Consider the following 144,179-nt stretch of genomic DNA (forward strand, 5'->3'; position numbering starts at 1 on the left):
TGTGATACTGGGCATTTATAGCTCTGTTTTCTTTTTCGTACATCATCAATTACATTCCAAAGTAACTTTTGCAATAACTTTGTATTTTCTTAGCTTCTAGGTATTCCAGTAAGACAAATTATATATTTATTTAAGTAATAGCTTTTTTTATTTTTTATTTTTTTTTAACTTGTCAACTACACCACCGTGGAAGGTGTAATTCAGAACATCTTTAGATACATTTTTTCTTAATTTACGAGATCATGATGGAGAAGTTCGAAGTATTCACCAGCTGGCTGACAAAAGCTTAGAATTTTGCACTTGGCAACTGATCTGTCTGAGATGGAGAGTGATATAGGAGTGGTAATTATTTTTAATGCATTAACTTGATGCCAGATGACAGCCTTTTCCCTTCAACACTATATTGCAAGTTTGATGGAATAGTCTGTAGAGTTTCATTTTTCTGCAGATGTCCAGCTATTAAAAAAAGTCATAACTAGATCCACTCTTAAGGTTGTTTAGCAGTAGGAAACATCTCACATCCCCTTTGCCTAGCAACCTACCAGACTGCTTGACATCTGTGTTTCTATCCTCCAGCTGCATTTTGCAGACTGTGCAAGTAGAAGATTCAAGTCATGTGAACATGTGAATGTATTTTTTGAGGAAACATCCATGCTGATGATGTATATGATCCATATGATCTCTGTAATTGCAGAATACTGCCATGTCTACTGAAGCAAACATTAAAAAATAATAAAGCTCTCTCATGTGAGGAGCTTTTTTTTAAACTTAGTCAGAAATAGTACAGTGTAGCTCCATTTTGGCATTTGTAGGTGGTGTGTGAAGAACAGTATCTTATGAAAAAGAGTATACCAAGAATCTTTATTCAGACTTAACATAGCAGTAACAACTAAGCAGATTTGCTCCTAAAAATGCCACATTGTAATTAATTCAGCAACTCTTATGATTTTCTAGGTGACAGAGGTCATTCTGACTTTCAAATGAATACAAACAATTGGAAATCTCTCAATTATTCTACCTACAAGACTTTTCCAGAGATATTTTTAAGCATAAAATAGTTTTGCTTTGTATCACAGTATCACAGTATGCTAGAGATTGGAAGGGACCTCAAAAGATCATCTAGTCCAATCCCCCTGCCGGAGCAGGAATACCTAGATAAGGTTACACAGGAATGTGTCCAGGCGGGTTTTGAATGTCTCCAGAGAAGGAGACTCCACAACCCCCCTGGGCAGCCTGTTCCAGTGTTCCGTAACCCTCACTGAGAAGAAGTTTCTTCTCAAGTTTAAGTGGAACCTCTTGTGTTCCAGTTTATACCCATTGCCCCTTGTCCTATCATAGTTTGCCACCGAGAAGAGCCTGGCTTCATCCTCGTGACACTCCCCCTTTATATATTTATATACACTAATAAGGTCACCCCTCAGTCTCCTCTTCTCCAAACTATAGAGACCCAGCTCCCTCAGCCTTTCCTCATAAGGGAGATGCTCCACTCCCTTAATCATCTTAGTTGCCCTGCGCTGGACTCTCTCCAGCAGGTCCCTGTCCTTCTTGAACTGAGGGGCCCAGAACTGGACACAATATTCCAGATGCGGTCTCACCAGGGCAGAGTAGAGGGGAAGGAGGACCTCTCTCGACCTACTGACCACCCCTCTTCTAAAACACCCTAGGATGCCATTGGCCTTCTTGGCCACAAGGGCCCAGTGTTGGCTCATGGTCATCCTGCCGTCCACCAGGACCCCCAGGTCCCTCTCCCCTACACTACTCTCTAACAGGTCGTTCCCCAACCTATACTGGAACCTGGGGTTGTTCCTGCCCAGATGCAGGACTCTACACTTTCCCTTGTTATATTTCATCAAGTTTCTCCCTGCCCAACTCTCCAGCCTGTCCAGGTCCTGCTGGATGGCAGCACAGCCTTCTGGCGTGTCAGCCACTCCTCCCAGCTTAGTGTCATCAGCAAACTTGCTGACAGTACACTCAATTCCCTCATCTAAATCATTGATGAATATATTAAATAATACTGGTCCCAGTACTGACCCTTGAAGCACTCCACTAGATACAGGCCTCCAACTAGACTCCGCCCCATAGACTACAACTCTCTGGCTTCTCTCCTTCAGCCAGTTTGCAGTTTGTCTTGCCATATGAAGCAATATTTCACTACCAAGGTTGGTTTGCAGAATTTTTGAAGAATAGTTAAAAAAAGACAATTTTTCATATTATTCTGCCCATATTGGTCCACTATATGTAACCATTTTACAAAATAAAAATAAAAAAACCCACCCAACCCAAAAACAACCAACCAACAAAAAAAAAACCAACCCAAAACCAAAAAAAAAAACTGCAGAGATTTGTTTTCAATCAAGAAGGTAAAAAAACCTAGTGGTAGCTAGAGCCAAATCACTTGACTTGTTCTGGAAGTCAGTACAAATCATAGATAGTTTGAGAGCTATAATCTTGACAGTCTGTAGTGCCATCCAAAATACAATGACTTTTCCATGTTTGTATTATATTCCATTATATTCTACAGTATTTCTATCTGTACTGCAGAATGCATAGGAAGCATAAATCTCTTCAATGCATGTTCAGAATTAAGATTACACACTGGCAGAGAGCATTTTTATATCGCCAGTCACAACCAAAGAGTTTATATGGCAAAAATTACTTTTTAATTTTCAGTGATTTTTTTCTGTTTGTAGACTAGGTCATAAATTTTATCATATTCTGATGACAGTCGTGCTGTAATTCTAATATTGTTCTTGGTTAAAAGCATGTCTTGAAATCGTATCCCAGAAGGTTTCTATTTTATCTTCTGATCCTTTAGTACTGGCCAGTCTTGAATGCAGAACTGAACACTGACTCTTCCAGTCAAGTGTATAGGCACTAGACTTTGGCATCGTGTTCTTGTCCCTTGTTCCACTCTTCTTCAGTGGGAATATTTCAGTGGGTGTTCAGAAGGAATACTGAAAAATATGATCCTTCAGAATAATATTGTTATTGGGAGATATGGGTATAAATAATCTCAGGATGCTTCTTTGAAGATTTGGCCCAGTGCTCTGAACTCTGAATCATTTTGTGAAAAACAAGAATCACATGTCCTTTCATTTTGAAAGCAGGGATCCCAGCTCATTTTCCTGAAAAACAGTTTACAATGTCTTACATTCCAGAGAAAGGCTGTGAGTCTTACCTGTAGCAGAGTAATTTCCATCCTCAAATGTACCTTTTGAACAGCTTGTAGTCATCAATAGCCACACTCCAGTAATCGGATTCATCCCACCAAGTTTCAGTAATGGCAGCTAGGTCATAGCTTTCTAGCAGCATGAAGACTTCCAGCTCCTCCTGTTTGTTGCCCATGTTGTGTGCATTGGTGTATTGGCACTTCAGCTGGGCTGTCAGCCCATGGTTTGTTATGGACAGGCCTGATACTATCCCCTTCTCCCTTCAATTCTAGTTTAAAACTCTGTCGGTGAGCCCCACTAGCTCATGCAAAGACACTCTTCCCCCTTTGAGAAAGATGAATCCCATCTGACACCAGTAAGCCTGGTGCCATTCCGTTATCGAAAGCCCCAAAATTGTGGTGGTGAAACTAGGCACAAAGCCATGTATTAATAGACTGAGTCCTGTTTCTTCCTGGTATCTGTTTCTTCCAGTGTCGCTGCTGGCAACTGGGAGTGTAGAGGAAAAAATAACCTGTGCTCCAGATTCCCTTAATAACACTCCCAAGACCCTGAAGTCTCTTTTAATTGCCCTTGGATTGTGTATTGTGGCTTCATCATCACCCACGTGGAAGACCAGTAATAGGTAGTAGTCCAAGGGCCATACCAGGCTAGGAAGTTTCTTAGTGATATCCTTAACTAGGAATTCAGCAGACTTCCATAAGAGGAGGGTCTGTCTGGTGTACTGAACCCTCTGTTCCACTCAGAAGGGAGTCACCTATAACTCGTCTTTTCTTCCTCATGTGGTCGTGATACAGAGGGTAGGTCTTTCTGACCTCAGCAACACCTCTGTCGATCATCCACATCATCAGTTGACTGACCTTTCAAATCCAAAACCCCATAGAAGCATCTGGGAATGGGAGTTGGGCAAGGAGGGGCTTAACCTGCTATGCAAAGTTTGGGCTTGCTTCCATTCACTCTTTTAAGTTACTGCCTTCTGCTTGACAGAGGGAGCCTACAGGATCCTTTTCATGTTGGTTGTTTTCTGGTGGTTGTCCCTGTGTCTGTTTCAGGGAGAGCAGAGCATGATTCCATTATTCTCTCTCTTTCTCAGTCTCCCTGATTCTCCTTAGTGTTTCTGCTTCCTCTCAAAGCTCTAACACCAGACTGAGCAGATCGTGCACTTCACCACAGCTCACACAGCAATTCTCATGACTGCCATCTGTTACCAGTGAAAGGCTCTGTCACTCTTCACAGTCTGAGGCTTTGATGGCTGCATATTTTCATGCAAACTCTGTCTGGGTTGCCACATCAGTTCTGGAGAAAATACAGGTTTTTGCTGCATGAATACCATAGTTAAACTCTTTCTGGGAGGGTAATGGCCAGCAATGGAATTCACCTTTTGAGCTGGTAAGGTGACAATGCCCTTCTGTGTATGTGCTGTCCTTGACTATATCTTTTTGAAATGCTTTCACTTTGAGATCCCATCCTGAATGATTTGTGTTTCAACACATGAAGTAAGAACCTATTAATGCACTAAATATCATGCTGTCATATAGGTAATGATCAAGCCAAGTACTTCTTAAAAAAATAACCAATTCCACATACCAGCCATGAGAACCCATGAAAATACTTGCGATACTCTCAAATACCAAGGAGCCAAGGAGAACTTTCTTACATATTTAATGATCAGAGCAATTTTTGTCAGTGCTGGAGTTTCAGCTCTGAAAAAAATAGGTTCAGTTATCTACGTTAGTTTGGTATCATATCAGCAGGGTACCCTTTAAGTGACTCTCCTGATTTTGCTCCTCCTACCCTGTTTTGTTCAGCACTGAAGAGCAGCCTGGAGCATGTGGTCTAAGTTCTTCCACAGGACCCAAAGCCAGAGCATGCATTCCAGGAGCATGCCTACTGCACTCCTGCTGCCAACACTTATTTCACAGGATCAGGACAGAGCTCATCTGAGGTAAATCTACTGAAATACAGGGCTCTTAGCAATTTTTGCATCACTTTAGAGGTCTGCTCTTATTGCACTGTTATTTGCTGAGGCAGATGCAGTCTTAGTGTCTTTTCCTGTAGGCATCACAGCAAGAGAAAGTAATGCTCAGGCTAGAAAGCACTGTCATGACCCACTAAAGGCTTGCAGATGCTTTTAAGGAAGTATTGCTAAGCAAACTGTTGCCTTCCTTATGCCTTGGTTCTGTCACTTGCAAATCTGCAGTAGCAGGTGGTTTTCTGAATATAGCCAAGACAGTGGGGCTCTCATCATGGCAGACACAGTACACCTGTGCTGCTTCCCCTTTAATGGTTGCTCTTGATCAGGCCTGCTTTGCACAGTTGAAGGCAATGTTGCGCTGTTCAGCTGTTCTAGCAGTCACTCAGCTGCTCTTATAAAATCAGACTGGACTTGTAGAGCAGAATCAGCTGGTTACCAGTCAATTTGATTCTTCACTTATACCTTCTCACCTGACACAAACTGAAGTTTAACAATTTTCTCAAGAAGGCTGGCTTGTTTTTCTTTGCACTCACCTTTTTTTTGGGCTTAGTTTCATTTTGGGTTTTTTTGGACACGAGTTGTGGATGAAACGAAAAGTTGATTGAGGAAGTGTGAAGGTAAAGGTAAGGTCAGTCTCACCTCTGTGCCTGGCAAAATCTTGGAGCAGATTCTCCTGGAAGGCATGCTAAGGCACATGAAAAACAGCAAGGTGCTTGGTGATAGGCAGCATGGCTTCACTAAGGGGAAATCCTGCCTGACCAATTTGGCGGCCTTCTATGATGGGGCTACGAAACTGAGGGACAGGGGCAGAGCAGTTGACGTCATCTACCTGGACTTGTGCAAAGCGTTCGACACTGTCCCACACGACATCCTTGTCTCTATATTGGAGAGACATCAATTTGATAGGTGGATCACTCGGTGGATAAAGAACTGGCTGGATGGCCGCACGCAAAGAGTTGTGGTCAATGGCTCGATGTCCAGCTGGAGACCGGTAATGAGTGGTGTCCCTTAGGGATCACCTTAGGGTGTTGGGACCGGTCTTGTTCAACATCTTTGTGGGTGACATGGACAGTGGGATTGAGTGTGCCCTCAGCAAATTTGCCGATGACACCAAGCTGTGTGGTTCGGTTGATACGCCGGAGGGAAGGGATGCCATCCAGAGGGACCTCGACACACTTGTGAGGTGGGCTGATGCCAACCTGATGAAGTTTAACCATGCCAAGTGTAAGGTCCTACACTTGGGTCGGAGCAATCCCAGGCACAGCTACAGGTTGGGCAAAGAAGAGATTGAGAGCAGCCCTGTGGAGAAGGACTTGGGGGTGTTGGTCAATGAGAAAATGAACATGAGCCAGCAGTGTGCGCTCGCAGCCCAGAAAGCCAACCGTATTGTGGGCTGCATCAAAAGGAGCATGACCAGCAGGTCGAAGGAGGTGATCCTGCCCCTCTACTCTGCTCTCGTGAGACCTCACTTGGAGTATTGTGTGCAGTTCTGGTGTCCTCAACATAAAAACGACATGGAACTGTTGGAACAAGTGGAGAGGAGGGCCACGAGGATGATCAGGGGACTGGAGCACCTCCCGTATGAAGACAGGCTGAGAAAGTTGGGGCTGTTCAGCCTGGAGAAGAGAAGGCTGCATGGAGACCTCATAGCAGCCTTACAGTGTCTGAACTGGGGCTATAGGGATGCTGGGGATGAACTCTTCATTAGGGACTGTAGTGATAGGACAAGGAGTAACGGGTTCAAACTTAAACAGGGGAAGTTTAGATTGGATATAAGGAAGAAATTATTTACTGAGAGGGTGGTGAGGCACTGGGATGGGTTGCCCAAGGAAGTTGTGAATGCTCCATCCTTGGCAGTGTTCAAGGCCAGGTTGGACAGAGACTTGGGTGGCATGGTTTAGTGTGAGATGTCCCTGCCCATGGCAAGGGGGTTTGAGCTAGATGATCTTAAGGTCCTTTCTAACCCTAACTATTCTATGATTCTATGATAAAGACTTCCTTTAGAGGTAGCACATGATACTAAAGCTGTCTTACGCTCTTACCCCTGAAAATGTAACAGCAGCAAGTTGTGAAGCTTTGTCCATTGTCCCCTAGCAAAAGACAGACATATAGTGAAGTATACCTCAAGTCTGCCTAGTTAACAGATGTCATAAATGAAAACAACTGGGATGAATGATTGGCAATAAGCAGGCTATTAGTAAAATTTACTTAAGTAGGTCAGTGTGAGCATAATTATAAGCAGTGGGATAAAAGAAATGTAAAATATCAGCTAAATGCCTGGAAAGCATTTTGAATAGTGAAGTTGCTTTCTAGCTCTTTGTGTCAGGGCAATAACTTTAATTGCCCCAAAAGTGGAGCAGTGCCTGCATCAGCCTAATATGTGCCAAGTGATGACTGCTAATGTGTTATCTCTTTCTTATCCATTATGGATCTAATGGGACACATTCTTGACTACTATAAGTAGCAACAATTGCATGGCAGAGTAGATCACACAATGAGATGCAAATGCACAGGTATCTCCCACCAACCCCAGTATGTTGTCAGCATCTTTGAAGTCTCAGTCTTCGCTGACCTCCTGACATCATGAGGAGAAAAGACATGCTCTTTTCCATCCCTCTAAACCAGTGTGTGGCGTTTCTTAGGCTGCATAGCCAAGGAGCAGTTTGCCAGTAACATCACTGCAAGGTGTTGCAGCTGCCTTGCTGCACATTGCAAGCATTCCTCCTTCCCTAGCAGACATCTAGGCTCACTATACTCCTTGGCTTTTACCAATGAGTAAACTGGTAGAGAACATCTTCTGTAGGGTAAGACAGTTTCCTGTCTGTCATGACTTTCACCTGACCCACTTCCGATGAACTGACTCTTCTTCCCTGATGACATTTTGTGTCCAGCTACCATTAATTAGGGGTGACTCTGGGCATGCACAGGGAGTCTGTGACCTGGAGTTTGCACTGTGGATTTGAGATACAGGATGACTTAACATCATCACTGGTCTGGGCACAGTTGTGCTCTGGATGTGGGGGGGGCAGAACGTTCCTTGCCTGTTTACTCCAGAAGGGTATGGATCTTCCACTGGGTTTGTGTCATAACTATTAGGCCTCAGTGGACATCGCTGACACTCTAATGTATCATCTTATGCTCCTACACACCAGTATTTAGGCAGCTGAATTCTGATCAGCATGTGGGATTTGCCTCCAGGCCCAGACACGGTCTACATGCAGGTGTCCGTAAGTATGCTAGGTGAGAGTGTAGCATAGAAAGTGTTGCAGCTGACTGGTGTGGAGCTACCTGAGAGAAGTTGAATCACTTTGTGAGTGCTGCTAATTCCACTGACTAAAGCTATGATAAAGTTGCCTAAGGGTAGGTGTCTAGTGACATCTGACATGGCATCCTGCTTGCTTTCTACCTGTGGACAAAGAAGGGTATAATACTTTTGGTCAGTCCCCAGGGATGTCTCAGGTACGTAGGATACCTTAAAGATCATTAGACTCTGTTTAGAAAATCTAATCCAATCCTGGCTATTGGCTGACAACAGAGGGAGTTTAGGGATTTACCTCATATGTTGATGTCTACATTTAGACATTTAACGTAGGTGGCTTAACCCTGAACTGAATCCCACTCACGGTTGCATCCTCCAAAAAGAAATAGTCTAAGGACATCAGATTGCCTGAAGCAAAATGGCGAGAATTTGCCAATAAATGATTGACAGATATATGCAGCACTTTGACACAACTCTCATCCAACTGGTTGCTTTTCAGAAATAAATATGAGTACTTTTAGGGTCCCCTGCCACTAGGTGTGATTCTCAGTTTTGTGTAGTTTACCATATTCAGATGAACATATTCTGTTGCTTGATCCACTGCCTATTTCTTGTTGTATTTGCTATTTTGCTGCAATTTCTTTTCTTGCCCTGTCCTGTCAGTTGCTAAGCCACTGCTAAAAATGGTGATCATTTTCTTTACTCTTGCTGATCTCCAAAATATGAAGGTTCAAGATACCCCTGTTCAATTAAAATGAATAATTGTTTCTGAGAAGCAGAAGGCTTAATTAGTAGCTGTTTTTCCTACCTTGAGGTTGACTTTATGTTCTCAGACAATTAACTTGATAAAGTTCTTCCTGCCATGCCAATATGCAACAAGCATGGAACTGCTCTGCAAAGGTGGTGTCTAAATTACACTACCTTTGAATTAATCCCACTTGTCTCACTATCTAAGCAACTGTGATTAGTCTAGAAACAGTTCAACCTCTGAAAAACAAAGTTGCTCATTTTTACCGTGAGAATGGTTACTGTGAACAACATTAAAACCTCTTCCAGTATTTCTGTACTGAACGTGAGTTGAGTAAGCACTCAAGCAGAGCATGTACCAATGGCAACTTCATTCTCATAGAATCATAGTATCATAGAACAGTTAGGGTTGGAAAGGACCTTAAGATCATCTAATTCCAAACCCCCTGCCATGGGCAGGGACACCTCACACTAAACCGTGCCACCCAAGTCTCTGTCCAACCTGGCCTTGAACACCACCAGGGATGGAGCTTTCACAGCTTCCTTGGGCAACCCATTCCAGTGCCTCACCACCCTCTCAGTAAATAATTTCTTCCTTATATCCAATCTAAACTTCCCCTGTTCAAGTTTTAACCCGTTACCCCTTATCCTGTCACTACATTCCCTAATGAAGAGTTCATCCCCAGCATCCTGATAGGCCCCCTTCAGATACTGGAAGACTGCTATGAGGTCTCCACGCAGCCTTCTCTTCTCCAGGCTGAACAGCCCCAACTTTCTCAGCCTGTCTTCATACGGGAGGTGCTCCAGTCCCCTGATCATCCTTGTGGCCCTCCTCTGGACTTGTTCCAACAGTTCCATGTCCTTTTTGTGTTGAGGACACCAGAACTGCACACAATACTCCAAGTGAGGTCTCACGAGAGCGGAGTAGAGGGGCAGGATCTCCTCCTTTGACCTGCTGGTCACACTCCTTTTGATGCAGCCCAGGAAAATACCATTATTCTCACCCTTATTCCAAGCAGTATGTGTAGAAAACAGAGTTGCGTGCTTCAGTAACGTCCTATCCCAGTCATCTGATATCCTTAAATTATTCCTGCTTTAAAAAAATCACTTTGGATATTTTGATTCTTAATCTTTCCCAAAATGAATATTCTTTCCATTCACAAGCCTTAATTTTAAATGGGTTGATTTTAATTTGTTTGTCCATTTTTCTTCTCAGACCACTCATAAAACAGTATCAACTGGTTTTGTGGTGGATTATGTGATTTTAACAGGTTCTTATTATTTGTGAAGGGCTATTGCATGCCTGGAGCTGTAGCTCTAGATGGAAAGAATGTCATTACATAACTTTAGATTTCCTTGAATAGAAACCACTGGTGTTGGCCAGAACATCAGGGCACTATCCCAATTCAACGGTGTGCAGTGTTCAGCATAGCTGGCAGGGACTGACCTGGTGGTGATGTATGTCATGTGGGGCAGCACAGCCCTGCAGGGGCCAATGATGATCCCTGCCAAGGACACCAGTTTGGTTATAGGAAAGCAATGTCTGGAGAGCATGTTGCTATAATGAAATAATGACTCATATTTATGTTCCACCTTATGTGCGCACCTTACTTCTCTGGGCCACCCATGATGCTGGAGGTCTTAAAATACTCAATAAAATAGTGGCATGTATATTTAGAACAAAGTTTTCCAGAATAAAGTTCATGTGGTTCACAGAGAAACTTTGACATTTGTAACTACAAGAGGTCACAGAGTCAAACTTACTGAGGACTAACAGAGGCAGACACGTGTGTGATACATTCAAGTAAAGAGAAAACTGACTAAAACTCAAGCACTTGGGAGGAAGCTGATTGCTGCAAGGCTGGAAGAAAATAACTCTTATATATATGCATATATGCATCGTTGCAGAACTAAGTACATGCATCATGAGGTTTCTTTTGCTTTGCCCTTGAGATCAGAGGTTTCACTGTTGTAGGAAGCAAAGGTTAATCTAATTTATCCAGCAGTGAAAATCACAATATTAAGCATTCATAGAATAATAAAATAAAAGCATTTTTTCCTTGCACTGGAAGCTGAGGAGGAAAAGAACACAGGTTATCAGAAGGGTAAAGGTGATAATTATGATGCAGCCTTGAACAAGGTGATTATAGATCTAGAAATTAATCAAACAAAATGTCTAAGCAAGAGATAGACAACTATTGAAATCATTGTATGAGAAGGTAGGGAAGTGTGTCTTGGAGTAACAGGTACGCTTCAGGGCACTCCAAGAATGTGATATGGCAAAGAAATAGTATAAACATGGAAGCAGACTGAAGATTCAGTTCAGCTGCCCACGTGTAAACACCTATTACCAGTCAAATGCCTGACAGTACCAAGGGTTTCAGATGTGACAGAAGGGCTGGAGAGGACCCATGTCTTTTCAGAGCAGCAGCTGAGTAACAGGTAGAGTACCCTGAGGCATTTGTAAAAGACCCAGATTTTTACAGCATGGCAAAATGAAATCTAAAGGAAGGACAGCATTTTTCCCAAAATACTCTGGAGAAAGGATAATCCTGTCAGCAGCCATCAACAACTGAACCTAATTTAGGATTGAGGAAATTATCTTGTCAGAGAACCAAAGCTTTGTCCACAACCAATCACGGAAACAGCAGAGGGGAAAATGGGTCAAGCAGGGGGATCCCAACTACTTCTACAGGGAGCCTGCTCTGTTGAAAGAGAGATTGCCTGAGAGAGCTGCTGGTGATAAAGAGGCTGGTTTTGGTGACTCAGGAAGCCTCTTCCATTTCTGGCTGCTCAGGATCAGGAAGCAAAGCTGATTTTTCTTGGCCTGCCTTAATACAGATGCTTCGAAATTATATTGCTTACTCTCTAGTTTCAGAGATAAATCTGAATGACTACTTTTTAAACTAGGTGAGTTAAAATCTGGCCTAATAAGAGTGCACAATTAATCCTCTGCCAGTTGGAATGATGTCAAGGTGTGTTTTCCACAGTGAAAGTTTCCTATATCAATTATTTACTATTTCCATCTCTGCCAAATACTCTTTTTTTTCTGTGAATAATATGCTGGAATAATTATATATAGAATCGTAGAATCATAGAATAGTTAGGATTGGATAGGACCTTAAGACCATCTAGTTCCAACAGCCCTGCCATAGGCAGGAACACCTCACACTAAACCATGTCACTCCAAGACTCCATCTGGCCTGGCCTTATATATGTAGGAAAGAAGTCATTATTTAAGAGAAAAGACTTTACGTAATATTTCAGAAAGCTCTTAAGTGAGTGTCAAGGGTTTTCAGGTGATATGATTTTAAAATTTCTATGTTGTAATATGGTGATTCCTTCCAAACCTAACCATTCTATGATTCTATGACTTTTTCCCACACAAGGAAGAAAATGCAAACTCCCTGAAGGCTGTTGAAAGTATTTCAGCTATTACCAAGCTCACATAATTACTGCTAGGTCAGGGATCTATAAACCACTATAATAGACATGCCTTTGTAAGCCACGGAATCCACATGACAGCTTTCTGATTTCAGCATTTGCTAGCAATGAAAAGTCTCTTATTGTTACTATTTATATTTTTCATTCCTATTGTCATTTAGCAGGAGACCATTAATCCTGAATTGTGATTTGGGCATGTGTATAAGTGACAATTTGGCCATGCAGACAAATTTCTGGAAAGAAATATTCCTCTAGATTTAAGCAGCCTTACATAATACCTCATCGAGCTATTCATTAAGGTATGTTCCGTGCTATACATTTAAAGATTCTGAGTAACACGAAACTGTCACTTTATGACTTCTGGTAAATAGGAGTTGTCAGACTTATGGTTTTCTATTCTATTTTTTGAAGTCTTCATTGCTATAAGAGCAGGAAGGGGTTAGTCATCACGTAACAATAGAATTTCTTGAGGAAAAAATACGATTTTTTTTTTTTAGGCTTTGGTCCAGATAATAATTAGGTTTTGGTGTTAGCTACTTAACCAACCAAATTATAAATTTGATTGATTTCAGTCAAATTCTTTAGTTAGTGTTTACAGCCAACGGCTAACCATCTTTTCTAGACTTGTATAACTACATTTTGTGTTATCTAGCTAATTAAGTTGTGCAACATTGTCTGCTATTGAGTCTAACTGGTTTTCTTTGATATCAATTTGATTTTTATTTGATTGATATAATTATTTTTCCTGGAATTAGTGTGTTATTATTAGTAGCTGAGGTTAGGTAATGTTTTCCTGATTTAATTTTTTAATGAAAGCTTTTAGTAAAATATATTAAAATGCACTGACTCACATGTCTCTGAATAAGCAATGTCAGGGCAGAACCATTACAGATCTTGATGGAAAGAGGCCAATAAATTCCAAAGACTGAACAGTACCCCTAACTAGTCTGTATTTCTTGCCAGCTTTTGTTATATTTTAGTTCAGCCTCTTTTGAGGCTCACCTCAAAATACACACACTGCTCTGAGGACAGCAGCAAATACTAAAATGCTTGCATGTTTGTACACAGAACTCTTCAGAGCTGACTCTCTATTGGCCCTAAACACTAGAAAGTGCTGTAACTTATAATCGGGGTGGCTTAGCTTGTGCATCTGAAAATGGATCCACATTGCGGTGTTCTTATTAGCAAGTCTTTACTAATGGTATTTGAGCAGTCTGTCCCAAACCTGCCTATTCTGGCCAAAAGGCATTCTGCAGGGAGCTTCATCATATGAAACATGGAAAGACATGTGGATCTACGCGTAAACATATCCTGAAGTGTAGATTAAGCCACTGCCACTTGTAGCATAATTCCCACAAGTTATGTTCCTGTTCTTGTTCCCCAAGCTGTATTGGCTTCCCTCCTCTTTCCTCATTAAGCGAACTTGTACAGTCAGACCCTTTCTGCCCAACCATAGTCTGATATCTCGGCAGAAATTGTGTACTGTTTCTTGTCCCAAGACTGTGTTATTTGGTGAAAGACTGCCCACCCTCTCCCTGAGCAGGGGACAGCCCACTCCCCATGTCTCCGGAGCAGCGTTGCTGTGCTGAATGAACATTGCAGGAATCCATGCACAATCCACAACGCCAGTGCTACTGTTGAAAATGCTGGAAGGAGGCTTTCTGTGTAGTCAAATGACACTGAAGTACTTTGTCCTGAAAATTATTTTGGAGAGCTCCTTGAATTTACCCAGGAGAATAACAGCAGCCAAGGAGACAGGAAGGTCAGTTCAACTGGATGGTGCAGTCATTCATTAAGATCATTATCTGTGTTACTGCCTTCTCTGTCCTTGCCACCCGAAACTGGCTGTCTACTGCATGTAGGCTGGGCTGACATAGTTCATGCTCTGTCATTTCAAAGAACAAGTTCATGTCAGTCAGTGGAAAGCAGTCTTTGTCTCCTTTAATCTGGTAGCAGGCTTAAAAGCTTCAGTATTCCTTTCTGACAAAGAATCATAGAATCAACTAGGTTGGAAAATACCTTTAAGATCATCACATCCAACCATTACCCCAGGACTGCCAAGACCACCACTAAATCATATCACTGAGGGCCTCATCTACATGTTTTTTTAACACTTCCACGGATGGTGTTTTCACCACTTCCCTGGGCAGCCTGTTCCAATGCCTGATCACCCTCTCTGTGAAGAAATTTTTCCTAATATCCAATCTAAACCTCCCCTGACACAGCTTGAGGCTGTTACCTCTTGTTGTATCACTTGTTACTGGGGAGAAGAGATCAGCTACCTCCTCTCTCCATCCTCCTTTCAGGTAGCTATAGAGAGCGATAAGGTCCCCCCTGAGCCTCCTTTTCTCCAGACTAAACAACCCCAGTTCCCTCAGCCACTTCTCATCACACTTGTGCTCCAGACTCTTCACCAGCTTTGTTGCCCTTCTCTGGACCCGCTCCAGCACCTCAATGTCTCTTATGTAGTGAGGGGCCCAAAACTGAGCACAAACCATGGCTATCTGACCTCAGGAAGCAAATCCTCTTTTTAAGTTGTCCTGTGGATTTGGACTCCAACAGTGGCTTGCTACCCCTTGGCTCATTCTAGTGAGCCTTGTGTTATTCCCTTCCCCCTTCAAACCTAGTTTAAAGCCTTCTCTATAAGCCCTGCTAATTCCTGGGCTAGAATCCTACCCTTTGGGGCAGGCATACCCCATCTGCCACAAGCAGGCCTGGTGCTGTTGTGACTTATCCACAGTCAAAAACCCCCAAATTCTGGCACTGACACCAGTCACAGAGCCAGGAATTAATTAATGAATGAGATTTTTCAGATGTAGCCATTGCCACTGTCATGGATTGTGACTGGCAGGAGGGACAAGAACACTATTTGGGTTCCTGAACTCTGAACCGGTCACCCCAAGGCCCTGAAGTCCTTCTTAAGTCCTCTCAGGCTTCTTGAAGACATTTCCTCATTTCCAACTGGAAGACTAATAAAGGACAGTAGTTGCAGAGCTGTACTAGAGGAGTTTTCTGGTGAAATCTCTTACCCTGGCCCCAAGGAGGCAGCAGGCTTCCCTGTGAGTCTGGTTAGGTCAACATACAGGGCCCTCTGTTCCACTCAGGGTGGAGTCACCAGTCACCACCACTCTACTTTTTTAGTACAGCTGGTTGTAATACGAGGTGTTCTCCAACTCTTCTGTGGAAACTCTTCTGACCTTAATGATCTCTTATCATCATCTTGCTCACTTTTCTGATCCTGAAATACCAAGGCCTCGTATCTATTCTAAAATGGTACTAAGGAAGGTGATGCAAGCTGGCAGGTAATATGCCATCTACTACAAGGAGTAACCCGTTTCCAGCCTCCTCTGTCTCCTAGGTCTCTTCCATTTGCCTGATAGCAAGAGGAAAAGGCAGTGGGTTACTGCAACTTGCATTGTCAGCTCAGAAAATGACAAGAAACTACAGTTCTTTGACTAATGCGCTGTTCAACCTCTGATTGAATTGCAAAAGGAAATATTTTTGTGTAGCTTTTTATTTGTTCTCTGAAGTAAATTTTTTCTCTTCCTCCTCTTCCACTTCCCCCTTTTCTTTCTTTCCTTTTTTTTATACATACATATATATATACATATTATTTTATTTTCAGGTAGAAGATGGAGCCAGGAGAAAATTATCCCATTAGAAGGAATTATTTTTGTCCTTACACAAAACATACAGAGTAAAATCAGAGTTATTAAGTGCTTTATTATATGTAAGACTTTAGAGTTGTCTTAGAGTTGCAGTGTTTCACTATTAATACTAGTTTAGAACTTAATGGTTTTTGAATCAAAGTCATTATTATTATCTACCAGTGCTTGGCAATTTATCTCATATGGATTTAGTTTTTAGTTTCAGGCTTTGAATGAAAATTTATAGGTTTGTAAGTACTGGTTGGAAAAATATTTTATATTAATGTTTTTCTGATAGCATATGTGATTGAATCAAAATCTTAGTAGGAAGGCTCACCACCAAACTGTGTTATTGTGCCTGCTACAGATAAGTCAGGGTGTTTCATCAGCACTAGGATTAATTATTCCAACTCTTAATGTGTTCTTTCTGCCCAAGATAAAGAAACAGATAAGAAGGGCTCTATTGAGTTGTCTACACACAAGCATTGAGTGATGCCTGGGTTGTGTAGGATGTCAGAAACATTTGCATGGAGGTACCGAATTTACACAGGCCTTCTGAAAGACCCAAGACATGCTGGAAGGCATATAAGATAACTAGGGCATCTCAGAGAGGCCTAGGTACCTTAGATGGGCAACTGAACCAATCTCAAGTGACATAACGACTACCGCAAGCAAGCTTACAAGCTGTAAGGGCCCTGTAGTCTACTGAACAGCATCAACTATGTATGAACATACTTCTAAACGATGGGAAACATGAGGTAGCAGAAATTCATGAAGAAGTTAAGGATGAAGTGGGGCCATTACATTTGATTCAAACTATGTTGTGTCATATAACTGCCTGCTTGCCACTGGTTTAAGGAGTTCATGCAACTGAATGGTATGCTGATAGGTATGCTTTGACTTGGTAAGTTGCGACAACTTGGTTGTATGTTTTGGTTTCCATGTTTTGCTGGTGATCTTACAAGTTCTGTTCATAGATGCCATTTCTACTTGTTTTAACATCACTTTTTAGTATGAGTTTTAAATACTTATATATTGCAAATATTAATTTGGTCTGTTGTACTTCTAAAATATATTATTGATTTAATCTTTCTGTTCATATTGCAGAGACAAAGCATTAGAATGGCATAAAATATGGCCCAGTTCTACTACAAAAGAAGCGTCAATGCTCCCCACAGAGATCGTATCCCTCTTCGTATTGTACGGGCAGAATCTGAACTGTCTCATTCAGAGAAAGCCTATCTGAATGCCGTGGAGAAAGGAGATTATGCCAGTGTAAAGAAAGCTTTGGAGGAAGCAGAAATTTATTTCAAGATCAACATTAATTGCATTGATCCCCTGGGAAGAACTGCACTCCTTATTGCAATTGAAAATGAGAACCTTGAGCTCATTGAGCTGCTCTTAAGTTTCAATGTATATGTGGGAGATGCTCTGTTGCATGCCATACGAAAGGAGGTAGTTGGTGCCGTGGAGCTGCTGTTAAACCACAAGAAGCCCAGTGGGGAGAAACAGGTATGTGCAGGATTTTCTCTAGGTTTGTAGCCTGCTCTAATGAAAATAGAACTGTGAGGGAGTAATCAAAAAGAAACATAAAACTAACCATCATTCTTGCACTCAAATATTTAAAGTCAGAAAATTAATGACTTTGATGCTCTATGCATTGTATTAATTTTTATTTAGACATAGAATCATAGAATGGCTTGGTTTGGAGGAGACATTAAAGATCATTTCGTTCCAACCCCCCTTGCCCTGAGCAAGGACACCTTCCACTAGACCAGGTTGCCCAAAGCTCCATTCAGCCTGGCATTGAACACTGCCAGGGATGGGGCATCTACAACCTCTCTGGGCAACCTGTGTCCGTGCTTCACCGCCCACACTGCAAAATATGTCTTCCTTCTGTCTGATCTAAACCTACCTTCTTCCAGTTAAAGCTGTGGTCTCTTCTCCTGTCAGAACAGGCCTTGGTTAAAAGTCTTCCTCTATCTTTCTCATAAGCCCCTTGGCTTAGGTTTTGCTTGTGAGACCTCTGACATGGTAACATTGTTTCTGCAAATATTAGTAGGAAATCATTTAGAGATACAGATCATTCCAAAGAGAAGAATGGTGGTAAGATGTGGTCCGTTGGAATTAATTATGAAACCCCCTTTTAAATCAGTGAAGGTTTCAGGCTCTCCATGTGGAGATAACCATCTATCAACTCTGCAAGGAAACACTGAGAGACATGACTCAATTGATCAGAACTTCAGCCCTGTCTCCAGTAGGTATCCATCCCATCAAGTACAGATAAAAAGGCACAAACTCATCTCCTTTTCTCCCTGTCTCCTGTAAAGGAAAAAATCATTACTGCTTCTCCTTGCCTTGAGATATCTCTGGGAGGTAGCTAGACTCCTGCATATCCTTCTAATTTTAAGAACCTAATGGAGACAGGATAACATAGCCCATAAATTCTGATACTTCTAGGACTCTTTCAGTAAGAAAAACATTAAAAATAGATATAATGTATTATACTTTATTTCATTTTTCATGTATTATAGATACTGTATTAATGTATTTCAATGAATGGTATGTTGAAATGATTACAGCCCTTTCACAGATAATACATACAATACACTTTAATTACAATATAATGTACTTGCTATAGATAGAATTGCAGATAATAGGTAAAGAGTATAATTTTTGCTGATAAAATAACATGAATTCTATGCTTTCTTTTGTTACAGTATGAAAGAAATATAGTAGGTCTTTGTGCAAATGTGTGTGTCTGCCTTCTCTTCTAGGCAGTAAAAGCAGAACTCCTTTATGGTGACAACAGATATATGTCAGAGAAAGGGAAGAAAACTAGATTCACTTTATGTTTGTCTCATTTCATTATTTCTCAGCTAATAGCACAGATGAGAATAAAATGTATGCGAATTTCTCAGTGCAATGTGCCATGACCTGGGAGGATCAGTGCACAGCCCTTTGCCAAGCCAGTTAAACCAACTCTGCCTCCAGCCTGTAGCTTCTACAGTGGAAGTTGCCATTTGCAGACTGGAGTTCATCTCACCTGATGGTAGCCATCCAAAGCTGTGTCTCACCTCTAATCTGGATGCCTGGGCTCCCCTTACCAATGGAGAAAAATGGAGATCCCTGGAGAGCAACTTGTGTGTCCTGATTACTTGTCTTAAGATGGCATAGACCACTTTTTGGACTAGCAAGAGAAAGAGTCTACAGATTTACCTTACACTAGGTGTCTAAATTTCAGGCTGTTCTTTAGATTTTCAAAACTAATTTTCAATATGTGCCACAGCTACTGTAACGGAAATGCTTGAATACAAATAGTGAAACTTGGTTTCGGTGAGCTTCACACTACAGCAGGTGAAAGATAGACTTACTTTATGGGTGCATACTACAGTGTTAAATTAGCCACAGACTGCTTGGCTCCAAACTAGAGGTTAGCTCAAGTATGTTTTTTTCAGTGCCAGAGTCCACTGCTGACTGGAATGAAGAGTGCTGCTTATCCTTCTATGACTTGGTTTCCCTGGTTGCACTGCTGAGGGTCTTCCTATTACTGTAAAGCATGAACAATAATCATGAATCATTTGAACAGAAACATCTGCTTTTTTTGTCTGTACAAGGCTAGGCTTGCTCACTGCAAATGCAAATATTACTTGCAAACTAGTGCTTGCAAAAAATGGTCTTTAAACAGATTACTTACATGCGTCTGTCATTGTTTGCACTGGGGACCACAGCAATCATTAAGCTTCTATGGGTGTTGTACGTTTATAATTGTGTTGGTTCATTTTTAAGAATAAGTCATGCTGAAGAGAATGTAAATATGCATTACATTTTTTCAATAATGCTGCAGTGAAGCAGATACAACTGTTAGTATTTAATATAAACAAAAGTACCTGCTGGCTGAAAAATTGGAACAATAGGCTAAAGATATAAAATACAGATGCTTAGAATTATATACTAAAATTTATATTTTCAATGTTTAGCTAAAAAGATGATTTCTTTTCCCTGGAGAATCAATTTCCTTTTAAAACTATCTCGAACTACAACTTGTCTTCTTTTTTTTACTTTGATTTGTAAACATTTGCCACACTGTTTACATGATGATTCATTTTTGGACTCCGTGCCTTTATTAACATGGTATTTTTGCCTGTTTGGCTTTCCTTCTTTGTATAAAGCAGGTCAAGTGTGGTAAAATCCTGACCCCTTGAAGTTAGTGGGAGTTCTGCCGTTGATTCAGCAAGGTCAAGATTTACTCTTTTGCTGGTTTTTTTTGTTTGTTTTTTTTTTTTTCTTCTGATGAAGAGTTATGTACAGAGGAGACAGATAATAAGGAGTAAGAAAAATGTATGTGATAAATACTGTCAAGCTCAAGAAATAGTTTAGGTTCACAAATATTTCATTAGTGATGAAAGTTATGAACTTTCAAATGCATAAAACCCTGATATGACTCATGATTTACAAGTAAATGAACTAGTTTTCACTATTTCTTGGTATACATTATTAGTCTATTATATATATTATTACATAAATAGTATATAGTACATAATATATTATCTCATTATATGCTAATGACATAATATATTAAGTGCTATACATAGCTAATTTCATGTTCACCCTCATACAATAATTATTTTGTAAAACAAAAGATTTTTTAAGCATAGGATTTCCTAGTTAATTCAAGAACTCATTGATTGTGACAGAAAGCCAGAGAAAAATATCCTCTTGGGTTAACAGAAAGCTGCAAGATGTCAATTCTGACCAAGAATCAATACATTTACTTAAAATAGTGCCTCTTTGCATTTTTTGAAGTTTTCCAACCATTAACTTCAAAATTAGGAGATGCCACTGAATTAAAAAAGCAAAACAAAACCAGCAAACAAATAAAAGTCAACAGTCAGATGTTGTTAAAGTTCTATCTGAACTCTCTGGTTTACTGACCATTCAGCTATTGGTCTGTACTTAATATCCATACGTGATGTGCTTTACGTTTCCAAGAGCATATGGGTTACAGTGGGTTGAAGCCAGTTATCAATGTATGAATACAGCTGGTGCCACCTGGTGACTTCAGATGAGACATATATGTTTAACAGCTTTGAGTTGTATTTGTCTCCCTCTGTTACTCAGTTTCTGAGTGTGTTTTTTGTGGTATAAATTAATACAACTCAGGAAAAGGTTATTTTGTCACTTGCATTATACTTCCTGCACGGTTTTTAGCTGTACAAGCTGCTAGAGCACATGTAAAAGTGAATAACACAGATTAAGGTGAATGAGTTGAAGAAACTTGTCCAAGTACTTTCAAATTACCAGTTCTTCAAAGCCAAATGTCCTGAATTATCTGCCAAGTCACTTGTTTCTTACCCTGATGGATAGTTGAATGCCAAATCAAGAGGGGAAAAAAAGCTGTTATTTGAAATATAGTATCTGCAGAAAATCTTTTTATCTTTCAAAATTGCACACAGCATCCACAGATGGGGGGGGGTAGGTAGCACTACAGAAAGAGGAGTAGGATACGTTTATCTAAATCACAGCATGCTATAATGCTTGATGAACCCAGGCACTGATCTTTATCTGAGTCGTTAACCACCTAGATACACATGCATATTCTGAGAAGACTGAAACAGGGGTGTAGCTGTCTTCTAAAGATGCTGCAGAGCATGTAAGTGAAGCTGAAGTTTCACTTTAAACTTGAATCTGTGTAGCATTGTATAGGCTGACAGTCTAGGTTTCGTGCATGGGAACCTGACTCCAATGTTTATAGGCATTGCCTGGCTAGCAAGGCACATGGTAGTGCTTTTATGACTCCCTGTTCACTATTAGATGTCAATCTTGTGATACTGTGGGTATTTTTATAGATGGACACCCTAGAGACAGCCTTCTGCAAATGTCTGACAAAAATACCATGCTAAGGCCAGACTGGAATTTGCAAACATTAGGGAATTGCTAGAGGAGGGAGAACTATAGGACAGGGAGGGAAGTGATGACAGTGATATGTCTGTGGTTCGCTCTTCTTCTGTGGTGTGGGAGTCCGTTAATGTGAAAAACACTGCTGGGCACGGAGGAAGGGTCATGGTAAGAAGGTGGAAGCTGGCAGACTACAGCCCCTGCAGTTTTCTTGCGGTCAGTTGGGAACCAAAAAGTTAGTAGCCATCAAAGCAGTTTGGGAGGTAAATCTCGTGTATAACAGATGACTTAGTCTGTGGATGCTTTGGATGCCCAGATCAAATGTCACCCTTACAGTGCCTTCCCCAGAGGTGCTGGTGTCCTCAGTGAGACTTCTATTCCTGTCTTCAGTCCACTGTCAGACAGGTTTCTTTATTAACAGGAAGATCTTTATGGCAGTAGTTCATCAGTTACTTGTACATCACCTCTGCGTTTCCAGCATGTACTAGCTAGGTACAGGATACCTAAATTTTTCTCATCTCTTTTTTGTTCAGCATTAGCAGAACAGACAATGAGGAAGTCAGTGCATAATTTCTGATGCCCTGGCTTAGAAAACCTTTATAAGAATTGCTTCAGTTAACTCCATCTCTGCAAGAAAGCTGTGAAATGTGCATTCAATTTCCTGAAGGGAACACAAAAGGTCTTTGGGATCAGCTTTTACTCCCTCTCTCCTTTTGTGTGCTGTGCTCTCACACCATGTGCTGAGAAAAGAAAAAGGTGTTGGGATAGTGCTGGAAGTAGAAAGCTGAAAAGAGACTATATCCACCTCCTGCAACTTTCATAGCCTTTTTGCACTCCTGATACAATAAGTGAAGTCACATGACAAAATACTTTATGTAAAATTCCTGTCTTCTACTTACTGTGCTATGTTATACGTGTTGAATTTCTCCATCTCATACTTGCAACCTCTGTTTCTGCTCCTTGCTCACCCCCGCATACTCAGTCATGCCAGTCAAAGTCAAACCGCGAAGCCGGGCCTCAGCTTCTTCAATATGTTTGCCTCTAAAAATGTGAGTCCATGGCATAGACATGTTTTTTTCATTGGTTTTCATGGATTTTCCTGCAGTGTCTCAAAGGCCCAAGAATGGGTAAGTTCACTATGTTGTCTAAATATTGAGCAGAAAAAAAAAATAGAACAAAACACAAACTTCCAAAACTTAACATGTAAAGAGGGGTATTTCTGAAGGAGTAAAAACCACAGCATATTCCTTGGTGAAAGCATAGAATCATAGAATAGTTAGGGTTGGAAAGGACCTTGAGATCATCTAGTTCCAACCCCCTTGCCATGGGCAGGGACATCTCACACTAAACCATGCCACCCAAGGCCTCATCCAACCTGGCCTTGAACACCGCCAAGGGTGGAGCATTCACAACCTCCCTGGGCAACCCATTCCAGTGCCTCACCACCCTCTCAGTAAATAATTTCTTCCTTATATCCAATCTAAACTTCCCCTGTTCAAGTTTGAACCTGTTACCCCTTGTCCTCTCACTACATCCCTAATGAAAAGTCCCTCCCCAACATCCCTATAGCCCCCCCTTCAGATACTGGAAGGCTGCTATGAGGTCTCTACAAAGCCTTCTCTTCTCCAGGCTGAACAGCCCCAACTTTCTCAGCCTGTCTCCATACAGGAGGTGCTCCAGTCCCCTGATCATCCTCGTGGCCCTCCTCTGGACTTGTTCCAACAGTTCCATGTCGTTTTTGTATTGAGGACACCAGAACTGCACACAATACTCCAAGTGAGGTCTCACGAGAGCAGAGTAGAGGGGCAGGATCACCTTCTTCGACCTGCTGGTCACAGTCCTTTTGATGCAGCCCAGGATACGGTTGGCTTTCTGGGCTGCGAGCGCACACTGCCGGCTCATGTTCATTTTCTCATTGACCAACACCCCCAAGTCCTTCTCCACAGGGCTGCTCTCAATCTCTTCTCTGCCCAACCTATAGCTGTGCCTCGGATTGTTCCGACCCAGGTGTAGGACCTTGCATTTGTCATGGTTAAACTTCATAAGGTTGGCATCAGCCCACTTCACAAGCGTGTCAAGGTCCCTCTGGATGGCATCCCTTCCCTCCAGCGTATCAACCGAACCACACAGCTTGGTGTCATTGGCAAACTTGCTGAGGGTGCACTCAATCCCACTGTCCATGTCACCCACAAAGATGTTGAACAAGACCGGTCCCAACACCGATCCCTGAGGGACACCACTCGTTACCGGTCTCCAGCTGGACATCGAGCCATTGACCACAACTCTTTGCGTGCGGCCATCCAGCCAGTTCTTTATCCACCGAGTGGTCCACCCATCAAATTGATGTCTCTCCAATTTAGAGACAAGGATGTCATGTGGGACAGTGTCAAACGCTTTGCACAAGCCCAGATAGATGACGTCAACTGCTCTGCCCCTGTCCCTCAGTTTCGTAGCCCCATCATAGAAGGCCGCCAAATTGGTCAGGCAGGATTTCTCCTTAGTGAAGCCATGCTGGCTATCACCAACCACCTCCTTGTTTTTCATGTGCCTTAGCATGCCTTCCAGGAGAATCTGCTCCAAGAGTTTGCCAGGCACAGAGGTGAGACTGCATACTGCAAATGGATACCAGAGACAGGGTATAGAAGTCTGACGTGATTAGGAAGTGGTAGAAGGTACTGATATTACTGATATTACTGATATATTAGCATCTCAACACCTTCATGCCTTTTTATAGGCTAAAAGTTAATTAAGACTGGGATGATCATAGCAGGGATTGTTAATGCCACCTGGTTACAGTGAACCTGGAAATGCTCACCTAACCCAGAGTAAGATCATAGAATCAGAATAGTTAGGGTTGGAAAGGACCTTAAGATCATCTAGTTCCAACCCCCCTGCCATTGTATACTGGCTTTGAAAATCCTCTTCCACCATCCCAATTCTTCCCATAGTTCCCGTGCTATCTGCAAACCTGCTTAGGTTTGTGTTGCAGTCAGAGCTGAGCATTCAAGTTTCTGATTTCACTGCCAGGTTCTAGGACTTCCTCAGGATGGATTGCAATTTTCTCTACAGACTGTGAGCAGCCCTTCTTCATCAACAGTCTACAACTTCCTCAATAGAGGCAGCAGAGGAGGAGATGCTGGTCTCCTTTCTCTCTGCTGACCAGCAATGGGACATGAGAAAATGGAATGAAGCTGCATCAGGAGAATTTCAGGCTGTCCAGGGAAGTGGTCACAGCACCAAGACTGTCAGAGTTCAAAGAGCATCTGGACAATGCTCTTAATCATACAATTTACTTCTAGGTCATCCTGCAAGGAGCAGAGAGATGGACTTGATTATCCTCATGGGTCCCTTTGAATTTGAGATATGATTGTATGATTTAAGGGCCTCTAGTAGTCTCTCTGGTCATGGTCGGCTTTACAGCTGAGATATTCCTGAGCATCTAAGTAAAAGGTATGGTATGTTCTAGTCTTTATCTCTGGGGGAAAGGACTGAAATTAAAGAGATGGATTTTTTTTGTAGGGAGTAAGGGCATCAAGCTCTGATTATATGTTTTTAAGTTTAAAGAAATGGAGTCTGGTACCTTGCAAACCAGATGTGAATCCAGAAATCAAACCTAACCAGACATATCCTAATGCTGCTGTATGCCACATGCACAATGCTTGCCAGGGACATTTTAACCCTATGTGAGCAAGAGGATCCAGGACATTTTGGAGTTCTAAAGCCTAAGCGTGTTTAGTGGCAGCATCTTCACCCAGAGAGGCACCAGTCATCATCCCACATCTGGGTGTTGAAAGAGCTAGCAGAAAGCTATGGAGAGGTCTCTTCAGTCCCCTGACCTGGATGATAGGCAGACCAATGCCTCAGAGCTTGCTCTGGCGTTTATGTGCTGCTCAGTGTGTTAGCAGCCACTGAGAACCTTGGACAGGAGAGTTATCGAGGTGGATCACTAGGAAAGCTTGCTATCTTGGGACTTTTTTGGAGGTGGAGAGAGCAGGGGTGTTATTTTGCTGTCACAGACTGAACTTATATTTTATAAATCTTGATTCATTTAGCTGATTGATAATTATTTGGAGTGTGGGAAGGTAGAAGAGGAGGTGTTGACAATACAAGTTGTCTTTCACTTGAATCTACCACATGCAGTTCTCATCAGTATAAACAATGATTGATGTTTTACCAAAATGTATCTCAACATCTGATTTTTTTAGCAGTATTGCCATGTAGTTTTGGGAAGAATGAGAATAAGAGAACACCCAGGAGGAGGGAATGGTCCTGTATGAGATGTGTTAAGGATGTTGCACAGTATAGTTTATAGGCCACTGGTGCAGGCCTCTATGTGGATGTTCAGGCACACACCTAAGCTATCTGTGGAAAGGATACAGACAGCGAAGCTAGAGAGCTTTGCAGGCAAAGTGTCTTCAGTCTGGCAGCATTCCCAGAAATAGATAAAAAGTCTAAAGGTGAAAAGTCAGGAGATGGCATGAAAGTGGCACAGAGCCTGAAGAGTCATTTTCCATTCCTGAAATCCTGGCAGCATAGGTTCTGCTCTACTGATACAGCTCTATCAAGTCTAACAGAGCTCCTATCTCCTAGGAGATTCCCCACATGTGGCTTCATCACCCACTCTGTTACTTTCATGTCTCTTAGTATCTTTGGACTTCTTGCAAATGCCCTTTGAGGACTCTCAGGGTCCTGAGATGAAGCCAGTGATCTTTGGAGCTGTGCTCGTAGCGCAGCTTCAGTCTCATTCAGGCTCTTGTTGTGCAGCAGAGCATTTAGTCAGCTTCGTCGACTATTTTCCATCCATGTTTCATGGGATGACACCATTTTCCCAGCCCTGCATTGGCCCAGAACCCAGTAGTGTACATGGGACATTTGCTCTGTCTTGGTTGTACCTCCTCCTGGTAACAGCATGAGTCATCATGGAGGAGACCAGGGAACATATACAAGTTGTAGACCCTGCATATCTGCAATGGAGTCACACTACAAAGATGTTGGACCTTTTGTTTTAAGATGTTTTTCAGATTTTCACCTAGTTACCAAACTGGGATTTATATTGGTGAAGCCACAGCAGAAAGAAAGGGAAAGATTTTATGAGCACTGCATGATGCCTTGTAGTTTTTCTTATCTAAAACTCTCTCCAATAACTTTGGAAAATCAGTCACAATCACTTTTGTAATGCTCTTCATCTGTTGAGATTAAAGCATCATTTTTGTTTTGAAAATGTCTCTCACACAAGTTCATGAACTGAGTGCCTTTCTGCAATGTTCTGATTAATGACAGTCTAGCTGGTAATATGTATGGAGGAGGCAATGCAAAGCTATTTTGTTGGGCTTGGAAGTACACAGTGTTGAAGTAGAATGTGAGGGCACTCTTGGCTGTCTGAGTGGATAACTGAGTATTTTTTTTTTTTTTTTTCCTCAGTGGCATCTGATTAACTAGAAATTTCTGACGGGTTTTAACATACTAATAGGCAGAGATGAATGGGAGAAGCTGTGTAGGGGATATTTCACTTTACTGATGAAATAGATATAGTAGTCTATCCATATATTCAGTCATCATATAACCATATGGGCACATGAAAACAACGTGTAGCTTTTAAGGAGAGGTGTACCTTAAAGGTGGAGATTACTAATTGCATATGTGATGGAGATACGGATTTACGAAAGTATTGTTCTTAGATTTTTTAGAGGTATACTGATTGTTTTTAAGTTCAAATAAAGCTGCCTGTAAGTGTCGTTATGTCTTGGCAATAAACCCAAACTGTCTGTGTTTATATGCATAGGAGGTAAGGTGGGTGGCTGTTTAGAAAAACCTATGACAATTACTAAAGAAAGACTCCAGAATCATAGAGTAACAGAAGCTGGTATTCTGGTGCCATCCAATAAAGCTGCTAGCAATTTCAATATCGAGGTAGACAATGTGTTCTACAATATGCACTCCTCACCTTGTAACAAATACTAAATCACAATATTCTAAAGTTGAAGCAGTGACAAAACAAGCATGCCAAAATATGGGGAAACGTGATAGTTTCTTGACCTGTACAAAATTTTCATTGGAATTTGCTATTGGAAACATAAAAAAAATAAATCTGTCTAACAGGATCCTTAAAGATAGATTTCTGACAGGTGCTCTTATTGATCATGACTGTCACCAGTCACATTGTCACTAGCAGTGAATCTAATCCTCCATTTTAGTAGTTTGCGGAAGTTCAAAAGTATTAATTATGGCAACTACAAATTTAATTCAAAGACAGTTGGTGAACCAAACTTCTACCTAAACTTTAAGTAACATCTACCTAAACCTTAAGTACCTTCTAACCCTAAGCATTCAGAAACATTAAGTGCTTTTCTGTCATTATTTGCTGCCTTTTTCACACTTCATGTTTTCAGCTCATGCTGGAAATGAAAGTACTTTCTACCATAAGGAGATGAATGCAGATCAGAAACAAACATTAGAAAAATCTAAAATAAATCAAAATCTCTAGAAGGTTAATGCAAAAATGAGGTCTGTGGAAAAGTCAGATTTCTCCTCTAGAAGTCACATTTTCAGCACTGACTTCTTTTCTTCTCCACTTTACAGCACTCACCCAAGTTTACAATCAGAATAGGGACAGCATACAAAGAAAAAAAGAAAAGGTCCAAAATCTCTGCCTTCTATAGTTAGTGGTCCTGTACTGTAATTTTCATAAGCTTCCATGCCTGGAATCCTGTTTGCAAAACCTACCTGCTTTCACCTCCTGACAACTCAACAACTGCAAAGATAGTTTCAACTAAAGATTTTAACAGCCTTTCAGTGCTTGAAAATAGGTTCAGAATCATCTCTGAGACTGGTTGTATAAATTAAGGAGACTAAGAGGATCAACAAATAGAACCTTTTTTTGATCAAGGTAGTCTTGTCTTCTACGGTCTAGCAAATGCCCATAGCAAATTATCCTTATGTTTGGATATGCAATTTAACTTACAAAGTTAACAAATTTATAAACATTAAAGGAGCAATATAAAGAAATCAGTAACTTGTCTGCCTAGAGCAGCCTCTCAAGGGACACTTAATGATTTTACCCTTGACAAAACAGATTGAGATCTGTTCTGTATATATATGTGTACAGATATATGTATGTAAGGCGTGGGAGTCAGCTCCCAGTTCAGATGCCTGAAGCTGAATGCAGTGTAGCGGTAGACCCAGAGGACTATGCAGAGATGTCTTCTACATCAGGGCAGCCTGCCTGTCCTTCACCTGTGCTGCAAAGGGGTGACAGCCTCCAGTAGGTCTTGTGTCATGTCTCTGATTCTTTAGGGTATCCTAAATCATACTGGATGCCTATGTGTAGATACCTGAATCACTTCATTAGTGCTCATATATAAGCCAGATATCTGAGCTTCCAATACAGTCAGTGAAGAGCTAGAAAATCTGCTGACCAAATGCAAGTGTCTACCATAGGCAAAAAAAATATTTATCTGGACTCTACTGACTACATCAACCAGGAGCGCAGCTGGGAGGCTCATATGTAGTGGATAAGTGAGATGTGAGGCATTCTAGTATATCTGTGAGACCTGTGTGGTCCTGGCAGTTATGACAGTACCTGTGCGAGAACTGTGCCTGTGTGGAGTGGTGACTGGACGTCACACAGGACACCTGAAGATATCTGAAGTACACTTGACAGCTACATGGGGGCAGTTGAGATGAGCTCTAGTTTTCCACTGTGTGTATGAGGAGCTTAAAAACCTAATTCACATATAAAGCCTATAATTAGGCATTTAATCTGGAGATAAATCCCATCCTGTAGTTTCACCTACAACATATCCTCCCTCTGACAGTGTCCAATGCAGAAAGCCAGGAAAGGTTTTAGGAACAGGACCAACAGAGCCCTATTGTTGAGAGAAACTCTTTCAAAGGCACAGCAATTCCTGATGGACACAAACTTTCAAACAATCTAATGCTGCAAAGTGGTCCAATGAAAAATGTTTTCAAAGAGCCATTCTAGAGTTCTTCCTTGTCTGAGCCACTGTGAAATGGTTAGCTGGAACTTTCCTGTGGAGATACCTTTTAAGATGTATGCAAAGAGAAGTAGAATTCTAAAGACTTTTTCAATGTGAACATTAGTCTTTGAGTGTCAAACATGCAGTCATACCAGGTCTTCTTTAAAATGAATGGCTTTCAAAACTTTCAGCTGTGGGAAAACACTATGAAAATTTAAAAAACAGAAACATGCCACTGTCTCTGCTGCCTCCCGGCTTCTTGTGCCCCTCCTCACTGGCAGAGCATGGGACTGAAAAGCCCTGATCAGGGTAATCATTACTTAACAACAACTAAAAATATCGGTGTGTTATCAGCCCTGTTCTGAGACTAAAGCAAAAATGCAGCACTTCATCAGCTATTAGGAAGAAAATTAACTCTATCCCAGACAAAACCAGAACACAGAAAAAAAGGAAAACTGACATATCTGCGTTCAAAGCCTTAAGTTCCTCATTATGTACTGCCGACATGCAGTTGGCTATTTGCAGCAAATGCAAAAAGGTCTGCCACCATTTTATTTGCTACCAACTAGATTTATGTCATCAACTGCAAGTTGAAACGTCTCTTCCCTGCTCATTTAAACCTCTGCTTATTAAGCCTTTGTCACTACCATGCACTGAATTGAATAAATATATACATATATAAGCTCAAAGAAAGAAACTTTCCATATCCTGAGCATTAGGAATGCCTCTTTACCCATTCATTACTAGGAGGCAATGTGTGTATAAGACATGTACAGATCAAGATCTGCAATATGTCAGTAAGCTCAAGAGGAATACAACGCTAAAATAAGACTCACCTGAAACAAGAACTCATATTATTAAAGGATTTGAACCAATCCAGTCCCCTTGGCACCAGTTTCAAAGGCTTCTTTCTAGCCATCTACCCTTAAATACTCTTTAACCATTCTGCTTCTGGTCTCTCCCTGTATAGGACAGTTTATAACAATGCACGCCTCTCCCATATCTCCTTTGCAGCGGTAATTGAAAAGGATTTTTTTCTGCTTCTAGCAATCTTCTGTTGTTTACCACTGCATCTTTCCAAAACCTCATATGAAGTAGGGTTTTTCAATTGATTCATGCATGCAGGGAGGATCTCAAAGTGTCTATAGTGCAAGGAACTGAACACAGATGAGAATATCATTAACCTGTAATAGAATAAAATTGTCAGTCCCTTGCCTCTCAAAGGAACTTCAAATCCCAGCGTATCGTAGTGTAGTTGTGTGAGCCTCGATCTCCTCTGTCTACTTCAGAAACATGTTCTGTTTTGCATCTGCAAAATATGGAAAACTTACAGTATGGTTCAAAAACTAGAACTGCTGCTAAATAACAAACCACTGAATATCATGCCAGGAATAATATACTTATGAAAGAGCTTGCTATGGCATTTCTCTACATCCTTTGCAGATTTATGAGGTTTTTATGTCCCTACCATACTCTTTTGTATTCCTTTCTCATATTTTGAAAAGATATAAACCATTTTTTCTTTGTTTTTCAAAATTGCCTGGATCCCACTTTGTTCTTTCAGAGTATAACCCTTTTAATTTTCTCAGACATGAAATTTATTTCCCAGCTATAAAGATATCTCAAATTAATTTGCAATGCTGAATAATTGCAATCAGCTGTAAAGGAGTTTAGCTAATTCCTACACTTCCTTCTGAGATGCTTGTATCTGCTAATCAGTTTGCTAGTACCTAGAGAGGCCATCAATCTGTTAATCTTCTTTCTGCAAAAGCTCCTTTTCAAAAACCATCTTTCTCATTCCTTAGCTGGTGAGATGCTTTTTTTTCTTGTTTCTAGATCCTGCTCAGATTTTAAGAACTCTTTTTTTCTTACATTTTGCTCAAGATCTCACTGGAGAAGCAAGCCAATTTCCTTCTGGCTCCCCAGCTAACGATTGAAGCCATTTTGGGAGAAGGCAAAAAATAGGGAAAGGCAAGATGTTTTCCACATTTTTCTAATCAGACCAGATACATGGTTCTCAGGAAATGGAAGGTCAAACATAAACTTCACTAAAATGATTTTTTTTCTTTATAAATTATTCTGTATGTATCTACGCATCCATTTAAAACATTCAGTTGTGAAGGACTCCACTAGGTCTACTTTGAACATTCAGAAAGTTTCAGTAATGGTTTTGCTCATCATACAGACTTTGAGAAAGGCGTATAACAGCTTTATTCTGATGCAACATGAATAATTTGAGTTATCCTTTAATAATTTGCACAATAAGATCTTTTTTCTTTCTTTGCTCTTATATCTTTCCAAACCATTTTCATTTTCTTCTTTCATTGTCTCTGAGTGAAAAAAACACTATTTGCTTGTCACTTTTCATTATGAGCACTCAAGCAATACCCAGTTTTTACTTGAAAAACTCCTTTACTTAGTTTCAAAAAGATATGTGGTGAGAGAGCAGGTATGAGTTTCAGAGCTGGAAACAAATTCAGAATATCCTGTCAGTCTTTTACTGAGTGTTTACTTTGACATAATTCCCCACCCTTGCTCAAGCTATTGACACTGTCTGAAGGAAGGACATATCCATCCACTAATAATGCTCACAGGAAAACATTAATTGAAAATGACCAGTACAGGCTGTATGTTGGATCACCTCCCAGAGGTACAGAGAAGAGAAAAAAAAAAAAAGAGAATAAAGCACAGAAGCCTTTTGTAATCAGTGACTCCCAACAAATGTATGCCCCAAATCTATCTAATCAAATATCTTTTACATTGGTTCTATCTGGAAACTGATATCAATTAATTTTACATAATTTTCTTTCAATTCTCTGTTCTCCTTTTTCAAGTAAAAGAAGTTTATACTTTTTCACACCAGGGAGAATCCTGACGAAAATAAACAAATATTTTGCTTGTACCTACCTAGAAGAAAACATAGACGTGAATAGCAGCCTACCACGATTTTTCCAGAACAAATCTTTTAATAACAATATAATTTACATTCATCACCATATAGCAAGCTCTGTCATGTTAGGCAAAGGAGGTAGATGCTGTATAGTTTGAGTTTTGTAGGATTTCATGAACTGTCACTCAAAATACAGTCTAAGAACACCACACTCACAGTAGCTGCCATCAGTACTTAGTGAAACAGGAAGAATGAATCAGAGGGATGAAATGATCACTTCTGCAGGGGTCTATCCCAATCAGTATATTCATTCATGACATTTAAGATGAAATAGAGGGTGTGTTAGATCTGTAGACAACAAAAAACTGGGGGGATTGCAAGGCTATTGCAGGACACAATTGGAATTCAGGATGGTTTGGGCAAACAAGAGAAATTATTTCTGTAAAACAGTTCAGTAAGAAAAAGTGTAGGGTTATAAGCAGAGCAGAAATACTCAACCAAATATACATTGGAACTCGAAACAATGAAGATAACAGTTCTGCAGGGGGGATTAAAGCAAGACTAACAGAAAAAGACTGGACAATATCATATTATTGTGCAAGTCAGTGTCATATTTGGTCACCTCAGAATGAGCACAGATGATAAAATATCTATGAATTTGGCCTCTGTTATATTCAGAAATGGTAAGGAATGTGCAGAAAGAAATAAGAAGCTTCAGAGAATTACAAAATATTCCCCACAAGGAAAGCCTGAAGGAATGATTGTTTAAAAGAAAAAACTGAAACTATAGTAAGAAATACTGTTTTCTCTTTATCCACATTTTTTGAACAAGACATTATAACCTTAAGTGCACAAAGGTAAAACAAATTAAGTATCAAAAACATTGTCTGAAAATGATTAAACATATCCACCCAGCACTGCAGGGCTTTAAGAACAGATTGGTCAAATATCTGTAGGCATTGATCTAGGTGTAATTACCATACTTTGCGTTCAAGAGGCAAACAAGACCTTCTGGCAAGTTCCTTCTTGCCATCCAGAGCTTCTGTAGCTGAACTCTCTTATGCTTTTTGGCTCAAATGTTCTGCAGATGTGTTAAGCATGTTGTTTGTATCATGAGGTTATGCAAGTCATTGTTTTGAAAAGTGATGTTGGTTTCAGTGAATTACTATTGTAATTGTTTTTCTTAATATGTAATATTAATGCCTTTTGTGCAGTGTGGATGGCACAGAGACTGGAAGTCATCAGTCCATGCTGTGACTATTGTGATACACAATTTGATTCAATATAATGAGCATGAAAAAGCATTAGAAAACCATAAGCACACATCTTAGGGTAGTTTAAGTGTAACTGATTAATAAAAAAAGAAAAAGATAAAAACTCCAAGGTTTTGAAAATTCAGCTTTTATTTGGGAAAAATAAAATGAAAATAACTCAGTCTTGTAAATTTAACTTTGAAATATTCCCATATACAGAAAAAGGCAAGCACTGAAGCCTCCTTAAATGAGGCAGGGTTATACATTCCTGTGTAACCTGCTGTGGGTGGCCCTGCCTTGGTTGGACTAGATGAACTCCAGAGGTCCTTTCCAACCCTTATGATTACATTATTATGATAACATAATTTGGAATTTTACAGAAGATACTTCCATCTCAAATCTGCAGCCCAAAACCTTCCCACCACAAAGTCTCAAGTTATGGTTAAGGTTTCATTTTGGCTAGTCAGTCCTTTCATTTTGCTGTGAACCACATCCTATAATTTGGCATGAGAGGGAGGTTTTATGGGCTTATATGTCTAGCATTTAGAATTTTAATTGGAGGTCCTAATATATTTTATGTCAGAACTAATATTTTAATTTTTTTGTCACATTTCGTTCACGAGTCATTGTTTCATTTAAGACCCCAGAAGGGAAGCATCACATAACCTCAGATATGTACTACTCCTTTTTTGTCATCTCTGTTATCTGTGGTTAGGCTCCAGAGAAAAGAAATCTGGAAGATGAGTATCAAACACCTGGACAGCATTGAGTTGAACCATGGGTGTGAAAATATTAAAGGACACAATTTGTAATGAAATCTTATCTGCTGGACTTAGACAGTTTAATTACATTCAAAGAATGCATTCTTAAGAAGTTACAATATTTCTAAAAAAATTTAACGGCGCATTCATACATTTACATTTATTTCTCATACTGTTGTCAGTAAACTTACAGTGGGTGAGGTTGTGTGGATATATCTGTTTCCTACAAAAAGAATAGACGTGGAGGCAGGATATTATAAAAGGAAGGTAGCACTTTAAGAGTGTGGTACTTATCTTCAGGAAATGTAATGAGTCCAAGGGCAATAAACAAGTTGAACCCTTTCCAGGGAGGCCAGGGAAGATACCCATAGAAAACAGAAAATGACAACATACAAGATGGGTGTTGCATGACTAGTACCAGACGCACTGCTCTGAAATGATGCTGCCTCTGAGCTTAGCTTGCCAACTTCCATCCACTTTCCTGCCTTACACATTCAATGATCAAACAACATGCCAGCTGTGCAACGCACACCAAGAGCCGTAGGACAGGGAAAAGGCCTTTGGGCCAAAATACGGGGCCGCCACTGGAGGCGTGCAGTTTGTGCAGTCTGGTGAAGACAGTTTCAGCATGGCTTTCAGGATGGACTCTGTACAGACTCCTTCAGTGGTGTGACAATTGAATTCAAGTTATTTTGAAGTTATATTTTCAAATCATTCAAGTTATCTGATAGCTTCTTACTTTGTGAAAGAAGTTGGGGTAGAAGGATTTTTTGAATCTTTCCTGGTGGAATTACTTCCATCATTATAATCAGGATGTATTTCAGCTGACATAATATGAAACCAAAGAAAAGAAGAACTCAACGAACAGAAATGTAAATCAGAAAACTGTATATGCATAGGGAGAATTTTTATGCTGTGGGCTGTACTGCAGTGTAGACTTCAACAGTTTCAAGCTGTTTGGCTGATGACAGCTATAGAGCAGTAGTGCTGAAGAAACTGATGAGCTTGATCACACACCTTTATAATATTAATTTTCTTATATAATTTGGTGCTGCATGAGATGACATATGCATTCATCTTTTTATGTGTCTTATAGCCTCTTTTTTTTTTTTTTGCTATAGGTTTTTCCTGCAATCATGCTGTCATGATTGAAGTGACTCAGAAATTTATTCACCTAATTGCTTGCAGCCATTGCAGGATATACTCTCATGAAAACAAAAGGAAAAATAATTGTAAATACAGAAAGACAAGAACCAGACAGGCTATCCATTTGCCCAAAGAAATAGGTTGCTTTACGTAGATTCTGAGCTCTTGCACTTAAGAAGTGGGTAAATGCGCACTGCAGTTTTCTCTCTGCTATGATATTACATTAATGACAGCCATTGTGGGAAATGTAGATGGAGAAAAGGACACACTCAGGGTTTACATTCTTCCTTTTCCAAACATCTTTTTTTATTTCCTGGATATCTAAGAGATCATCAGCAATCGGTCTCTCTACTCTGATGTCATGCGAACAGAAAATAGGCATTAATTTGGCCTAGATTTCTTTATCTGTCAAAGCAAAGGGTCGTCTCTTCACACAGACCATAAAGGGAACTTAAAGACAACTGAAGTGGGCTGTTCCACTTGGTATCTAAAAAATTGTTAGATATCTAAGTAGGGCTGACTCATTCCCACTTACAGTTAAGTACAGGAAAAAGAAATGCAACAGAAAATCTCATGTCCTTGAGCACTGAAGTGTACAGAATTTGAGCTGTGCTTTCTTCTTTTCTATTTTCTTTTTTGCCTACTCATTCCCACACAGCTATGCATACACAATCACCAAGCTGCTTTGCCCCACCCTGAAAATAACGTTGAAGTAGAAAATTTTTAACAAAATGTAAGAAAGCAAAAATCATTTAACCTTTCTAAGTTTAAGCAGCCTCACACTCGACATGTTAACTCTAAAGTGTATAATATAGTTACACCACTGCTAAGCACTGAGAATTCACAATAAGTGACTGGAAGACATAATAGCTTCCCATCCTCTCAGGATTTAAGGAAGATTCTTATGTTCTCTCTGAGTGATCTGTCAAAGCTTTAGATTATGTGGCTGATGTCAATGTGTGCTAGTTATTTGTTTTGGCTTCTTTAAAGAGAATAATTTCAGTAGTTTGAAAGTAAAATTCATCATAAGTCGGGTGACTTCAGAGCAATTACTCTGGGTCAACAGTTAAATGCTGAAATGTTCTGAGAGGCCTGAGAGCACTCGGAACTTCAAAAGGTAAGTACTTCATTATACTGCAAATCAGGAAATAACTTGACCTTATTGCTTTGGCATTCTCTATGTCTTTGGTTTTAATTAGTAGGAAATCTTAAAATACGAGGGTCAGGGGTTGAGCTCATGATGTAATTAAAGTTGCAGTCTTAGGGTTTGCCCTTTAAATATTTCTGCAAGTTAAGGCTGAAATTATTTAATACACACTTCTATATTTGGGTGAATTCTGATGGTGTGAATTCCGATGGTGTGAATTCCAAAATGTGTGCATTAGCCTTATGGCCAAGTTACCTTTAGAGGAAAGGTTTTGATAAGTTATGAGAAAACCAAGCAGCTTTTGAGTTAATGGACCCCATGTACAAGTCAATCATTGTAATACCATGTTGCTTGAAGCTGTGTTTCTGTTAATTTTTTAGAGAAGATTGTGGTTAATAACATGTTAAGACAGCCTTCAGTTCTGGCGGGCTTGAAGCAAATATTAGTTAGTGTTAGAAAATACAAGGATAATGACATGCTAAGTGACAGAGGAATACTCTGAGCAGTCAGCGAGTTTGGAGATATAGGTTTGTATCTTTGAGTTTTCTGCCCTTGCAGCTCTCTCCTCTACATCCTGGTACCCTGACCCTGGAGCCAAGATGTGGCAGATGCTGTCAGACCACAATGCATTCCTCCCTGTAAGCTTTTTTCAGACCTATGTTAGCCCAAAATCTCACTTCTACTAATGCAAAATTTTACTGCCAGTTTCGTCTCTTTCTCAGCTCAGAAGCAATGGTCACAGTTGCAATTTAAAAGCAGGAAAAGTGTGTGTATTCATATGTGTGCTTCCTTTTTTTCTGCATAATATGCAAGTAAAAGAGAAAATAAATCTAAGACTACAGTAACCAGGGAGGTCTTATGGAAGGCCGTCTCGTTTTCCCCACTGACACCACAGACAGGTGAGAAAACAGTTATGGATTTCAAACCCCAGTTCACACTGGACAGGAATAACGAAGCAGTCTGGGCATGTGGGCATCCCTTAGTGGGCTCTGCACAGCATTCAGCGTGGAGGTGGCAGATGACACAGAAGTGTCCTGGAAGAGACCCGACAGAACAGTGTGAACACAGCCATAGAGTCCTCTGAAAAGACATATGCCCAGGTTATGTTTCCTTTCCTGACCACAGCTGAGACCAGGCATAGTGCACAGACCTTCTGCTTAGTCTTGTACGCAACTGTTACCCTCATCCATACCTCCAGTATATTCTCAGCTGGGTTCCTTAACTTATGATTAATTTCAAACCCATATTTCTCTGTATGCCTGCACACGCTACACTATTTTATTTGTACCTCAGAATAAAGAAAGCAGAAGAGGACTTGCTCAGGAGCTGCTCAGCTCACAACTGCTGGTTGTAAACATCTCCCATAAGCTGGTGGGGAGGACTGTGAGGACAGCTGCTCCCTCTGCGTGGGGTAGCTCAGGCTTCCCTCAGTCCTGCTCTAAAACTTACCCAGTGCCAAGCCACGCATACATGTTTGAGTGCATGGGAAGGGAGAAAACGGGTGTCACCCATTGACTGAACATACCTTCTCAGAATGCAACACAGCTACTTGAGGTCAGCAATATGCTATGGCCAGGCGGGCATTGTTTCCCTAGGGATGTATCACAGTATCACAGTATCACAGTATGTTAGAGATTGGAAGGGACCTCGAAAGATCATCTAGTCCAATCCCCCTGCCAGAGCAGGAACACCTAGATAAGGTTACACAGGAATGTGTCCAGGCGGGTTTTGAATGTCTCCAGAGAAGGAGACTCCACAACCCCCCTGGGCAGCCTGTTCCAGTGTTCTGTCACCCTCACTGAGAAGAAGTTTCTTCTCAAGTTTAAGTGGAACCTCTTGTGTTCCAGTTTATACCCATTACCCCTTGTCCTATCATTGTTTGCCACTGAGAAGAGCCTGGCTCCATCCTCATGACACTCCCCTTTTATATATTTATATACACTAATAAGGTCCCCCCGCAGTCTCCTCTTCTCCAAACTATAGAGACCTAGCTCCCTCAGCCTTTCCTCATAAGGGAGATGCTCCACTCCCTTAATCATCTTTGTCGCCCTGCGCTGGACTCTCTCCAGCAGGTCCCTGTCCTTCTTGAACTGAGGGGCCCAGAACTGGACACAATATTCCAGATGCGGTCTCACCAGGGCAGAGTAGAGGGGAAGGAGGTCTATAGTTACCCGGGTCCTCCTTCTTGCCCTTTTTGAAGACTGGAGTGACATTTGCTTTCCTCCAGTCCTCAGGCACCTCTCCCGTTTCCCAAGACTTGGTAAAGATGATGGAGAGTGGTCTAGCAATGACTTCCGCCAGTTCCCTCAGCACCCACGGGTGCATCCCATCTGGACCCATGGATTTATGGATGTCCAGATTGCTCAACTGGTCCCTAACCCATTCCTCGTCGACTAAGGCAAACTGCTCCCTTGACCTGACTTCATCTGAGGTCTCAGGAGTGCAGGGCTCATCAGGACTGCCTCCGGCAGAGTAGACTGAGACAAAGAAGGCATTCAATAACTCTGCCATCTCTGTATCTTCTGTCACCAGGGCACTCATCCCGTTCACCAGTGGGCCAACCTTGCCTCTGGTGTTAGTTTTATCAGCTATGTATTTGAAAAAGCTCTTTCTGTTGTCCTTGACCCCTCTGGCCAGATTTAATTCTAAGGAGGCCTTAGCCATCCTAGCTGCCTTCCTACATCCTCTAGCAGCAGCCTTATATTCCTCCCGAGTGGCCAGCCCCTCCTTCCATGACCTATAAACTCTTCTCTTCCACTTGAGCATACCCAGCAGTTCCTTATTTAGCCACGCAGGTCTCCTGGCCCTCTTCCTTGACTTCCTACGTGTCGGGATGCTTTGCTCTTGAGCTTGGAATAAGCAATTCTTGAATGTCAACCAACTATCTTGGACCCCTTTACCTTCAAGCAGCCTTGCCCATGGGATTTCCCCTAGCAATTGCTTGAAAAGGCCAAAGTTTGCCCTGCTAAAGTCCAGGGTTGCAATTCTACTTGCTATTGTACTGGCCCTACCACACAAGATCCTGAATTCCACCATCTCGTGGTCGCTGCAACCAAGGCAGCCCTCAACCTTTACTGCTTCGACCAGCCCCTCGTTGTTAGTGAGGATGAGATCCAGCAGCGCTCCTCTCCTGGTTGGCTCATCCACCATTTGGATGAGGAAGTTATCATCCATACACTGGAGGAACCTCCTGGACTGTGGCTGGGTTGCTGAGTAGTCCTTCCAGCAAACATCAGGGAAGTTAAAATCCCCCACGACAACCACGGCCTGTGACTGTGAGGCCGCTCTCAGCTGCCTGTAGAAGGCCTTGTCAACTTCCTCACCCTGATCTGGTGGCCTGTAACAGACACCCACAACAGTATCACCCCTGCCAGCCTGCCCCTTAATTCTCACCCACAGACTCTCAACTCGCTCATCCCCTGTCCCTGGACAGAACTCAGTACATTGCAGCTGCTCTCGCACATAAAGAGCAACCCCACCACCCCGCCTGGCTGGCCTGTCTTTCCTGAAAAGGACATAGCCCTCCATGACTATATTCCAGTCATGTGAGCTGTCCCACCACGTCTCTGTAATTGCCACCAAATCATAATCTCCTGACTTAACACAGGTCTCCAACTCCTCCTGCTTATTTCCCATGCTGCACGCATTGGTGTATAGGCATTTCAAGGAGGGAGCTGAGCTCACCAATTTCACCCTAGGATTATAGGAGGCCTCCCAGTCTTCATCAATTCTAGAGTGCTGCCCCACTGGGGCAAGCCCAGTTACAACCCCATCTCCCTTCGAATCTAGTTTAAAGCTCTCCAAATGAGCCCTGCTAATTTATGCCTCAGCATCCTTTTGCCTCTGTGAGTTAAACCTTTCCCACGTGCCATCATCCGGACTGAAGCCTTATAAAACCAGCTGTTATCAAAGAACCCAAAGCCCTGCCTGCAGCACCAGTCTCGTAGCCAATTGTTTACGGACTGAATTTTCCCATTCAATTCCACATCATCACCGGAAGATCGCAGAAGTGAGGAGAAGATCACTTGAGCCCCAGACTCTTTCACCATCCGCCCCAAGGCCCTGTAGTCTTTCTTCATCCCCCTCAGACTGCGGGAAGCAGCTTCCCCCCCACCTGTCTGGAAGACCAGCAGTGGGTAGTAGTCTGTCGGGTGCACCAGGCTGGGGAGCGCCCTGGTGATATCCCTGATCCAGGCTCCAGGCAGACTACACACTTCCCTATGATGAGGGTCAACTCTTCATATCGGGCCCTCTGTTCCTCTCAGAAGGGAATCGCCTACAACAATGACTTTTCTTTCTTTCTTGTCAGAGGCAGTCTTGAGTCGTGAAGTCGACCGCCTTTTCCTATGTGACCTTGTAGGCTGGCCTTGCACCACATCCTCACCTACCTCTCCATCAAGATCCAGGGCCTCAAACCTATTACGGAGGGGCACCTGGGGAATCAGGGCAGGAAGGGAGGAAGGTTGCCCACGGTTCCGAACTGGAACTTGCTTCCAGCCCTCATTGTCTTTTTGGTCCCTTATCTCTGCACGACAGCTACAGGGCAGGGGCTGTCTTGGGTCATCCCCCTCTGTCTGAGAGGACAGGGGGTCCATCCCCTTTTGGGGGATATCTCCCTGGAACCATTCCTGCTGGCACGCCAGGGAGTTACTCCACCAGTCGATCTCCCTTTCACAGTCCCTGATGGTCCTCAGCGTCTCGACCTCCTCCTTAAGTTCTGCCACCAATCTAAGCAGATCTTCTACCTGCTCACACCTCACACAGGTGGAATGCTGGCCTCCCTCCCTCGGCAGCAGCAGGCTCTGGCACTCCCTGCAGCCAGAGACCTGAACAGCCACGGTTTGGGACGGGATCTCTGTCTGAGTTGCTACAGTCTCCTTACTGCAGGCTCTCCTTCTGGAGGCGACCATATTGGTCAGCAGTCTGGGACACCAGCAACAGAGTCCACAACACAACCTGCTTGTTCCTCCCTGCGCCTGGTGGGCCGCTGCCCTCCCAAAGGCTCTTTCAAGGCAAGGGGCAGGGGTGCGGTCGCCGTTACTGCGGGAACGCCCCCTGCCACGTCAGCCGCTCTCTCGCAAGGGCTGCTGGGGCTTCGGGGATCGGGAGATGTCGGGAATCACGATGTCTCTGCACTGTCCCCTGTGATTTTCCTAATCTCTTCTGACCCTCGTGGTCTCTGAAGCGTGCCGGCTCCAGCTCTAGCTGTGCTAGCTCCGATCAGCTGACTGACCACTGTGTGGTTACAATCCCAAATGCGAGCTTTCCCATCTTGATTTTCCACCCCATTTTACATGAATAGGTGGCCACCTCCAAAGTAATTCTCTCATTCAGCTAATTAGTGCTTCAGGCCTCTGTTTTAAAGCCCACACACATAGCAGCTCTTATACATGTACACAGTCCCATTGAACAAACATGAGCTGGTTTTCATGTACAACAGCTGAAAAATGTTCAACACAGTGTCTTCATTAGAAAGAGGGAGAAAAAAAAATCCATGATCTATGGATTTTATTTATGGATTTACATCCACAGACTACCGTTTCTTTTCATCTTAATTTCACTCTTCTTTTCCACTGAGTTTCTGTCTGATTCAGTGTACTGCATTTTTGCTTCGCTTCTTTCCCTCCCAAGGCTCTAAACATAGCTCATTTAGACTCCTTTTTACAGTGTTCTCTCATGCTTTACCTGTTTGCTATCAACTTTTCTTCTTTTTTTCTTTTTAGAATAACACAGCTATTTGTGGTTTTTTTGCACCTGGCAACAAGGTCATTCTTCTGTCATAAGACTTCTACCAAACATGTTTTCCCCCCTCCAGTGGCCATCTATTTCCCTAGCCTTCAGAAAACTTTGAGTCTAATGTTTTACTTTTTTCTTCCTCCTAAAGGCACATAACTCAGAGCACCTCACTGATGTGGATTGAGTCTGTGTTTGGTTATTGATTATGGACCAAAGGCAGTCCATATGATGATGCGAGTACCATTTCTTTTTATAGTATTGGCTAATTACACTTATATGGCTTCATTATACTAGTCTAACAAGTAGTCTTGATCTGGGAAAGACTTTAGAGTTGGGTATTGCAAAAAAGGAAAGAATCTTAAAATGAATGACCTTACAAGGTTCTGATAACTAAGATTGAAAATACAGAAATGCACACCAGAAGAGGCTTTGAAAATGCTCTTTTGGGGACCTTGTTCTACCAACTCCCTCATTTTCCTATGAAAAGAGTATGTTTGCGCATGTAAATGTAGAACTGAGTCTTAAAAGGTTAAGCCCTATGCAGCAGATTATCTTTGCTTCTCTATACACAGTCATATTTCCAACATTCTCTTTAAGAAAACCTATGATCTCTTTGTCCTTTACTGGCCCATTTTATTTTGTCTAACTTGTCTGTGTCCTGTTCCTACAGGGAATCACAATTATGCCCCCAAGATTGTGTCTTCCCTATAAAACTGAGATTAACCATTGAGAGACAAGAAAGCGTATCCGTCTCACTCATAGCTGGCACTTCAAGGCACCTGACAGGAGTGTCTGACTTTTCCTTGTTTACCTAATCATTTGCTCTAATGAATCATTGCCTGTGGGTTCTTTACATACAAACAGGTTTTATGAAAAATCACACCCTGTTTATAGGAATTTATTAACTGGAAAGAGGCTATCTTAGCTAATTGAATTGTCATGTTTAAAATGTTTCCTTCAACTCTGTCCAGAAGCAAAGATCCCTCAGGAAGTGTACTACCTGCTAAACTATTTGTAGCATAATTTTCTATAGCTCTTGTTCAACGAAGAGGCCTGTAAGGCTTTTTGCCTTTTTTCACAGGTGCCACCAGTGCTTCTGGACAAGCAGTTTTCAGAATTTACACCGGACATCACACCCATTATTCTGGCTGCTCACACCAACAATTACGAAATCATAAAGCTCCTTGTGCAGAAAGGAGTCTCCGTGCCCAGGCCACATGAGGTCCGCTGTAACTGCGTTGAATGTGTCTCAAGTTCAGATGTGGATAGCCTCCGCCACTCTCGATCCAGACTTAATATCTACAAGGCTCTTGCGAGCCCCTCATTGATTGCTCTGTCCAGTGAGGATCCTTTTCTTACTGCTTTTCAGCTGAGCTGGGAACTGCAGGAACTGAGTAAAGTGGAAAATGAATTTAAGTCAGAGTATGAGGAACTGTCAAGGCAATGTAAGCAGTTTGCGAAAGATCTCCTGGATCAGACACGGAGTTCCAGGGAATTGGAAATTATTCTTAATTACAGAGATGATAATAGCTTGATAGAAGAACAAAGTGGTAATGATCTTGCAAGATTGAAACTGGCAATTAAGTACCGTCAAAAAGAGGTGAGTGTGCTGGAGAATATTTAAGCATATTTAGTAGTAGTAATGTATAGATAATAGCTTGAAATACATCCTTTTAACTGAGACAGATTGCTTTTTTTTTTTTTCCTACAGAGTCTTTTTATATATTTTTAATTAGATGAATTTGAGTGGCTGCTATAGTTTGATAGTATCAGAATTTAAAATGTTCTGTTATAGCACAGATCCAAAGAAACTTTTTTCTTTTGCACCTGAATAGACATAGTCTCCAGTAGTTGTGCTCTGAAGAGCTCTTCAATAATAGGATAAGAAATATATACAGCATACTTCAAATTAGCTTTAATTGTGTCCAATGGAAAAATGAGGCTATGTGTTTAAACACCTATAAAGTACTACAGGAACCTCTAGAGAGATATTACTTCAAAAAATAGCTATTATAAATAGTTAATGAAACGTAAAATCAGTAACAGTGCATGACTCCCCAGATTTTTGACATTTTGTTTCTAAAGAATCCAAAATGGAGTTATATGGGTATTGGTTTCCATGACAGTTAAAAATTCATGAGTTTGCTTCACTTATATAGATACTTAGTTGGAATGACAAAATGTCTGTATTTCTTTGAAAAATACTCAAGTTCTTATGTGTATGTAGAAGCAAAAAAATCAAGACAGAAAAAATGACTTAGGAAGACAGTTCCCCTGATATTTCCACAACTTCATTTGATTCCTGTTCATTGTCATGTCAGAATGTGTTTGATCATCTCATTGGAACCTGTACATGCAAAATCAGCTGAAATTCGGAGGTATGTGGGCACGACAACTGCTGTTAATAATTAAGTGTTACTTGTTCATATAAAATATGGCAAACGCTCAAGAATCCTCTGTGTTATATTGAACTAGTCTATCTATCACTGCTAAATATCTGTTCTGCAAAATACAATAGTAAATGCATTAATATATTAAGTACCTTAGAAAGGTTTGCAGATACAATAACCAAACCTGTAATGATTCTGTCGTCCATTTGAAATGCAATTTGATAATGCTAAGAAGTTATCATGAAGGTAAGGAACTACTGAAGTACTGCTGGAAAAACATCTCAATTGGCCTCTGACTTCATAAGTGTTCTAATAAGCATTTTTTCCCTTCAGGAAATGTGTTGCCTAATTTTATATTTGATAGTATAGTGTTCTAGGCAACATATTCACTGCCTTCATAAATTATTTTCAGATGGTACTATTCCAGACTTTTCGTAACATCTACTATTTCCATTTTTTGAAATGCCAGTCCTGTGCTACAGACATTTAAGAAATTCCGGCTTGGACTTCTGTTTTCCAAAGGATTCATGCTTTGAAATAAAATTCTGACCTCTCCATTTTTTATTTTTTTTTTATCTAGACCTAAATACAAAGCCTGAATTTTCTTAAATTGAGTTAGAGACATCTGTATGGTGATTTTTTTTTTTTTATAGTTGCATCTGATTCCTGTGTCTAATTAGATTGCACTAATATAGCTGATCACACTTTGTTGATTCTTCATAGTAGCAAACATTAAAGCAATAATGATTTAGTGCAGCAATTCCAAATCAGCAGATATTTTATATTTTACATGCAGCTTTCATTTCTATAAATATTTTCCACCATTTGGATCTCCCTGAACTAAATTCAAGTTTTAATAGCTTATTTCGTGTACCTGAATGTATTCCCTGCTAGATGTTGGAGCAAATAGTAGCCACTGTAAATGATCATTTGGTTTATTTCTGATTCTTACAACACGATTCTGGTAGGTACAGCTCCAAAGAAACTTACCTCAGGCATAAGAAATGCTTGGATTCTAGCTGTCCTGATGCATAGGGATCATGATGAAAATAGGCAAGACAGGTCTTTCTACTTCTTGTGTTAACAATGTTACAAGAGCCACTGAATCCAGCAGCTTCCAGGGCATGGGATTCCTTCTTCCTGCTTGGGCACTGGAGCCTGGCCAGGAGGTCAGGTGGAAACACCAGCCTCGGTCTCCATCCCAGGCACAAGCATCCTGACCAGCCCTGCTGGGTCAGTTGAGGTTGCAAACAGTCCTTTAATGGCCCATTAGTCAGGCAAAAAAGTCTTGGTCTTCAATACTGTCTCTATTACACCCTGTTTTCTGTGTTGAATTTATCACTTTTCTTTTTCAAAGAGGTAGAAAAAGGTGTGGGCTGGATTTTAATTAGCCATTAATATATTATTTTGGATTTAACCTGTTTAAAAATACTGGTTGGGGGAATAGATTCACTTCCTCTGCTCCATGTGTTTTGACCACCAAGAATCAGTTCTCCACCAAAAGCTTTTTTATTATGACAGAAGCAAAAGCGGATTTGTTTTTTTTTTGATCCCACAAAATAGTAAAAAAAACCCCCAACCCAAACTCTACCAAGAAAAGAGCAAAACAGATAAGAATGCATTGCCTTCCCTTCTTATGATCTACGTCTCAATCTTTATTCATGCTATTACCAAAGGACATTGTAATGCTATACCGGAACTGAGGTCAGAGCTCAATGAGTAAGCCATTAGGTCTGGTTGTTCAGAACATCCAGTCTAAGACTAGAAATTGCAGCTGAAAGTAACAAAAATAATGAAGAATGAGGACAAGTAAAATAGGACCATGTGTCCTTTTACATTGCTATTACAATTAATTGCCTAGAACATGGAACTATATCTAAATTTTCATTTCTCTTTTCAGTACATTCTGTAGAGTTGAAAAATCAGTGTTTACCAAAAAATTCAGTTTCTTAACTACTAAAACTCTCCCAAATACCTCTGGTTGATCTTCTAGCAGTTCCCGCTTCCCAGGGATATGCTGTAGTTTTATGAGGTTAGCACCTGCAGAGTCTGAACTGACAAAGAGGCAGAGTGAAATAGGGAGTGGGTTTAACGATTTAACACAGGTAATTTTAATTTTTTTTGTTAAATTTTGTTAAATTTAACAAAAGTACAGGATTTATTAATAAGAATTTCAGGTAAAATATTTCAGGGAAATCAGCTTCAGACTAGCTTACTCACATATTTGGAGGCAAACAAGAAGTGAGATAAGACTCCCCCATATAGGAAAAACTCATCATGGATCAGCAGTTTTTAACATAAACATTTATGTTCACATAAGCCACACAGCAATGATTACTGATATAAATCACTAAATTATTAATTTGTTAAATATAATAATACAATAGTCACATTTCATAAAGCAATTCTTGTTTTCTAGGAAAATGGTGCTGCAGGATAAAAAAACTTGTTACTGATAATAAAAGCCATCTGTTTCTTTCTGCTCAAAAGAGGACTTTTCAAAATGCAATCATCAGTTCTTCACTGGTTTTCTATGCAAAATACAGCATCAATGAAATAGAAATGTTTCAGAATAATGTCACGAATTCAGTGAAATTCTCAATGAAAACATGTCAAATCATTTCAAATCTGTAATTTCATGTTAATATCTGCAAACTTCATTTCAATAAAGTAAACCATTTTGACCATGGTTTCTTCTTACTTCACTTGGACTTTAACGTTTTTGACAATGTAATGCTGATATCTAATATCATCCATGTCATATTATTTTACAAAGCAGAATAGATGCAATAGAAAGAAGAAAATCTTCCTTATCAAAATTGAGTGTGTACTGAAACAAAAAGTTACCATGTTCTTAGTAATGTTTGTTTTTTAATGTTTAAACTGCCATTTTGCTAGGAATGTTGGCTTTTTATTTGGATATGGAATATGAAATATGTCTGAAAATGCTGCAAATTTCTGCAAATCTCCTCTGGCAGTAATATAGTTTAAGAGCCTAAGTCAAACTTTATGACTGTCTCAGATAGCAGAATTTTACTTTAGAACTTCAGATTGATTTTGAGTAATTTTAATAGCCATTATAATGAATTTCTCATCAAAAGTATTTCAGATGCAAAACCTTACCTACTGACCCTTGCAAGCAGGAATTACTTTGGAAACATAACATCTAAGAGTCAGCCACACTTGCAAGATAAACACAAACACAGCTGCCATGTGTTAACAAGTCAGTGTCTTAGTGAATATTTCTCAAAAGTATGGGAAGGTTAGAAGTGTCCATATAAAAAATGACAAAACCCCACAGAAAATGGATTCTGATAATATTTGGACATTTTTAACATGAAAGGAACATGCGTTTAGTCTATGAATCACATAACTGGGGGGGGTGATGTATGCACATTTGGGTTCATGTCTCCAAAAGACCCATTTCTGTAGACTCTTAACCATAGCATTCAAACAGTTTGATAAACATTTTTCCAGGCAAGAGCCAGGTACTCTGAAACAGGTCATATGTTTGCTTTGTAAATCATATAAAAGTCTCTGTTTATAGATAAAGTCTCCACGGATTGTTAAATAGCATAAATTATGTAAGTAGCTTATCTGATACACATACTTGAAAACTTGCTCTGATTCATCATACGGTCATAGAATTGTTTAGGTAGGAAAAGGCCTTTAAAATCATTGAGTTAAATTATTTACCTAACATTACCAAGCCCACCATTAAACCATGTCCTTAAGTGCCACATCTTTTAAATACTTTCAGGTATGGGACTCAGCCACATACCTAGGCAGCCTGTTCCAATGCCTTGACAACCATTTTGGTGAAGAAGTTTTTCCTAATATCCAATCCAAACATCCCCTAGCACAACTTGAAACCATTTCCTCTTGTGCTGCTACCTGAGAGAAGAGACTAACTCCTACATCACTACAACCTTCTTGCATGTACTTATAGAGAGCAATAAAGTTCCCTCTGAGCTTCCTTTTCTCCAGGCTGAACAACCTCAGTTCCCTCAGCTGCCCCTCATCTGACTCATGCTCTAGACTCTTCATTAGCTTCATTGCTCCTCCCTACTCTCTAGCAGATCAACACTCCCACCCAACTTGTGTTGTCTGCAAATTTACTGAGGGTACACTCAATCCTCTTGTCCAGATCCTTGATAAAGGTATTAAACAGATCTTGCTCTGGTACTGAGCCCTGGGGAACACCACTTACGACCGGCTATCAACTGAATTTTATTCCATTCACCATCACTCTTTGGGCCTGACCATCCAGGCAGGTTTTTTACCCACCAAAGAATACAGCTGTCCAAGCCATGAGCAGTGAGTTTCTGCTGTGGGAAACAGTATCAAAGGCTCTACTAAAGTCTAGGTAGACAACATTATAGAATCATAGAACAGTCAGGGTTGGAAAGAACCTTAAAGTCATCGAGTTCCAACCCCCCTGCCATGGGCAGGGACACCTCACACTAAACCATGTCACAACCTTTCCCTTGTCCGCTAAGCAGGTCACCTCGTCATGGAAGGAGATTAGGTTAGTCAAGCAGGACTTCAGAACTAAATGAAGTGTTGTGTCTCTGTGGTAGCTGTGCTTATTGCTGCTAGAAAAAAATGTTCTTTATAGTCACAGGGTGGGAGCACATCTGCTTAATACATCATTTAATTCTGTTGAAGCAATCCTAAAGTATATGAGCAAATGCCTTATATAGACAAAAGACAGAGAGGTATGTACAGTGAGAGATCTTGTCTATTCAAGATAAGACATCTAAGTTAACTCCAGAGATGCTTCTCTCTACTGCCTTGGCTGGGCAAGGAAACAGGGCACTTCAATTATAGGAATTATTTCACTAGACATTGAAAATGTAGATACAAGTTAGGCAACTTACTGTATCAACTGCAATTTCTACCCTGTGGTAAGAGAGATTTTAGCACTAACTTTTTAATGATGTCTCAGAAGGCATCAATAACCTTTGAATGCTGTATGCTGCACAAAAGTTGCAATTCTCTCATCATGGTTCTAGTTAAACTATTAATGAACTGACACCAAGGTCTTTTTATTTTGAACACTTGCTAGAAGTAATTAACTCAAAGAGAAGGCTTGCTGTTAATGAAGTACATTGCAAACCTCTCAGTTCCATTTCTGCATCTTCCTTAAAAGAAATGTTGCTGGGATGTTTGCCTCAAGCAGGAACAACCAGCAGTGCATATCCCTAACCAGCAGTGCACAGCCCTTCTGTTAAAATGTGACTGGCAGCAACACAAGCTGGCTTTCAGTTTGAAGGAGGCACTACTAATGCACTACAAGCTTCCCTACAAAACTGGGGTATATTTAGCACCACAAATTATTTTTTTTCTGCTTACAATAACAATACATTTTGTTATCAAACAATATTTTAGAGAAAAAATCTTGAACAAGGTGAATAAATAAGGTAGTGCACATTATTTCATTTTGAATGTTAATCTGTAGCTATAGGAATTTACAGGCCTCTTTCCTCCCTCCATATACTTGCTGGGGATCTGATTGTTCTTCCTCCCACCCCTCCAAGAGCGTATAACCCACAGCTGAGGTTAATTAGTTTTACTGGGTGATGAGCCCGAGACTGGGCTGTGGTGGGATTTGCATATGTGAGTTGCCGCCATTCCTCCTGTGGCCTCCGTTATCCATTCCTCGCTGCTTCCATCCCTTTTCCTTGTGCAGCTTGTCCTTCATGCTCACCACACCTTCTGCCATAGCTGCAGAAGCCTCTGTGCTTCACTCCTCACTGCAAGTCGTTTTGGCAAAGCCCAAGAGTTTCAAATACTTAGTATTTTTTCAGATTTATTAACTGTCCTTGCTCATACAGGCATCTAACTCATAAAGAAGTATTTAACCCCTTTCTATTTTTAGTGTTTCCTAGCTCCCAGAACTCTCTCAAGCAACCCCTCCTGTGTCACTTATCTTGTAGGAAGCTCTTACACAAAGCCTTCTGACCTGTCCAAGATCTAACCTTTCCATGCCTGTGATAGGTTCAATTGGCCCAGGTTAGAGTGATTGCTTAACCAAGGCATATTTGAACATGCTGGCTGAAACTTCTGTATGCTGCTGGAGTGTGATTTTTTTCCACTTCTTTGCAGGATGCCCTCCATTAAAATAAATGTTTATTGAATAATTAAATAAGACAGCCAAAACAATCTTGCTTTAGGCCTATCTGCTGGTACTTTTAATCTACCTGCTCTTTACTCTACCAGATGTCCACAGTGCAATCTTCTCTTCCCTCTTTACCCCTCGTTTTTGTTGTAGGCCTTAGCTATCAAGAGTAAAATAGTAAAGCTTTATGCTTTTGTGTTGCTTCATAAATTTCCTGCTTAGATCCGCAATAGAACTGCTCTATTTCTTATGCTTCAATGAAATTTTGAGAGCTTTTTGAAGTTTATATTTGAGAATGTCTTCTTGGGATAAGAAAGGGAATTTTTCTTTGCTTCTGTGAATACAGTGTCATTCATTTTTTTACATTAAAATAAATTCATAACTTTATTTTAAAACATGGCAACAAAGTAAGGATTATGCCTTTTGAGGGCAAAATTACAGAAGAAAGTGCTATTCAGTTGTCTGGAAAACAATACATCAATATCTGCTAAGTACTGTCATGGGGACTGAAGGAAGGATTGAGGGGAAAAAAGTGCATGCTGAGTTTTTACTAAAAGATTATGAAAAGCTTTCCAGTTTTGTTGTCTAAATAGAATCATAGAATAGTTAGGGTTGGAAAGGACCTTAAGATCATCTAGTTCCAGCCCCCAATAAATCAGTTTTATTTCATTACTGTCACTAATGAATATAGACTGTAAGCAGTCTTTCTTCTACTTCTATGTTGCTTAACTCAGGGTAATTTCACTTACATTTATATTGTGCTAAATTTGCAGGTCCTAACTTTAAAAGCAGTGCGATGGCATGCTGAACCACAGTAAACAGAGAGAATTGTATATTTTTTTCAGTTACATTTTTATTAAATTTGATCTCACAATAATGGAAGTAGATTATTTAGCAGGTTATACGTGATGCATGTCATGCTTTGCAGACACACTCAGGAACTGATCTGCTTATGTGATATGTAACTGCTTAGGCAAATGCTTAGCAGTCCCCGAAGAACTGAAGCTGCAGACTGTTCCTGTACACATCACATCCTGCACACTCCACATTAGAAGATATTTCAGGGATTCAATAGATCAACAGTTTTCCTTTCTGCAATAATGCATATTTCCTGTGTCATGTATCTCAGCTTTGTACAGATTACTTGGATATACTTGGCCATGTCAAATGGCAGGAAAGATGTAGGAAATGAAACTTCTTTAAGGTCTACCTGTTGTTTATAGGTCAGCTAGGTGGATAAGCTGCTTTTGGACTCGCTAGTTTATAATCAATGGGTCTTAGAGCATGATTCAGCTGAACAGACACCAGTGATCAATTTAGTTTCCTAAGCACGGCTGACAAATGTTATTTCAGACAACCTATCTGAGATGAATAAGCAGAGCTGATAGGTATGGCACAATACCTACGGGGAATATGTGCTGTTCTAGACAAGGAACCACAGGCTAGCATACTTCAGGACATCTGAAACAGCACTAGATTTCTGCATGTAGGTAACAATTACATTTCCAGATGTAAAGTAATTTCTCCCTAGGATCCATTGACTGTATTAACTAGATAGTCATGGATGATGGGAGCATAGTGGAGTAAGGCACACTACTTATGTCTAAATTTAGGTGTTTCAACATCAGACTGCATCCCTCTTCTATGTTAGTCATCAGGGAGAAGAATAGGCACTTCTAGAATATAATTTTATTCATATATGTTCATAATGAGATTATTTACCATTTGCAACAACCATTGGCTGGTGAAGAGAGGTCCTGATGACTGTCTTAGACTTCATTTTCTATAGCTAAAGTTATAATGGAATTTATTTCAACTTGGGTGTCCAGTTTTGCAACATTCAGAGGTTCTTTGAAATGTTGTCATCAAGGAAAATGCTTTTAGCATCGCTATTTTTTATGGTCATTTGCTTCTCAATACCATATACAACAGCAACAGGCAGTGTTCTTTAGGGAACATGTCACACAGATGTGTGATTTGGTAAGGACTTTTCTTTACTATCTTTACTAGTTTCTTTACTATCCAGTGATTTATCACTACTCTTTTACAGCTCCATACAACTTTGTGTCCATTCTGGAGGTGAATTTCCCTGTCCTCTGTAAATGTGGCTGAATAGCATCACATAGCATCACAATAGCAGTACATAGCATCGCAATAGCAGTACATAGCATTGCAATAGCAGTAGTTGAGGGTGCCAGCTACTGAAGTCTCTGCGGTGCCAGCTACTGAAGTCTCTGCGTTTCTTTGCCTCCTCTCTATTCTTCTCCATCAGTATATCCACTCAGCTTTCAATTTCATTCTTGGCTTGAATTCTGTAATCTCTGTGGACTCTCCAAATAGTGTGTTTTATGCTTTTTTAAAAAACCTTTTTTCTTTAATTCTGGTCCTGCCATTCTAATTTGATATTTACTATTTCCATTATTGTACTCATATAAAATACTTCTCTAGTAAAAGATGCAAAATTTTAGCAAGGCAAAAGGCTAAATAAATGGTTGTTGAGATATTTTGAAAAATAAGACATTTGAGGAAATATTTTAAGAAAGCAGAAACTTTTTTGCTAGGGATAAAATAGGCTCAGTTCTTAGCAAGTCCTTGCAAACAAGCAAGGACTTAGGAATGAAGGATTTTGCAGAATGCTTTGAACATCAGGGGACAGCCAAAGGTGAATGCATATGAATAAGAGAAGAAAGAAATCAAAGCTCAACATGCTCTGGCATGTTCTCTATTACATCAAATCATAGGTTTTATGCTTTGAATGTGTTTCTTTCCTGAATAATATTGAAAAAGATGTGAGGGTCCTTAACATCTGTGGGAGAGAAAGACCAATGCAGCATGTCTATGCTCTTTTGCTCAAGTACAGGATCAAGCTCGTTAGGCTTTTTAGGTGGATGAAGAGGAAAAGTAAACATTTTACTCTGCCTGCTGTGCAGAAAAGATAATAATATTTAATTACCAAGGTAATGTAGTCATTTAAATTAGAAGTTGTTTTAAATAGCTAACCTTAAGGGCTTCATTAGCAGCTCCATTATGGTTCACAAAAAGACATGACTCAATTACACAGTGTTTGACATTAAGACAAGCTGAAAGTCTAATAGAAGGTAAAAAAGGTTTGACACATTATCAATACAATCAGTTCAAGGCTTAGACTCTTTTTTCTACCTTCTTAATAGTGTGCAGAAAGAAAATAAAAATAGCCATTCCTGTAGTGTGTTTGTTTATGAGTCCCTGACTCATTCCACATAACCACAGGTACTCAACTAAGGTACCAGTGTCAGCAGCCAAGCCTTGGGCTCCTTCATAGTCAATGGGAGGAAACAGCCATCTCCAACAGCAACTCAGGCCATCTAAAAGCAAAATAATTTTTGTCACTACCTGTGTTAATTAAACTTCTTGCAGAGGAAACATGGGATAACTAGATGTGTTGTACAAGCTAAAAAAGAAGGTAAAGTCCTTCAAGAATAGCATATAATTTCTGGAAGGTAGGTAACATTGGGCCAAAGCGAATTTTTTAAAGTCTTGATATTCTGTTGTTCTGAGAACTTAAAAAGCCCCTTAAGCTGAAATAGATGAACCTGTTTACAGGAATGTATGCAGACATGCTACAGCAAGTTTCAGATTCACTTTTCATAGAGTGGGCTGGAGAGTTCAAAAGTAGAACCGGGCAAGAGAAAATAGGTAGTGGAAATGACTGGAGTCCAGTGCCCAGACTCAGTCACTGTTTGATTTCTTCAGTTTAGGTGTAGACTGAACATCCCTAAATGTGACACATATGTAAAACTGAAGTAAAAAAGGCTCTTTATTGATTCACTGCTCTGGTTCTTCACCACGAAAGAAAACAGCAGTGTTCAGGCATCTCTGTTTGAGAACACTGAGAGTAGTTCCAGGATTTCATATGATATGCCAAACTATGTTTTGCCACAAATAGCAGAACTTCATAAGCGGAAAGAATTATCCAAGGCCTGTTGTTATTTCTTCAGGCTGGCAGATGCTGGATATACAGAATTGCATTAACAGCTGGTGTAGGTCTCTTCCCATTATGGGAAATCACAGTATTTCTCAGGTTTGTTCACAAGACAAGGTAATTTTCTTCAACTACAAACTATTCTTAAGTAATTCTTTCATAGAGCAAGGCTTCTGAGCAAGCAATTATACCCCTTGCAATTCTTCCTGAGATTTGTATTCTGTGTTTAAAACACAGAAGCTGTACACAGTGGCTGAGAACTGGCCATTCAAGAGCAGTGCCTCTGAACTCATTTAAGGGAAAACTGTGAAGAAAAGTGGATTGTAAAAATAATGAAAAAACTGAAAAACATCATCTGTAAATGCCAGAAAGAAGGTTCATGAAGGCCACATTTGACTGATAGAATTGATGCATCTGTATAGTTTCACATGCATTTATTTTGCACATGGTCACAGAATGATGCTCACTGAGCATCACTGCCAAAGACCTATCATTTCAGCTTAGTTTTTATGCAGGAACTGGGTGATTGATCTGATTTCTCAGCCTTTAACATTCTCAGATAAGCACAGCCAAATTAAAGGAGAGAAATTTAAAGATGAAAAAAGTTAAAGTATTTGAAGAGAAAGAAAAGCAGATTGAGTGACTATATACATTCTGCTCCTAAGTATTAACATAACTACAAAGCCAGACCTTCATACAACATGTTAGTAGAGAACTTTAAAGAAAAAAATATGCAGTTTATTGCTTTATTTCATTTGAATGCCTTTGTATCACTCTGTTTTTGTTTTTCCCTCATCCCTCTTATTTTATATTCGGTCAGCCTTCAAATGAGTGTTATGCTTTCCAAAAACTGGATTTACACTGATTTTGGGGAACTTTGGCATCTTCAGTTCTACACAAGCTTCACATAATAAACAGTTACTTACAAAGAAAGTGGGAAACCTTGGAGATCAACATGACTCTGTTGTTGGCTATCATATCACTTGGCTAGAACAGCATAAGCTTGGAGTCAAGAACAATTATGATCATCTCCATCATTCACATCAGGACGCAGGATGGTACCTTATAAAGCTAAGCTAACAAAGGGAAACCTAAATTTTCCTGGTGCTGATGGAAGGTGATTACCATTGCTTTTACAGGGAAAATAAACCTAAATAATATGACAAAATGTCACTGCTCCGAGGTTTCTCTTCACAGAAACAGCCAAAGAGCCTGAAAACACAGGGGGAAAAAAAAAAAAAAAATGGAAGGAAAAATTTTGTAGTCAGGTTTCTTCCACATAGCTTAATATCATGCTCAAATCTGAAAAGATGTTCAATAAGACAAAATGAAGCCAAGAATGTCTTTACCTTGTTTGGCCTCTGCAACAAACAGCACAAATGAGGAACAGGGTGGCCAGATAATTTTTCACCAATTAAACTCACACTGCATTCTGTGCTTCAGTTGCTTTCAACATATTTGCAGCTCTCTCATGAATTTTGAAAGGTTGGTTTATTAATTTGTAACTTTCTAGCAACATGGCAGCTACAAAAGTAGACAAAGTGGTACAGTGAGCTGGATGTGAGGGAATTAATTGATTCTGTCGTATAGTGGGATTGTAACTAACAGATCCTAACCACTTCTGGCTTACCAGTTAGTGCACAGAAGCCTTACCAATACAGAATACAAAACCAGCTTGGATGTAAGAAACATGCACTGATAACTGCTCGCTATTCCAGAGGTGCGGGGATTTTGCTTTTGCAGTGCCTGTGACTGACAAGAGACTATTCTTTATTCAAGTGGCTATTTAGTTCTGAGTCAGTTTGAGTTGATAACATTATTTACATGGTCTGTATGCTATGAACAATATATGTGATTTCTACCTGAAGAAGTTGCTTAGAATATATATTGATTTTAGTGTCCTAAAATGAACTTGGAGTTTTGAGATTATAAACAAAATGTGTTTATAGTGTCAATTTATTCCGTGTTAGAATGAATACTGGGAGAATGATCAGCCACTATTCCCTTATCAATTAGTTTATTTTGTAGAAACTATTGGTGCAGACAGCAAACTTGGTGTCAGAGCTATCTGAAGACTGCTATGGGAATAATAAGATTGAAGTGACAGAGACCTAAGCAAATATTTTGACTGTTATGTCTTTTCCATCACATGTGATGCCTAGATTATGATAGCACAAATGTTTGGAACAGCTGAAATGGTATTATGTATTGTTTGGCAAAAATTTGGTTCAATGATATGAGACAGGCTCTGCCTTTTTTGAAAGGGAATAGCCAATGGTGAAAAAGATTTTAGTAATACCTTGTATTCATAGAGAAGTAATTCAAACCTAAATAAATAAATTCAAACCCATAAAAACAATTACTGTGGCTCTTAATAAAAATTTTGCTGCACCAGGAAACACTGACTGGTTTAATGCTTAATGTTTTAATTGGTTTTAGGATCATATAAAATAATTGGTTGAAAACTATGTCTCAAGATCATTCAGTCCAACCTGCTGGTCAAAACTGGGCTAATACTGAAGATTAATCAGGTTGCTGAGAAAATTGCCCTGCCAAGTTTTAAATAATTACAGGAATGAAGATTCTGCATCTGTCCTGGACAACCTGTGTCAGTGCTTAACTACTCTCTGTGAGGATGAATATTTTCCTTAGATCAAACTAGAACTTCCTGTGATGCAGCTTGTGATCATCCTCATCGTTTCATTGTGGTCCTGAGAAAAGTCTGCTTCTGTCCATACCCTCCCTTCCATTTCTGTAAGATAACTGTGAGTTCCCACTATGAGTCTCTTTTTGAGTGAGTACATGCAACTCCCTTCTTCTGTTCCTGTGCATCATGGAGGCAGCCCTGTAACCTCTTGGAGGTGCCCTGATGGACTCCAGTTTGCTCATACCTCTGTTGTAATAAGGGACCCAAAACAGGACACAGCATTCCACATGTAGTCCCACAAGTGCCAAAGAGAAGGGAATTACCACCCTCCTTGACATGTTTGCTATACTTTGGCTACTGCAGCTTGGGCTATACTTTTGTACTGCATAGGCCCAGTCATATTCAGCTTCTTACTCACCAGTTTCCCCAGGTCTTTTCTACAAAGCTACTTCCTAAACGGTGAATTCCACCCTGTACAGTTGCTGTTGCACAGGGTTATTCTGTCCCAAGCACAGGATTTAGCATAGAAATATCAGTCATATTTTTTGTTTGCTATGCACGGAAATACACCAGCTAGGTGTGGAAAAATAGGGATGCAATATAACAGAAGCAAGTTCATGCTGTGTTATATCTGCAGATACTTACAATTAAAGGGATTCTTTAATTGTTTTCCCCTACAAAACTGTTTTGTATTGTGGTGAGTCTAATACTTACCTAGAATGGGAACCAGAGGTATTGTGCCAGCATCCCAGTCCTGAAGTTTGGAGCTATTTTACACGCTCATCCCAAAACCCCAAAACTGATTCACTTTTCTTTACCACTGGGAAGTCTAACAAGGCTATTTATGCATAGCTGATTCCAACGAACTGCATTCTAGTTTCAGTTGCCGTTGTCTTTTCTAAGAAATTAAAAAGAATCACTGCAATTATAGATAAGTCTTATTTAATAGATATTTAATAGTTTTCTCTGTGCTGATTAATTTTATTGAGAAGGAGCAATGAATCAAACAAAGAGCTTCTGTTTGTGTTGATGTGGCAGAAGGAAATTTTAAATGTTAAAATTACAAATTGAAATGTTGTTTTTATAATAATGTTCATTAATCCTTTTAATGAAGCATTTCAGTCTTCACTTTTATGTTTTCTTTTTCTTTTGTTTTCTTCCTCCTCATATTTGGAGTTAAAAAATAGGATAATTACAATTTTTAAAAATGGCATTGTATGCTGTTCCTGGTGAGAGCAGCGTCAAAGCTGGATTTTATGGTGAAGGCATCTATGCTGTGAATTTGTTTTGCTATAGGGACCTGATCTGAAGAAGGTCACCCTTGCAATATACAAGCTGGTGTGCTCTGGTGCTCTGATCCCAAATGAGCTGAGTAGGTCCCTTAATGACACAGCTGCAGAGTACAGGAACAGTTAACCCAGTGGTTTGGGTCCAGTAAGAATCATGATTATAATAATGGTCTGCTCCAGTTGGCACTAGACTTAGAGAGGATGGACCTGAGAAGATTCACAGAAATTGGCACAAAGATCAGGGTTTCTGGCCTGAGGCAGAAAACAAACAGTATAACTATACCCAAAGGAGTCCAGAACACGGTCCCTAGCTTTTAGAAAGGAAAATGTAGTGCTGATCCAGTCAATAGCATTAAAGCATTTAAATTGCAATTGAATGTTATTTTTCTTAATGAGACAGACCTCACAGAGAGAGTGCTGAGATCCATAAAAGTATTCTTTGGAGGGGGATACAGAAAAGAATATGCAGTGATGTCTCTAAAGGGAGAAACAATCTACCAAATTTAGGAGTCTGCTTAATGAGGCTGGGACTTGAATCTGTCATTATGGCCAAGCAAACATGCTTTCACAACCAGTAGATAGAGAATTTTGACATCTAAATTTGAAGTTAAAATAACTAGAAGAGCTTGGGGTTTCATTAAATATCTGGGAAAATGTGTAAAATATAAAAGTAAAATGTTCTAGAGAAATGAAAAGTAATTTGGCTCAATTCTTGTTGAACTGGAGCACAACCACTGGTAAATGTGTATGACAAAGCATCAGACCTCAGAGCTAACATTTCTTACCAGCTTGGCTGCAATGGCAGTAAAACCCAGCACAACAAAGAATCCGGCCATGTTTTACTAAGAAAGTTTATGTTAACCATTCTCTTTTTCTGCCTGCCCCCCAGAAAGATCTTTAACAGTCCCCTGTTAGAGAATGGTATTGGGGATAGTTTTTTGTGTTACAGCATAACTTCCATGTCAGCCAAAAAGGAAATAATTTTCCTTTGTCAGCTTTCATTTCTAGATGACAAATCACATATTTTTCTATGTAACGTATACTAAACCACCTACTGATCTCAGAATGGGGATTCAATTTGGACCTCAGATTTTTTTAGACTGCTTTTGAAATGTAAAAATGAGCACTGTGTTACAGTGGGTTTTTTTTTTATTTATTTGCTTATTTCCTAATAGAATGAAACAAACATGTAAAGGTAATACTGTGCTACAGTGAAGAACTGACTCCAGTTACTCTGTTGATATATTATTTATTAAAATAGTTTTATAAAAGTATTAGTTCTATAAAGAACATATATAGTTAATAGTATTGTCCATGTCACTTCATCTTCATTTCTATTGACTGAAGGATATGTGTTACAGAAAAACTAAAGGTCAGATTTAAACAGGAGTGAAAACTAAATTCTGGGATACGTGTAAGCTTAGATATCACTATAATCTGGTTCTGCTATTATTTATATCAGATTTTTTTTTTTTGGCATTGTGAATAATTCCGGATCTTCACCAGTCTCAGGGAAGAACCAATCCCCAGCATGACAACCAAGAGAATGAGTACCAAAACATTTTTAGATGGACATATTCTATGAAGGAGCTAAAGATGTGCAACCAGGAATTATCATTATAGCAAAATCCCTCATATAATTACAAAATTCTGGAATCTATTGGAAGCAATTGTAATGTGAAAATATAAACTTGCTGGTTGTTAATTATAGGGAGACAATGTCAAAGTCAAATAACATGCAACAGAATTCTGACAGTACAAAAGATACTTTGAATACCTCAGAATGTAATATCTACAATTAAGGAAAAAAATATACTAGAGTGAAAATATTTTGGCACAGGCAATGCAGAACTGGCAAATTAATGTCACAGAGTATTTCTATTTTTGCTTAGGAACTGATTACTTCTAGGTGAGAGGATATGTAATAAGAAGATATGAAGAAGGGGAAACAAACATCGATTGGGCACGCTCTGGGGCAAAAAAAAAAAAAGAAGAAATATTTTATGCAGGAATAAGTCCATGAGTCCTGTGTTTTCACTACTTAAGCAAAGCACTAGTCTGTATCTATCTAAGAAAATTGAGGTGAATTTTTTTAGGGAGATCCCTCTTAAAAAGTAAGCAAAAACATAATTTTGAAAACATCTGCTTTAACTGTATACCGAAATATTCCAAACACTTATATCTTGAAGCAAACAATATGAAACCTTGCAAATGCATTTTTCCTGATAGAAAAGAACACTATTACTATTCTTTAAGACTATTTTCAAGATGCTTACACTATGACTAAATTTTCTTGTCTTTCACAACAGTCCGAAGCAGCCTCAGTGCTAGTGTCTGGTAGGTGAATATGTCTCTGCTAAGAGTGCTGATGTTTCGTTAACATACACCACGTTTGAATTTGGCTCAGGTTAAGACTTCTGACAAGATCCAGACATATGTAGAATCTTTCATTTCATTCCAAACTAAATAGCATTTTCTACCAGTAGTAATCCCAGTGTTTTCAGAAACTGTTTTAAAAGTCACCTATTATTCCCCACAAGGAACTTGGCTGCTGTGTTTATAAGTATTATCAAAACAATATAAAATCGTGAACTAGGTGCATTTGATTAGAATTCAAATCTGAAATTACTTGCTGTAAATGGACCAACTGCTGGCTACGGCCAAGCCCATCAGTGCCAGTAGCAGCGCTTCTGGGATAACATATTTAAGAAGAGGGGAAAAATACACGACAGCAATTGCAGCAGGGGAGAGGAGTGAGAAGTAAGAATTGTGAGAGCAACAGCTCTGAAGACACCAAGGCCAATGAAGAAGGAGGAGAGCAGGTGCTCCAGGTGCTGGAGCAGAGATTCCCCTGCAGCCATGGTGCAGACATGGAGAGGCAAACTCTGCCCCTGCAGCCCATGATGGTCCGTGGTGGAGCAGATACCCTTCTGCAGCCCAGGGAGGATGCAATACTGGATCAGGGGGATGCCTGAAGGAGGCTGTGACCCCGTAGGAAGCCCATACTGGAGCAGGCTCCTGGCAGGACCTGTGGAACTGTGGAGAGAGGAGCCCACACTGGAGCAGATTTGCTGGCAGGAGCTGTGACCCCGTGGGAGACCAACCCTGCAGCAATCTGTGCCTGAAGGACAGCCTCACTTCTGTGCAGGAAAATCTTGGAGCAGATTCTCGTGGAAAGCATGATAAGGCACATGAAAACCAGCCCTAACTGTTCTATGATTCTATGGCTGTACCCATGGAAGGGACCTACACTGGAGCAGTTCATTAAGAACTGCAGCCCATGGGAAGGACTCATGTTGGAGAAGTTCCTGGAGGAATGTCTTCTGTGGAAAGGAGACCATGCTGGAGTAGGGGAAAAGTGTGAGGAGTCCTCCCCTGAGGAGTGAGAGAGACTGATCTGAAATCAAACTCCACTGTCTATTGTCTCCAAGATTGGTATGAGAAACTGAGATAAGACTCTTCCATCCTTGCCTCAAGGATTGATATGAGAAATTGAAATGGGACTCCATGGACCATTGTCTCAGAGATGAGTGGGAGGAGTTGAGATAAGACTCTTCCATCCATTGCCTGAGAGAAGGAAGTGAGGAGTTGAATTGGGACTCCACCATCCATTGCCTGAGGGATGAATGGGAAAGAGCTGATATCAGACTCTTTGGTCCATTTCCTGAAGGACTGGTGTGAGGGATTCCTGCCCATTATTCCAAGAATTGCTGCAGACACCTGTGTGCGCAGACACGTGCAGTTGAAGAGCTGACTGCAAGAGCAGGGACACTGGTCCACCAGGGTACATCGACAGGGAGCCATTGTCATGAGGATAACTCCAAAAGGACACCTCTGTGAGGACACTCTCCACCGATGACTACTACAGACCCTGAGGGACACCCTCCATGAGATATTGCCATGAGGGCAACTCCATGAGACACACTCCACGGGGTACCTTCAAGGGGACTCCAGAAGGATGCCTCCATGAAGACATCCACCTCCGATGGACTCTCTGGGGACACTGCTCTGATACCAACTACAAACCCTGAAGGACTCCCACCACCAACGATGACAATAGATCCCCAGGACACTGATGGATCCACAGTGGTGACTATCTCCCTCTCTCTGCACCCTGAATCCTTGCTTCATTTTCTACCTTTTTTCCAATCTGTCCTATCGCTATCCCCTTTATTACAATAATTTACCTTTTTGTTATAATAATTGTCTTTTTGTAATGAGCCAACTAATCGATTATGGTACTTGACCTCGTTTGCCTCTTAATTTCACTGTTGGGATCACAAACTGAAACAGGGTGCAGCACTGGGGTTTCCCCCAGTCAGACCCTGACAAGGAGAAAGGAGCAGCAGAGATGTGTGATGAACTGACCACAACCCCCATTCCCACTGGAGGTGGGAAAGTGGTAAGAGAAAACTGCGAGTAAAGTTGAACCCAAGAAGAAGGATGGTGAGGGGAAATTGTTTCAGGATTTGTGTTTGTTTCTCATTATGCTACTCAGATTTGATTTGCAATAAATTAAATTAATTTTTGCAAGTCTGTTTTACCTATGATGGTAACTGCTGAGTGATCTCTCCTGTGCTTATCTTGACACACAAGACTTTTGTTATATTTTCTCTTCCCTGTGTAACTGATGAGAGCAGTGACAGAATGGCTTTGATGGGTACCTGGCATCTAGCTAAGGTCAACCCACCACAATAACATAAGAAAAATCCTTTTTAGCAAAATGATAAAAATTCTGGTTCTCTTTGATGCAGATATTGCTTCTATTCTATATCTCTTATGTCAAGTTAATGTCAACTTAACATGAGCCGGCAGAGTGCACTTGCAGCCCAGAAAGCCAGTTGTATCAGGGGCTGCATCAAAAGGAGCATGACCAGCAGGTCGAAGGAGGTGATCCTGCCCCTCTACTCTGCTCTTGTGAGACCTCACTTGGAGTATTGTGTGCAGTTCTGGTGTCCTCAACATAAAAAGGACATGGAACTGTTGGAACAAGACCAGAGGAGGGCCACGAGGATGATCAGGGGACTGGAGCACCTCGTGTATGAAGACAGGCTGAGAAAGTTGGGGCTGTTCAGCCTGGAGAAAAGAAGGCTTTGTGGAGACCTCATAGCAGCCTTCCAGTATCTGAAGGGGGGGCTATAGGGATGTTGGGGAGGGACTTTTCATTAGGGATGTAGTGATAGGACAAGGGGTAATGGGTTCAAACTTAAACAGGGGAAGTTTAGATTGGATATGAGGAGGAAGTTCTTTACTGTGAGGGTAGTGAGGCACTGGAATGGGTTGCCCAGGGAGGTTGTGAATGCTCCATCCTTGGCGGTGTTCAAGGCCAGGTTGGACAGACACTTGAGTGGCATGGTTTAGTGTGGGGTGTCCCTGCCCATGGCAGGGGGATTGGAACTAGATGATCTTAAGGTCTTTTCCATACTACCTATTCTATAATTCTAGGATTCTATAAGTCTAGCATGCTGCTACTGTATGGCTCTTTATGAAATAAAGCACTGGATAAAATAAGAACTAGTGACAAAATAAAACTATGACATAACCCCCTGGAATATACTTAAAGCTTCTCTGAAAAGTTATCTGGCAAATATTAAATATTTACCGGGTTTTTCAGTTCGAAATCAGCTTTTGAGGTGCATGTGTTTTACAGTCGGTTGGCTCCTTGAACTGAACTGACAGGGAAGTCAAGCTTTATTGTGAAAAGTGAATTTTGATGGTTTTGCACTATACATTTTAAATAAAAAGAAGGGCAGGTTGACCCAGCTGTATCTTACTGGTATTATTATTATGAATGGGCTTGCATAGACAGTGGTTTGGGTTTTTTTAATCTCTATCCAGAAGTTGTTTATTGTAAGATATATAGCATGGAAATAACTTTACAGAGATAACAAAGAACTGACCTTTCTCCTTTCTTCTTTTCTCTGTAGTTTGTTGCTCAGCCCAACTGCCAGCAGCTGCTTGCATCCCGCTGGTATGATGAGTTCCCCGGATGGAGGAGGCGACACTGGGCTGTGAAGATGTTGACATGTGTTGTGATAGGACTCCTTTTCCCAGTCTTCTCTGTGTGCTACCTGATAGCTCCCAAAAGCCCATTAGGGCTGTTCATCAGAAAGCCATTTATCAAATTTATCTGCCATACTGCATCCTACTTGACTTTTCTGTTCCTGCTGTTGCTTGCCTCTCAGCACATTGACAGGTCAGACTTGAGCATGCAGGGACCGCCACCCACCATCGTCGAGTGGATGATATTACCGTGGGTCCTGGGTAAATGTATTACTAAAGAAAATACAGTGAAAAGTGTTTTGACCCCTGTGGTTTTGCCAAGTATTCCTGAGGCAGGAAGACACAGTAGAGAGTTCTGTCATGAAGTATTGACCTATCAAACAGGCAAATTATCCATCTCCTCCAATACCTAGCAAAAGTAGTAGACAACTTGGGAAGACTTCAATAATCCAGTGTCACTACCTGATATATTACAGTGAGGGAAAATAAAAGACACTGGGAGTTCCTTCCTGTTATTAAGCAGTGCCCTGAAACGTACATATTTATATTCTTTTTGATATCTGTTTTCTTCAGGCCAGAAATTTTCCTGTTTATTCTAAGCGTCTATTTTTGACGCAGCATAAAACAGTCCTCACCACCAGCCTTTATTGTGAGGTGTGTTGTCCTTCTCTGGGTAAATATTGCTACTAACATTTTAAAAACCAATATGTAGTAATATTGCAAAGGAATTAATTAATCTTGCAGGCTGCTTAGAATGACATTTCCTGCAGACAAGTTAGACTAACTTCAGTGGGTGAGATTCACATTTAAATACTAAAAATTAAATCCCTCCAGTAACTTTTCCCAGTTTTGTACAGTCGAGAAATAAGAAACCAATATAAAATTCGTTAGTGTGATACATTACTTACTTAGAAATCAATACTACAATGCTGAGGAGGAGCAGGGCGCTTTTCTGTGCTGTCCCATTCCCAGAGGAGATGTTAGGAGCCTTTCTGCCCAGCCTTCCAAAATAGCAGATGTCAGTATCTATTCAGCTTTCACAGGATCTGTGTCACTTACCCAGTGAGGCGGGAGGATGAGCCCCGAGGGGGGTTCTCGCTCCTGGCGCCAAGCACCCGGCGTGCACCACCGGGCACGACCCACTCTGGGGACAGTGGCAGGTGGGGAGTTTGCCTGGGGCGGTACACCTGTCAAAGCGTAACGCAGGTGTCCTAAGGTGAGCTCAGGGAGGACGGAAACCTCCCGCGGAGCAGAAGGGCAAAAGCTCGCTTGATCTTGATACAGACCATGAAAGCAGGGCCTCATGATCTTTCTGGCTTTTTGGGTTTTAAGCAGGAGGTGTCAGAAAAGTTACTACAGGGATAACTGGCTTGTGACGGCCAAGCGTTCATAGCGACATCGCTTTTTATCCTTCGATGTCTTCCTATGATCCAGAGGCTGAAGGATAATAAGAATGTATGTTGATACATAGACCTTGAAATGCCATAGTGGGTTTTATTATTAACCTATCTTTTTAAAGAAAGAAATCAGAGCCCAGAGGAAAGGCAGAATTTGAGAAAGGCAAGGGCTAGTTTCAGCTAAAGTCAGTTGTAAAATTTTGGTGATTAACTCCTCTCCAGAAAACATGCTGTGGGAAGAGGAAGAACCCCATTGCCCTCAACCTCTGACACTGTTGTTTACTTAGGAAAGGGTTTAAGAAACTCAGTTTCCCAAAGCACTTGTTTGAAGAAGCCATTAACCCTGAGAATTATGACTATCAAGATGACTATCATTTCTAAAAGCAGCATTAATATTTGCAATATAGACTCATATAGCCAGATTATACCAGTATTGCCTGTGCTGAACAAGTCCTTCCTCTGCAAGTAGTACAGGTCAAATCAAGGGAACTGCTTGCATAAACAAATACGAGCATGAATAAATATCAATAGTCAGATACTGTGTGGTCAAATAGCTTGTGCTTAATCTGAACTGTAATGTTCAGAGAAACTGTGCCTTCCAAAATCTCTTGCATCTAAACGAGTGTATTTTATACATTGCTCTCTAGTGGTTCCTGATTAGTGGTTCCAGTTTCACATTTTCTGGGTTCAGCTTTCAGACCTTGGTCGCTGCAGTGCCTTAGCTCATCCAAATAATAAGGCAACAGATTAATCCACCATAATCTCAGGCAATTCATTAGGTTCCTAAATTGCCCCCATCATTGAAGAATTTTTTGAATGAATGAATATTGGCCAAAATCTCCCATTTGCTGTTTTCATATTCAAATGCATACGAACTGTGGTCTAGTAACCTTTTAATAAACTAAACAGTTTTATTAAGTCCTTATCAATAAGCTAAGGTTATTTTCCAGTCCACAACTTAGTCTGTGATCTCCTGTCTTCAAACTGTACAGTTATGCAGTATCCTTAAGAAGAGTGAAAGTAGCACTCTTGAATTACACAAGGGAGCCTAAATCTGAGGTACATATATATTCGAGTCTTCTGGATATAGATGAAAATTGTTGATATCTGAGACAAAATTAATGTGGTTCTAGGGTTACAGTTTTTCTCTGAAATTGGAAACATGACCAAGTAAACCCTTTTCTCGAAGCAAAAGGTTGTCGTGGAGCAGCTGCAGCATGTCAAAATCATTAACATTTTAACAATAGAATTCTTTGTTTCTTTTTCTTTTAATTCAAATAGCTCTGCATGTAGTTTGCATTTTAATATCTACCTCTCTTAAAATGAAGAGAGGAAGATGAGCTCTACTTTCCAAGCTTCTCATCGACATGAACTTCAACCTAAGTATATTTCTTAGAGAAATGGCAAGATTGTCCATAACAATCTAAACTCTCCAATGATCAAACAGTAATTAGCATTTGCCTACTACTATGTAATAGAAGGGTGAAAGTGCATGATTAGCACATATTAAATGTGTCACTAGAGTAGGAAGCTCAGAGGAAAAACCTGTATTGGGCCACATTTCCATGGAGACTATCGACTTTACATTTAAAAAGTCTCCTAAGGAACCTTCTGCATTAATTTTGTCTGTTACATGATTACCTGATTACACATGTGGTGTTACAGTATGTGGCGATTATCTGTGGAACAATAAGTCAGTATAACAAGGCAGATGTTACAGTGTTAAAAAGCAGTTGTGAAAAAATCTCTCAGTAAGAACAGTCAGAATCTACTGTCCTTGCATTTAAACAAATAAGAAACAAGCTCTTGCTGGTAAGGTGAATTATTTTTTTGTTCTTATTTGCTGTTGATTCAGATTTCCCAAGCTTGCCAGATGCTTCACACTGCAGAAACATGGACCTATGCTGGAGAATCCATCACCACTGAAAACCAGACAGAAAAAACAAGAACTCCATCTTGTGGGGAAAAAAAAGAAATAGTCAGGAAGAGCAATATTTTCCATCACCCAATTCCCTATCCAGTGTCTAAGTGGCCTTTGAGCATGATAACAGTGATGCATAGGGGAAATCAAATAAGATCCAGCTTCACCCTCTCTGTGCCTTGACTGCAGCTCATCTAGAGATCACACTGATCCCTACAACATTGTCATACTGGTTTTTCTGCCCTAATCCCTAGCTTCAAACTTGTCAGTGACCATGCTAAATGTCCTCATAGTGAGCATTTGGTTCACCAAGGAATGCTACAAAATTTAGAGGACAAAGCCAACAACCAGACAAACTTAGTGCTTAGTAGCTATGGTTAAAAAGCTCCCTGCCAACCCTGTTGTTTGGGTTGGTTGGAGCAAAAAGAACATTTTTTTTTAGTCAAATTTGTTTTGATGAGTTTTTTGCTCTTTTAAGGGCATCTTTAAATGTTCATTGTAATTATGTTGTTCAGAATACTGCCTGAAGCAGGAATGCAGCCTTACTGGACCTTTTAACAATGCATTCCACATCCTTTCTGTCAGAGTGGTTTGTGCTGTTGGAGTACATGAATCTATAGGGAATGTGGATGTTTGGGAGCTATGCAAACTGCAGACATTTGGGGTCAGCAAACTGCTGGTGGGATGTATGAGAGTGTACAGTCTTGTCAGTACTTAGCACAATGTACATCCAAATATATGGCATAGCAAGACACTCTAGATGAAGTAATCATAAAGGTGGCCAGTAAACTGCACATCATCGTCTAAATTTGGTCAAGAAAGTTTTGTATTTAAAATTAAACAGTTAGTACAAATTGATGTTTCAGAGAGCAGATATAAAGGATAATACAGCCAGCAAGATGAAACAGTACATAACCAGTAGTGACAAAGTGTAGAAGAGGAAAATAATCCCAGACAAAGCTGTAACAGAGCTTCAGTCAGAAAGAGGATAATGCACATAATGACCAATCAAGGCCATTTAGTCTAAACTACTGCTCAACACAGGCTAGCTGCAAAGCTAGATCAGATTGCTCAGGTTCTTGTCCAGTCAAATCTAGAATTTCTCTAGGGTAGATATTCCACTGTCTCTCTCAGCAACCTGTGCCTGTGTCTAGCGACTGGTAAACTTTTTGCCTGGTAGTAGTTGCAATATCCCATGCCACAACATGCGAACATTACCTCTTGTCCTTCCAATGTACACTTCTCAGATAAGTCTGGCTGCAGTTATTTATAAGAAGCAATTTCATTAGTGGATGACAGCACTAATAACCCCCATTAGATTTTCTTTCTTTCCCTTCCCTTCCCTTCCCTTCCCTTTCCTTCCCTTCCCTTCCTTTCCTTTTCCCTGCTTTCAGTTGAGTCCCACTGTGCTTGCTTCTCTAGCATTCAAATGTTTCACAATTTAATGCTATAATCATATAAAGAAAAGATAAAGAAAACAGAGCTAGGCTTTGCAATGGGTGTGCAAAGCCCAGTTCTGATGCCTTTGCTTTCTAGTAGGAGCCCTTAGTAAGGAGGCTAAAGACACCTGTTGTTGGTTTATTTTGTTGTTTTGGGGTTTTTTTTGACATTTTTAAGTTTTTCTTTCTCCCATTTTTAGCAGGAGTGGTAAATGTTTCACCCAAACAGTTATTCCTGCCCTAGTACTCTCCTGACATAGAGGATCAGTCTTCCCTCAGGCTGCAAAAAGTCAGGCTTCCTGTTCTCTGTGCAAGAATTTTAGCCATAAAGCTTCAGTGCCAAACATTCGCACTACTCTTGGGGGATATAGTTTAGGCATTTCAAGAAAGGAAGGTGTTTTGAATGCTGAAACACGGTCTCATGTAGACAACTAACTGAAGCCCTGAGGCAGGCTTCTAAGTGCTGGTGAGACACAGTGTTTGATACCTTTTCCAGTTCCTTCTGTTCCTCTTGTACAGGCTGTCTTAACACTCAGTATTTATAGGTTGTGGACCTCAGCTACGTAATTGAAACTCAAAGTGAGCATAAAATGCAATTTATGGGGAATTTAGATCTCTTGCATGGTGAATTTTACTTTCAGTACTATGTACGTAATTTAGACATTGAATAACAGAATATTTCCATGTCTAAACCCTTTCATGGAACTGGCCTCCCAAATATTAAGTTTAGAGCCTCAGTAATGAGATGTTGAAACCCTGACATGCCTGTTAATAGGAGAGAAGGGGAGGAGAAGTTTCCTACATCCCTAAATATCCACTCCTGGCCTTGCCTAGACTACACGTACAATGCCAAGCTGGTCTGTGCAGGACTCAGAGCTTTTGAGCAGTGCTATAAAGGCCTTTCTGTGTTTCATAGGCAAGCTACACATTCATTTATTCTGACTGCAGGTCTTGTATCCCCTTGTGCATCTTAGCCTTGTGCATGCTTAAAAACTGTACTTATTTTCTACCTGATAAGAATATCTTCATTATATTATTCTAGGAACACAGAATGTAGTAAGGGCTGTAAAGATAAAGAACATGCAGATGGTTGGACATGCAACACTTTAATGAATATTAGCTTGCAGTACTGTACATGTGGGATACATATTGCTTTGTAAATTAAGGCTGTCTATGGTAACATTTAGCATATTACTTGCTCCTTACCCTCTCCACAAAATTTTTGCAAAAGCAAGAACCTATTTCTTGTATTAAATGAATTTTGATAAATACATGCCACAAATAATTTCAATGATGCCATGGATGCTCTACTGCTCATGTAAATCTGTTGAACTTAATAGAGATTTATAAGCAGTAAACAAGGATGTTCTTTTTCTTTAAAAAGATTTCTAGAATCCTATGCAAAAGTACCTGAAAGGATTGACCAATGCTTTTGTCTGGCTAAATTTCTGTCTACAATGTTACTGTAGAGTAGTGTTCAAAAGCAAGAATGTGCAGAATTTCCATACTCTATCTCCGTATTTAGGTACCTGTCCATATCCCTGTACTCCAAACTCAGGCATTTAGGTAGTTTGATTGTTATGAATTAAGAGATTAAATCAAAGTAAACATGAAGAAAGCAACTCAGATGCCTACAAAGAGGTACCTGGTCCCATTTTTGATGACTGATATACTCACAGAGAGGTTATACCTATGATAAATACTCTACAGGAAGCCTGTACCATTTTTTGGCAATGCATAGGGTGGCCAGCTTGGGTATGAAGGGCACATGAAATGGTGCTGGGTACTATTATTGAAGCATTGAAAAAAAATAAACTATCTTTCATGTTTTTCTAGATTGTGTCAACTACACTGTCACCATCCACAGTCCACTTGTGGAAGGCATGGGTGCATTAACCTGAAATGGATTGAAATAAGCATCTTTGATTAATTTGATTTTTATTAACCCCACTAGGCAATTGAATCCAACTCAATCGAACATAACAGTTAATCCAGGGTTACAATTTTGTTTTTTGCATACACTCCGGGACACTGAAAATTTTTTCTTGGTTTATATTCCTATTCCTTGCCAAAACCCTGTTTTACAAAGTAAAAAAAAAAAAATAGGATAAGAAAAAGGGCCAATAATGTTAAGATAGATGTAGAAGGTTAAATCTCCTTTAGTCTTCCACTGTAATAATGAATTACAATTCATTTGCATTTCAGAACATCTTGCAATGGAAATTCAAAAGACTGCTTAAAAAAAAATTAAGTGCTAATTGTATATATTTGCTTTTGGCATGTATAGGAGTACTCTGAAAGTCAGACTTTTTGCTATTCAAGTAAAGTTATGAAAGAAGGTGTGTTATCTGAAAATACTGGGTACTCTCTCTTCCAAAGCTACTGGGTTTAGGGAGCAGCTATCCCACTTACATGTATGCCTTACTGCATAAATACTTAAGCAACGGAACAAACCAGTGCTATTGGACTAGGTGATGAGACTAAGCTACAAATATTTGAGGGGCTGTTCAGTGCTGATTGTCCAAACCATTTGCACCTGCCCTTCTATAGTGGATGAAATATATATATAATACCATAATCCACAATGCCAGGCTTAGACCAGTTTCATTTGCAGCTGATCACTGTTTTTTAGAAATTATCCTTTTCCTTGAACACAAGAATAAACACTCTGCTGGTACATAATTAGCACTGAATACTCCCAGCTCTGATAGAGTATAGTTCATCCAAAAGGTGCTCTGTACAGATGCTCTGTAATCCTTGTGGTGGTCATTACCTTTTCACTGCACTCCAGAGCTGTTAAACTCATCTTCACTGCTTCTGTGGGGGAAGGAATTAAGTTCAATTGAACAGATAAGAAACTGAAGTCAAAGAGTGAATTGAGGTTAGATGTCTAGTATTCTCAGTGTTGAGTTGCATGCACAGATAATTTAAACTAGCAATTACAAGACTTGGCTTGCTTGAGTATAACCATTCTGGCAAGACAGCTGAGACATAAATGGCTCCTCTGGTCATCTCATTACCAGCTCTCTGCCTCACCTGACACAGGATCCAGACACTGTGCAGAGTTGTTCCCCTCCCAGACAGCCACTTCCCTGTACCCAAGAGAAAGCAGAAGTTGTGTGTTTGATTTTGTGCATGTTCCTTTGAAATAGCTGCATTTTGTTAACAAAATGTGCCCCAGATATTGGGAGTCGGTTAATTATTCCAGGATTCCTCTGCCTTCAGCAGAGTTCAGTTCATCCACCCAGGTGTAAAACAGAAGGTATATTTCAAGTCTTATCAATGATCACTGAATTCCCCGGAATTACTTTCCTGCTTCAGAGAGCTCTAGGTCATTAGCAGCTTGTCTCTATCTGCTTATTCTATCTGTGAAAATCTGTAGATCGCATAGTAGAGCAAAGTTGAGTTTATCAGTTAAATGTTTTCACAGTCCAGTGAAAATATGTTCTCTAAGAAACATATTAAAAGATTGTTGTTGAACTTGGCATGCAGACATTGATCCTGAGGAACCTTTTGCTTCCCATCACTTTATGGTAAGGGACAAAAATAACACAGAGCAGCCAACCTTTTGTGCGAAAGGTAAGGCCAGAATTAGCTAGGGATCCACAATCCTTTTGAATATAAATGTAGTTCAGAATACTGCCTTTCATATATTTCTTTGACAATCTTGATGTTATTATTTACAGTAAGATTTAACCATAATTATAAATAACAAAAGGCAGTGTTGTGGAGATGGTACAACATTTTTGTGGTTTCCACAGTTGCTGGAAAATTATTTTTGTAGTTACCCAAGATTCAGTATGAGATAGGCATTTAGATAAGATGAAACTAAGACTTTTTCTCTTAGAACATTTGAATGGATTTTATAGGGCAGTTATTTGGTTTTGTTTGTTTCTTTTGCGTGGGAATGAGAGATGAGTTCCTTAGGAGTAAAATTATAGGTCTAGGTAACTGTGAATTGATAATGGATCAATCAGGATAGATGCAAAATTTTTACCATCTGAAAGTTATCTGCCAGCCTGTACAAAAAGATATTGTGTCTAACCCAAAGTCTTATCCAAAGGGACAGGGAACATTTGTAGGAGTATAGAGCTGCTGTTCTGCTCAGAGTTGCACAGTTTGCCAGCAGACTCTTACTTTATGAACAGAAAAGTAGGTCCACATGTTTTAAAAGGCACTTCTGTGTCTAATATCCAGAGATTTCAAGACTGGAAATACAACTTCAAAATCTCAGTCTATAGATAAGTACATAAAATAAAAACTAATCTTATCAGTGTGTATATATATTGATGTTTCTACCTAAACAAAAATCTACACCTTAATAATATGTAGTATGTGATATCCAATACTCAGTTCTTAAAGACTTTTTTTTAAGTGTTATGAGGTGATTTTAATGAAAGATGGTATTTTTCTAAGAAAATTCTTGTTTTATTTCAGCAGGTTTTGTTCTTCACTAAGAAGTATTTTAATTTGTATCCGTTTTGTTGGCTCATGCAGAATTTGTTTTTAAAGTATGTAGGGTTTATTTTAGAAGAAAGAACGTTTTTCATCAATATTCAGAAATGTTTACTGCAAAAAAAGAAAATATACTTAGCACAGAGATTCCAGGGTTTTATTCAACTTTATTTTATCTGATCTCTTTTAATTCCTTTCTTGCATCAGGCAAACTGGACTTCAGTCAAATGTTTCCATCGATCAACTTGCATGTATAATACTTCACAGTGCTATACGAAACCTCTCCTGCCATTCCCAGGGTTTTATGTGGTCTGTGGGCTTCCTGCCCTGAATTTGTATCTATTTCATCCCATTAAAACCATGGGGTGCTTAATGAAATTTGTTTTTATCATCTCATGCCCATGCTGTTGTTTCTCTTTTACTGCTCCATTATCTAGTTATAAACAATGCAATAAATGCTTGAAAGCCTTACCTTCAACTTTTCAATTTAAGTCCTTGATTAATGAGATGGAAGAGGTGCATACGGTTGATGATTTCATTTTAAGTGGCAATAAATGATAACAGCAGGGTGATGGGGAATGGATAGGTGAGGGTATAAGAGGCAGGTGTGAAATCTATCTAGTATGAAGAGATAGGAAGGACATGGAGCAAAAAGACAGCCAGAATATAGCAAAGATTATCCAGCTAAAACAGTGAAATCTGTTCTGAATGGATTTATCTATGATTCTATGATCTCAGTTAAATACAGGCACCTGGAAGTTAGATATCTTGTTTAATTCAACCTGATCCTCCATGGCTCGCTTTTCAGTCAGAAGAATCGGCAGGTGACAGGAGTATTGCTTTGGAGATGCTTGTTTTCTCCCAGGAAATCTGGATCTTTGGCCAATGAACTTATTCCCAGCCTGATTGCTTAAAGGCTCTTGCTTTTAGATCTACCCCTTGTATTTAGCTGATTCCTTTTAGCAGTTTTTCTCTGACACCTGTGTGCAGGCTGGTGATATTCTCCCTACTTTGTTGAGAAGTCTTTTTTCTTGCTGCTGGATATTTAGCTCTGACATGAGCTCTGTCACCATGTGATAGGATTGCTGCTTTAGCACATTAATAAGCAGGAAATGCCTGGAGTCTAGATTTCTTTCCTACCTGTAACAATGCACCTACTAGACAGTCTTGTCACTGCATGTCTCTTCCTCTTCTGTCATGTCAGGTCATATTTTATAATTGCCCAAAAAACTCCTTAGATAATAAAGTCAGGTTGTGTCCAGCTATCCATAATCCCTATCTTCTAAATAGAAAAGGGAGGTGTGCAACATCACACAGACAATGCTGCCTTGATCTCTGGATGTCATTTTTTTAATTAACACCCTCCCCTGCCCGAAACATAGATCTTCCTAGCCTTTTCCTTATTCTTCCAATGAATGTAACAGAACAAAATTGGCATATTGTATCAAACCCTGTGATAATAAGAGCTGACTGACTTTCCTCACACCTGACCCTACCTGCTTGCAAAAAGATATTGTTATGATGGGGCTACGAAACTGATGGACAGGGGCAGAGCAGTTGATGTCATCTATCTGGACTTGTGCAAAGCCTTTGACACTGTCCCACATGACATCCTTGTCTCTAAATTGGAGAGACATCAATTTGATGGGTGGACCACTCGGTGGATAAAGAACTGGCTGGATGGCTGCACACAAAGAGTTGTGGTCAATGGCTCGATGTCCGGCTGGAGACCAGTAACGAGTGGTGTCCCTCAGGGGTCAGTGTTGGGACCGGTCTTGTTCAACATCTTTGTGGGTGACATGGACAGTGGGATTGAGTGCGCCCTCAGCAAGTTTGCCGATGACACCAAGCTGTGTGGTTCAGTTGATACGCTGGAGGGAAGGGATGCCATCCAGAGGGACCTCGACAGGCTTGTGAGGTGGGCTGATGCCAACCTGATGAAGTTTAACCATGCCAAGTGCAAGGTCCTACACCTGGGTTGGAGCAATCCGAGGCACAGCTACAGGTTGAGCAAAGAAGAGACTCAGAGCAGCCCTGCAGAGAAAGACTTGGGGGTGTTGGTTGATGAGAAAATGAACATGAGCTGGCTTCAGTGTGTGCTCACAGCCCAGAAAGCCAACCGTATCCTGGGCTGCATCAAAAGGAGTGTGACCAGCAGGTCGAAAGAGGTGATCCTGCCTCTCTACTCTGCTCTTGTGAGACCTCACTTGGAGTATTGTGTGCAGTTCTGGTGTCCTCAACATAAAAAGGACATGGAACTGTTGGAACAAGTCCAGAGGAGGGCCACGAGGATGATCAGGGGACTGGAGCACCTCCCGTATGGAGACAGGCTGAGAAAGTTGGGGCTGTTCAGCCTGGAGAAGAGAAGGCTGCGTGGAGACCTCATAGCAGCCTTCCAGTATCTGAAGGGGGCCTACAAGGATGCTGGGGATGGACTCTTCATTAGGGACTGTAGTGATAGGACAAGGGGTAACGGGTTCAAACTTAAACAGGGGAAGTTTAGATTGGATATAAGGAAGAAATTCTTTACTGTGAGGGTGGTGAGGCACTGGAATGGGTTGCCCAGAGAGGTTGTGACTGCTCCACCCTTGGCGGTGTTCAAGGCCAGGCTGGATGAGGCCTTGGGTGGCATGGTTTAGTGTGAGATGTCCCTGCCCATGGCAAGGGGTTTGGAACTTGATGATCTTAAGGTCCTTTCCAACCCCAACTATTCTATGATTCTATGATTTAAAACAAGATTTCAAGATCTCTGTTTATGTGACCATAAATTAATCTTAAACAGCACAACTTGAAATCCCTGAGGTTTGTTGCTCAGAATATCTCTATCACGTAAGTTCACCAGGCCTTAGAGAAGTCTTCAGCTTTGCTGAAACTGGAAGGCTCCAGGATTTCAGAGTACACTTTTCTAGGATAATCATTCAGGCACTCTTGGGAGGATTTACAGAACTCAAGAAATCCCAGTTCTTCCAGCATTCTTTGCTCCAATTTAGCACCCCTCAGGATACTTCCCCATAGAGACCTGGTACCTGCAAAAACTGACCTTGGTGCTCATCATCTTAGGGTGAGATTGCCCTGAAGTTCTGAATTTTGGCAATATCAGCCCTAGAACTTGGCGCCTTCAAAGTTTTGCCTTAAATAAGGCATGTTTGGGAAACACTACTGTGCATACATGGACTGTGTCTGACACCCTTCAGTCCACCTAGCTTCCAGTTCTCCAAAGTCCTGTAAGATCTCAGTCACTGTATTTATATATCTGCAGTTTGCACTTAGATGCTTTATCTGGCAAAAAAGACTAAACTATCACATCTCCATTGCAGCCAACAAAACGTGGGATTTCCAGTTTTCTATTATCATATGCTTGAAAGGAACAAGCCCTGCATCAGGATGAACATCAAAGATGTTCTGAACAAAGAAAAAATTTAGAACCACTGCTATTCCAATATCAAAGTATACTCAGAACTTTCAGCTGCCACATGACTTCAGTGTTGCTGATAGTTTGGATTAGTTCTCTTTCTAACTCAAAATGATCAAATTTACAGTAGCGATATACTCTCTTCCGCTGTTCTGTAATAGGTCAGTATTTCTCTGTTAACATCAATTTTACAATTACATTTCATTTTCTGAAGCCTGGGAAGTGCTTGGAAAAACAGCCTGACTTTTCACTCAGACAAATAAAAACAGATGAAATGCAGAAGCATTAGTCAGCGTTTCTTTTTCAATCTGTACGTAATTCTATAATATTTTAGGCAGTGTTATCAAAGCATATAATGCTGAGCAACACTTTGGCAGGGAACAGCCCTGTTGCAGTTGTGTCAGCTCATATCTTTGGCTGGCTGTGAATCATGGAATGTCTTGGCAGAAGGCTTTAATGAACCTACAGCCTCCCACTTAAGTATTCATCTTATTAATCATCTCAAGCTATTTCTGCTCTGTTTTTAAAGCATATTTCAAAGGAAATGCTTAATTGTGATGAATTACAAAAGGGTTTATTAAATTCTGTGAATGTGTGTATTTATTTCTGTAAAGCCTTTTTATTTGGAGTTCTATCAATGCAACTGTCTGCCTTCTGTACCATAGCAGTCTTCCCAGTGTCAAGATCCTGGGGCTACATCTGTATTATAAAATAAAAAAGAGCAAGGAACTGTTCTCTAACACAGAGGCTTAAGGGCCATATCCGTCTTACAGAGTTGGTCTCCTGAGCCTGGAGCCAGGTCTCCTCAGGCTCCTCAGGCTCCTGTGGCACGATGCTGATTTTTATTTGACATTCTGCAGGTGGAACAGGCATGATTTAGAACAGTGTATGAAATATGAGTGGCATATTGCAGCCCACAAAACATCTGCTTTGATGACCTGATGATGCTTAACATGTTATGTCTAAAAATTAGTGGAAGAGACATGTGCTGCATATTGCAGGTTTGAGGGAACTGTGGAGGAAAGAGGCAACCTTGCCTGCTGTCATCATGTTCATACTGTGTGTTGGGAGTGACCAACTCTTTGAAGAGTAAGTGGTTAAGCCGTTTAACAGGTTTAAACAGGCTGGCAGTTAGGAGTCTGCTGGTAGCCCTGTGAAGGTATGTTCCCTTTGTGATGGCATTTTGGCAGTTAACATCAGCAGTAGAGATTGTGGATATTGACCCTTGCCATGTAGTAATGTTCAACTGTTTTCTCATGGTGACTCATCACAATTGATTGTAGCTTGAAAATAAATGTTAGCTTTTTAACAGTGCTATATTTTATATATTGGTTTTATCAAACCAATTTTGTATATTGGTTATATCAGATAACCTAAAGATAGAGTTGTAATCAGCCTGGTCCTTTCTTAGAATGTGTTCCCCCAGCTCTGCAGAATGCTGTAATAGTGATGGTGGCATGGCTGGAATTAACTCTGTGAAAATAAAAGTTGCTGGACCAATCAGATGATTCAGATACTCTTGAGGCTTGTGGTTATCGATGATGACACGCAGAAACAAGATGGGAATGTGTGGCTGAGGTTTGAGGGGAGAAAGTGAGGAAGGGAACCTTTCCTTTTGAAAGCAGTCAGGAGACAAAAAGGCTCAAGCCAAAACATTGCAAAATGAAATTGTACTCCTCCCATCTATCCCCCTCCTACCTTCCAAATAACTCAACAAACTACCTGGCACAACAAAAATAGACCAGAAATCACTTGTTAGGTATCATGTTTGAGAGAAGACATAAGTTTTCCATGCAGTCATCTAGAAGACCATTGAGACAACACGTGTAAGGTTCAAGGTGAAGTTAGGCCCTTGAACCTTAGAGTGATGCAGGACTGTATATATAGCCTCCTGCAGGAAATTTTTTCAATATTTTCTAAACGAACATGTGATAAGCAGGTGGAGAAAAGCCATGTTGAATTAACTGTTCTCAACATCTATATCTGAGAGATTGCTTCCTTTTGTGGTGAATTTTGTTCCTTTAATGAGGACAAAAGTAAGAAATTCCTTTAAGAAAATAATGAACTGTGAAAAGTTTAAAGTTCTATTAGTATTTTTATCTAAAGAGCTCTGTAGATAATAGTATAAAGTATGCATTTGAATGTTCCATGTTGGTTTAGTGTACTATATTATACAATAATGTGACGTATCTTCTTCAGAGATGTTTTAATGTTTATAGCATTAAAGAATCTCTGCACAGTTGTTTCTAGAGCTGTTATACCAACTTCATGTAAGATAACTTGCAAAATTTCCCACTGGGATTTAATATTTCTGTATTACTTTGTGTCCAGCACAATGCATGCTCTGCACACCTGAAAAGTTTCCTTTCCTTCATGTCCCAAAGGAAGGAATCAAAAAAAAAAATATTCCACTGAAGAAGCTACTCTTTCCTATGCAAAAGGGAGACTTCAGTTCAGCCTTAGCAATAGCAGTAGAAATTCTCTTACTTACTGTGTGTGTTCTAGCTGAAATAAATTAGTGTGCTGGACTGACTCCTGCAGATAATCAAGGACAAAGTTGTATGGTTTTAAGAGCCTTTTTTCAATTATTAAGATAAGTGTAATGGGGAAAAGATTGACTAAAGCCAAAGAAATTGCCCTTGTATAAGCAGATGATTTCTTTTTTTTTATTATTTTTTTAATTTATTTTTTATTTTGCTTGACAAATTAATTCCAGAAAAATTAATGGGAAGATAAAGTTTCATCTTACTAGATGTGTAATTTAGAGCACTTATCCACGTTCGCTTTATAATTAATGTAAGAAGAATCAATCCATCGTGAAATAAGTGTCTAGGATAGTCACAGCCTTTTTTATTGAATATTCATGCTTAATGAATTATGTTCTATTTACAGGTTTTATTTGGGGTGAAATTAAACAGATGTGGGATGGTGGACTACAGGACTACATTCATGACTGGTGGAACCTTATGGATTTTGTAATGAACTCCTTGTACTTAGCAACAATCTCCTTGAAAATTGTTGCGTTTTCAAAGGTAAAGTTTTAAAAAAATTGGCAAAATATTTAAGATAAATAAATTTGGCTCCTTCAAACTTTCTTCTGTATTTCAATGTTCTCAGCCTTAGAAATGCAAGAGATGTATGATGTGTATGTGTGACAAGAAGCTAGACCAGGATAAGAGCAAACAAAACATTGTGATTTATACTTCCTTATTCTTGGATGAGGCAATCTTTTGTTATTTGATCCTGAACAGCCATACTGTAATTTTCTTGGAAAAGGATAATCACTGGTAATATTTAATAATGTTTGCACAAAAATAAGTTTTGCGTTAGTTTTTGTCTGGTTTTCAATGAGAAATTATTGCCCCTAACAGAATTTTATATACCATGCAGAACTTCCAGACAGGGCTACAAGAAAACTATTTATTCAAAATTAGGGGGAAAAAAAAAAAAAGAAAAAAAAGAAAAAAGGTGAAGAGCAGTATTTTAACTTTGTTTTGAAAATTCATGATAAATGCAATATGAAAAAGCTGAATGGGATAAAATGGTCACTTAAGGCAGGGTATGTTCATTTTCCCATCCTTTTCATGGACTTTTTACTAATAGTTTTATATTCCCACTGTTTGACTTGTACTACAACAAAATAGCCCTCCTTTCCAAAGCCATGGAACATGATAAATGCTCCATCCCTGGCAGTGTTCAAGGTCAGGTTGAAGGGAGTCTTGAGTGACATGGTTTAGTGTGTGATGTCCCTGCCCATGGCAGGGGTTTGGAACTAGATGATCTTAAGGTCCCTTCCAACCTTAGCTATTCTACGATTATATGATTATATGTTGCATTTTGTATGTATTCAACATGAATCCATAACATGATAGAAATTCCTCATAAAATAGAATATTTTAATCAAAAAATGGTCTCAAGTGCAAGGAAGTCATATCTGAAAGGAAATAACATTTCTTGCCATCTGTCATGGAGCTCTTGTCACATCCAAGTAAAGAAAACAAGCCCATTTTTACTGGCCACTGTGGTCAGCATTATATTTCAGATGTTTCAAGTTTCCTACTACTAGCTACCCTGTATGCACGGATGGAGAGTCTCTCCTCTGCCAAGATCCTTTTATCTAGGAAAAGGAGACAGCTGTCAAGTAGCTTGTTAGAGCTCCTTCTACTCAAACAGCAGCTGTTCCTCCTGCGGCCCTGCCATAAGTATAGAGGAACAAAGGAACCTCTAATTTATATCATCTTGTGTATTTACAAGCTTCCACATGTCCATCAGTCAGGGGCAGGGATGAGCAGGCCTGTGATCTGTTGTCACACCATTCTCCTCCTGTGACAAAAGGGTTTGGGATGGCTCTCTAGCTGCAAACCTTTGGGAGTCTTCTCACTCAATGAAATCTGAAGCTGTTGTCTGAAAGAGTGAGGTGCCTGAAAGTGTGAGGAGAGCTGTGACTTAAAGCTGATGAAATGCCTTTTTACACACAAGGATGCCTTATCATAAGGTAACTGGAAAATAATAATTTCTCTGTCCCATATAACAAAGCAAGTAGTTAGTTGAAAATGCATGTTTCCAAAGCATTGGAGATGGCCAATTATTCACTTTAGAATAAAATTAATTAGAAGATATCCTTTCATCTCCCAGACAGCTTCTGTTTAAGGTAATCAAATTCCAAGGTATCTGGGATAATGTGCATCCATTACACTCTAAATTAGTGCCTGCACACCAATCATAATGAATACAGTTCATAAAGCACTTTGGTTCTGCAGCTATTATTTTTTTACGGCATATGCAGCGTTGCACCAAATACTTTTTTGTTTCTTAAAAGAGCTTCAGTTGTGGTAGTCAGTTGAAACACATGATGTTGTAATGAACAGAATAATACAAGCTTAATTTAGTACCCAGCCACATTTCCTTCAAATACATGCAAAAGAGTTTCCCACCTCTATGCCAGATGAGACTGAGAGGGTGCCAAAAGTAACCAGTACATTTTGATTTAAATTTTTTATTTTAATTTCCTAAACTTTGCAAGACAAGCTTTTCTAAAATAAAGCTTTTCTGTGTTTATAAAATCCAGTATATAAGCCTAGTGCTTAAATAAATTCTATCTTCTATGAGTCAGGTCAAGCCACCTAAGAAAATATTTTAACTAACTCTCTTGAGTAAAATTATGAGAATCCCCTTATACTACTGTCCTGTGTGATAAATGTTCCCAGAGGAAAATGTTATATTTATTGGCCATTCAAGGCTCTCTGACTGACACAGTAGTTAAGCAGATGTATATTATTTACGGCAGGTGACAGGATTGTGTAAAATACACCAAAGAATATCATTCCAGGATGAGAGAACTGCTAAGATAACTCAAAGTTATATGTTTGATTGCCAGTATTCAGATAAAATAAGTACATCTCATATTTTTCATAGAATCATAGAATGGGTTGGGTTGGAAGGGACCTTAAAAATCATCTCGTTCCAACTCCCCTGCCATGGGCAGGGACATCTTCCACCAGGTTGCACAAAGCCCCATCCAACCTGACCTTGAACACTGCCAGGGATGGGGCATCTTTTCTGGACAGCCTGTTCCAGTGTTTCACCACCCTTATAAAAAAAAAAAAATCTTTCTTATATCTAGTCTGAATCTACCCTCTTCTAGTTCAAAACCATTATTCCTCATCCTGTCGCAACAGGCCCTGCTATAAAGTCTGTACTCATCTTTCCTGTAAGCCCCCTTTGAGAATTGAAAGGCTGCAATAAGGTCTCCTTGGGGCCTTCTTTTCTCCAGGCTGAACAACCCTAATTCTCATAGTGTTTCCTCATAGGAAAGATGTTCCATCCATTTGATTATTTTTGTGGCCTTCCTCTGGACCCACTCCAACAGGTCTGTCTTTCCTGTATTGAGGACTCCAGAGCTGGGTGCAGTACTCCAGGTGGGATCTTACCAGAGCAGAGGGGCAGAACCACCTCCCTCAACCTGCAGGTCACACTTCTTTCAGTGCAGTCCAGGATGTCATTGGCTTTCTGGGCTGCAAGCACACATTGCCAGCTCATGTCCAGTTTTTTTATCCACCAGTACCCCAAAAGCCCTTCTCCTTAGGGCTGTTCTCAATCCCTTCATCATCACCCAGCCTGCATCAATACCAGGGGTTGCTGTAACCCAGGTGCAGGACCCTGCACTTGGCATTGAACCTCATGATGTTCAAATGGGACCACTTCTTGAGCTTTACCAGGTCTCTCTGGATGCCAACTTGTTCCTAGAGTGTGTCAGCCATACTATTCAGCTTGGTGTCATCTGCAGACTTGCTCAGAGTGCACTCAATCCCACTGTATGTGTTGTTGATGAAGATATTAAACATTACTGGTCCCAGTACAGACCACCACTTGCCACTGATCTCCATATAGACATTGAGCCATATATGTGACCATCCAACTAATTCCTCATCCACTGAACAATCTACCCATCAAATCCATCTGTCCAGTTTAGAGAGAAGGATGTTGTGGGGGATGCATCAAAGGCCTTACCAAATTCCAGATAGATGACATCAGTAGCTGATATAGTAGTGGACAAGTAGCCTTGCCCACTGATGTAATCACTCCACCATACAAGGCCACTAGGTTGGTCAGGCAGGCCTTGACCTTGGTAAAGCCTTGCTGACTGTCTTGAAACATCTCTCTGTCCTACATGTGCCTTAGCCTAGCTTCTAGGAGGATCTGTTCAATGATCTTCTGAGGCACAGAGGTAGGGCTGATAGGTCAGCAGTTCCCAGAGTCCCTTTCTTCCTGTCACCAGGGCCTTTACCTGACTTTTCAGGTAACGTGGGGAGTGGCTTGGCAACTAAATCAGAACTCTAGGATGGGTCTTGTCAGGTCCCATAAACTTATGTATGTCCAGGTTCCTCAGCTGGTCTCAAATCACTGAGCTGTCACCTTCTGCGGATGGTGACTGCAGTGTGGAAGTATTGTGGTGCCTGGCTATGCTGTTTCATCTGGCCCTGGTGACACAGATGAGTCCTTTTCCTTACTACTGAGGGCATACTAGCAGCTCTGATGGATGCATATGGGTGGCCTACAATAGGTAAATACAGACTGCAGTATGGTCCCTCTTTAAAATCTGCTTCATATTATACCATCCCATCATTTTAAAGGACTTCATAGCATAGATTCTTTATTCTGATACATTCTGTAAAACAGATTAATGAGACTAAATAAATAATAATGAGTCTTCCACAGGAGTTAAGCCTCAGTTCAAAGTAACATCTATCATCTTCAAGAAATTTTTGGTAAAGCTGGAACAGTAAAGAGTCACAGTTCCAGGGATCAGATTCTTCAATAATAAGACACACAAGCAGTTTGCCATGGTTCATTAATAAACAGCTTTTTCATCATCAGTCCAGTGTTAGTGATTAAGTGATATACTTATTCCTTGATTAAATGTTTTCTTCCATCTTGCCAAGGTCGTGGGGGTTTCTATCCACCATTGTTGTATCTGGACTATTCCCCAAAGAAATAATATATTGATTTTACAGCTGAAACTTTCTAAAATTATAAAACCCCAGGTGTTCAAAAACTGTTCCTTTTGCTTTGAGAGAGAATTATTAGACTTACATAAAACTAGAAACTGTAGACCATCCTGCAGGTAAAAATGAAAGACAAGTACATGAGCACTGCCCATTTTTTTGTTTTCCTAAAATAAAAAAAAACGTCCTGAAGGCATGTTGCTTTCCAGAAGACAGTTTTATTGTGCTACCTGCAAATTAATTGAAGAGTTTATAAAGAAACTGACATACTTGCTTATGCATAAAAATAGAGGAGTAATTTCTTCTCTTCTGCTTGTTTTCAGTATAGTGGGCTAGTTCCACGGGAGAGCTGGGACATGTGGCATCCAACCTTGGTGGCTGAGGCCCTGTTTGCAATTGCAAATATCTTTAGCTCCCTACGCTTGATCTCATTATTCACTGCAAATTCGCACCTGGGACCTCTGCAGATATCTTTAGGAAGAATGTTGCTGGACATTTTGAAGTTTCTCTTCATATACTGCCTTGTGCTGCTAGCTTTTGCAAATGGATTGAACCAGCTTTACTTCTACTATGAGACAAATGAACCTGGCAACTGCAAAGGAATACGATGTGAAAAGCAGAATAATGCATTTTCAACGTAAGTGGCTGATCTATTTCTATCCTCCCCTTCTCTCCTTAGTATTTTAATCACTTAGATGTTGTTTACGGGAAAGAGGCTGTCTGTTTCTATTGGTATTACAGTGGTGTCCTGACAGACACATATAAAGTTACCCTAATACAAAAAAATAACTATTAGCATTAAATCAATCTGTAATGATGTTCATCCCATACTACGGTGAAGTCTGTACAAATCATGATATCTCAAAACATAGCAAGATAAAGACAAGAAGGAGATGATATGATATTAGAAAGTACATGTTTAGAATTAAGGGAAAAAGGTCAGCAGATCAGAGCTTGCTTATCCAGGCAGCTGTCGCACTGTATTTCTTTGATGTCTACTTGTGGGCATTAAATAAGTCTGGTTGTCTAAAGAATGAAGATTCTTTGTAAATGTGATAAACTGAGGCAGGGAAAAACATTCAGTCCAGCCTTCTACTGAAACTGAGCCTACTCCACGCAATCAAATACTGTATTCTAATTTCTGGTTAAAGGTTTTTTCGTTTTTTTCTTCACTTGAAAAACAATTTTACTTCACCCTGTTCTGTAGTTTATCTACAGTTCCAAACTCTACCAAATGAATACTAATTCTTATATCTCATCTTCCAACTTTCAATCTGCATCAAAATCCTACTATAAATACCTGTTCCCTATTACCTTCTACGAATCATATCTAGGCTGGTTTTAAAATATGTTTATTACCAATGGCTTTATTCTCAAAGTAAATAATTTTATAAAAATAGCACCTTTTACATCATCTCAAGTCACTTTGCTCAGGCATGTGTATTTATTTTGCATATTAATAACATCTTATGCAATTCTAAACTTTGTGCGATCTAAACACAAAGGCACAAGGAAATTTTTTAGAGCTCTGTATTTATGGAAGCAATATTTGGGGAATAGTGAGGACCTACTGGCAGTAGTGACAGAAGATGATGTCAAGCAAACCATCCTGAGTCTTTTCTGCAGAGTATTTTCTGCAGCTGAGCAGGGGAGAATAGTGGTTGTTCAGTTTGTGCTCAGGCAAGTGCAAACCATACCAGAGACTCCAGAGCAGTACTTTGTCACTCATATACACTGTACTACAGGCACAGAGATTCAGGACCTGGAGTTACTATAAGTAAAAGCATACTGCGCTCTCAGGTTTCTCTGTGGGACAGCAGTGTACTGGGTTGCATGACAAAGTTCCATTCCACAGATGATAGCCCTTGGTGGGAAAAGGACTGAGGGGTTATGTTTTGCCCAGTTCAGGACAGCAGGTCCCTGCATACAGGACCGCTCAGGGTGCTACGAGTCCCCACAGTTCAGCAGCCTCCCTCTTCCGGGTGCAGTGGGGACAGCACTGATGGCCCACACATCCTGTCCAAGTAACCTGCTCCTGGTGTCAGGGTGAAGGAGCAGGAGAGAAGCCATGGGGAAAACTCACTCAATTAATACCAACATATGGGATCAGGCAAGCAGAAAATTTTGCTTCCAAACTTTGCCTGAGTAAAGGGTCTAACCAGAACCCATCCTTATGACACTATAGGGTAGCTGAACATTGTACAAAAGTAAAATTATATCAAACTGTCTAGTTGCAGAGAAATCTTTTTGAAGTTGGTTATTGTTATTAAGCTTCATAACTCTTGTCCCAAGCTTCTCTAAGGGAATATCATATACTTTATCTATAAAAGCACAAGTTTCATTTGAGCAGCATGTTTGTCTTTTTAATGCCTCCATTCTTGGGAAAACAAAACTTATGCTAATGATAATAATGTCGTTCTAATTATACAACTCCTTTTATCTCAGTGGCTCTCAACACAAACCAGAAATTGCATAAACTGACAACACCAAGTATGTATGAGGATACTGTAATTGTTTTAACATCATGATTTAAGCACAGCCATTGAGTTACTTTTGGATCCTTATTCTACCCTATACAGTCGAGGCAAAGGGTCAAAATGCTTTCAAAGCAGGTGTCTAAAATAAGATTTCTAAAACTATGTTATCTCTCAGAAGTTTGTACAAGATCAGCCTTTTACTCGCAGGCTTATTTATAGATTCAGTATTGTGTATCTAGAAGCTCAGATTTGAAATATTAAGCCATCATTTCCCTAGAAAGATATTTTGCATATGTCGCTGCTATTGTGATAAGTATCATTTATTTCAAGCAAGTCACAGACTTTTGTATGTTTGGGGAAAACCTGAATAATCTGAAAAGTACATGTGTTGTTATTATACAACTAGTCCTTTTGGGTTTTGTTTTTCAGATTATTTGAAACGCTGCAGTCATTATTCTGGTCTATATTTGGACTCATCAATCTCTATGTGACCAATGTGAAAGCAAGGCATGAATTTACTGAATTTGTTGGGGCCACCATGTTTGGTACCTATAATGTAATCTCCCTGGTTGTTCTACTCAACATGCTAATAGCCATGATGAATAATTCTTACCAACTAATTGCTGTAAGTTGTATCCTTAGATAATTTATAATACATACCTTCTCTCTTTTCCTACATCCTGTTTATCTAGCAATAAATCTTTTTTACAGATAGGGTATTGGGACAAATTCTCTGATTCATTCTAATTCCTTTGCACTGTTCTGGAAGGACCCAGAAACCAGACCCTTGTTAGATTGGGCAGAGGGGAATTTCCCCACAATTCTGAATGAGGAAGAGATGGCCCTGCTGCAAAAGCCAGCTTATGGGTTAAGGGTGTACTAAAGCTGCTGGCAAGTGACATGAGCTGCTGCCCTGCCCAAGCTGTACTGCGAAAGAGACCCTGCCAAAGATTGCTCTGTCTCTGCCTTATTTTAAATGCATTATATTAACCTTTAAAAGGCTGATTTTTTTTTTTTTATTTTCACACAGCATGAATATACAGATAATAGAAATGGGATGTTTCTTGGACAATTCTGGGCCCATTAGCAATTCAAACAAAAGATCATGACTTCCTTTTTGCAGTCATTCTATTTTTCTCCTTCAACAAAACTTGTCTTCATCCTTACCAAAGCTACTGTGCTATTTTTATTTCTCAGCTGTCTATTAAGAAGGCTAATGAAAATAAACACTGATTCATCATATGGTAATTCTAATATGATCATGCAGAAAGCAAACAAATGAAAGAAAGCTTCACAGTCTTAGGTTTTTAAAATTACCCTTTTTTTTTTTTTTCTGATCAGGAAATTGCAAGTTTTTCCACAAAAGAAATACTGACTACATGTGTTTATATAGTGCTAGTTGGCAAAGTCTGGTACACAATATCACAACATACTAGGTCATCAAAACTAAGACTGCAGTTAGAATAGTTTTCCCACTACAACTTCTAATTTTTTTGTTTTGATTAATGTGTACCTGGCTAAAGATTAAAGGCTAGGGCTAGACCTATAGTTTAAGTTCTTGACTACTATGATTGTCATCCAAATACAATATTGTAAATTTAAACTTCTTGCTCAGCTGCTACATTTAGCAATCTTTATATGGACTTTAGTTCTGGGGGTTTTTTTCAAACTTTTCAAAATTATACAACATTATATAGAATCCAAAAGAAATAAAATTTCAAAATTAAAAAAAAAATACATAAACCCCCCACAACCTAAATAGGATCTGAATATATAGATCTGAAGTAGAAGGAAAAGGAGATATTCAGCTCAACAGTTTTAAGTAGCCTCATGATTTGTTGGATAAGCTATTCGAGAATTTCTGGGGCTGTCAGTTACTAACAGAGTTTGTGAGACTTACACACTTGTTGAAGCTGCTACTCAGCAGAGTAATTAGAGTGATCTGTGTGGAATAATGATAAGCTGCTATTATAAAAAAACCCATCTCTTTCAGAAATGTAGCATTTTTCAGCTTATAATTATCCTTTGTTTATTTAAAATCCTGTAGCAATGAAAGAAAAGTTAAAAGTGAGTATATACTGTATGTATACTGAAGTAAAGTAGCTTAGCTTTGCTTTATGTTAAAGACCTTCTGTTAAAAGAAGATTCCACTCTTTTAACAAGAAAATTAATTTAATTCAATTTTAACAAGAAAATGCATTTCATATTTCAAAGTTGTCCTAGTTTTAGGTTTTCAGATTTTTGTTGATGTTTGTTTCACCTCCTTAATTAAAGCAACATCTGTGCTGGTGTTGTGTTTTCTGTGTGCAGGATCATGCAGACATTGAGTGGAAGTTTGCTCGAACAAAACTCTGGATGAGTTACTTCGAAGAAGGAGGAACTCTGCCCACTCCTTTTAATGTCATACCAAGCCCAAAGTCTCTGTGGTATCTGATCAAATGGTTATGGAGACACCTTTGTAAGAAAAAAATTAGAAGAAAACCTGAAAGTTTTGGAACAATAGGGGTAAGTCCTGTGTTTTACTCTGCCTACAGTACTCCTCTTTGCTATATAGGTGAGTCTTTCTCAGCTTTACAGACCACCCAAACTGTCAAATAACACACGTATGAGTTAGAGAATAATTCTAGCAGATAATGGTTATTTTTTACATTTATGTCAATGTCTTAGACTGAAAAAAACATCATCATATCCCTGTGCAATGACAATATGAACCATAGAATCATAGAATAGCTAGGGTTGAGAAAGGACCTTAAGATCATCTAGTTCCAATCCCCCTGCCATGGGCAGGGACATCTCACACTAAACCAGGCCATCCAAGGCTCTGTCCAACCTGGACGTGAACACTGCCAGGGATGGAGCATTCACAGCCTCCCTGGGCAACCCATTCCTCTGCCTCACCACTCTCTCAGTAAAGAATTTCTTTCTTATATCCAGTCTAAACTTCCCCTGTTTAAGTTTTAACCCGTTACCCCTTGTCCTCTCACTACATCCCTAATGAAAAGTCCCTCCCCAACATCCCTATAGCCCCCCCCTTCAGATACTGGAAGGCTGCTATGAGGTCTCCACAAAGTCTTCTCTTCTCCAGGCTGAACAGCCCCAACTTTCTCAGCCTCTCTTCATACGCGAGGTGCTCCAGTCCCCTGATCATCCTCGTGGCCCTCCTCTGGACTTGTTCCAACAGTTCCATGTCCTTTTTATGTTGAGGACACCAGAACTGCACACAATACTCCAAGTGAGGTCTCACGAGAGCAGAGTAGAGGGGCAGGATCACCTCCTTCGACCTGCTGGTCACGCTCTTTTTGATGCAGCCCAGGATATGGTTGGCTTTCTGGGCTGCAAGCGCACACTGCCGGCTCATGTTCATTTTTTCATCAACCAACACCCCCAAGTCCTTCTCTGCAGGGCTGCTCTGAATCTCTTCTCTGTCCAACCTGTAGCTGTGCCTGGGACATGACAGTGCCTCATCTACAGATAAAGCAAGAAAGATTAAAAGCAATAAAAATACAAGAGATCAAATATCTATACTTGTCTACCAGTCCCAGAGGTGTGGTTGATGATCTCTAGCTCAAGTGTCACAGTTCAAATATCATTAACACATCATGAACCACAGATTTGTGTATAAAGTATTTGTCATGGAATATTCGCTGTCTCTCATCATGTAATGAGATGGGTTTACCGTAAGAGCATTCTTACAAAATGCTGTTCCCATTAAAGAAAACATTTTGAAAGGTAATAGCATTTACTTGGAATTGCTTACTTGAATTTAAAGCTAGAGTTATTTCAGAATCACACTGGTACCCTGTTGATTGTTAGTGAAATTTCTAGAATAAAAGAGGGGAAAAGACACACAAGGGGAGCAAGAATAGTCTTGCACCTGGATTCCGCAGATGACTGTGCAATATCTCAGCTACAGACTTTCTCTTGTAGCTGCAGTGGGTAAAGCAGATTTAAATTTGTCCTTCCTAGCTTTACCCAGCTGAGATACCTCAGCCAGCAGCAGAGTTTTTCTGTATTGTCAAGCAAATATCCAGGCAACAACCTAACCCACTAAGAACTAAATTTCTCTAGTTATGTTTTCTTCATTTCCCATGGTGAGCGAGTCAGTAACTCAGTCACTAAACTGCTTTCAGCCAGCTCCAACATAAAGAAAACTATGTGGCCATATTTACCACATATTTTTCTATGTGGTAAAATGTGGACAATGATGCTTTCCCTATACTATAGGGATTTGGTGAATATAAATATTTTCAAGTCTGTTAGGAACTCAGATAGCAAAGCATTATGTGAGAGTATAAGAATTTCATGTGTAGGTAAGGGAAAGAAGAAACAGTTATAATCTTCATGCTGTTGACCCTGGTAAAAAAACTTCCATTCATTTCAAAGAAGCCAGGGGATACAGTACAGTTCTTTGCTGGACCATTACTCTATTGACCTTTTATTTGTATTTCTTTCCAGTTTCTTGATAAGTTGATTAATAGGCTTTTCCTACATATTCTTCAATCACATCCTGTCATTCAGTTTAATTGCAAAGAGATGCTAAAATGCTGAGATGCTAAAATGCTAAAATGCTAAAAGATATACTTGGATAAACAAGTTCACTTATCTCTCATACTTGTAGATAGGAAAACAAACAGCCAGAAAAGGAAGCTTATGAATGTGAGGATGACATTGAAACAAAGCAGTAATAGACTACAAGAAACAATGAAAAAAAACCCATTGAAATTAATATTAGAAAAGCAGTGAAGAAAGACGAACAGTGATTTGAATAGATTTTTTTTTTTTTTAAAGACATGAACTAGCATGAATGGTGAAGAATTGTGAAAATAAAACATCACTGTGTAATCTAGGAAGGGAAAGAAGTAAACGCAGAGACCAACAGGAGGAAAAACTGTAAAATTTTATTAGAAAGAGAAAATCAAGTGAGTGATGTACTTGCGTGAGGGAGATAGTGAGCAATGCTTCTAGGTGTTTGTTAAACATTTGGTGGGGATGATTAGCTAGTGTAAACTGATACAGTGATATTAAAATTAGTGGAGCAATGCCAGTGTATTGCAGCTGAGGATCTAGGGCTGGTTAATACAGTATCCTTGTTTGACTGAGACAGATCCTGAATACCCTTATACATCCCAAAAAATCCCTTCAATGCAGTATTTGCTGTCAGACTTTCTATCCAGGATAAGGGATTTTTCTTTTTTTTTTTTTTTTTTTTTTCATTTTTTCCCTCTCAAACTGCAGCTTTGGAAGTAAAACAATTTCTGGCTCTGTGAAATAATAAAGAGACAAGGTGCTTTCAGATACATGCTGAATAGCATGGTGAGGAAAGGAATTCGGAAAGATCACCCCCAGATTCCTGAGACTGCCTCCTGCAGGGGTACATAAAGAACACCTAGAAATTGGCAGCTTGGATTTTGGAAAACTAGTGCAGCAACAGGTCAAAGGGCAGGGACTCTATACACAGAGCTGGTTGGGATTTTTTCCAAATGTAATTTTCTTTTTTTTTTTTTTTTTTTTTTTTATGGGAAAAAAAACCCCACTAAAATCCTAACCAAACATTTTCATTAATATATATCAGTTTGGAAGAAGCATTTGTTGGGACTTTTCAGCTTCAGGATGGTATTTTTGTATGGAAAGAGAAGGAGCAGGTGCCCAGTAAAGCAAATGGCTTGGGCTAAGAGAGAACCAGGTTAATACCCAGTGGATATTTAATTATTTACCCCAAGCAGAGCAGTTCTGATAGGAGAGATTTCCATCTCAAAATTTCTGGAAAAATAGAAATAAAAGAGCTGAACCTCCTTATGTGATGTGAACCCCTAATTACTGAACTGTTTGGGAGTGGAGGACATAGGCAAGGAAGAGATGTGAGACATTTTTGGTTTATTTCTGTAGAGTAAATTTAAAAATAAAAATGTTTGATGGAAGAGAATGGAAATCCTGAAATATGTGAGCCAATAAGGCTATATCCATTGCTAGTTTCTTACAGAATAGGCACTTAGCTGAAAGTATAGCTGAAACCCCTGTGAAACAGAGGGCTCACCAGAAGAGCCATCATGGCAACAAGACTTCCAGGTGCCCAGAGAAAGTCAGTGGCTGCTGCTGACCGGGCAGATTCAGTCCATACATCTGTGCAACTCATAAAACTTCAGCTAGCTCCTCAGGTATAACACAAGGCACATTAGGGCTATCTGAATTTGGAACACTGTGATTTCTATGCACAGTTATGCACGCAGGCTCCAAAATGAAATAAGATGTGGGTATGCAATATTCACTCTGATTTCCATGAAAATCTTTTCATACCCATCAAAGTTTGAGAGCATTATTTACTTCAGCAGTCAGGTCTACACACAGTTTGAGTAGATGTTAACCAGATGCTGCCCACTGGATTTTCCCCAAGAGGTTAAGTTGTTGGAGAACAAATAGGCACATCATGGTGATCTCATCTTGTCCTGGGGGAATGTGCTGTTTCCTGGTTTTGAAAAACTTATTCACCCATAGCTAAGTGTTGGTTTCCCAGAGCTTTTTCAATTGTCCCAAAGAACTGCATTACAAATTAAATTCGGAATCTCTATGCCCTATGAACCAAAGGGAAATGAAGAGTTTCTTTGCCTTTTGTTCACAAATCTCAGTTGACAGCTGTCTGACTCCAGCTCACTGGAATATCCCGTGTAATAATACTGACCTCATAGCTACAAGATAAGCTTTGTTAGGACCTACTTCTTATTATTGAACTCCACATTATGTACTCTGATTCCTTCCCTATGACCATTCCTGGGGAAAAGAAAAAAAAAACATTGTAGGCTCAGTTTTGAGCTCGTTTTCTTATATTTGCTATATGGATGTATGGATGCCATGTTGTTTGTAAGGCAGAACCTAGATTTCAAAACATTTTGTTTTGAAACCTTTAAATGCTAACTTTCCTATTAGGAAGCTTTAATCAGTGGTGATGTACTATGGTGTTTTCCAGCAGAAAAAGCAATAGCATGCATCCAAAATCTTGAGTCAGGGCTAGACGATACTAAACAGATGATAGACAGAATGGAGGATCAGGCATGATGACTGCATAAGAAACTTTAGTACCAAAAAGACAGGAATCATGAGCTAGGAATGAGTCAAGGATGCATTAAATGTGTCACCAACAATCCACAATAAAAATATATATATATATGTACACTTGCAAGTTCATTATATGCAAGCAAAACTCGTAAAGAAAGAGTTCAGATTCAGAATAGTTTACAGTAGACATGCTAGTGAAAGGATTTAACTGACTTGAATGAAGAAGAAAAACGTCACTACAAATAAGTATGACACTGTTGCTTGCGAGGACATTTACAGTGTTGCTTGTAACAAAGCTATCATGGGAAAGAACAGTCTGCAGGCAAGTGAGGTGCCTCTGAAGAAAGCTGATTAATTTGCTTCTCCTTGAATGTCAGCTCTGTGGTTCTGCCAGCCTTTGTTGTACTGGGACAGCTGAAGCAGAGGGTGGGGGAGCCAACGGGAGCTTTTTCAAGGGACAGGTTTTTTCTCCAAAACAACACACTGCCCAGCCACACTGATGGCAGCTTCTCCAGCACAGCTACAGCTTGAAGAAAGGACAGGATGGTTACATGTTGCTTACTAGTACTTCAACTCTGCTGTTAATCAGAGAGAGATCTTCTACCTTTCAGATTGCAGCACATCTTCATTTTCTGTCATTTTGACATATCCCAGGTGTGCAGCATTCTCTTTAGCTATTACCACAAAGATCTCCTACACTCAAACGTCTGAAATAACAGTGTGTGCTGCTCTTTACATATATATATATATATAGCAGTTCTGTTAACTTTGTCGCTCACCTTTGCAAAAGCCAGATTAGTAATGTAATTGTATTTATTGGGCTGAAGGTTTCCCAACTGCCCAAGGCTTTTGGGTGTCTCAAGGCTACTGCTGTTGGCCACCAGAAATCCATTGCTATTTTAAGAAAGAGATGTAAGAAAAGTAACCCCAGTCCCACTGGAATAAATTGTACTGTTTTACTCAAGCTACATTCTGCTCTATGTCTGATCAGTTGCCAGAAAGTTTTTTACATATAATTTGAAGTATTTCAGAGGAGAAAATGGAAAAGATTAAGAATATCTTTGGTGATATTTTTATATGTGTGTGTACATCTGATATATAGATAAAAAGTTGCCTCTTTTCTAGCTATTTTTTTTTTTTTGGCCATTTTTCCAAGCAACCTACATGATAATTCTTATCATTTGTCAGAGAAAATATCCTTTCCCCTTCTCCTATTCTTTGTTCTCCAAGTGGAAAATGATGCAACTCCTAAGTCAATATAAGTATTTTGTATTTTCTCTGTAACATGTATTATTGAAAATTGAAGTTCCTTCCATGTGGAATGGAAATCAGTAATCTGGAGTGTTTGTTGTGTAGCCAAGGACCTTCTCATGGGAAAACCTCTTTGTCAATACAGATTAAGTTCTTATCCTTTTTATGGGATGCTTCTATTCAAGATAAGGAATATATCCCATGACTTCAGGCAATCTTTACATTTTCTGGACTTCTATCACTAAGCAGGTTGAGGTCAAATGCAGATATTAAATTTTAATTCCTACTTTATGAAATATACAATTTTGATAAAACACTTCAAAAGAAGTAATCTAAGATTATCAAATTTTTCACTGCTAAAGAGATTTTTCTTCCAAACAATGCAAATTACTAGGAATGGCATAAGCAGAAAGACCAAAATTATTATCACTATTAGGAGATCTACTATTCAAGCTTAGCAAATTATATTAGTGCCCCCTTTGGAAAGTGTTTTATCATCCCCTTCAGTTTCATGATCTAATAAAACATTATCATCAGAAGAATGTTGTTATTTTTAGTTAGATTTAACTTTGTCAGCCATAGTTTTCAGCACTTGAAGAAGCACATAGCACCGTGGTTACTTGAAACAACTTTTGAACCACAAATTAGACTATGACCACGTAAAGAAAAGCAGGCTGGCTGAAAACTAAATAAGTACAATACGAATATTAATGCAATTTTATTTATTTATAGTGAATAGTCTGATTTTCAGATGTGTTTAGGCAAGGATTCATTCTGCCTTCAGAAGGAATCAGAAGGCGATTATGAACTGGAGACTGAATCTGAACATTTAAACAGGAGATAGAGAAGTGATGGGTGTAGTAACTTTTATAGGTTATTTGTATGCATAATTTCCGGTACAGTATTTATGTGTCTGTGTTTGAAAGCTCACCATTAAATGCATTCTCTTTCACCTCCTTAGTGTTATGGACTGAAAAAAATTGTTAAGTGCAGTAAAACTGTTCTGGACATGTTACTACATATAGGAATTTGTTTTAAAATCCACAGCCTCTGTTTCTGGGAATTTCAGAATCAGTTGGACGAAAAGAATAAACAGGATTTAGCCATTTCTTGTTATGGGTACAGAATGAAACCTATGCATTTATTTCACATTTCACTGTGAAATAAAGAAGAGCAGACAGTAACTCCAGAGAGTATTCTGCAAGATAAAAGTAATAATTTGTTTTGTTTATATGAGTTATTAGCTTTACCTGAACTGAAGTGCATTTAAATTACACCTCAAAGTGTTTTTTCCCTTTGACTGTAAGATCTGTCGAGCTCTCTTAGCAATGGACACCTTCAGTGCCCTCTCAGCAGGAATGAAACATCTCCATCGTGTGGTCAACTGCGAAAAATCAGAATTTTTTTCTGAAAACCTGCTAAAGGCAGGTACTGGGAGGGAATCAGCCTCCCCACGGCTACCTTGCCCCTCTCATCCCAGCAGTGGGGATGCTCACCTGTCCCTCCACTCCTAAACACAAGAAATTTGCATCTTCTCTTTGGATAAGGTATAAATACAGAAACACCATCTGGAAAAATACTGAGGGCAAGATGTTTATAAATAAAGCCCTACAGTACAGTGGCTGTTAAGAGTGATTGGGAAATCATGATCTTCCCCTTTCTATTATTGTTTTGTGAAGCTGAACCACACAGCTACTGCATCCCTCAAACTAATTACAAACAAGATGTCAGCTCTGAAGACTAAACTGATTCGGAGTACAGGGAAAGTGTTAATTATAAATTGCCAATCAGTTTCAAGTACAAGAAGATGACAAAATACCTTACTGTGGACTGCATTATTATGTAACTGAGGTAAATTTTAACAAGCCCCTTGGATGTCCTTTTACCCTGTTTTAAGATACTGTAAGTATTCTGTTTTGTACAAATGCAATCAGTGGTTAGACGCCATTTTTTTCTCACCAGCAGCAGATATAAGAACCCAAGTTAAAATTGTCTTTCTTTCACAAGTTAGAGATAATTAAGGTATAGAACAGGGAGATGTGACTCAGTATGCTATTGAGGACAACAATAATTCAAGGACTAAGTAATTCAAGGCGTTTTGGTTTTTTTCAACCCATCTTCTGGATAGCCCTTAGATATTGCAGTATAAACTAATGCAACACTTGCTTAAAGCTTGAACCATGCTTTCATCCTACCACACTTCTTTTTGCTGTTCCTATTCAGAGTTATTAACCTTCTTACCCTCCTTCCCTATCAACATCAAACTGCATTGCAGGCTAAGTTTCTTTCTTCCATCACCTCTCTATAACCAAGTGTTTTTAATAGGGAGCTAAGCAGGAAATTTTCCCTTCAGTGTGGTTTTATAGTGCAAGTATTGGTTAGGTCTATCTTAGATGGAACATTAGGAGCCATAGCAAGTGTCTTACTAATACCGTGCTTATGTCAAGCTGTTCTCAATTCAGTAAAATACACTTCAGTCTTTGCTCCAACACCTCTGTCTTCAGCAGACTTTGACCAACCCTTCAGCTTAGTACATATCACATACTGCACAGGCCTGCTGTTTTGTTATGCAGTAAGTATTTTACTACCAGGCAAGGATTTATGGTTTTTTGTTCTTTTCTAGAGGCGTGCAGCTGACAATCTGAGAAGACATCATCAGTATCAGGTACAGGCCCATGTTTATTTTTTTAACAATTTTTTTTCTGAGCTTCCAGAAAGTTCATGGGGTAAAAAAAAAAAAAGGAAGAATTTCATGAGAAAGAAGGAAAAAAAAAAAAAAAAAGAGGGGAATAATTCACAAAATGAATACTTATTTCATCCTCAGCAAACAAGCATAGTATTTTTGGTGTTCAAAAAAACAGCATTTTAGAAGTAGGGTTGCCAATTTTTGGGGTGCAAAAGGGTATTTTCTAGAGCAATAATATACTAAGTAGTATTTTTCCCACCATAACATTGATTGCCTTTAAAACACATCCCATATAGTCCCACCTCCCTGCTGGGATTCATCAGGATTATACGTGCAGCTCACTGACATGTTTCATGAGAACCTGCTCTCCATTTCTCCACCTCTGTTTCCCCACAGATTTCCTGTCACAAACTTCCTGTCCCTTAATAACCCGACTGCCTAGATACCCTGTAAGCTGTTTTTCTTCTCCATTCTTCCTGCTTCAGCCTCTGATTTTTTGAGATTATTGCACAAGGAATAATTTTCAGATTTATTTTCAATTTTTGTTGCAAGTTAAACAAGATGTGGCCTGTGCACTTGTAGGTTTGGTAATTAATGGATTCCATATGAGAAATGACTAGGTAAAGTAGGACTTTTCCAGTCTGAAAAAGAGACAGCTGTGAGACGTACAACAGGGATTTATAAAATCAGGGGGAAGGTGAACACGGAGCAGCTGTTTACCACCTATCTGCAAACTGAATACCAGACACATACTGCACTGCATTAGTAAGGCTGTAGGCAGCACTTTGAGAGAAGTGATTATTCTCCTCCAGCCCACACTTGTAAGACTGGAGCAGTGTGTCCTGTTTTGGGCCCCCCACTGCAAGAGAGATGTTAACAAACAGGAAGGAATCCAGGAAGCAGCCACCAAGATGGTTAGAAGGCTGAAGCAAAAGGAGAAACTCACATTTCAACCTGGGGTAGGTTAAGGGGGATGTAATTGCTGTCTTCAAGAGCAGAGTGGGTGGTTAGAGAGAAAGGCAGCCAGAGATTTCTTGGAAAAGGAGTCAATGGACACAAACTGCAAGAAGGGAAATTCTGTAAGGAAAATCATCATCACGGTGATGCTAGTAAAGAATTGGAAAAAGTTGCTAGGGAGGCTGCAGCATCTTCACCCTTAGAGATATTCAGCACTTGACTGGTTACAGCCATGAGCGGGACCAGACAGCCTGCACGCATCTCTTCCAATCTAAATAAATTTACGATTTTTAGAAGTAGAAGGCAACAGTGGAAACTATCACAGAGCATGTTAGAAATGAGCAAACCCCTACACAGAATCTTATTCCAGCCATACTGTGGAATTTATTGGTGGGGGATTTGTGGATGCTGAGAATTTACATGAGTTCAAAACACATAGGAAAACCTGTCACAGGCCATTAAACGTAGAGCTGCTGTTGCTGATTCAGAAAGTCTTTGAATCTCACATCGCAAGATGTTTGGGAGAGTATAGCTGGAAATAAGATTATACAACCACAACAGGCTTACAGTCCCTCATGAGGTGTCAGCAACTGCTGTCAGATTGCCTGCTACTGGCATGAGACATACCTTCAGTGAAATGCAATACAGCTCCTTTCAGGGCAATTGAAATCATCACTTTCCACTGAAAAGCAGAATAAATTTCCAACCAGATATAAGATTTGTACATTTTTTGTCATGTTCCTAAAGCACAAAGAAGCCCAAGCAGGCCTGGTGAGCGTAGGTTTAGTAACTAATCCCAAGAAACCTAACACAGTATTTTATGTTTTTAGGAAGTTATGAGAAATCTGGTGAAAAGATATGTTGCAGCAATGATAAGAGATGCCAAAACTGAGGAAGGACTGACAGAAGAAAATTTTAAGGTATGTGGTTTTTATATGTTTATAGGTGTTCTAGTAAGATATTGTAAGACTGTGAAGCATATTTCTCACACTCCTTATTTGTTTAGGTAGTGTATAACTCGCTTCCTAGAGCAGTGTCTGTGTCATGATGGACCACACAAAGATAGTATTGTACATCAACACCAGCAAGTCTCCCTCTTTCTTTCGCTGGAGCAATAATCAGTTTTATCAGCTTGTTTGAATTGTGCCAAGTGATGTAAGGGGACAACAAAGGGGGACTAAGTGTGTACAACAACATATAATATATGGTAAAGCAAGATGCAAACAGTTTCAGCACATGAGCAAATAGATTTTTTTCTGCTGAAGTCTGCTATCATGCAGCTAGTGGTGAGATTGCACTTTGATTCCTGTGTTCAGTTCTAGGCCCCTCACTACAAGAGAGACATTGGGTTGCTGGAGCAGGTCCAGAGAAGGGCAATGAAGCTGATGAAGGGTCCGGAGAATAAGTCTTAAGAGGAACAGCTGTGAGGGAGAACTGGAGGTGTTTAGTCTGGAGTAGAGAAAGCTCAAGGGGGGACCTTATTGCTCTCTACAACTACCTGAAAGGAGGTTGTAGTGAGGTGGGGGTCAGTCTCTTCTCACAAGTAACAAGCAGTAGGACACGAGGAAACAGCCTCAAGCTGTACCAAGGGAGGTTTGGACTGGATATTAGGAAAAATTTCTTAACTGAGAGTGTAATCAGGCATTGGAACAGGCTGCCCAGGGAAGTGGTGGAATCACTGTCCCTAGAAGCGTTCAAAAAATGTGTAGATGAGGCTCTCAGTGACATGGTTTAGTGGTGGACTTGGCAGTCCTGGGGTAATGCTTGGTGATCTTAAAGGTCTTTTCCAACCTAGTTGATTCTATGATTCTATTATTTATTTGTATACAGAACAACATTTTTATTACTTAAAAGACAGAAAGTTTAAATAAATAGTCAAATATATTTCATATTTAGTATGTATCACAATGCTTACACCCATTACTGTGTATTTCTAGCATCTTGCTCTTTTTCACACCTCAAAATTCAAATATTCAAAATTATATTGATCTGCCTAAGTTTATGCATGCAGAAGATATAGCCAGAGCCTGAGCTAATTGCTTCATTATTGCTTCATTCAGATCACCTTGAGTGCCATCACACAGCACATACAGGACAATATCAGGCCCAGTCAGCATAGGTTTATGAAAGGGAGGTCCTGCTTGACTCCTGCTGTGTGGTTCAGTTGATACACTGGAGGGAAGTAATGCCATCCAGAGGGACCTCGACACGCTTGTGAGGTGGGCTGATGCCAACCTGATGAAGTGTAACCATGCCAAGTGCAAGGTCCTACACCTGGGTCAGAGCAATCCCAGGCACAGCTACAGGCTGGGCAGAGAAGAGATTCAGAGCAGCCCTGCAGAGAAGGACTTGGGGGTGTTGGTCAATGAGAAAATGAACATGAGCCAGCAGTGTGCGCTCGCAGCCGAGAAAGCCAACTGTATCCTGGGCTGCATCAAAAGGAGCATGACCAGCAGGCTGAAGGAGGTGATCCTGCCCCTCTACTCTGCTCTCGTGAGACCTCACTTGGAGTATTGTGTGCAGTTCTGGTGTCCTCAACATAAAAAGGACATGGAACTGTTGGAACAAGTCCAAAGGAGGGCCACAAGGATGATCAGGGGGCTGGAGCACCTCGCGTATGAAGAGAGGCTGAGAAAGTTGGGGCTGTTCAGCCTGGAGAAGAGAAGGCTGTGTTGAAACTCTGAGTTGGAACTCTGTCCGGGAAGCTAGGGACCAGGTGAGGAACGCTAAGGCCCAGTTAGAATTGAACTTGGCTAGGGATGTTGAGGATAATAGGAAGGGATTCTATAGGTACGTAGCAAGTAAAAGAAAGACTAGGGACAACGTAGGCCCCCTTCGGAAGATATCTGGAGAACTGGCTACCCTGGATTTGGAGAAGGCTGAGGTTCTTAATGACTTCTTTGCCTCGGTCTTCACTGGCAAAGGCTCTGACCGCACCACCCAAGTCTTGGAAGGCGAACTCAGGGACTGGGAGAATGAAGACCCTAGGCCCACTGTGGGAGGGGATCTGGTTCGAGACCATCTCAAAAACCTAAACGTACACAAGTCCATGGGACCTGACAAAATCCATCCACGGGTCCTGAAGGACCTGGCGGATGAAGTTGCTAAGCCACTGGCCATCATATTTGAAAAATCATGGCAGTCAGGTGAAGTTCCCAACGACTGGAAGAAGGGAAATATAACCCCCATTTTCAAGAAGGGGAAAATGGATGACCCGGGGAATGACAGACCAGTCAGTCTCACCTCTGTGCCTGGCAAAATCTTGGAGCAGATTCTCCTGGAAGGCATGCTAAGGCACATGAAAAACAAGGAGGTGGTTGGTGACAGCCAGCATGGCTTCACTAAGGGGAAATCCTGCCTGACCAATTTGGTGGCCTTCTATGATGGGGCTACGAAATTGATGGACAGGGGCAGAGCAGTTGACGTCATCTACCTGGACTTGTGCAAAGTGTTTGACACTATCCCACATGACATCCTTGTCTCTAAATTGGAGAGACATCAATTTGATGGGTGGACCACTTCATGGATAAAGAACTGGCTGGATGGCTGCACGCAAAGAGTTGTGGTCAATGGCTCGATGTCCGGGTGGAGACCAGGAACGAGTGGTGTCCCTCAGGGATCAGTGTTAGGACCGGTCTTGTTCAACATCTTTGTGGGTGACATGGGCAGTGGGATTGAGTGCGCCCTCAGCAAGTTTGCTGATGACACCAAGCTGTGTGGTTTGGTTGATACGCTGGAGGGAAGGGATGCCATCCAGAGGGACCTTGACACGCTTGTGAGGTGGGCTGATGCCAACCTGATGAAGTTTAGCAATGCCAAGTGCAAGGTCCTACACCTGGGTCAGAGCAATCCCAGGCACAGCTACAGGTTGGGCAGAGAACAGATTGAGAGCAGCCCTGCAGAGAAGGACTTGGGGGTGTTGGTCGATGAAAAAATGAACATGAGCCGGCAGTGTGCGCTCGCTGCCCAGAAAGCCAACTGTATCCTGGGCTGCATCAAAAGGAGCGTGACCAGCAGGTTAAAGGAGGTGATCCTGCCCCTCTACTCTGCTCTCGTGAGACCTCACTTGGAGTATTGTGTGCAGTTCTGGTGTCCTCAACATAAAAAGGACATGGAACTGTTGGAACAAGTCCAGAGGAGGGCCACGAGGATGATCAGGGGACTGGAGCACCTCGCGTATGAAGAGAGGCTGAGAAAGTTGGGGCTGTTCAGCCTGGAGAAGAGAAGGCTGCGTGGAGACCTCATAGCAGCCTTCCAGTATCTGAAGGGGGGGCTATAGTGATGTTGGGGAGGGAGTTTTCATTAGGGATGTAGTGAGAGGACAAGGAGTAACGGGTTAAAACTTAAACAGGGGAAGTTTAGACTGGATATAAGAAAGAAATTCTTTACTGAGAGGGTGGTGAGGCAGGGGAATGGGTTGCCCAGGGAGGTTGTGAATGCTCCATCCTTGGCGGTGTTCAAGGCCAGGTTGGATGAGGCCTTGGGTGCCATGGTTTAGTGTGAGATGTCCCTGCCCATGGCAGGGGGATTGGAACTAGATGATCTTAAGGTAGTTTCCAACCCTAACTATTCTATGATTCTGTGATTCTTCACTAGACACTGTAGTGAAAGTACAAGGGGTAATGGGTTAAAACATAAACAGGAGAAGTTTAGATTGGCTATAAGGAGGAAGTTCTCTACCGTAAGGGTGGTGAGGCACTGGAATGGGTTGCCCAGGGAGGTTATGAATGCTCCATTCCTGGTGGTGTTCAAGGCCAGGTTGGATGAGGCCTTGAGTGGCATGGTTTAGTGTGAGCTGTTCCTGCCCATGGCAGAGGAGTTGGAACTAGATGATCTTAAGGTCCTTTCCAACCCTAACTATTCTATGATTCTATGGTTCTATGATTTTATGATTCTATGACTAACGTTCTATGACAAGGTGACCACTTAATGGATGAGGGGAAGGCTGTGAATGTTGTCTAGACTTTAGTAAAGACTTTGACACAATTTCCCACAGCATTTTCCTTGAGAAACTGGATGTTCATGGCTTGAACAGATATATTCTTTGCTGGGTATATTCTATGAGGGAACTGGGTTTGTTTAGCCTGGAGAAAAGGAGGCTCAGGTAGGGGCTTATTGTTTTCTAAACCAACTACCTGAAAGGAGGTTGTAGTGAGGTGGGGGTCAATAACTTCCAACTAACAAGTGATAAGAGGAAACAGCCTCAAGTTGTGCCAGGGGAGGTTTATATTGGATATTAGGAAAGAATTTCTTCCCTGAAAGGGGTGTCAATCATTGAAACAGGCTGCCCAGCGATGTGATTGAGTCACTGTCCCTGAAGGTATTTAAAAGATGTGTAGATGTGGTGCTTAGGGACATGGTTTAGTGATGGACTTGGAAGTGTTTGGTTTACAATTGGACTCAATAATCTTAAAGGTCTTTTCCACGCCAAATGATCTCTGATTCTAAGATCTATCCCTTTAGAGAAAATGAAGAGAAATAGAGACCTCCTGAAAGCAAGGTGTCTTCCGCTGAGAAAGGAGTTTGCAGACGTTGCACTGGCTGAAATCAGCCAGCAATAATTAGTTCTGACTTATCTGCTAGCTGCAAAACGTTTAGTGGAAATACACAAAGCCATAGCTGCGCTGCTACTCACAGGGAAGTGTGCACACTCATGTGTGCCTAGGGCATGCATGTGTTCCCATGTGTGTGTAAGGGATAGTGTTAAGAGCTGAACAAAATGGTGTTGTCATGATGGGATTATACTGTCTAGCAGATTGAGTGCAGGTCTTCAAGTTGTCTGTGCTCCTTCCGCCACCACTGACAGTGATTTCTATGAGTAGTTTAGGCTAAGGCACATTTCCTCTGAAGTTTCCTCTGATAGAATTGCTGATCGCTTTTCTGACTCACCTGGAAGATCCATTAGACAGTCTGCAAAGCACCTTGAAATGCCACGTTTTATCCATATGGTGAAGTTTATTACTGATCCCTAGCATAAGCCTATTTTTTTTTTCTCTTTTTAATTACAAGAGGAAAAGTCAAATTAGCTTTTGTGCTCTGATGTTTCATCTTTCTTCCTAAATTGTAGGAGTTAAAACAAGACATTTCCAGCTTTCGTTTTGAAGTCTTGGGTTTATTAAAAGGAAGCAAGCTGTCTAATTTGCAGACTGCAAAAATGAACAAAGACACTTCCTCTCTGTCAGAAAATGAAGAAAATAGTGAGAGTGAAGAAAATAAGAAAGGAAAGAAAAAGAACTTCAGCCTTTTTGACATAACAACTATGATTCACCCAAGATCAGCCACTATTGCCTCTGAAGCACATAATGTAAGCAACGGCTCAGCGATGATGGTGTCAGAGTCCACTAAGGAGAAACAAAAGCATGTGAATTTTGTAACAGACATAAAAAATTTCGGGTTATTTCACAGACGATCAAAACCAAACTCTTTGGAGCAGAGTACAAATAAAATATACACCGTTTCTGAAGAAGTTTCCCGTCAACAGGCAGAAGAACAAAGTGAGAAAACTGATGAACTGGAAGAGAGAGAACTGACCATGAACTGTGAATTAAATATCCAAAGTCCTGACAAAAAATGCGTGTTAGGTGAGTCACAGAATAACAGTGGCTCTTTGGATTCGCAGGAAGAGGGAAGTATTTGTGCTTCAGAAACAGAGAAAATGGAGATACAGAACTCAGAACCAGCCACACCGCAGGATCAACTGGAGAAGGAATTGGAGATTAGCATTGACTGTGATGAGAAACAGGAAACAATTGATCAGGGTGATTATGTGATAACAAGGTTGTGATGCTTACAGGAGGAAGCATTTACAAATATATATATTTTGCATAGTGCTTGGGGGGGGAATGTTTTAAGAGTTATATTAGCAAATGAAGAATTACACTTTGTAGTACTCAACTGTGGCACATGATCTTGTAACATAGTAGTCAAGAGAAAGATAATACGGGAACCTTCTGTTTTGTAGCCTGCTTTAGCTTTCACGATTTGTTTTACATTTTTTAATAAATGGAAGCATCTTGTATTCTTGTACTGTTGCAATAACCCACAGAAACTTTTTAGCTATCTTTTTCAATTACAACAAATGCAATTTCTCTCATATGATAGTTAACTCCTATGATAAATATTTTTCTATGCAAATAAGAAGTAGCTTAAGAGACTTGTAAGCCTTTAACTTTGTAGGTTCTTAAAAGATTCTGGGCACCATAATAATCATAAGCTGCTCCTGTCAGCATAATTCATGTCAAGCTATTAGAATCATTTATTTAAATTGCTATAAAGTTAATTTGTTTCAAAAGCTATACAGAATCAAAAATATAAAGTATATTCTTTTATTTATTGAAGGAATATGAATACCTGTAAATTATGAAAGATGAGTCTATTTGATTATTTGATTACAGCTTTTCCCCCCAGCAAGAGGATTATCACCATCCTGTTACCATTTTTAGAAGCATTTGCAGGATTTGAAGACTGTAAAAAAAAATGTGTTTCTTATAGTAAAAGAAATAACTGTGGCTTGCTAAAAACTGATGACGGATTACTCCCTGGAAGTTCGTAATCACAACAGCTACTGCTTCTTCAACCATTTATTTTTCCAAACATGGACAACCTATGCACTTTGCCTTCACCTTATGCTTTTGCCTTCACAATACACTCGTATTTGATAAGAGCAAGATACTTCAGGAATAAATAAACATACAATTGTCCCCTGAGTACTTGGAAAAATGCAGCAATTTGTTGAGAAGTTTTTAAAGGCAAGCCTTAAAAGAGTTTCTTTGACAACTTCAGAGTTTTGGGGGAACCTGATTGGAGGTTTTGATAAAAAAATACTTAGACGTTTAAATGTATAAGGAAAACCTAATAGTATTTTTCATAACTGCTGAGTGACTTATTGTCTTAGTCAAAGCAGGTATTTTTAAAATTAAACAGTCTGTTTCTTTTTAACCAGTGACTGGTGTTCTACATTATTAAAAACATAATTTTACAACTGACCTAAAAATAACCACCGTTGAACTATCAGCGCCATCCTTCTGTCTTGGAAACACGGGAATATACCACATTGGTGTGGTCATTTAATTCTTAACTTGCCTAGCCCTGCCATGATAGATTTTGCAGTTCATATTAGTCTATATTAAGGAACCTCCAGATGCATAGAGTACACTTACATTGCAGATGAAATCCATCACAAGTAACTCCCACCTTGTAGGACCTGACAGAAAGCCATACCATTGTGGATCTAAACGGTTATTGTACTGAACTGAGTTCTGAAATTCCAGATAAATCCCTGTCGTCTCTATACTTTTAGGTGAGTTCTCTAGCTCTACTTTCTACATGTGTTATTGTGAACTCACATATTGAAAGCTTCCTTCCTGTACATCTATCTCTGCCATGGCACCTAGGAGTGAATCATTTGAACCAAAATGGAAAATATGAGCAATAATTGGAAAACAGTTTGTATAGCTTTGCAACAATACATTCAAACCACATTTGATTACTAAGATATGGTTGATTTCCATCTTGGCCTTTTGACTTCTCTGTGACCCCCCCTCGCCCTCCTTCATGTCTCTCTCCTTGCCCATCTTTAGATTGTGAGCTCCGAGGGGCAGGGCCCGTAGCTTTTCTGTTTGGAAAGCACCTGAATTATCACAAGCATAAAAAGAAATAAATAATAATAATAATGGTGGAAAAATTTCATATCATTTTCACTAGATCAGCCCTTTTAGACAGTTCTCTTTTCTACTGTAAAATTTGTGTTAGGAATAGCATAAAGCAAATGTGTCATGTTGTCATAAAGTTCTTTATATCCTATATACATATACATATATCCTATATATTTATATACAGTCCTTCTCCACCACTGATTTTACTTTCTCATTCTTCATCATGGTTTGCAACACCTTAGAGTTCTAAGCTTAGTACTCTTTTATTAGCAAAATTCAAAACAAACAGTCCTTGCTCTAAAGAGCTTTCAATGCTTTTCAGCCATGTGATTTTATTACAGAAAACATGTGCCTGAGTGGGGTATTTATAATGCCATTTATAAGTGCCATTATCAGAACAAGTTAACTACCACAGGCCTAAGAGATCAGCATATTATTCTGCCATCATAAAAGCCTATTTGTCATAGAATCATACAATCATAGAATAGTTAGGGTTGGAAACTACCTTAAGATCATCTAATTCCAAACCCCTTGCCATGGGCAGGGACATCTCACACTAAACCATGACACCCAAGGCCTCATCCAACCTGGCCTTGAACACCGCCAAGGGTGGAGCAGTCACAACCTCTCTGGGCAACCCATTCCAGTGCCTCACCACCCTCTCAGTAAAGAATTTCTTCCTTAGATCCAATCTAAACTTCCCCTGTTTAAGTTTTAACCCGTTACCCCTTGTCCTCTCACTACAGTCCCTGATGAATAATCCATCCCCAGCATCCTTGTAGGCCCCCTTCAGATACTGGAAGGCTGCTATGAGGTCTCCACAAAGTCTTCTCTTCTCCAGGCTGAACAGCCCCAACTTTCTCAGCCTGTCTCCATACAGGAGGTGCTCCAGTCCCCTGATCATCCTCGTGGCCCTCCTCTGGACTTGTTCCAACAGTTCCATGTCCTTTTTATGTTGAGGACACCAGAACTGCACACAATACTCCAAGTGAGGTCTCACGAGAGCAGAATAGAGGGGCAGGATCACCTCTTTCGACCTGCTGGTAACGCTCCTTTTGATGCAGCCCAGGATACGGTTGGCTTTCCGGGCAGCGAGCGCACACTGAAGCCGGCTCACGTTAAGTTTCTCATTGACCAACACCCCCAAGTCCTTCTCTGCAGGGCTGCTCTGAATCTCTTCTCTGCCCAACCTGTAGCTGTGCCTGGGATTGCTCTGACCCAGGTGTAGGACCTTGCACTTGGCATGGTTAAACTTCATAAGGTTGGCATCAGCCCACCTCACAAGAGTGTCGAAGTCCCTCTGGATGGCATCCCTTCCCTCCAGCGTATCCACCGAACCACACAGCTTGGTGTCATCAGCAAACTTGCTGAGGGCGCACTCCATCCCACTGTCCCTGTCACCAACAAAGATGTTGAACTAGACCGGTCCTAACACCGATTCCTGAGGGACATCGCTCGTTACCGGTGTCCAGCCGGACATCGAGCCATTGACCGCAACTCTTTGCGTGCAGCCATCCAGCCAGTTCTTTATCCATGAAGTGGTCCACCCATCAAATTGATGTCTCTCCAATTTAGAGACAAGGATGTCATGTGGGATAGTGTCGAACGCTTTGCACAAGTCCAGGTAGATGACGTCAACTGCTCTGCCCCTGTCCATCAGTTTTGTAGCCCCATCATAGAAGGCCACCAAATTGGTCAGGCAGGATTTCCCCTTAGTGAAGCCATACTGGCTGTCACCAACCACTTCCTTGTTTTTCATGTGCCTTAGCATGCCTTCCAGGAGAATCTGCTCCTGTGCATGAAGTTCCCAGCAGAGTGAATTGAGCAGCAGAATTTAGCTGAAACATCAGCCATGCCATCACATCATGACCTCACTGTGCTGAGAGTCAGTCTATGTCTTGGAGTAGATACAAGGCAACACCACAGACAGTGCAGGTAGGCAAGGTGCTTAGGAATAAGGCCATGACAATGTCTTTTGCTTTCTTTTTTCTTTCTTTACAACTGAATGTTGAAGTAAAGATTTATTAAATAAAGCATACTTCAACATCTGACTAATTTTATGTGATTCTTAGACATCAAAGCCTGACACCAAAAGGGACCTGATCCCATCCAATTTAAATTTAATGGCAAATAAACACCTCATTTTGTGAAAACAGATAAGAGCTCAAAATAAGTCCAAATTTAAAATGGTGGTGGGCTTTTATTGCTTTGCAGACAGTCAAAAAAACTCGCCCTCTCACTGTATACCTCCAAGAGGATATCTGTACCAAGAAAGATTTAGAAGTGCACAAGGTTTGAAACACCACAGCAGAGGCATTATTAAGCTCTGCAAAGGTGAGCATGCTTTCTTCTCAAGAGAAATAAAATGTTCACACCTACCCATCCCTGCCTGCAGCCTCCATTAGCATCAGTATAGGAGGAACACAAAAAGCCCGAAGGATATAAACTTCTATAAAAACAGTCTTTTGAAGCAGAACTTAAAATCATTAAATGTTCCAAGGAGTTAGAAAATTGTCTAAATAAAAAGGTGTTTCTAAATATAAAGGTGTTTAATCCCAATACTCTGTTGTTCAGAATGTTTAGAAAACATTTTCCAAATTTACAGCTTGCTTTTTTTTTTTTTTTTTTTCCTAAGGACAAATCCTCACTGCTCTTTGCAGTTTCATCAGCTCCTGGAGCGGATGGGCAGGAGAAAATCTGAATTCTTTCAGCCCAGTCCTCCCATGCACAGCAGGTCTGAGCCAAAACAGGCTGGGTAGTGAGTATCTTGATTCAAGGTTGGTTTGACTGCCACTCTCTCCAGGCTACACATACATTCAGTTAGAGGTCAGTGATGCAAGGACTGCATGCTATACCTTCAAAACAAAATTGCAGCAGCTGCTTCTGACTCTGCCCTCAAGGGCACTGCAGAGGTGACAGCCATGCATCAGACAGTTCAAATTGTTGGGCCCTGTAAGCCAGCTGTGGGCCACTGCACTGCCTACATGTGGTACAGTATGACCAGAAAGCAAGCCAGGTAGATGCTTCTAACAGGGAACCATGGCTTTGCAGCTGGTTTTGATCTTGTTTTCTTTGTCTGCAGGTTGAAGCCATTGCATTTTGACTGTTGTGGGCCAAACATCTCACGCATACTGTTTGTATGAGGCACTTGGCACACAATACTATTTTATTTCTTTTTTGATAGGTCAGGATTTAATGAAAAATTCTATAACTTTCCTTATCTGTTTTTTTCTGTGAATGAGTAGTGTCTAGTTCCAGAAGAATGTATATTTTCATCATATCTATAACTGTTGAAACCTGTAAGGAGTGAGGATATTTCTGCTACTTGGGCACCCAAAAGTTCTTCGACAGAATATTTGAAACTAGAATGTCTTCCATAATGGCATTCTCAGACTGATCTTCTGGAGGAGAATTGTTGGCTAACTTCCTCAGGAGTAAAGCACAGACAAAAAAGACAAAGAATGGACTATATGTCCATCTCAAATCCCACTATATATGTATTTCAGGCTATAACATCCCGTTCCCTCTCTAAACTTCAGATGGACATTTAATCAGATTCTGGGAAGTAGCATGAAAGAGATAAGAGCATGCTTACAGATTTTGACAAGGCAATAAGCTTTTAATACAGTTCAAAATGTTTGGTATCAATTTTTCTTCTGGGAATATAGAAGTTCAAGTTGGACAACAACATAGTTTATATTCACTTTAAAGTCTTAAGACATACCAACAGCTTCAGTGAGTAGAGCAACCTCAGAAAAACAATAGTACTTGTAATGGTAATGGTACTGGTAGTGATTGCAGTAGTAGTAATAGCAGCAATAATGGTAGTAGTAAATATAAATTTAAACATAGCGGTTCTATGCATTTATCCTGAGATGTGAAATTCTTCAGTTTTAATCCCTGTTCTAAAATTTGCCCTTTTCCCATGTCAAGCAACTATTCAATAACACCAATAAGGAGTCTTTGGGGACAGCTGTCCTCCAACATAAGTGCTCTAATCTCTAGACAAAAACTCTCACTTTTCTGTGTTTCAACAATTTGCCTAGCCGAAGCTTTAGTTATGGACCCTACATCCACTGCAGAAGGACCAGAGAGATCCCTTGAGACATTTTATGGTTACATAAACAGTTCATGGTTTTGGTCATACTACAAAATAACTTGCTGTGATTATGGATGAATTTGAACCCTCCAGACATGAAAAAGAATTGAATCCATTGAACTACATCAAATCAAGTTCATTAACCACTGATATAGCACTTGAAAAGTTGTGTTATTTGTACACGTGTAAAAGAATGGAACAGAGATATCTCCTTGTTAACACTCAACCAAAAATAATTTGCAGCCTTCAATCTTCATGAATATAGGACTGTAAGATAACTCTCATACAATATACTTTGATTTTATCATAGCTCCCTCCATCACATAATTCTCCTCTTAAATAAATCAAATCCTCTGCTGTTGTTAATTATAGTTATGAAATATATATATACACATGAATCTTTGCAACCATTTATATCCATACCCTTTGGGCAGTCACTATCTTATAGCTTTTCACTGTACTCTTCCCCTTCAGGGGTTTCTTTGGGTGTAGTCTAAATCAATTATGCTATTTTCACTTTATCTAAAACTTTCTGCTCTTTTTAGTTGACTGTCATAGCTACACTCAATTGCTTTGCAGTATTAAATGTTGCACTGTTCAGTACTGCTGTTTTTACAGTCTGGCCTTTCGTTCTTTGTAATGTAATACCCTTCTACTGTAGAACTAAATTGGTACATTCAGAGGCCAATGCATGTTTCCATTTCAAATACTGTCCTTAGCATCAGAGTCATTGTCTTTGACAGAGATCCTTGCCTCTTTGTACGTTTTAAAGGGAGTTTAGATAGCTATCTATGACTAGAAACCGAGCTTTCCAACAGCTGATTGATGAAATTAATACCAGTTCCACATTGTGTTTCTTCAGTATCTTTTCTCTCCTCTCTCTTCTTTGACAATGCAAGTGATTATGACCATGTTGAGAATGCAGTCTTTTTAAGACAACATACTTACTCTTGTATTTTAAGAGTATCAGAGTCAGCTTGCAGTAGAGATAGAAGTATTCAAGGTGAAAATAGGAGCTTCTGAAGACTGAGCTTCTTAAAGACACTAAGACACTAATGTTTTCTGATTACTTATTAGCATTAATAATGCTTTCTAGTCTGGAAATTAGCAATAGAAGCTCAGACATACGTAACTCATAGGAAACTTCCACTGCATGGAATCAAGAGTTAATTCATACAAGCTTGCATAGTTTTTATCCAGTGGAATTGAAGAAGCAAGAATAACCCCATCTATATTTGTTTCATATGCTCAACTTTTTTAAAAATCAAGGCATCCACAATAAAATTATCCAAATAATCCAAAATAAAATTATAAACATTATAAAATGTTTAAACAGGCAATAAAAGACCACAACCCATGTGTTTTAATTTAGCAGGTTAGTGAAGACTTTTTACCCGTGTAGTACAGATAGAAATACTGTATCCCAAACCTGCAGTCCCAGTTAAAAAACAAAACAAAACAAACCACAAAAAAACCCCAAAACCAACCCAACCAACCAACCAACCAAAGAAAAACCACAAGAAAAAAACCCACAACAAAATCACAAGCAAACAAACCCAAACAAAAATGCACGGATTTGTCAGACTTTAGATATTCATGGGGTTTCTTAGTGTAATTAATACCCTAAGAACATCTGAAAGCATTGAACTAACCTTTCATAAATTTAATGGACAACATAGACTGCTCCTTAAATGTGGCCAAGTGAGAACAGTAACTCCAAAATAACTCATTCTGGTTAATGATTAATGGTTTTAGTATACAAAATGCAATTTACAAGATGGGAGAATGTATATCACCATTTTCTGGGAGAGCCAACTGTTTCTTAAAATAAATACAGTGAGTATTCATACACATTCAGAGAAACTCATGAAGTCCTACACAAATGCTTTTTTCTGCAGTAGTTTTCATTCCATTTTCTACTTCTCATCTTCCTTATCTGATGATATTTTTTACACTTCCCCAATAAAGATAGAAGTCTCATACTTTACCACTGCATGTTTCTACAAGTAGACAGTAAGACCCATTAATGCAGTATTTTATGCTGCATCATCTTGAGTTTAACTGGGACCTTATATCCATAGGATTACAGGGCAGTTTACTAATGAATACTAGAAATACTTTTGTTTTGATGAATTGCATCTTGTACTGAGAGATACCATTGAGAAATATCACAAACATGAACACCAATATCCACCTACCAAAACATGGAAATAATCTTTCTCCATGACTAATGAACTGAATCCAGTTCTAAACTAAGAAAAAGAAGTAAGCAGAGAAGAAGAAAATTGAAAGAGATATTTTTTAAACTAAATTAGACTCAGTGTAATGTTTATTAGTATCCTCAGTTCCCTTCATTTTTATTAAAAGCAAAATAAAAGGGTTTTTTTTTTAGCATCAATTTTAAAAATTGTAGTTTCTTCCTTGATTTGCTTTGCAAGACACCCAGTCTTTGTATTTAATAATTAATAAGAATTTCATTAACTGAAAGATTGTAAATCAGGAAATCATTAAGGGAGACCTTATCTGCAGATTTGCTCTACTGTTTATATTTTTACAGGATTGTAACTTCCGAAGATGCAAAATGCACTGATCATTTCCCAAATATATTTACAGTCCTTGAATTATGTAGTTCTGAACTGAAATCAGAGTCACATGGAAAAATTGACAGTATTTTAGCCCCAGATTAATGTGCTCTGCTCATTTTAAGTCTACGATAATGATTGCTTTCAGGACAGAGGCCCACTGGGTATGATTTATAATCATTTAACAGTCACATCTGAAGAAAAATAGCAATAATACAAAAAATAAAAACGCACAATGTATATTGGAATTACAGAGAGAAGAATCCATGTTTCAGTACCTAAGGAACAGACTTCTGTCTAAAACAAGCCAAGGCAAAACATCAGTTCAAACATTCAGGCTTACAGAAAGTTACACTCAACCCCATATCTGCCCCAAATTTCCCCAGAGAAATAAATACTGAAAAAGTTTATTCATTGAGGACCATGTATGGTGGGGAGAGAGCAACTCATTTTGGGAGCTACTTCTTTGTTTGTTTGTTTTCTATTTCTGCTGAACATGAGTAACATCTGAAACCTGAAATATTCCCACACACTTACACCCTAGAGCTGATGAAGAGAGAACCAGATGTATGATACTAAGCCAAGATTTATGCAGCACGGTTAGGACAAGTAAGCGACAAAAGACCAAGTGAAAGCAAATGTAAACTTGATACTAGCTATCAGTAAAGCAAAACAAAAAAGTTTTTATAAGAAACTAGGAAAAATGCAGTTTCCCTTGGAGATCAATTTTCCACATAAAGACAGTATTAAAATCTCATCTGAAGTATTTGCATTAGTCAGCTTCTGAAATGTCACCTGGGATTTGCTTATGATCTTCTGTGACAGTTACTAGTGTCAAAGAAAGCATAATAACATTGACTTATGTTATCACCTGACTGTCAAAGTGATTCTTCAAACTAGGAGCAACATTTCAGGCTTTATTTTGGCTTACTTTCGTCTCTAGACTTTTTCTTTCTCAGTTCAAAAAACAGAGAATAAAATTGGAAGAAAAGCTTTATTTAGCTTATATCCTTATACTTTACACAAGAGTAACTATCCCATTAAAGAGTGATCATGATTCATCCCAGAGATACATTGCAGAGCAAGATGGAATAACTATTCTCTCTACATTTTTTTTAGATAACATATCTGCTAAAAACTTGAAAAGTAAATTACAACAGTGTTACTGTGTATTATTTCTGCATCTACAGGCCAAGACTGTTGCCTATTGGAAATATTTATACCTGCAGCTGCTGCAGTTTGATGCAAAGCTGAGCTGTGTGGTATGAATAGGAGGGCTACACCTCAGTTCCCATGCAATCTGTATGGGAATAACCCTAGTGAACAGCATTTATGAGGACAATACAGCATGCTAAGTCATGTCTTCAGGACCTGCTTCAGGAGTAACACAAAACCATTCAGTCAATGGTTCTTTGAAATCAATTCAATCAGTAGCTGACGCATATGAACAATAATACCTCTGTGTTCACTTTGGTTCTTTGTTTTCCAGGCTTTTCTCTGGTATTCCAAATTCTCTTCCCTGCTGTTTCTGTCTGTATTTACCAGTGACTCTCCATCCTTCTAAATTCAGTCCTTCAGTATCTCTGCCTCTACTCTTTTCTTTGATTTCACATCTCCTAGTCGTTTTGCATACTTCCTTTCCCTCCTCTGTTCTCACTGTTCACTCAGTCAAGTCAATCACACATGATCTCTAAACTACTATATTCACCCCTCATAAATGACAAAAAATGCAGTTTTTCAACTTAATTCTTCATTGCACATGTTGTGTGACCCAAAGCATTTTTTTTTTTTTTAATCATTTTAAGCATTAAGCATGAGGCAGAACACCAAAGAACACTTTTTTGTGACAGGAATTCGTCACACTACATGACCTTTTTTCAGCTGACTTTAGATCATGATACATTAAACAAACGCTAGAAATATTGAAGAGTACTCTAAAAGTTTAAGCTGAAAGTGAAGAAAACCATATCCAGCTGAAACTGCAGTTGGAATTTACCTCCAAAACAGTTTGGTTAAGACATTTAGCCGAACACACCTACTCACATAACAGGAACATCCATTTTTTAATGATGATAAGCAATAAATTTTAGGATTGCATTTCATCATTCTGATTTCCAACTTGGGACCTATGTTCTGTTTTACACCTTCCTATCTGAGATTCCTCCCTGACTGGTCTTCATTTCTTTTTTAAGCTTTTTAAATACACATGAATTTTTTAAAAAAATAATTGAAACAACCTATTTTTAGAAATGTTCTATTCTTCCACTCACTGGGAATATCTCATATTTTTCAAGTATATTTTCTGCTCTTAATCATGTTTTGTTTGCTAATTGTGACCTTGTGATCTTTGTATTTTTCCAGTAAATTACTTGGACATATTTAGGACCTACTTTTGATTTGGCATCACGGCAGTGCATGAGCATGTATTTTTAATATCCAAGCATGCTTATAATGCCTAGACCATCTTTTTACACAGAGGTTCTTGAAATGATCACAACAGAAGAGAAACTAACATTTGCTTTATTGCACTATGACTGTGCACTATGAAGGTAGACGCTTCGTTGTCTATTTGTTTAGCATCCTTATGGTTTTTGAGGATTAGAAAGAAAATCTCTGAGCATCAAGTCATTTCAGCTAGTGGGGAAAAGAGTCAAAGAGGAAGGAGGTGTTTCCCTGTCTTAGACTTCTAGGTGAGAAGAAGACTGGTTCTCATTCCAAAATATTGTTAGACCTATTTTAAAGGACACTCAGCTGAGAACAGATTCTTTCTGAGATGCACAGCTGCAAAAAGATTGCCCATACCTCAAGGATCTTAGGTGACCTGGAGGAAGCTTCCCACTCTTAGGTGAAATATATACTATAAAAGAAGCCTAGATGTCACAAATCCCAGCTAAGCGCCATGAATAAATTCTCCATTTCTTCTTCTTAAAAAATGAAAAATAAAAAAAATTGTAAAGTCTAACAAGTCTAATACGAGAACTAAGAAAGATGCTTAGTAGAGTAAAAAGTCTGGTAGATTTGGCATTCCTCCTGGCTACAACACACTGTCTCTTATGGGACTTTATCACTTTAGCAGCAGCGGCAAGTAGCTAGGTCTCCCCACGCACTACTGGATTTTTTTCAGCATTAACTTTTTCTGATATAAAAGGCTAAGCATAACCCAGACCTAGCTGGGAAAATGCTTGGCTTGCTAAGAATTTGTGTCCCTCTGTCATGATGGACTTTAAGCTGCACCTTAGCCCAGGCTGCAAAGAGTTCTTAATTTCTGAATAAAGGCAGCCACCAAGCAGCTGCTATGACTTCAGCAGCAGCACCCCCTCCATGAACTTGAGCCCACAATTATTTCTGGAATTGTCCCAGCCCTACCTGCTAGATCTCTGGGAACACAAATATATCAGATCATAGAATCACAGAATCATAGAATAGTTAGGGTTGGAAAGGACCTTAAGATCATCTAGTTCCAACCCCCCTGCCATGGGCAGGGACACCCCACACTAAACCATGTCACCCAAGGCCTCATCCAACCTGGCCTTGAACACCGCCAAGGATGGAGCATTCACAACCTCTCTGGGCAACCCATTCCCGTGCCTCACCACCCTCTCAGTAAAGAATTTCTTCCTTATATCCAATCTAAACTTCCCCTGTTTAAGTTTGAACCCATTACCCCTTGTCCTCTCACTACAGTCACTGATGAATAGTCCATCCCCAGCATGGATGCTGAGCGTTCATTTGAATCCCATAGCAAAATATCTAACACATGGCTTAAAATAATTTCTCCCTCATCCTTGTTTCTGCCTTGAACAAATTAAGGGGATTGATGTTTAATATTCTGTGAGATAGAAGGAACTAGTGTTTGCAGCATTATATTATTGATTTGACCTTGCCTTTGAAAAAAACGAATATGGGAAGAGATTTTGGCAACTAGTTATTGTTTTATTCTGTTTTTAATTGTCCATTAGTTTTCGATGCACAGTCTTGATGCTTATAAAGAAGTACTTCTTACATATTTTTATCATTTCACTGTGGTAAAACCTCAGATTGAATTTTCAGACCCTTGTAGAGAATGTACAGATTCCAGGTAACATTACAGTAAATAGAGGAACCTTTCAGAACATCTGACACTCTCAAATATGTTCATAATGCAGGAAATTTTTAAAAATAAGTAGGATAAAAAAGATTGAAAATGCAAATAAATGTTTTATACATACCTCAAACGTCAGATCCATGGAAAAACAAACAAACAAACAAACAAACAAAACCAAAACCTGAAACATTGGAGTAGCTTTATAGGTCTGAGACTAACACACTTCGAAATCTAAGACCTATTTCCAAAGCAGTCTTAGGACACAAACAGAAAAATAAGTTTGACTTTCCATACTTGGAATAACTTAATCTGAAAAACATGATTTCCCTTTATTAAAAGAGAAACAGCTCTTGAAAGGAGCTTACTCTTACCAAAAGTAAACAATCCTTAATCTACAAACACCACTGTGCTTAGCTTTCACATCCAAGCATTCCCACTGAAATAAAACATGGATTGAATGATGAATAGCATGTTTCTTCACCAAAAGGGTGATCAGACTTTGGAACAGGCTGCCCAGGGAAGTGGAGGAATCACTGTCCCTGGAAGTGTTCAAAAAATGTATAGATGAGGCCCTTAGTGACATGGTTTACTGGTGATCTTGGCAGTCCTGGGGGAACAGTTGGACTTGATGATCTTAAAGGTCTTTTCCAATCTAGTTGATTTGATGATTCTGTGATAACTATGATTCTGTGATTCTATGATATACACATGCAGCTTCCTCTTGCAAAAATGACTGGCAGCCTTTCATTTTCATATTGCTGTGCTGATACTAATCGGTCAGTGAAGCAACAGAAGTCTCTGTACTGCAGGGTTCTATCAACTTCTCAGCTGATGATAGGCTCAAAAAATACTGAGATCTTCAGGAATAAGGAAGTACATTATTATTATTTTCTCATATCAAAAGAAAAACAAGGTTTAGCCTTCTGTAACCAAACACAACACCTTAAATCTCAAAAATACTTTGCTTTATAAAACTTAAAGGGAATATTTTCCCTCAAAAGTTGCCCTGAGTTTTGATAGAAAGATGCAGGCTTCAGCTCTAACACTCAGAAGCTGTCATGGATTTGTGCTACATAGTTTGTTGTGACATTTCTGGGTTTTTATATTTAGCACATATTGCTCCCCAAGCCTCTGAGAAAAGCCAAGAACATTAAATATAATTAATCTTTCAAAAAAAGGCTCCAGAAATTTCTGAAAAATTTGCTATTTGTCCTTTTTGACTAAGAAGGACTTAATTCTACCTTTATAATGGAATTCATCTCAATGTATTAGGTGTTACATCTCCAGGGACATATGGAAGTCTAGAATGATGGTTGGTTGGGCCTCCTTTTTGTTTGCGTTGCATTGCACAGAATTCTGCTTCTTCCTCAGGGCCTACTTTTAGGTAGGTAAAACAAGTATTGCCTGTACCCTTGCAACAGCCATGCCACATTCAAAAAGGTAGGAGGAAAGTCAATGGAAAATCTGGCTATATGGACAGGAACAGAAGAGTGGTTCAACTGGCCTGTCAAACTGGCTTTATGGTTTATTTCTGCACCTAGTGAATCAGAATCAGAATTACCAGGTTGGAAGGGACCTTCAAGATCATCGAGTCCAACCCATGCCCTACACCTCGACTAAACCATGTCACCAAGTGCCGCATCCAATCTCTTTTTAAACACATCCAGGGATGGTGACTCCACCACCACCCTGGGCAGACCGTTCCAATATTTTATTATTCTTTCTGTGAAAAATTTCTTCCTAATATCCAACCTGTACCTTCCTTGGCGCAGTTTGAGACTGTGTCCTCTCGTTCTGTCAGTTGCTGCCTGGTGAAAGAGACCAACCCCCACCTGTCTACAACCTCCTTTCAGGAAGTTGTAGAGAGTGATAAGGTCACCTCTGAGTCTCCTTTTCTCCAGGCTAAACAACTCCAACTCTCTCAATCGCTCCTCGTAGAGCTTGTGGTCCAAGCCCCTCACCAGCCTCGTTGCCCTCCTTTGGACGCGCTCAATCATTTCTACGTCCTTCTTAAACTGAGGAGCCCAGAACTGGACACAGTACTCAAGGTGCGGCCTCACCAGTGCTGAGTACAGGGGAAGAATAATCTCCCTGTTTCTGCTGGCCACACCATTCCTAATGCAGGCTAGGATGCCATTGGCCTTCTTGGCCACCAGGGCACACTGCCGGCTCATATTCAGCTGGCCATCCACCAATACCCCCAAATCCCTTTCTGCCTGGACACTATCCAGCCACACTGTCCCCAACTTCTAACATTGCAAAGGGTTTTTATGGCCAAAATGTAGGACTCGGCACTTAGACTTATTAAATTTCATCTTATTGGATTCTGCCCATCTATCCAACCTATCCAGGTCTCTCTGCAGAGCCCTCCTTCCTTCCAAAAGATTGACACAAGCTCCCAGCTTAGTGTCATCTGCAAACTTACTGATGAAAGACTCAATACCGTCATCCATGTCATCAATAAAAATATTGAACAACACCGGTGCCAGCACAGACCCCTGAGGGACACCACTGGTGACTGGTTGCCAGCTGGATGCAACACCGTTCACCATCACCCTCTGGGCCCGGCCATCCAGCCAGTTACTGACCCAGCAAAGAGTGCTCCTGTCCAAGCCGTGAGCTGCTAGCTTTTCCAGGAGTATGTTATGGGGGACAGTATCAAAAGCCTTGCTGAAATCCAAATAGACAACATCCACAGCCCTTCCCACATCCACCAGGTGGGTCACCTGATCATAAAAGGAAATCAGGTTGGTCAAGCATGACCTACCCTTCATAAACCCATGCTGGCTGGGTCTAATACCCTGGCCATTTCTTAAGTGCTTCTTAATAGCACTCAGTATGAACTTTTCCGTTAACTTTCCCGGCACTGAGGTCAGACTAACTGGCCTGTAATTACCAGGATCCTCCCTCCTACCCTTTTTATAAATGGGCATCACATTGGCCAGCTTCCAATCATCTGGAACCTCACCAGTGAGCTACGACTGTTGGCAAATGATGGAGAGCTGCTTTGCAAGCTCATCCGCCATCTCCCTCATCACCCTGGGATGGATCCCATCTGGTCCCATTGATTTGTAAATGTTCAGGTGCCTCAACAATTCTCTAACTTCCTCTTCTTGAATAACAAGAGGATCATTCTGCTCCCTAACACCACCTACCAACCCCAAAGTACAGTTATCTTGAGAGCAAGGTGTCTTCCTACTGAAAACTGAGACAAAAAAGGCATTAAGCATTTCTGCTTTCTCCTCATCTTTAGTTACTAAGTTTCCTGCCTCATCCAATAAGTAGCAAAGATCAGTCTTACCCTTCATTTTACCATTGGTATATTTATTAAAACTTTTTTTATTATTCTTTACAGAAGTTGCCAGTTTAAGTTCAAACTGAGCTTTGGCCTCCCTAATTTTCTTTCTACATGCCCCAGCAGCCTCCTTAAACACTCCCTGAGAAACCCTACCCTCTTTCCAAAGATGATACACCTTCTTTTTATTTCTAAGTTCCTTCATAACCTCAGTACCCATCCAGGCTGGATGCTTGCCTCGTCAGCTCATCTTTCGGCACACAGGAACAGACTTTTCCTGTGCCCTCAAGATCTCTGTTTTGAGGCACACCCATCTTTCCTGAACTCCTTTGTTTTCAAGGGCAGTTTCCCAAGGAACTCTCCGAATGAGTCTCTTAAACAGGCCAAAATCTGCCCTCCGGAAGTCCAAGGTATAGGTCTTATTGATGTTCCTCCTGATTTCCCTGAGTATTGAGAATTCTACAATTTCATGATCACAGTGCCCCAGGCAACCTCCAACCTCCACCTCACCCACCAGTCCATCTCTATTAGTGAACAACAGGTCTAACACAGACCCTCCCCTGGTAGTCTCGCTCACCAGCTGTGACAGAAAGTTGTCCTCCACACACTCTAAAAACTTTCTGGATTGCCTTTTTTGAGCTGTATGAAATTCCCAACATATATCTGGTAGGTTGAAGTCGCCTACAAGAACAAGGGCTGAAGATCCAGAAACATTCTCCAGTTGCTTATAAAACAAGTTGTCCACTTCTTCTTTCTGGTTGGGTGGATGATAACAGACCCCCAATAGGATATCAGCCTTACCGGCCTTCCCCTTGATTCTTACCCATAAATATTCAACTTCATAATCATTAATTTCAATACCTATAACATCTAAGACCTCCCTAATATAAAGGGCCACCCCTCCACCCCTTCTCCCTTTTCTATCTCTTCTGAAGAGCTTGTAGCCATCCAATACGATGTTCCAGCTATTTGACTCGTCCCACCACGTTTCTGTGATGGCGACTACATCATAGCTATATTGTTGCACCATGGCTTCCAGCTCTTCTTGTTTATTCCTCATACTATGTGCATTAGTATACATGCACCTCAGCTGATCCACCGATTTCACCACTGACCCAGGCTGATTACCCTTGGACCTGCTTCCAGTCAGCTCAGCTGCATCCCCTTCCCCCTTCAAACCTAGTTTAAAGCCCTTTCAATGAGTTCTGCCAATTCATGAGCAAAAATTCTTCTACCCTTAACAGAGAGATGCAACCCATCCATGTCCAGTAGGCCAGGTGCCGTAAAGGTTGTCCCATGGTCAAAGAACCCAATGTTCTGCCGACGACACCAACCCTTGAGCCACTTGTTAATAATGTGGGCTCTCCTGTTCCTTTCATTAAATTTTTCTGCCACCAAAGGGATCGAGGAAAAGATCACTTGGGCTCTTGCCCTATCAACCACCTGACTCAGTGCCCTAAAGTCCCTTTTAATTGCCTTAACACTCCTCCTTTCAATCTCGTCACTGCCAGCCTGGAGTATCAACACTGGATAATAATCAGAGGGCCTAATCAACCCAGACGGTCTCTCGGTGATCTCCCGTATCTGGGCCCCAGGGAGGCAGCAGACCTCCCTGTGGATTGGGTTCTGTCGCCATACGGGACCCTCTGTTCCCCTTAGAAGCGAGTCCCCCACTATGACTACCCTTCTTTTCTTTTTGATGTTAGAAGTGGTAATTCGTCCTACAGATAAAGCACAATTGAGAGGCTCATCGAATAAATTATTGTTTCCTAAATCATCTAGCTGGCTCTCTAGATCCTCCTGATCCAGGGTCTCATATCTGTTCTGAAGCGGTATCTGAGTTGGTAATGGGAGTCGGGAGGAAATGTTATTATTACCTCTCCGAACAGAGACCCCTTTCCAATCCCCTTCATCAACCAGGTGCCCTTCTACTTCTTGGCAGTTGGAGGCATGGGAGTCTTCTGACTACTGGTGGGCCTCCCTCAAAGGTTCAAGGGTGGAACTCCACCAGTCTATTTCCTTTTCACTTTCCCTAATACTCCTTAGTCTTTCAACTTCTTCCTTCAGCTCAGTGACCAATGATAAGAGATTACTAACCTGTTCACACCTCAGGCAAATGTCCTCTGCCCCTAGTACTACTGATAAGCTCAAACACTCTGCACAGGAAGGGGTCTGTACAGACACATCCTTTCTGGAGGGTTCCGTTAAGTTACTTACACTCTTGGTCACTGCATGTTTTGATCGCGTAAGAACCATTACTTCCAAAAGCCCTGCTTGCCCTGCCTGCGCGAACTGCCACGCAAACTGCTTCTTCTATAATCCAATTACGACCCTATTTGCCTACTCCTGTTCGCCGTGCTCCAGATCGCCGTGCTCCCTGGAAGCTCTTAGCCTTAAATACTAGAGCCAAGCCCTGTGCTCTGGGCCCATTTAAAAGCCCCGCCGAGTCTCCTCCTTCCGGCCTCTCCAAAGGCAGGCTGGGAAATGAAGTCCCCATGCTCTGGGCCTGTTTAAAAGCCAGTTTCTAGTTCAGGTACAGTTCAGGTTTCTAGTTCAGGTACAGTTTCTAGTTCAGTGGTACAGTTAGCAGTAAGTATGCAGCGAGTAAGTAAACTGTTCAAATTCCCAGTGTTTTAAATTATTATTTTATTTAGCAGCTGTGGTAAAGTTCCACAGGTCTTACTTGTCCTTAATATCAGGTATTTAAGATTACTGAGTATGGAAACCAATTTGTTGTAAAAGTCTCCTACACATGAAAAAAAAATTGTTATTAAAAAAATTGTTATTAAAAAAAAATTGCTATAAAAGCCTTATGCACATAAAAAAATGTGAAAGAGTAAAAATTTTTTATTATTATTTATGTATCTATTTTCATTCTCAGCATTTTCAGGTACTGGCATCAAGCAAATCCCAGTTCCATGGGACAAGATCCTACACTTTGTTTCCAGATCACAGAGTATAATTTGTATTCTTTCTTATATGGTCAGCATTAAGTTATAGGTAAAAATAGATATTGACTTCCATTCTAAATCTTATTTTCAGCTTTTTTTTTTTTTTTCTGTGTTAGGGACAGATTTGTAAGGGTGTAAGGACTTAGATACCAAGATGTTTTGAGAAAACTTCACTTCTGTGTCCTGTTATTCTAAATACTGCTGGGTCACAGGAGACTTCTGTTGACTTTCAGTCAAGGCTATTCACTTGAAACCACAAAAATGATGGAGATTTACCTAATCCATGTCCTTGAGCAACTCAAAGACACAGTGGAATTCTATGTGTTAAAACTGGAATTAAATTAAGCATTCAGTGCAATGAGAAATGCCCTTGTTAATTGCTCCTGCCTGACCTAAAGAGGCATGCATTTTTCCCAGGTCCCGTGTCCTATCTGCCAGTTTCATATGTATTCATAGGATATTGGGATGTAAGACAGCCCCGGTGGCACTATGTCAGTACGTCAAACACCTGAATTGCTCCCTGGTGTTTAGACACGATATTTATTTGTCTGCATCCTCATGCTAAGCTCCATCTTGCTCTGCCTCGGGCCTGACAGTGAGGAGGCCCCGGGGGAACTGGGGTGGAACAGGACAGTGAGGACCAGGGGAGCTGGAGTGGAACAGGACAGTGAGGACCTGTGAGGTAACCGCAGTCCCAGGCTATGTCCCAGAACAGATGAGAGTGGCTATGTTAACTGTTTTCCTCATGGGCCTGAGTTATGGGGTTTATCTACCACACTGCATTTAACAAGGCTGAAAAGCAACAGACCTTTTTCCCCAGAGCTGAGGGCTGAGACTTCTATTGGCACTGGATCTCCCCAGTGATGTGGCAGCAGATAGGATGTTAGTGCTGGCAGTGTCCCAGCGGATAGAATGCTGGTGGCTGTGTCACAGCAGAAAGAATATTGGTGGTGGTTGTGTCACAGTGGATAGAATGTTGGTGGTGGCCATGTCCCAGCATACAGAATGTTGGTCACTATGTCCCAGCAGATAGAATGTTGGTGGCGGCGAGAGGGTTGGTAGCCCAGATACCAGGATGAATATATAAAGGCCGGGCGGTGACAAGGGCTAGACCAGCCTGAGGGTGAGAAGGCGAGTGAGCCAGGGCTGAGTCGAGAGGGCAGGAGGAAGGCAGGAAAAGAAGGGCTGGGCTGCTGGACCCCGGCAGGAAGGCAGCAGGTGCGTGAGGCATGGCACATGGTGGCTGCTCCTACTTTGACTTCCAGAACCAGAAGATCACTCAAGGAAAACATCACAATTTGGAGCCTTCGGACAAGGGCGAGCTCCGATCGTCAGCCACTCAGGTTGAGAGATTCCCTACCTTCAACACAGACATAAAAAATAAAGTCACAGCCACGGGCACGTGGCTTTAGCAGCCACAGGCACAGAACAGGACAGGACCAGATCACGGTGCACTCCTGTTCTCATTCACTCAGGCAGAGAGATTTGTTACCTTCAATAAGGACAAAGACACAAAGTTAAGTCACAGACATCAGCAGAGCCCTGAGCAGGAGTTGCAAATTGTGAACAAGTGTGGCTAGTCTGGTGTTCTCTTTCCTGTTGCAGGCACAGGCATGGATCACAAAAGAGATCAGACCATGGCAAGCTCTCGTCCTCAGCCACTCAGGGAGAGAGCTTAACTACCTTCTACAAGGACAAAGACACAAAGTTATCTCATGGTGTCGCAGTTTAAGCCCAGCCGGTAACTCAGAACCACTCAGCCGCTAGCTCATGCCGCCCCTTTTTCCTCTCCCAACTTCTGTAGGGATGGGGTGTAGAATCGAAAGAATGCAAGTCCCATGGGTTGAGATAAGAACAGTCCAGTAACTAAGGTATAACACAAGCCACTACTGCTACCACCAATAATAATAACAATAAGGGAAATAACAAGGGAAGAGAATACAATTGCTCACCACCCACTGACTGATACCCAGCCCGACCTGAGCAGCGATCTGGGCCTTCCAGTTAACTCCCCTGAGTTTATATACTGGGCATGATGTGCTCTGGTATGGAATACATCTTTGGGTATAGACAACGGAAAAGACCTGACCATGGTGCACTCCTGTCCTTCAGCAATCCAGCCAGAGATTGGCTTCCTTCTGCAAAGAACCCTGACACAAAGTTAAGTCACAGACACTGGCAGAGCCCTGAGCAAGGGTTGCAAACTGTGACCAAGTGTGGCTAGTCTGGAGTTATCTTTTCTGTTGCATGCACAGGCATTGACTGGGAGAGAGATCAGACCATGGCGAGCTCCGGTCCTCAGCCACTCAGGAAAAGAGTTTCTTTACCTCCTGTAAGGACACAGACACAAAGTTAAGTCACAGTGTCTGACAGGGCGACTGCACAGATCTAGCCCATAGTGAATAAGGGTGGCTGCTGTGTAATTTGTTCTCCTGCCTTTTGGATTCGCTGTCCCAGACAAGGATCCGACCTAACCATGGTGCACTTCTGTCCTCAGCCACCCAACCAGAGACTGGCTTCCTTCTACAAAGGACTTTGACATAAAATTGTCACGGAGTCTGGCAGTGCATGGTTTGAGTTCGCCAGCTACTAAGGGGAAAAATGACTGTCACAGCTGAACCCAGGACAACAGAGCACATTGCAGGGTTTACACATGGAGAACAAGGGTGGCTTCTCTGCAGTTACCTTGCTTTTTGCAGGCACAGACACAGAACAGGACAGAATCAGATCACGGCAAGCTCTGGTCCTCAACCACTCAGGCAGAGAAATTTGCTACCTTTTCTAATGTCATAGATACAAATTTAAGTCACTGTGACTGGCAGAGCCCTGGACATGGATTGCCCATGCGAACGAGGGTGAGTGCTGCCTTTGCTTTTTATCCTTTCTATTGCAGTCACCAGCCCTTACAGTAATGTACCAGACGATGGGGCACTCCTGTCATCAAACACACAGAGAGACTGGATAATCGGCTTATTTTCATGCTGTTGGGAAGAATGAGGGTATTCACAGTGATATTACACTTTTGAAAATTTAACTACTTGACCTATGAAGACCCCAACAAGGAGAGGACCAGACCATGGCACACTCACTTCCTTCTCTCCCCTGCCTCTCAGCCAGAGATTTCTGTAGCTTTCAACAAAGCCATTGATCTAAAGACAAGGAAGCACAGCCCTCAGCAGCCTGCATCATATCGTGTTCCCACAGGCAGCTGGAGGCTCCCCACAGCCACGGGCAAGGGGAGCTCTGCACTACCTGCCCTTTCTGTGTGAAACTGACCTGAAATAAAATGTTCTGATTTATAAACTATTGGCTGGTTCTTCTGCTTTCTATGGTCTTTAGGGGCAAATCTCCACGTCTCCTGCATGTATGACAGTGGTAAGCAAAAAAAAAAAAAAAAAAAAAAAAGTCTGTAATGTTTCTGAGTGATAGAATTAAAATGCTATTCTCTGTTCATCAGGCACTTCCTGAACTATTACAAGTTTCTGAGCCATCCGTGCCTTAGAAAGGTGAGATCCTAGTTTAAATTAATTTAATTAAATTTATACTGTTTAAAACTACTGAGTTGAGAAGGAAGACAGATGACTTCATAGGATTATTTTGTTTTATATATAACATGGGCTTTGAATTGAGTGTTTACCAGTTTACCTGCAGCTTTTTAATGTAGGCATATTAATTTACCATGTAATTTTAGTTCATAACATTGTAGGAGCAATTTTCCTAGCAGAAGTTTTGTGGTTTATATCCAGACTTGAAAAGGTGTATAATGTGAAATACCCTTTGCTCCATCTCTATGGGGGAATAAAAGGTCCATTAAGGTCTTATGGCAATATGGCATTGGCCTTAAAGCTGCCAAGCACCAAGAATAATAGTTGAAAAATGCTCTCATGCAGATGAGATTTCATGCTCAAATCTCCTTGTTTCTGTTGCCATTTGTTTAATAATAAAATGATTGCTGAACATCTCTGCTTCATCAGTTCACAGAAACAAGAAAAATCACATTCTGCTCTATACAAGAGTCAACTGAGTCTCTACAGATATTTTTGAAAGAACTTAGATAACGGTATTTTAACAAGCCATGTATCTAAAGGGATGGTGTAAAGAGATCAGTTACCCAGTGGTATCTAGTGAATAGGCAAAAGGCAGTGAGCAAAAGCTGATATACAGGAAATTCCATTTAAACATAAGAAAAAATGTTTCACTGTGAGGGTGATGAACAGGTTTCCCAGAGAGGTTTTGGAGTATCTATCGCTGGAGAAATTCAAAATCTGACTAGACACAGCCCTGAGCAACCTGCTCTGGCTGACTTTGCTCTGAGCAGAGGACTGGATGAGGCAGTCTCCAGAGATGTCTTCCTGCCTCATCCTGTTCTAGCTCTATTTTTTTTAAATTTGAAAAGCTTGAAATTCAAACACAGCAGCTGGAAGAACTCTGCCATATGAGCATATCCTCTCCACTGACAACTCCATGACTTATTTTTTAAATTTGCAATGCAGTGAGTTCCTGGAAGCCTCCAAGACGGAAACCTTGAAAAACTGAAGTTTGCTTGTAGCGAGTCCAGGAATTAAGTTCTCATCTCATTTGTACACCTGAGAAAACTGTATAGAGCTTGGTGATGGAGGCTGCTTTGTGGTAAATTACAGAAGGGGATAAAGCCTCCAATGTAGCACTGAACAGGGTACACAGAACTTACCACTGAGGTCAGGAAAGCCACATGACCAGTAATAAGTTTCTCCACACACTGTAACCCATCTATCCTTGAGAAGTTTGTGTCCACTATAATCAACTGTCCTGCCCTGAGAACAAGTCCTCAATACAGGAGATGGGAGAGATGGTAGGAAAGCACCTGATTCCTGTGAGATCTTCTTTTCAATTAACTTGTGCTTTCTCTTATATGGACGGTAGGCATAGAAAGAATTTTGTGCATCTGAGGAGGTTAAGATGCATACTAAGGCTTTAAACTCTGCGCATTTCTATCACAGCAGACTATATTTTCCAGATAGTCTGTAATCATTGACACGGACAATTATATAGTAACATGTTTGTTAAAGTAACTATTATTTACTTTATAAACTGCAATAACTCATTTAAAACTCTTGCTATTTATTATGTCAGAGGATGCTTAATCACTTTGGAGAGGACCCCTACCAAAGTTAACAATAGCTTTTCTTTGAGTCATTACTCTCATTCCAGCACTTGCAGTCTTCAGAAAAATGTTTAATTCACCAATGAGTAGCTTCATAAGGCTATAATATATAAAACAAATGAAGGAAAACTGTTCTGGAACATAACATTCTTTAGTAGAGCATGTGCGTTTGAAATTTGTTTCTAATGTTTATGCGTGGTCACTTATTTTTAATCTGATTCAACCATGATTTAGCTATAAAGCTGAAGAGCAAAATAAGTTAGTTTATTTTTTTAAAAAACTTCTTGCTAAATTTAGGGGTGTTTATCTTAAAATAATTTTGAAATACTCAAGTATAAAATATTTAACCATTCAGTTCACATAAAACTGACAGTAGACTTAAATTTTTCATAATGATAAAAATAACTTCTGTCACTTCTGTTTGGTTTGTGTATTAGGTTCATCTTCAGATTTATATCCTCCTTTCCATGACACTTAGAAACATTTATAAAGTGCAGCAGTTAGATAAAGGGTAAATGAAAGATATCTGATTGAACTGTTACATTCAGCTTGTTTTTATAATTTTCTGATCCCAGGCCATAGCACTGGCCCAGACTCAAGGAGGGGCAGCTTTATCAGTTAAGCCAAAGGGTTAAGCAACATAATCTGAATGCAGCCTTCCACAGATACAGCTTCTCAGCCACAACTTTCAGTCTGAGGGCAGTAACGGCAGCAGATCTATCTGGTTGCTGTTCTTTGCAGTCACTTGATGCTTCCCAAACAGAATTTTTTTCCCTGTTAGCACTGACTTTAAACTCAGACAGTGAGCTCCATTCTACGTCTACTGCAAGACAAAAATACTGAAGTCACACAAGGAAGTGAACATGTTTTTGCAATCATATCAATACTTTTCATTGGATAGAAGAACTCATTAGGTTTAATTCATATTTTACTTTAATAGTGGTCAGACTATGGTTACTCTTGAATAACAAGAATATCACAGATAATCTTCCATCTTTTATTTACTATTTTGCTATCAAACATCTTTGCATTTTAGGGGTCATTCACTTAGAATAGGGGCTATTTACTTAGCCAATAGGCTTTCTAAGTTTAAGATTTCTGCACTGTCTTATGGATTTTCATAACATATTGTTCCGCACTGGAAGGCAAAAGCTGCAGCAAGATTCTCTGTGGTCTGCACATCAATACGAACACGCACAACATACATTAACCCACACATCCCACTTCTGCAGCAATATCATCACAACCCAGGACCAGTGTAATGTTCCTTGACTCAGCTGTTTTTAAGGATGTGTTCTACCAAATTTACTTTCCATAATCATTCTCTGAAATACACCCAAATTAATATTTGCTATTTCCAGAAGCTGTTTCTGCACAGGAACCTTGCCTGTAGAAATAATCTCAGCTGGACCACAAATCTAATGTCTTTAGATATTCAGGACCTATAGAATCATAGAATAGTTAGGATTGGAAAGGACCTTAAGTTCATCTAGTTTCAACTCTGCTGCCATGGGCAGGGACACCTCACACTAAACCATGCCACCCAAGGTTTTGTCCAACCTGGCCTTGAACACCACCAGGGATGGAGCATTCACAACTTCCCTGGACAACCTATTCCAGTGCCTCACCATCCTCACAGTAAAGAACTTCCTCCTTATAGCCAATCTAAAGTTGCCCTGTTTAAGTTTGAACCCGTTACCCCTTGTCCTATCACTACAGTCCCTGATGAAGAGTCCCTCCCCAGCATCCTTACAGGCCCCCTTCAGATACTGGAAGGCTGCTATGAGGTCTCCACACAGCCTTCTCTTCTCCAGGCTGAACAGCCCCAACTTGCTCATCCTGTCTTCATCCGGTAGGTACTCCAGTCCCCTGATCATCCTCATGGCCCTCCTCTGCACTTGTTCCAACAGTTCCATGTCCTTTTTATGTTGAGGACACCAGAACTGCACACAATACTCCAAGTGAGATCTCACAAGAGCAGAGTAGAGGGGCAGGATCACCTCCTTCGACCTGCTGGTCATGCTCCTTTTGATGCAGCCCAGGATGCGGTTGGCTAATCTATAAAGATTAGCAAGTGTTAGCCCTCAACTGAATAGGAAAATAATTAAAACAATGTTTGGGAACAAATATGGTTCATAAGTTGATTGATTTATTTGCAGAAATACATGCACATGTTTAATTTTTCATTTCATAAACCATACAGCTCCAGGGTAGCTGCTGAAAACACACCTAGTGAGAACCTCTGTAACTGAGAAAGTCAAATTAATCAGTATTATGGAAAAGAAAAACCCTCCAGATATCTTGTGATGTAAATCCAAACAAATTCACTCTTGCCTTCAAATACAAATAATTAAAAAGAAATAATTTTCAGATCAAGAGAATCAGACATTCTTCATGGTGTAAAACATCATTTCATGGGACAGGTAATACTACACAGATCTTGGGGATGAGAATTCAACAGTTCACCATAAATAGTCAGGAAAACAAAAGGATGTGTGTGGCATATCAAAGACGGACTCCAATTCTGGTGGAATCTGAAGACCTTTATTTCGCGTCTGGCATCGCTTTTATAGTCTACTAGGTGCTAAGCAGTAACTTTCCACTCTTCTACTCCCTTATCATCCCGGTTTAGCAAAACTACTAAGGGTTACAAATATTCACACTGTTTGGTCTGTCTTTGAGATACACATCCTGCTTTATCTTGCAAAACGCCTGCTGACCGATCTTTACCCTTCATTGTTCTCTTTTGGGTTCCCAAGGCTTAGGCCCAAGCAGGGCATTAACACCTGGTGTTTTCTTCACTGTTCCCAGGGCTTAAGCCAGACCAAGGCGATCCATTTCGTTAACTATTTCTGTCCATCACCCACAGATGTGCAATACATCCCACCCTTCACCTTGCTAAACGGGTACTTAAGGACTGTTTGAGCAAACAGTCTTGCAACTCCACCCTCCACCCTCCTCCCAAGCTGTAGGGAGGACACAGGGATCACACACACACCCCTGGGAAAATGCCACCCCTCGCCTCCCTAAAATACAAAACCAAGAAGGCAGTGATACTTTGGGTGTATTTTCATGACAAACTACACCCCTGGTTCACACTGGATGTGTTGTAGAAGGAAACAAGAAGGGTACAAAATTTTGGGATATGTGGGGTGGCAGCAGGTTGTTAATTTCTGAGCTGTTTGGAACTGGCTGTGACCAGCACAAAGCAGCCCTAGCCTCCTCCAGCATAGCCCACCCTGCAGCTCCAGGGCCAAATGTCCATTGTTGTTCAATGACATTTGCTCAAGATACTCCCAAATATAACTTCTGTAGATTAAGAGTCATGTGCTGTATAAGAGCTCAGTTCTCCAGTGTTCTTTTCTCGTAAATCTCTCTCTGAAGCCTTAGCTGTGGAGGAGAAGACAGTTGCAGACAGAAATTAGGCATTTCAGGAGCCTTTGTGCTTGAATATCTGAGAACCAGACCAAAGCCAGGTGCTATTTCTGATGGCACCTTCAGGAAAGAGGAGTTTCCTAAACTCTGGGTGCATGTGGCTACCCAGTACTCAGGGCTTTGGAGGCGGGGTTGTGCCCTCTGTCACATGTTTTATGTCTATACTCACTTCAAAAGTCAAGTCTTTAAAGGTTTGGGTTTTATTCTCTATCTTAGGTGGTAACAGACAGAGCTTTAAGGCAAGTCTGGGCAAGGCATCAGCATAAATGTGCAGATGCTCTGTAATGACACAAAGCCCACATGCAATCACAACTCTCATTAAATGTTAGCAGTATATTTTAAAGTCTGGTGTGAACTTTATATACAGTTTGGACTGATTATAATTTATTTTGACAGCCTCATTCTCACTTATGTGTCTTCCATTTTACTTTACTCTGGAGGTGTTAAGGGCTTCATTAAAGTGTGTGCAGGTTTTTTCCTTTCCCCTTTAGCCGTCCTTATCCTGACAGAGGGAACTGTGTGAAGCAGAAGGAGTCCTTGAGTGTTTCTAAGCAATGGTGTGATAAAGGGCAAAGCATTTGGAAGCACTGCTAGAACTGACAGAGCAAAGCAGAAGGTTTTTCACTATTAACCTCTATGCCTTCACCATCTGTTAGAAACAAAGATCAATCTTAATATCCCTAGGGTTGCTGTTCTCCCATTTTTTCTCTTAATCTTCTTTAATTCCAGGTTCTAATTATACGTGGGAGAATTACCATATCCAAATTAAGGCTTGTGTGAGCAGTACATAGGAACAAAATCTAAATTAATTTAAATGCAACCTTATATGTAAAAAGAAACCTTGGAACAGATGATTACTCATGCTAGAATTATCTAGTATTACTCAAGGTAGAACTGGAGATTGTTAATTTACCAGAAGTAAGACATAATATTGACAAAGAATTGTTCCATAAGGTTTTGTTATAAATTGAGACCACAATGGATCGTAATTCCAATTACAATTTTATTAATTGTAGCAAGTAGAATATGAGCAAAGACAGCGCTGGACGGCAGGGGAGTCTGCGCTCCGCCAACTACCGTACCGAGTAAATCAGACTGTCCCTTTTTATACATCCTGACTTCCGTGTTCATAGAGTGGTGGAGATACTCTGCGCATGTTCCAGCTATTACTAGGGGTTCGGAAGTCTTCCTCCTTTGTCCTATGGTTGACCCCGTCGGTTATACTTGCTTAAGAGATAAGCGGCGTCTGTTGTGCTTGCTTAAGAGATAAGCGGCGTCTGTCGGCCATACCTGCTTAAGAGATAAGCGGCGTCCGTTGTTCTTGCTTAAGAGATAAGCGGCGTCGGCGTCGGTTGTGCTTGCTTAAGAGATTTCACATCAGTTGTTATCCGACCTTTACATTGGGTTTAGTATAAGTCTTAATAAACAATATCCTAGTCCATAGTTTCTCACAGTCCCCCCTTTTTCTTTTTATTCTATTATTGTTTATTAAAGGCTACTTTCATTCTTGGTACTGTAAGCAATTCTTCTTCCACACTCCCAACATTTATCATAACATTCACAGGGTAATATCTCACAATTACAATCATAGTTCTTCCGCGGCATAACGCATTCACAACAATCTTTTTCATCTTCATTTTCATTAATAGATACACTTTTATATTCTACCTCAGACTTCAGAATAAGTAATTTAGCTATGTCAAGCCGTTCTCTAATAAAGTTTAAGATATAGCATATTATACAAGGTCCAAATGTAAGTCCCAGAATCAACAGAATAAGCGGTCCTGCTAAAGCAGATAATAAAGTGGTTAGCCAAGGTGAGACATTAAACCAGTTTTCATACCATGATCTGCCTACCTCACGATCTTTTTTTACGTTGATCTAACCTTTTTCGGAGTTCAGACATGGTGTCCTGGACTATTCCCGTATGGTCAGCAAAAGAACAACATTCTTCATTGAGAGCTACACATAATCCTCCTTCCTTTAAGAACAATAGATCTAATCCTCTTCTATTTTGCAGCACTACTTCTGATAAAGACTTTACTGAAGTGGCTAAATTTTGGATAGATTGTTCTATTCTTGCTAAATCCTCATCTACAGCCATCTGTAAATTTTGTAATTCCTGACCTTTTACTAGGGAGGCTATGCCTGTACCTGCTCCAACTCCGCCCGTTATCAACAGTGTAGCTAGGGTTACCACTGTAATTGGCTCTCGTTTTTGTCTATTCAGGTCTCCTTCAAAGTGGCGTAACACCTCCTCAGAGGTGTGATAGATCAGGCGAGGAACAATAATCACCTGTATGCAAAACTGAGATTGATTAAATATGTTTAAGGATAGGCAAGGCGTTATTCCGATGTCTGAACAAACCCATTTAGCTCCTGGTGTCGGAATAGCCCATTTGTCATTTTGGTTCTTGTGTCTTTTTATATTGGTTAATGATTTCAATTCTGTTACAAGACACGCTGCCACAAGGTCTTGTAGGGTGTCCATCAAAATCATGTTTTGGGGGAGTGCAGCCCGGTGGTCCTCAAGTTCCATCTATATATTTATCTCCCCATGTTTTCTAATCTGAAGCAATAGTTTCACAACCCCAATAGCCACAGTAAAAATGACCTGGATAATTACAATAACTTCTGCCAGGGTTACTTGATGGACATATATAAAATGCCTTGCATTGGGCCTGAAGCTTTGCTAGATCTGGAGTAAAAACAGGGGAGTCTTGTTCTATAGGTATCAGGGAATATAGATTCACAGAGAAATTCCACTTCCCTGGTCCGATCTGAGTTTGAATTAATTTTGACTCTGGTAAATTATATAATTTCCAGGCCATAGGTTCATGAGGGTTTCCATTTGCTTGGGTTATTATCAATAACAAAATTAACGGTATACCAGGAAAAAAGGTGTCTGTCAATTTTGCCAATTTAAGTATATTTTTACCAGTCCTGGGGAAGTTTGGCCATTGCTGCTTTTGTGTCCCATTGTTCTGGTTCTTTTCTCCACAGTTTGTTCCTCCTCTGCCTCGCCCGTCGACTCGGTTGCTTCGAGCCACGGGGTGTACCATCTTCTCGGCAGCAAGGGAATTCTTCAGGAGAACAGCTGCTTCGGGCTTTCTGCCTGTTTATATAGGCTTCCCACTTTGCAGCTTTAACTAATGGGGCAAAGCAAGACAGTTAGTACTTCCCTTCTGCACTTTATAGCCAAAATTTCAGCTATAAAGGGGACTGGTTCGTTGGGGTGGTAACAATAATATTGAGGATCTATTCCTTTAGCAAAAATTTCCCACCACTTATAGAATTCCCGAATAATTTCTTGTCTAGACTCTAATTGTTTTTAATTTCCACTCAGTGAGAGTTCTTTGGATTTTCCAACACTGTATGCAAATTCCTATTGGAGGATATCCACATTCACAGTGTGTCCACCATTTATCCTGACATACCTTACACCTGAAACAAGCAAAGGGATAACAGTTGCAGTTTGAATTATTACATCTAATTCGTATGTCTAAAATACATATATATTATTTGTATCAGCATATCTTCTATATTCAATATTGTGTGGTTGCATAGGTTTAACAATTTCCTTTAGCACATTTTGTACACTTCCACATATAATATACAAAGAGAGAGATAATTATTGCAACTATAAACAACAATACACACTTTATACCAAAGGGTAATGTGGCAAAATAATCAAATAAAGTTTCTATCATTGCATTATCTTTTCAGGGTTACTGCTTATCGTTTTAACACAAGCTTGGTGTCTCCAGATGAGCTGACAATCTTCCACTGTGGAGGATTTACTGGTCCCTTAACGCGACTGGCATGTATCCATCCACGCTCAGCAGTCCAGACAGCTGTTTCATCTTGTTCCTTAGCTCCCATTTGTTTTAGTTTTCCTTTTTTTCTGCAGACTCAAAACTCAAATTTTTATTAACAGGTACTTGTTGCATAGTCAAAATCATACTATAATTGCCTGCCACTTGTTTTGCTTCTGTATCAGCTGCATTATTTCCCCTAATTTGATAGCTTGTACCTCGTTGGTGTCCCTTTATATGTACAACTGCTATTTTATTCGGCATTTTCAATGCCCCCAGAACTCGTCGAATTAATTCCGGGTGTATCAGTTCTTTTCCCTGTGAGTTAACAAATCCTCTTTCCTCCCATATTTTCCAAAAGTGTGTACTACTCCAAACGCATAGCGTGAGTCTGTATATATATTTCCATCCTTTCCCTTTGTCCTGGGTTCAGCAGCAGCAGTCAGTTTTTTGTTTTTTTTTTCCTTCTTAGTAGCTGTTGCAGCACTGTGTTTTTGACTTTTGGCTTGGGAACAAAAAAAACTGATAACACCGATGTTTAGACTGACCAAGGATTTTGTGAGTCTCATGCTCTGCCAGGGAGGAGGAGGGGCCGGGAGGAAGCGGGGACAGGACACCTGACCCAGACTGGCCAAGGAGGTGTTCCATACCACAGCACGTCATGCCAGGGGATGGAACTGGGAGCTACCCGGAAGGGCACGTCCCCTGGTCGGGCGGGCTGTCTTTTCCGGCGGGCGGTATCGTATTCTCTTCCCTTGTTATTTCTCTTGTCGTTGTTATTGTTGGTGGCGGCAGTGGTGATTTGTGTTATACCTTAGTTATTAAACTGTTCTTATCTCAACCCGTGGGAGCTGCATTCTTTTGATTCTCCTCCCCGTCCCTCCAGAAGCAGAGGGAAGAAAGGGGGGGGGGGGCAGTAGACTGCGTGGTTCTGATTTACAGCTTGGGCTTAAACCACGACAGTTCTTTTGGCGCCCAACGTGGGGCCACGAAGGGTTGAGATAACGACAGATCTGACCGGAGTGTGTCTAATCGTATTTGTGATAAGCATTCAGTGTTTTGGATTGATAGTCACTTGTCACAATGCTGATTTATTGGCTCTCAAAGTTGTTGTTTTTGATCTCACAGTCTCAATATGCCGTAGGTTACTTAGAGCCGGTATTTGCTGTGTTAGTGTTTTTCAAGTGTGGGGCTTGGGCTAAGGTTATTGTCTCATTATATTTTATGGTAATGACTTGTAATACAATAGAAAAATTGATCATGAAACTGATCTGGCTTATGTTCCCAGTGTGGTCACCACCTTTATACTTTGGGAGGTATATAATACAAATGCTTAGCAACTATACATCTTTTTTCTCCTTCCTGGGTGGTCAACCTATGAAGGAGACATTCTTTTACCCTCCCAGTGCCCCTTCCAGACCGTTTACAGCATCGTTTGAGAGTTCTGAAGTTTTTGAGTGGCCTTTTAATATTGTTGAGACCTGTTTGCTGATTGTGATGGGGGTCACCATGTTGGCACGCATACAGAGTGTGTTTTGTCCACAACCATTACGTCTGATCTCAAGAGTTAAGCAGAGTCGGGTTTGGGCCTTGTCTGGGGTTAGACGACAAAATAGGGGGACCGAGAGATTTTCCCCGAGGCTGGACAGCCACTACTCAAACTTCAACTGCAACAGACAGCGAAGCTACACCAGCTCCAACCACAGCAGCTACACCACTCCCAGCGACAAGTACAGCCACTACTCAAACTTCAACTGCAACAGATAGCGAAGCTACCCCAGCCCCAACCACAGCAGCTACACCACCCCCCGCGACAAGTACTGTTGCTACTCAAAGCACAGTGATAATGACTGCAGCTAAACCAGAGGACCAATTCGTACCAATATCGATTGCCCCCATAAGCAAGAGAAAAAGCAGAAAAGAGGCAAGAAGGGTGAAGCAAGATGAAGAAACAATGTATTCACCACCCAGGCCACCACCTGATCAGGAGTCATCATCCCATGATGAAGAAGAAGAAGAAGAGGTGACTTCTCGACCTCGGACCTCAACCGAGCTACGGAATATGCGAAAAGATTTTACCCGTCAACCAGGGGAGCACATCATCACCTGGTTGCTCCGATGCTGGGACAATGGGGCCGATGGTCACAAACTAGGAGGTACGGAAGCCAAGCAGCTGGGATCACTTGCTAGAGAAGGGGGAATTGACAAAGCAATTGCAAGAGAGAAAAAGTCCCTCAGTCTTTGGAGGCGGCTCTTGGCAGCTGTGAAAGAAAGGTTTCCATACAAGGATGATGTTACGAGTCGTTCGGCCAAGTGGACTACTTTAGACAAAGGCATCCAGTCTCTGAGGGAATCAGCCATCGTAGAGATGATCTATCACACCAAACCGAATAACGGAGATATACCCATAGACCCAGATGAAGTCGAATGTACACGACCCATGTGGCAAAAACTTACACGGAATGCACCGTCATCATATGCCCATTCATTGGCAACGGTAACCTGGGGTGACATAGTAACACCAACAGTGGATGAAATGATTCACAAACTCCGAGAGTTCGAAGACAATCTCACCCCTTCCATCATCTCAGCTGTGGAAAAACTGTCCCAGGATGTCAAACAATTGAGGGACGATCTATCTGATTTATCCAGCTCCTCACGTGTACCAACACACGTCTCAGCTGTTAACAAAAGACGTCCTATTGTTCAAGACAGAAGATATAGAAGGCAAACACCACGGGCCACCCTATGGTTTTACCTGCGGGATCATGGAGAAGACATGACGAAGTGGGATGGAAAACCTACTTCAGCTTTGGAGGAACGGGTGCATGAATTGAAAATAGGAACAAGGGTCAAGACTAATCATCCCATGAGAGCTGCGGCTTCAGTCTCTGGTGAGCAGGTTCCCAGATGGAGTGGAAGAGCTGATTTTACTCCAACTCCTGTGATAACGAAGAATAATCCCTTTCAACACGACTTAGGTGTCCAACGTTGTGATGACTGTTAGAGGGACCCTGCCTCCAGCCAGGTGGAGGTAGGGGATAATCGGATTTACTGGACTGTGTGGGTCAGATGGCCTGGCACATCAGTCCCGCAGAAGTATAAAGCTCTCGTAGATACCGGTGCACAGTGTACCCTGATGCCGTCAAGCTGTCAAGGGGTGGAACCCATCTATATCTCTGGAGTGACAGGAGGATCCCAAGAGTTGACTGTACTGGAGGCTGAGATCAGCCTGACTGGAAGGAAATGGCAAAAGCACCCCATTGTGACTGGTCCAGAGGCTCCATGCATCCTCGGCATAGATTACCTCAGGAGAGGGTACTTCAAAGACCCAAAAGGGTACCGATGGGCTTTTGGTATTGCTGCTTTGGAGACTGAGGAAAATGAACAGCTGTCCACCTTGCCTGGTCTCTCAGAGGATCCCTCTGTTGTGGGGTTGCTGAAGGTCGAAGAACAACAAGTGCCAATCGCAACCACAACAGTGCACCGGCGGCAATATCGCACCAACCGAGACTCCCTGATTCCCATCCATAAACTGATCCGTAGTCTGGAGAGTCAGGGAGTGATCAGCAGGACCCGCTCACCCTTTAATAGCCCCATATGGCCAGTGCGAAAGTCTAATGGAGAGTGGAGACTAACAGTAGACTATCGTGGCCTGAATGAAGTCACACCACCATTGAGTGCTGCTGTACCGGACATGCTAGAACTTCAGTATGAACTGGAGCCAAAGGCAGCCAAGTGGTATGCCACGATTGATATTGCCAATGCATTCTTCTCAATTCCTTTGGCAGCAGAATGCAGGCCACAGTTTGCTTTTACTTGGAGGGGCGTCCAGTACACTTGGAACCGACTGCCCCAGGGGTGGAAACACAGCCCTACCATCTGCCATGGACTGATCCAGAATGCACTGGAACAGGGGCAAGCTCCAGAACACCTGCAGTACATTGATGACATTATTGTGTGGGGTGATACAGCGGAAGAAGTCTTTGAGAAAGGGAGGAAAATAATCCAAATCCTGCTGAAAGCTGGTTTTGCCATAAAACGGAGTAAGGTAAAGGGACCTGCACAGGAGATTCAATTTTTGGGAATAAAATGGCAAGATGGACGTCGCCAGATCCCTACAGATGTGATCAACAAAATAACAGCAATGTCTCCACCAACTAATAAGAAAGAAACACAAGCTTTCTTGGGTGCTGTGGGGTTCTGGAGAATGCACATCCCAATTACAGTTCGATTGTAAGCCCTCTCTATCATGTAACCCGGAAGAAGAACGATTTTAAATGGGGCCCTGAGCAACAACAAGCCTTTGAGCAAATTAAACGTGAGATAGTTCATGCAGTAGCCCTTGGACCAGTCCGGAACGGGCCAGATGTAAAAAATGTACTGTACACCGCAGCTGGGGAGAATGGTCCTACCTGGAGCCTCTGGCAGAAAGCTCCAGGGGAGACTCGAGGTCGACCCCTCGGCTTTTGGAGTCGGGGATACAAAGGATCTGAGGCCAGCTATACCCCAACTGAGAAAGAGATACTGGCAGCCTATGAAGGGGTTCGAGCTGCTTCGGAGGTGATTGGCACTGAAGCACAGCTCCTCCTGGCACCCCAGTTGCCCGTTCTGGGCTGGATGTTCAAAGGCAGGGTCTCCTCTACACATCATGCAACCGATGCGACATGGAGTAAATGGGCTGCACTAATTACACAACGAGCTCGAATAGGAAATCCCAGTCGTCCAGGCATTCTAGAAGTCATCATGGACTGGCCAGAGGGCAAAGATTTTGGAATGTCACCAGAGGAGGAGGTGATGCGTGCTGAAGAGGCCCCACCATATAATAAACTATCAGAAAGTGAAAAGCAGTATGCCTTGTTTACTGATGGGTCCTGCCGTATTGTGGGAAAACATCGGAGATGGAAGGCAGCTGTATGGAATCCTCAACGACAAGTTGCAGAAACTGCTGAAGGAGAGGGTGAATTGAGTCAGTTTGCCGAGGTGAAAGCCATCCAGCTGGCCCTGGACATTGCTGAACGAGAAAAGTGGCCAGTACTTTATCTCTATACTGACTCATGGATGGTGGCAAATGCCCTGTGGGGGTGGTTGCAGCAATGGAAGCAGAGCAACTGGCAACGCAGAGGTAAACCCATCTGGGCTGCTGCACTGTGGCAAGATATCGCTGCCCGGGTGCAGAACCTGGTGGTGAAGGTACGCCATGTAGACGCCCATGTACCCAAGAGTCAGGCCACTGAGGAACACCAGAACAACCAACAAGTGGACAAAGCTGCTAAGATTGAAGTGGCTCAGATGGACTTAGATTGGCAACATAAAGGTGAATTATTTTTGGCCCGGTGGGCCCATGACACTTCAGGTCATCAGGGCAGAGATGCAACATACAGATGGGCCCGTGATCGAGGGGTGGACTTAACAATGGACACTATTGCCCGGGTTATTCACGAGTGTGAAACATGTGCTGCAATTAAACAAGCCAAACGGTTAAAGCCTCTTTGGTATGGAGGACGATGGCTGAAGTATAAATATGGGGAGGCCTGGCAAATTGATTATATCACACTCCCACCAACCCGCCAAGGCAAGCGCCATGTGCTTACCATGGTGGAAGCAACCACCGGATGGCTGGAAACATACGCTGTGCCCCACGCCACTGCCCGGAACACTATCCTGGGCCTTGAGAACCAGATTTTGTGGCGACATGGCACCCCAGAAAGAATTGAATCAGACAATGGGACTCATTTCCGGAATAACCTTATAGACACTTGGGCCAAAGAGCATGGCATTGAGTGGGTATATCACATCCCCTACCATGCACCAGCCTCTGGGAAAATCGAACGGTATAATGGGCTGTTAAAAACTACACTGAGAGCAATGGGTGGGGGAACTTTCAAGCATTGGGATACACACTTACCAAAGGCCACCTGGTTGGTCAACACCAGAGGATCTGCCAACAGGGCTGGCCCAGCCCAGTCAGAACTTTTACATATTGTAGAGGGGGACAAAGTTCCTGTGGTGCACATGAAGAATTTGCTGGGGAAGACAGTCTGGGTTATTCCTGCTTCAGGTAAAGGCAAACCCACTCGTGGGATTGCTTTTGCTCAGGGACCTGGATATACT

General features: G+C 40.6%; 1 protein-coding gene across 1 annotated transcript; it reads left to right on the plus strand.

The window, feature by feature from the left end:
• Window positions 1–17,373: 17,373 nt before the first annotated feature.
• Window positions 17,374–106,791, plus strand: TRPC4 (transient receptor potential cation channel subfamily C member 4; the record flags this gene model as incomplete). Its single annotated transcript, XM_080613623.1, has 10 exons — window positions 17,374–17,751; window positions 44,128–44,646; window positions 65,382–65,718; window positions 80,974–81,113; window positions 85,910–86,223; window positions 88,493–88,688; window positions 90,374–90,568; window positions 98,988–99,029; window positions 100,838–100,927; window positions 106,075–106,791. 10 exons carry the CDS (start codon window positions 17,374–17,376, stop codon window positions 106,789–106,791), a joined length of 2,928 nt encoding a protein of 975 aa, XP_080469749.1.
• Between the last annotated feature and the right edge of the window lie 37,388 nt (window positions 106,792–144,179).

This window comes from Psittacula echo (assembly GCF_963264785.1).
Source record: "Psittacula echo genome assembly, chromosome: 3".
In the NCBI taxonomy this organism is placed as follows: Eukaryota; Metazoa; Chordata; class Aves; order Psittaciformes; family Psittacidae; genus Psittacula; species Psittacula echo.